General features: G+C 38.3%; 10 protein-coding genes across 18 annotated transcripts in view; 8 read left to right on the top strand and 2 right to left on the bottom strand.

Moving 5' to 3' along the window:
• The window catches only part of p2rx3a (purinergic receptor P2X, ligand-gated ion channel, 3a), a 7,229-nt gene extending 4,264 nt beyond the window's left edge, over positions 1 to 2,965 (top strand). For both annotated transcript variants that reach the window (XM_079893096.1, XM_079893095.1), the window contains 5 exons: positions 1,645 to 1,781; positions 1,865 to 1,958; positions 2,043 to 2,108; positions 2,189 to 2,266; positions 2,358 to 2,965. In XM_079893096.1, coding sequence (XP_079749222.1) covers positions 1,645 to 1,781; positions 1,865 to 1,958; positions 2,043 to 2,108; positions 2,189 to 2,266; positions 2,358 to 2,474 — 492 coding nt within the window. In that variant the 3' untranslated portion in view covers positions 2,475 to 2,965. The remainder of the gene's footprint in view (positions 1 to 1,644; positions 1,782 to 1,864; positions 1,959 to 2,042; positions 2,109 to 2,188; positions 2,267 to 2,357) is intronic.
• A 575-nt stretch (positions 2,966 to 3,540) lies between these two features.
• LOC307171467 (uncharacterized protein) lies at positions 3,541 to 12,422 on the bottom strand. Its single transcript, XM_079893087.1, has 5 exons — positions 11,425 to 12,422; positions 9,351 to 9,496; positions 8,550 to 9,087; positions 8,248 to 8,436; positions 3,541 to 4,153 (listed from the first exon to the last, which is right to left on the bottom strand). The coding sequence occupies exons 1-5, from the start codon at positions 12,172 to 12,174 to the stop codon at positions 3,953 to 3,955; spliced, it is 1,824 nt and encodes a 607-aa protein (XP_079749213.1). The 5' UTR covers positions 12,175 to 12,422; the 3' UTR covers positions 3,541 to 3,952.
• A 920-nt stretch (positions 12,423 to 13,342) lies between these two features.
• Positions 13,343 to 25,321, top strand: rad9a (RAD9 checkpoint clamp component A). 2 transcript variants are annotated; one of them, XM_079893100.1, is made up of 12 exons: positions 13,343 to 13,416; positions 13,544 to 13,697; positions 13,875 to 13,945; positions 14,042 to 14,164; positions 16,906 to 17,020; positions 17,484 to 17,583; positions 17,676 to 17,782; positions 17,861 to 17,967; positions 21,656 to 21,720; positions 22,269 to 22,376; positions 22,466 to 22,667; positions 22,763 to 23,727. In XM_079893100.1, exons 2-12 carry the CDS (start codon positions 13,625 to 13,627, stop codon positions 22,883 to 22,885), a joined length of 1,194 nt encoding a protein of 397 aa, XP_079749226.1. In that variant the 5' UTR covers positions 13,343 to 13,416; positions 13,544 to 13,624; the 3' UTR covers positions 22,886 to 23,727. The 2 variants fall into 2 exon arrangements, with proteins under 2 accessions (XP_079749226.1, XP_079749225.1); XM_079893099.1 differs by having other exon boundaries at positions 13,369 to 13,697; positions 22,763 to 25,321.
• On the bottom strand, positions 23,142 to 36,768 carry tbc1d10c (TBC1 domain family, member 10C; the record flags this gene model as incomplete). Its single annotated transcript, XM_079893082.1, has 10 exons — positions 36,673 to 36,768; positions 36,263 to 36,375; positions 35,644 to 35,740; positions 33,128 to 33,235; positions 32,315 to 32,421; positions 32,094 to 32,208; positions 30,701 to 30,766; positions 30,424 to 30,613; positions 28,052 to 28,212; positions 23,142 to 26,189 (listed from the first exon to the last, which is right to left on the bottom strand). The coding sequence occupies exons 2-10, from the start codon at positions 36,373 to 36,375 to the stop codon at positions 23,142 to 23,144; spliced, it is 4,005 nt and encodes a 1,334-aa protein (XP_079749208.1). The 5' UTR covers positions 36,673 to 36,768.
• A 1,433-nt stretch (positions 36,769 to 38,201) lies between these two features.
• Positions 38,202 to 41,824, top strand: ndufs8b (NADH:ubiquinone oxidoreductase core subunit S8b). Of its 2 annotated transcripts, XM_079893111.1 has the most exons (7): positions 38,202 to 38,272; positions 38,804 to 38,847; positions 38,972 to 39,037; positions 39,118 to 39,207; positions 40,742 to 40,914; positions 40,999 to 41,127; positions 41,379 to 41,824. In XM_079893111.1, exons 2-7 carry the CDS (start codon positions 38,805 to 38,807, stop codon positions 41,508 to 41,510), a joined length of 633 nt encoding a protein of 210 aa, XP_079749237.1. In that variant the 5' UTR covers positions 38,202 to 38,272; position 38,804; the 3' UTR covers positions 41,511 to 41,824. The 2 variants fall into 2 exon arrangements, with proteins under 2 accessions (XP_079749237.1, XP_079749238.1); XM_079893112.1 differs by lacking the exon at positions 39,118 to 39,207 and having other exon boundaries at positions 41,379 to 41,797.
• A 1,957-nt stretch (positions 41,825 to 43,781) lies between these two features.
• Positions 43,782 to 49,294, top strand: ran (RAN, member RAS oncogene family). Of its 2 annotated transcripts, none has more exons than XM_079893109.1 (7): positions 43,782 to 44,000; positions 44,610 to 44,680; positions 47,086 to 47,170; positions 47,303 to 47,428; positions 47,516 to 47,703; positions 48,044 to 48,214; positions 48,298 to 49,294. In XM_079893109.1, exons 2-7 carry the CDS (start codon positions 44,648 to 44,650, stop codon positions 48,340 to 48,342), a joined length of 648 nt encoding a protein of 215 aa, XP_079749235.1. In that variant the 5' UTR covers positions 43,782 to 44,000; positions 44,610 to 44,647; the 3' UTR covers positions 48,343 to 49,294. The 2 variants fall into 2 exon arrangements, with proteins under 2 accessions (XP_079749235.1, XP_079749236.1); XM_079893110.1 differs by having other exon boundaries at positions 43,975 to 44,157.
• Positions 49,295 to 52,608: 3,314 nt separating this feature from the next.
• stx3b (syntaxin 3b) lies at positions 52,609 to 87,579 on the top strand. Of its 3 annotated transcripts, none has more exons than XM_079893107.1 (11): positions 52,649 to 52,997; positions 69,623 to 69,697; positions 69,814 to 69,913; positions 73,741 to 73,815; positions 74,156 to 74,226; positions 74,304 to 74,412; positions 74,597 to 74,670; positions 76,523 to 76,657; positions 80,688 to 80,798; positions 86,328 to 86,407; positions 87,126 to 87,579. In XM_079893107.1, exons 1-10 carry the CDS (start codon positions 52,968 to 52,970, stop codon positions 86,403 to 86,405), a joined length of 858 nt encoding a protein of 285 aa, XP_079749233.1. In that variant the 5' UTR covers positions 52,649 to 52,967; the 3' UTR covers positions 86,406 to 86,407; positions 87,126 to 87,579. The 3 variants fall into 3 exon arrangements, with proteins under 3 accessions (XP_079749232.1, XP_079749233.1, XP_079749234.1); XM_079893108.1 differs by having other exon boundaries at positions 87,189 to 87,568; XM_079893106.1 differs by lacking the exons at positions 80,688 to 80,798; positions 86,328 to 86,407; positions 87,126 to 87,579 and adding exons at positions 80,414 to 80,524; positions 82,466 to 82,551 and having other exon boundaries at positions 52,609 to 52,997.
• A 679-nt stretch (positions 87,580 to 88,258) lies between these two features.
• Positions 88,259 to 101,085, top strand: kdm2ab (lysine (K)-specific demethylase 2Ab). 2 transcript variants are annotated; one of them, XM_079893084.1, is made up of 23 exons: positions 88,259 to 88,438; positions 89,361 to 89,399; positions 90,275 to 90,413; positions 90,644 to 90,722; positions 90,808 to 90,854; positions 90,949 to 91,127; positions 91,303 to 91,409; positions 91,774 to 91,867; positions 92,646 to 92,799; positions 92,897 to 93,012; positions 93,109 to 93,235; positions 93,524 to 93,789; positions 93,879 to 93,956; positions 94,043 to 94,306; positions 94,899 to 95,030; positions 95,112 to 95,192; positions 95,335 to 95,598; positions 96,200 to 96,232; positions 96,395 to 97,278; positions 97,703 to 97,866; positions 97,947 to 98,093; positions 99,951 to 100,163; positions 100,237 to 101,085. In XM_079893084.1, the coding sequence occupies exons 2-23, from the start codon at positions 89,364 to 89,366 to the stop codon at positions 100,416 to 100,418; spliced, it is 3,786 nt and encodes a 1,261-aa protein (XP_079749210.1). In that variant the 5' UTR covers positions 88,259 to 88,438; positions 89,361 to 89,363; the 3' UTR covers positions 100,419 to 101,085. The 2 variants fall into 2 exon arrangements, with proteins under 2 accessions (XP_079749210.1, XP_079749209.1); XM_079893083.1 differs by having other exon boundaries at positions 96,365 to 97,278.
• Positions 101,086 to 101,762: 677 nt separating this feature from the next.
• On the top strand, positions 101,763 to 114,666 carry ankrd13d (ankyrin repeat domain 13 family, member D). The gene is made up of 16 exons (XM_079893086.1): positions 101,763 to 102,777; positions 102,896 to 103,031; positions 104,727 to 104,851; positions 105,161 to 105,206; positions 105,377 to 105,520; positions 106,077 to 106,266; positions 106,350 to 106,416; positions 107,413 to 107,494; positions 107,615 to 107,676; positions 108,509 to 108,639; positions 108,728 to 108,885; positions 109,913 to 110,026; positions 110,108 to 110,280; positions 111,505 to 111,584; positions 111,676 to 111,900; positions 114,163 to 114,666. Exons 1-16 carry the CDS (start codon positions 102,694 to 102,696, stop codon positions 114,224 to 114,226), a joined length of 1,881 nt encoding a protein of 626 aa, XP_079749212.1. The 5' UTR covers positions 101,763 to 102,693; the 3' UTR covers positions 114,227 to 114,666.
• Positions 114,667 to 116,958: 2,292 nt separating this feature from the next.
• On the top strand, positions 116,959 to 139,871 carry ctbp1l (C-terminal binding protein 1-like). Of its 2 annotated transcripts, none has more exons than XM_079893093.1 (11): positions 116,959 to 117,080; positions 118,080 to 118,137; positions 118,370 to 118,533; positions 128,600 to 128,754; positions 128,829 to 128,973; positions 129,067 to 129,273; positions 133,862 to 134,076; positions 135,759 to 135,889; positions 136,065 to 136,192; positions 137,144 to 137,264; positions 137,359 to 139,871. In XM_079893093.1, the coding sequence occupies exons 3-11, from the start codon at positions 118,476 to 118,478 to the stop codon at positions 137,546 to 137,548; spliced, it is 1,350 nt and encodes a 449-aa protein (XP_079749219.1). In that variant the 5' UTR covers positions 116,959 to 117,080; positions 118,080 to 118,137; positions 118,370 to 118,475; the 3' UTR covers positions 137,549 to 139,871. The 2 variants fall into 2 exon arrangements, with proteins under 2 accessions (XP_079749219.1, XP_079749220.1); XM_079893094.1 differs by having other exon boundaries at positions 116,988 to 117,089.
• Positions 139,872 to 142,593: the final 2,722 nt, after the last annotated feature.

Genomic DNA, 142,593 nt, shown 5'->3' with positions numbered 1-142,593 from the left:
GCCAGCGGCTGCCGAACCATCCCCCTCTTCCACACAATTATTATCAGAGAGCTCTCTAATTCAATTCTTACTAGTAACAATTATTTTTAAAGAGCTCTCTAATTTAATTGTTAATAGTAAGAATCGAATTAGAGAGCATTCTTACAAGTAAAAATGAAATTACGCCAAGTAACGCTGGGAACGTTTTAAGCTAAAACGGCTTGCCATAGTGCGGTAAGCCTTTCCCTTCACCAGAAAACTAGTAGCCTAAACTTCCCCACGGCTCAGGTTTGATGGTTGTTCCTTTATCCTTCATTGCTTCATTTATTTTCTTTCATTTAGCTTTCTCTCTGGCTTCTGCCTGCTTTCAGTGTGGCAAAGAACAGCTCAGCCTCGTCATTCTTCCTTTCTCCTTTCTCCAGCAACACCACCGTGAAATCTCTAAGCCCTTTATGGCAAACACTATACTGTGTTGCTTTGGCCCCCTGAAGGAGGAAAAAAAGAAAATAAATGAAACAATGAATTGTAAAGGATAAAGGAACAACCGTCAAACCTGAGCCATGGGGAAGTGTAGGCTATTAGATTTCTGGTGAAGGAAAAGTCTTACAGCTCCTGGTATTCCCAGGCGGTCTCCCATCCAAGTACTAACCAGGCCCGACCCTGCTTAGCTTCTGAGATCGGGCGAGATCAGGGTGGTGTGGCCATAAGCGAACGACACAGCCAAGAGTGAACTAAAGAAGTGTTTGTCTTTTTAAAAAATCGTTAAAAAAAATATTCCCGCTTTAACTATAGTCAGCTCAGTTTGCTGAGCGAGTTTATCCCCCGGTTTCACAGACAAGGCTTAAGCCTGTTGTCCCAGACTAAAATGCATGTTTGAGCTGTTTTATCTGAAAGCAACTTGTACTAGCATATCTTAAAATATCTCAGTGCCATTGTTTTGTCTCAAGATGCACATCAGTAATGGGTTTTTTCTAAGGCAGGTTTATAAAAGCTACTTAAATGTCCTTATTGAACTAAGGCCTTATCCTGGCTTAAAGGGATAGTTCACCCAAAAATGAAAACTCTGTCATCATTTACTCATCCTCATGTTGTTCCAAACCTGTATGAGTATCTTTCTTCTGTTGAACACAAAAGAAGATATTTTGAAGAATGTTGGTAATCAAAAACAGTTGATGAGCCCCATTGACTTCCATAGTATTTTCTTTCCAATGGCTACCGTCAACTGTTTGATTACCAACATTCTTTAAAAGATCTTCTTTTGTGTTCAACAGAAGAACTGAATTCATTCAGGTTTGAAACAACATGAGAGTGAGTAAATGATGAACTGTATCTCTTTAATCTAAGCCCGGTCTGTTAGGCCAGGCCTGTATCTTGCAATTCTGACTTTATTTCTTGCAATTCCGAGTTTTAACTCGTCGTTTCTGACACTTTTTCTCAGAATTGTGAGGTATAAATTCTTAAATTAATTGAATAAATTCCATACGCCTACTTATTTAGCCTTATAGTAGTCGTGTGTAACCTGCAAAAATATAGTCAGTGAAAAGATGGAGCTGGATTCTGTTTAATTCTGGAATAGAATAGAATAATCTGCTTTAATGTGGAAACAGCGCATCACATGTAATGAAATTACTGCCTGTTTTTTTTTTTGTTTTTTTTGTGTGTCAGGGAGGAGAGATTGGAATTAACATCAACTGGAAGTGTAATCTTGACTATGATGTGGAGAAGTGCAACCCCAATTACTTCTTCACACACCTAGATGCTGCTTTCAAGCACAGCAAAGCCACTAAAGGATATAACTTCAGGTATAGCACATGAACACACATGGCTATAATCGTGCACCGTTCCGGCTTTTCTGCCACTGCATCTTGTTTTTTGTCTCTTTCAGGTTTGCTAAATACTATCAGTCCGAAGATGGGACTGAGTATCGAACACTTCACAAAGCTTATGCCATCCGCTTTGAAATAATAGTGTCTGGCAATGTAGGTATTTTGTACAGCCGCCCTATACGCTATATAAAGCAGCGTTTGTGACACATATCGCTAACTTTGCGTATCTATTTGCAGGCGGGAAAGTTTAACGTTGTGCCATTTCTGATTACTTTAGTCGCGGCATTCACTTCAGTGGGATTGGTAAGATTATTGTGACGTGCAAAGGTTAATACTGGCAACAACAAAAAACATACATATTTGACCGTTGTATGTTTTTGCAGGCTACAGTGTTCTGTGACATAATCCTTCTCAACTTCCATAAAGGGGCCGACGAGTACAAAGCAAAGAAATTTGAAGAGGTGCCAGATTGTTTATCTGACTTGAGTTTGCTTATAAGTATACAGAGGTAAAGTAGAGCGATGTCTTATCTTTCTATCCCCTTTGTGACAGGTATCAGGCATTGTGCAGGAGTCAAAGGGACCCCGCCAGGGCAGCCAGATGTCAATCAAAGTTTTGGGGAAGAACTCAAACGACTCTGGGACCTTTTCTATTGGACGACAGGAGTGAGTCACGTGGCCCGAACAAACCCACGAGACTTTTAAATAATTATACTACTTATTTCTTCTTTTTTTTTTACTTGCAGTTTCTTCAAGTAATAGTATAAATACCTTAGTTTGTTTAGTCTGTGAACCTTTAGGGCTGTTAATGCATTGAAATCAAGAAAATGAATTAATGCAAACCATCAGAAAACACACATCTATACACTATAGGTCAAATTTCTGTAAATACCTGCTCATTCTTTATCCTTACAATTTTTTGCATTTTAGAATAATAATCAAGTCTAGACTTTCGAAATTATATGAAATAACACAAATGTAAGTATGAGAGTTACGCACAACTCTAAAATGTTAAACAATCAAAAATGTCTTTTTTCTTATCTTATATTTGAGCTTGAAGGAGTTTGAAGGAGTTTCTATGTGTGCTGGACACTTGTTGGCTGCTTTACAGTTTTTATCAACATATTATTTTCTAAATAAATTCACAATTTATATATGTGTATTTTAAGCATTTAACCCTTGTGCATCCTTTTAGACATTTTTTCTTTTTCATTTTTTTTTTTTTTGGATCATTGATACAAGTTAATGCCAACTGCATACATTTTGGCAAGTGTGTATTTTTATTGGAATTTTACCATTTCACCCCTTATTTCCTTTAATAAATCTATTTTACTCTAGGTACACAAAATAGTAACACTTAGGACCTTAAGAACGAAAATGACCCCATTGAAACCCATTAAAACTACCATTTTTAATCCCAGGGCCATTTAACTATAAAATGATGCAGTCTTTGTTAATAGGCTTTCATTCTCTTGGCAAGGCTTCAAAATTAAAATGTTAACTATTTTTCACCAGATGGTGCCATTTTCTCAGGTTTGGCCTATAAAGAAAATGCTCGCTTTATTCCTGTTTTCTGCTTCTGCTTGTTATAGAGCCAATTGGATAAATTATTCATCAAAATTTTTCATAAAATTAAACCTCTATAACTTTTCATTTCACTTCTTTAACTTTTGTTTTTACTTGACTGGTAGTCTACATTTACAATCAATTCTTAAGCAGCAGCAAATGAAACGACAAACAAGGAACAGTAATTTATTCATTAATTAACAGATAGAAATGATGATATGTGAGTATATACACTATCCTTTCAGAAGCTAAAAGTGCATTCAGGATTCAGGGATATTGTGTGTGTTTAGTGTGAAATATTAGTCTAAATCAGCTGGATTTTCATTCTGTTGACTTGGAGATTGTAAGTAATGTTAATCTTATAAAATGAATCACACAACATCTTTACACAATAATATGTGAAATAATTCTATTGTTATTTTTATTACATTAAAAAATTTATTTAATGGCATATCAATATAGCACTGGCATATCACAATCTCATTAAAATGAGTTTTGTTTTCATAATAAATGTATTATTGTCTGTTATTTGTGCTGTCTCGCCAGTCTTACAGCTTATGCAAGAGTCAGATGCAAAGGGAGTTAAAATTTGTACTTTGCACTTTTGCCTTTTAAAGACACAATCCACTTAGGGATTGAAGGCCGGGGAGAAGGCTCCTCTGGGCAGTCATCATCATCATTTTCATCATCGTCATCATCGTCATTCTCTGGCAAGTAGCTGGGCGGTAAGATGATGACCTCCTCAGAGAATCGAACGCGTCGTTGAGTGTCTTCCATCCTCCTCTGGGAGACGAATAGAAAGAATGACATAATTGTGATTGTGGACAATATGATTACAATTGAAATTATATAATGTGTTTACAATGGATACATAAACTGAATTGCCTTTTGAGAAGACCAGCTGTTGCAGGCCTGTTCATGCTGGACTATGTTCTATAACTCAACTTAAAGGGATTGACTTGTAAATGAAGATTCTGTCATCATCAATATACCCTCATCTCACTATAAACCTGTATGACTTTCTTCTGTGAAACACTAAAGGGGAATTTCTGAAGATATCTTGGCTCTTCAAAATAATGATAATGAACGATGGCTTTCTAGCTCTGAAATGACCATAAATGGATCATAAAAGTGGTCGATATGACTGTTTCAATGAATTGGTTGATCCAAGTCATTCTGAATAATTTGACTTACTGACAGCAGTTAATAGCGGCATATTGTCAGTGAATAACTTACATCTTTGCCGTGTTCCTCATGTAAAGCTATCATATTATATTTCAGAATATAGTGGCCAGTACAGTTATTCACAATTCTTCCCCCTTTCATGTTCCACAGAAGAAAGAAACTCATACAGGTTTGGAACAACATGAGGGCAAGTAGGATATGACAGTATATTCATGTTTATTTAAATGGTGAATCTGGTTAACAAGAAAAACTCTTGCTTGTACACCAGTATATCATGCTGAGTTAAAAAGTAAAGAAAAAAAGCATCAATCATCCTTGCTGAATAAATGTACTCATTTCTTTTTTTAAATATTACTGCCCCCAAACCACTGAATGGTAATGTACATGCTTATTGATTGTAATGAGGATCGTCCTCATAGCAGTGTAGGTTGCTGAAAAAAGTGTGACTTACAGAATCTGTCAAAAAATGTTTGTAGTGACTCACATCGTAGTAGCCTGTGTCACAAGACAAGCTAAAAATTCAGCACCACCCAACAATTAATGGCTCTAAAACTACAACCATCTCGACATAACAAAACATGTGCGTCTGTAGTCTGTAATAACAAACTATGTTCACACCCTAAACTTTAACCAGGGGTTAAACAATTCTTCTGTGTTTAATCAAAATGATGCAATATTTTATTACTTTTTATTAAAAAACTTTTTATTTGCTTTTTTGCCAAAGCAAATCCACTTTGCATGCACTTCCAAAGGATGAGGACTCTGGCTCGAATTGATACAGTAAGACCGATACTGTTTGTATCACTGTGTTTCGAGTGCTACCAAACCTACCAATTCACAAAATTAACGGAATGCATAGATGATATAAAAAATTGGATGACTCGTAATTTCCTACTTCTAAATTCTGAAAAAACAGAGATTCTAATTATTGGACAAAAAACTTCCTCACGTAATAATCTAGAATACTGTCTTACACTTGATAGCTGCTCTGTCAAGTCTTCGTCGTCGGTTAGGAACCTGGGTGTGCTCTTTGATACCAATCTTTCATTTGAAAGTCATGTGTCTAGTATCTGTAAAACTGCATTTTTCCATCTTAAAAATATATCTAAATTACGCCATATGCTCTCAATGACAAATGCGGAACAATTAGTTAATGTGCTCATGACCTCAAGGCTAGATTATTGTAATGCTCTACTGGGTGGTTGCCCTGCACGCTTAATAAACAAACTACAGCTGGTTCAAAACGCAGCAGCTCGAGTTCTTACCAGAACCAGGAAGTATGACCATATTAGCCCGGTTCTGTCAAAACTGCACTGGCTCCCTATTAAACATCGCATCAATTTTAAAATATTGCTGATCACTTACAAAGCACTAAATGGTTTAGCTCCCCAGTACTTGAGCGAGCTCTTAACGCATTATAGTCCTTCGCGTCTATTGCAATCTCAAAATTCCGGCCAGTTAATAATACCTAGAATATCAAAATCGACTGCTGGCGGTAGATCCTTCTCCTATTTAGCACCAAAACTTTGGGACAATCTTCCTAACATTGTCCGGGAAGCAGACACACTCTGTCAGTTCAAAGCTAGATTAAAGACACATCTCTTTGACCTAGCTTTCACATAATACATTATAGACTTCTATAATTCAGTGTTAGGCTGCATAGATTAGGTCAGCTGGAACCGGGAACACTTCCCATAAATCCTGATGTACTCGTTACATCATAAGAAGAATGGCATCTACGCTAATTTTAGTGTCTTTTGTTTATCCCGAGGTTTTCCCGCAGCCTGCCGGATCCAGGCTGTATCCAGATCTGATATAGAGAACCTGCTCCTGGACCCGATGACAATTAACGCAGTGCTGAAGTGCAACTAGTCTCTCCCTATGGAGGATCCCTTTACCACTCTACAGATAAAGCGTCGTCGGGAAAACTCAATTCGCGTATCTACCCCGAATTGATAAAATAAAATAAAATTCTTTATCAAAAATGATAAGGAAACACCAGTACTTTGTTTAGGCTTGGCTTGTAGGGAATTCCAAACCTGCGTATATTCAAATGCATATAACTATAGAACCAATTCTTAATGCGCATGTGAACGCCATCAGCGTTTCTCACAGGTTTGCGTTTAAAGTCTGTGTAGAGAGAATGGTGTCGTCTTAGCGGCCCCTAATTTAATAACAAATGATCGTTGCAACGGAAGCAAATCAATCAAAACTAACTTTAGCTGGAAAATAACTTTATTAAAGAACCGCTGTAAAGCCAAAACAATCTCTGTTACCTTAAATTATACGTTTATCTCTGTAAAGCTGCTTTGAAACAATCTACATTGTTAAAAGCGCTATATAAATGAAGATGACTTGACTTGACTTGACTTGCTGAGGAAGACCCGGAGCTGAAATTCTGACACAGCAACGTTTGGTTTCTAAAGCCGTAAGTGGTAGACCAATCACAACAGACTGGGCCATCTGACCAATCAGAGCAGAGTAGACCAATCACAACAGACTGGGTCATCTGACCAATCAGAGCAGAGTAGACCAATCACAACAGACTGGATCATCTGACCAATCAGAGCAGAGTAGACCAATCACAACAGACTGGGCCATCTGACCAATCAGAGCAGAGTAGACCAATCACAACAGACTGGATCATCTGACCAATCAGAGCAGAGTAGACCAATCACAACAGACTGGGCCATCTGACCAATCAGAGCAGAGTAGACCAATCACAACAGACTGGGCCATCTGACCAATCAGAGCAGAGTAGACCAATCACAACAGACTGGATCATCTGACCAATCAGAGCAGAGTAGACCAATCACAACAGACTGGATCATCTGACCAATCAGAGCAGAGTAGACCAATCACAACAGACTTGGCCATCTGACCAATCAAAGCAGAGTAGACCAATCACAACAGACTGGGCCATCTGACCAATCAGAGCAGAGTAGACCAATCACAACAGACTTGGCCATCTGACCAATCAAAGCAGAGTAGACCAATCACAACAGACTTGGCCATCTGACCAATCAAAGCAGAGTAGACCAATCACAACAGACTGGGCCATCTGACCAATCAGAGCAGAGTAGACCAATCACAACAGACTGGGCCATCTGACCAATCAGAGCAGAGTAGACCAATCACAACAGACTGGATCATCTGACCAATCAGAGCAGAGTAGACCAATCACAACAGACTGGATCATCTGACCAATCAGAGCAGAGTAGACCAATCACAACAGACTGGGCCATCTGACCAATCAGAGCAGAGTAGACCAATCACAACAGACTTGGCCATCTGACCAATCAAAGCAGAGTAGACCAATCACAACAGACTGGGCCATCTGACCAATCAGAGCAGAGTAGACCAATCACAACAGACTTGGCCATCTGACCAATCAAAGCAGAGTAGACCAATCACAACAGACTTGGCCATCTGACCAATCAAAGCAGAGTAGACTCTCGGAAAGGAGGGGTTTAGAGAATCCTTTATCGAATCGTTTCAGACACTGTGAGAAAACAGCTGATGCTGCAATGTATCTTATGAGAAAATTAAGTGTTTTTGAGCTTGGATGCATGTAAACCTATTGAAGGAGACCTTCAAAACAAAATTAGGAACTTTTAAAATAGCATAATAGGGGCACTTTAAAACTGGTTTATATTAATGCATATTTTCTTCTGTCATGTAGTAAATCATACCTTTTTGACTATCAGCGAGTTGAGTGAAGACGTGGGTGAGTCTGAAGTCTCTGTGGCCATGAAAGAGCTGCTGTAGTCCTCGTCCTCCATGTCTTCTGTTGTGTGTTCAAATGGATCTGTCCTTTTTGTCCAATGCTCTCTTTTACGCCTCAGAGATCCATAGGATTTTGTGGACAATCTGTCCATTGGCTGAGAGAAAAGAAGGAAAAGAAATAAGAAAGAATTAACATAATATTCTAACATGTTGCTAATTACTAGCAACCTAATAAATCAATATTGTTTATTAATGCTTATACTTTCACCTTAATGAATGAAAGGTCCAAGAGAGGTATGAAATCCTCCATCCCACCTTGGTTGACTTGACTAGACATCAGTTGTGGATCGCTATGGTCAGTTGCCTTTGATTCGTTCGGATCAAGCTGGGAAAACTGTGATTGTTCGTTTGATTGCTCACTGTGGTGAGATTCATTGAGTTTCCGATTGGCGTTTCGTAACACGTTTGTAAACGGGTCAGAAGTTTGTAATGGATTTGTGGTGAGATCAGTAACATGTGATGAAGGAACACTCATCTGGGACGTCTCGGTTTGGTTGTAAACAGGTTTATCGGAGGCAAAGCTCTCAGAGAGCGAAGGTTTAGTCATTCCTAAATGGGAATCGGTTATGTTATTTTGAGTCCATTTACTGTTCCGTTGTTCTTCACGTGATTGGTTGATATTAATTTGTGGCTCGTTTGATTGGTCCTGCGTGGTGCAGTTAACTGAGAGAAACTGAGCCCACTCCGTCCCGCTGAAGATCTCCTCCATTAAATTAGAAGTAGTGCCAAAAGAGAAAAGACTGTCACTGAGAAGAAGGATGAAAGATAGGAGTTGGGTCATTTGAAAGGCAAATACATCCAGTGAAAATCACCTCAACCAGGATTTAATAGGTGCACCCTTACTCTGAATAGCTCACATATTTTCTTGTGTTTTCATAATTTTAGCCCTTACTGGGTCACACACATTCTTTCTTGATGAGACAGGAGTTTTATAAGAAAAAGAAAGTGATTCATGGATCAGACCCGTGGAATGATAACTATGTCTGCTGCATATTTCTAATGTGTTTACCTCATGTAGCTTAGCGAAGCAGGGTCATCTTCATCCAGTGCCCTGTTGATCGGCTCATGGTGGATATCTGTAGTCTCATTGTGTGCCGTTACTGCCGTAGGTGTGTTGTTCACATAGATGGGCCCCGATAACGACGAGAGATTACTCTGAATATAAGCAGAAAGGACAAGTGTTTTAAATGAATTCTAGATTTTGCATGGTGCTTGTGCTTGCCCACAAAATGTCTCTGCCATGATGCTGAATTGTTTGGGAGACTGATTACTGGAACATTGCAATGTGGTTGCTTAGGCATTTTGAGTGGTTCTTCGCACACTGTTGTGCAGTTGCTAAGACAATGTTAGATGGTAGTTAAGGCATTCCGTGTGGTTTATAGCACATTGTAATTCAGTTGCTGGGTGGTTGCAAAGAAGGGCCTAAAACTGACTTTTTGCCACACTTGCCAATGGCCGGTGACTTACGAAAATTTACCAAAAGAAAGTTTACTGGCCAGGAAAAACAGACAGTTATGATAACAAAGTTTTAGATACCAGTGAAAAATTCACAATTCTCTATTGTAGTTTCGATAAAACAGCTAAAACTACTAGCCTAATATAAATTTGAAACATTATTAAAGACAAGTAACAGTAGTTGTAGAATACAGTAACAGTAGAGTCACTGAATAAAGTAATCAAATGTAAAATAACAGTGGATAGTCTTCATTGCATAAATTAAACAGATTAATCATTATTAAAGAGCAGTGAATGATTTTTTTGTTCTTTGTTGTTTGATTAACATAATAAAACAGACAGCAGCAGAAATATTAGGCTGCTGTCACTTTAAGATATAATACACTGATACAGGTACACATCTACTCTTCCATCTACTATTCATAGATGCTACTATACATTCACTTAAAGCTACACTGTGTAGGATTTTCTCCCATCAAGAGGTGAAATTGTTTATGACTACCAACTGAATATTACTTTCTAGCCCCTCCCATTCCGAGGGCGTTTTAACTCCTACGGTGGCCGTATTATTTCAAATCTGCCGGCAGTCGCGAGTAATCTCCCCCTCGCATTCGTCACGGTGCCACTGAGTGTAAAAACGCGAAAGGCGAAGCTTGAATTTCCAGGCATGTCCCTCTTTGGCACATGTATTTTCAAGATGGAGGCGCAACATGGCTGCCGCCATTCGAGCGGCTCGCTCGTATGTATTATAAATGGCAGATTCTACGCTTACGAGAATACTTGATTAGTTGGTAGAAGTAATTACACATTAATGAGCACATATCATTTTGAAAGAACAAAGTGTTTTTTTGCTAAGAATCAACTTAAAAAATTACACAGTGCAGCTTTAAGCTATAACCGACTATGTTTACTAGGATACACTCCGAGGCCGATATTTTTGAATTTTTGGGGGGAATTTGTGCATTTAAGCACAAGAAGGCGTGAAAGAGAGCTCAATTCAGTATTTCTGCACTCCTCCGAGACGCGGCTTTCTGTGTGCGCTTCAGATGTGTGCACGCACAAAACTTTCAACACAGCGTTCAAGTAACAAATTGAGTTTCCTTTAGCGTCTTCTTACACTTGAATTTATAAATTGCCAAGGCATAAACCTTTTTGACGATGCAACACTGGCCCGTCAACTGTCCTGGGCGTCGTTCACGTTTGTTTACTAAGTTCTCACACAACTTTGCATTGCCAGCCAACTGGCGATTGACACAGTTTCTGTTGCTAAGGCATTCTGAGTGTTTTTAGCACACTGTTGCTAGGTGGTTGCTATACTTGACTCAGTTTCATCATTTTCAGAAAATTTCAGTATCCAAACAGACTGTACCGGTCATACAACCGGTTGGACGCTCACGCTAAGTGTTTCTATATTTTGTTTTTCCAAATTATTCATTATTAATTTTTTTAACTAAAAATGAAAACGCAAGTATCCCATCAACAGTCCTGAATTCTAAATTAGGCTAGTTTAATAACTTTGCAAGTTTGGTTCAGTGTAGTAGCCTAATATTGCAAGCTCCACTAATAGACAAAGAACTAGTGCAAAACTGGCTTTGACAGTATTAAACCAAGCGGACACAAATACTCACTTGTACTTCATGCTGCGCTAGTCTTTCCTCATCATCTCTTTGTCTGGCCATTGTGCTTCTGTGTCTCTCTCTCCATCTCTCTTTCACATTCTGAGCCCACCTTTTAGCTTCCCCCCACTTCTTCCTACTTGTCTTTGTCGTTTTTCCTGATTGCTCGTGAGGTCTGACGCCTTCAATTTTCTCATTCACAGCAACCCAGCTCCACGTGCCACTTTGACCCTTGACCTCTGGTTTTTCCACCACTGAAGATGACGATGTCAGTGTTGGAGCTAAAAGGTCAGGGGGGTTTCGTAAGGATTCTGTCTTGTATAACGGTGGCACATTTGAGCTGGTGTTCCCTTCCAGAGAAAATTGTTGCATCTTCTCTGGCCTGGGCATCTGATCGGTCCTCTCTGACGTAAAACGCTTGTGTTCCCCCCAAACTAATGGTGGCCGTTTTGGTTTAGTAGAGAATCCCGAGTTGTGTTTACAGATCCTTTTGACGGGTTGCTTAGGAGTCAATGGACCCCCAAAATGAGAAAACTGTTGAGTCTTATTCCAAACTGAGGTGCTTCCATCTCGCTCTTTACTTTTGGAAGAAAATCCAAACGGATAAACTGTTGTTTTAGATGAATCCTCCGCTGTTTCATACAGACTACATGTTTGCATATCAGCATGTGAGCTACTGTTGGTCTCAGCGTTTAGCTGTAATTTCTGAAGCATAGATTCCAGTAAGGCTTGAGTGTCTGAAACAGGGTTCAGCTCCTCCATTGGGCTCTATGTTACCACATGCACACACATGAGTAGAGTCAACTCACAGATAGTGTGGCTAGATGTACACAATAAAGCAGACTCAGTCTAGACGCTCAACTTTCACCCATCCTGGACAATTCCACAGATCCTTTATTTATATCCTCATGTTAGTCCATACAAGTATTTATTTCCGTCCGTCATTCAGCTCCCCTTGTTTTTCATCCCTCCTGTTAGCTCTCTAAATCTTTTCTTGATTTCTGAAATCTTACAAAAGGAAGTGTTATGAAGACAGAAAGAGAGGAAAAAGGCGTGTCCAACACCCAGATGGACAGGTAAGACGAGTGTGTCAGGACAAAACATTTTGTATTTTTGTCACTCCCTCTGACCAGCCGCTGAATGACGGAGACACTGTGTCTTAAAACCTTGAGACATTTTTATGTCTTAATATGAAGTCACTGCTACAGCAAGTGGAGCGATTTCATTTAATTGGTCACCTCTTTTCTTTTAAGCAGCCAACATACTGCAGTTCTCTAACGCAAAATCACTGGTTTTATTATAACACTAATTGTAATAATGGTATTTAGCTGGATTGCTGTAGATTTATATTACTATAAAGTAAAATACAATAAATTATATGATGCAAGAACTATGGTAAAGTAAATCAAAACTAGGCTATAAGAAATTAATGATGTAGAATAATGTTGATTTAAATACTTCAATGACAGATTAACAAGCGGGTCAAACTAAATTTTGCTGAGGGCAAAAAAGAAAATATGCCTCAAACTAAAATACGTTATGTTAACTTCCACTAAAACACACACTATAGATCATTCTCAAAATTCAATAGTCAATGTTCACTATGCAGTATGTGCCTTAAAATATAATAGACCTAAGGTCTTCAGTTTTTCTTGTGCACTATGAACTGTGGTTTTTGGAGAAAGAGAGAGTGATCCTCTTTTCATGCTTTACCATGTGATGTTGCTGTTAACAAGATGACAATTATCAAACAGCTGTTTATTTCTATTCTTATTTAAACTAATTATAAAGTATTATGATTAATTTTATTTTATTGTCATTTAACTTTAAGCGGATCTTGCAGAACCTGTTTTTGATGTTTAAGCAAGCAGTTTCCTTACGCAATTTTATGCTCAAGTTGGAGGAGCCTTCTTTTGGGCGCTTTGTTATGACGCAAACAACTGTATCTGATACCTCCCTCTGATTGGCTAGTGCAGAAAATACGCGCCACATGTCGGATTCGAAGTAAACAAATTCTTGAATTATCAGCTTCTAACAAGTTTACCGTTGTCTGAATTATGTACTTTATGTTATGCGATAACAGATAACAGCTCTTAAACTTATCTTTACTTTCAATTTCTTGCGTTTTAAGAGCCACTGGCGTCATGTGGCCGGTTCCGTGATCCGACAAATACACCAGCTTGAGCCGGAGGAAAATTAATGTAAATAATTTATGTTGTTTAAAAATAATATTGTTGACAAGCAAAATATAATGGATTGTGTTGCAACCGGAGGAAACGTAAAAGGTAATAACTGAAGCCGTTCACACAGGACGAGACGTGTTTTTCAAAATTATATTATAATTAACGTTAAACCTAATACATAGACGCTTCCTGTGTGAACTTCCCCTGCTCTAAAATAAAAAATAAAACTATAAAATGGCTTTATGAACAGAAGTTTAGTCATGCACACTTTTTTTGTAGTTTTAGCAAAAGCCATACACTCGCTGTCAAGAATCGGAGAGGAGCTGTATTTGGAGCCTGTGGAGGATGGGGTATGTGTTTCTTTCCAGTGTTTATGATTGTGTGCTTATGTTAGACTAATGTGAGCTGTTGAAATATTGTGACTTGTGTGTGTTCTGTGTTTTTAGTTGGCCCTTCGGTCGGTCAACTCTTCCCGGTCAGCCTTTGCCTGCTTCCTGCTGTCTCCTCTCTTCTTCCAGAAATATCAGGCTCCTTCAGACCAGAGCTTTCGCTGCAAAATAGCCATCAAGGTAACATTTCCTGTTCTGTTCATAACATCTCTGCAGCTCCTCTACATTTTGGGAACTAAATACTTGTCAATGCATCACGTATACACTATAATGTGTCTATCTATTAACCCATTTAATCCCAAATTTTTCCCAGACATTAGTATCCCTTTGAAACAATCAATCATAATTTTTTGCAATTTTCATGGAAAAGTGTGTGAAAAAGTGTGTTATATGATCGGTCACAATTGTGACCGGTGGGATACTGTGTTGTATCAACCATTGTATTGATTTAATATAGGTCTATTTGACCTGTGCAGTGTGTTTGTGTGTGTTTTTGTGTGTGTGTGTGTGTGTATGTTTTTTTTGTGTGTGTGTTTTTGTGTGTCTGTGTGTGTGTGGGTGGGTGTGTGTGTGGAGATCAGACATCAGAGGAGACGTGACCATGTGTGAGTGTGTGTGTTTGTGTATGTGTGTTTGTGTCTGTGTGTGTTTCTGTGTGTGTGTGTGTGTGTGTGTGTGTGTGTGTGTGTGTGTGTGTGTGTGTGTGTGTGTCTGTGTGTGTGTGGAGATCAGACATCAGAGAAGACGTGACCGTGACCGTGTGTGTGTGTGTGTGTGTGTGGAGATCAGACATCAGAGGAGACGTGACCGTGTGTGTGTGTTTGAGTTTCTGTCTGTGTGTGTGTGTGTGTGTGTGGAGATCAGACATCAGAAGAGGCGTGACCGTGTGTGTGTGTGTGTGTGTGTGTAAAATTAGGTAGAAAGTAAGGTAGAACAGTTAGTCTATGTGTATTAGTATGTAGATACAATGGGTTATCCCACCGGTCACTATTGTTGCCGTTGACATGTTTGTGAGTTCTATGACCACATTAAACAAAGTTGAGTAATTGCAAATATCAATACTAGACACCTTAAACATGATATGTACCAAAAATCTATGTCCTATCTTTATGTTAACATACTTTACCACCCTTTTCTTTGGGAGCTTTCTTGCTGCCATCCTCTTCTCTTGGCGCAAACAGGAAGTAAACAGCTCTGGTCATGTGACAATTTACAGTAAATATGCGACACTGCACATATTTCATTGAGACCCTTTATTATTTCAATATCTGCTGGAAATGCATTGATAGATCATTCAGTAACATTTTTATAGCCTTAGAAATGAAACATTTTTTTACTGTCACTATTGTGACCGGTGGGATTTTAAAGTCAACATGAAACAGATTGCTATAGTGTTTTGTTATGTATATCCTAGTGAAACAAGTAAAATGTAGGGCGGAGCTTGATTTTGCCCATGGGGAATTGATTGGATGGTTGTGGTTTGCTATTGGTCGATCTGATGTAGTGCTGCACGATTAATCGTATCGCAATCGCAATCGCGATGTCAAGCCTACGCGATTATATGACGCAAAATGCTGCGATTTTATAATAAATAAACAAATTAGCGCTGTTAACGCACTTATAGCAAATGCTTTTAAACCATTCATGCGCGATAAGACATAAAAGAACGAGCTGCCTGTGAATGTCCTCCTGACACACACACACACACACACACACACACAGATAGACGCGCGCCAGTATCAAATTCTCTTTCGCGGTAGAACGAACAACACACATGTATGCCAAAATGAACGCGCTGCCTGTGAACGTCCTGACAGTGACAGACAGAAAGACTCGCGCTAATATCGTGCGTGCGCACAAAACAGCATGACAGAATACAGTTCTTTTTCGAGCTTGAACGAACAATAACACACACAATTATGCCAAAATGTCTTTTTGTCGAGTGTCTTAATAACATAAGAGTAGTCTTATGATGAACATGAAGAGTTGTGATGACTCGTGAAAGAATGAGGCGCGTGTGAGATCCGCGTCTCTGACAGCGGCTGGTCTTAAAGGGACAGTACACAGTAGCCACTAATTACATCTGTCCTAAAGTTCATCTTTTTTTCTTTTTTTTTTCTTTTTTTTATTATTATTATTTTTCTTTACCCCTGACATGTATGGTTATATGTACTTTTGTATGTAAATTATGTTTTGTTCTTGTTAAAATGCAATAAAAAAAAAATCTGTCACTAAAGGGAACAGAGAAAAACACTCACTGCTCTTAACTAAAGAACTTTTTTCTTTAGGCTGATTATCACTAATCTGTGTGTGCATTTATTTTCCTTGAGAACCAAGCAAGTTGACTCATGAAACCATTTTTTTATTATATCGCAAATCGCAATATTGACCTCAATTATCGCAATATGACATTTTTCCCAAATCGTGCAGCCCTAATCTGATGTGAGTGACAGTTTGTCCCGCCCTCGCAGCAGTAAACATGACATCAGAGATGTTTCTTCAAGAGTTATTTTAAAGGGTCACCCTCATGTCGTTGCAAACCCATAAGACTTTCGTTCATCTTCGAAATACAAATGAAGATCTTTTTAATGAAATCCGAGAGCTTTCTGTCCCTCCATTGACAGTTGCGCAACTACCATTTTTCAGAGACTTCATAAAGAGAATGTAAAACTAATCCATATGAATTGAGCGGTTTATTACAAATTTTCTGCAGAGACTCGATCACTTTATATGATGAACGGATTGAATTTAGTCTTTTATTCACATATAAACATTCATCAACTCACACATCAGTTGTGGTAAACGGAAGCTCAAGCATGTTCGCTTGATGTGCGAGAACCAATGAGGTTCATTCTCGTGTTACGCAGCACGTTTGAGCTTCAGAATGTAAAATCTTCTTGTCTTTTTCTTGTGTTCTTCAGAGTGTTCAGGCTGTGTTCAAGTCCCTGTCGTCTCTGGATCGCTCCGTAGAAAAGTGCCGTATTCAGTTGAACAGTGAAAAGAGTCGGTTGACCATAACTCTGCACTGTAAACACGGTAAAAACGCTCCCCTAAAAACAACATTGTTACATGCTTTTAGTTAGTTGGATTAAATGTAAACTATATCATCACAAAGCTCTCTATATAAAGTTGAATATATAAATGATGTATATCCAACTTATCAACATACATACAGTAGACTCACGTAAAGCAATATATTCTATATAGCAAATCTCAACAGCTTGATGGCTTGTATCATTACAAAATGTAAACTATTATCACCAATCTCTAATCTGCTATTAAAATACTATACACATTAACATCATGATTTTCTGTAAAGCCACATTGAACGAATGTGTATTGTGCAAACCGCTACACAAATACATTTTACTTGACTTGATTAACCTTTATTATGGTGTTGTACACAAATACATTTTATTTCATAATAAACTTGTTACAAATCTTGCATAGAAACGGCATGTTCTACAGTACGATCAACTAAACTGTGTGTTTGTTACAGGGCTCTTGAAAACACATAATTTGTCCTTTCAGGACTGTGAGAGTTTGCAGGCCGTGTTTGATAAAGAAAGCTGTGCAAACGTGCTACAAGCTCAACCCAGGTTTACATTAATCTTAATACCTCGATATTAATATCAACCCATTTGCAGTTCCTTTCAGAGTGTGTTTAATGATGCTCTGTTGTTTACTGTAGGCTGATGGTGGACACGGTTCTGCATTTCCCTCCATCTCAGGAGGAGGTGACTCTGTCAGTGAGCAGCGACCGAGTGTGGCTCAGGAACCACGTCGAGGACGACGCAGGTATCAGTGGTTTCAGACTTCATTCTGCTGCCATGCAGAAAACAAATCAAGTCAAGTCAACGTTTTTTCCTCTCTCAGACCCGTCACGGGCGATGATGACCGAACTGTGTTTGAGCTCGGAGGAGTTTGATCATTTTGCCATCAGCACTCAGACCAGCATCACCTTCTGCCTCAAAGAGCTCAGGGTGAGTGTGAACTCACACACATATTCAAACACAAAGAAAGAAAACACATCTAGCACAGTGTGACATATTTCTGTTAACATAATAATCACTGCAATAATGATCCAATCATTGACTCTTAAATCCAAACAGTGACTTTTTTTTGGGCTGTGCATTGAATATTATAGTATGCTTTCTCTGTTGTTGTTATACTGATGGTTTTAAGAAAGTTTGTACGGTAACCTTGAGTGTCGTAAAAGGCGCTTATATATAAAATGTATTATTATTAGGGCTGTCAAACAATTAATCGCGATTAATCGCATCCAACATAAAAGTTTGTTTTTACATAATATATGTGTGTGTACGGTGTATAATTATTTTCTATATATAAATACACACACATGCATGTATATATTTAAGAAATATTTGCATGTATATACTGTGTATATATATATATTATATATCATTTATATTATATATAAATATTTTATATATAAATAACACATTTTTCTTAACCCTTGTGCATTGTTAGAATTTACATCCTTTCGTTATGTTTGTGGCTGAAAACAGCCACTACTTTAAACTGCTGTAAAAATGTATCAGATAAATATTTTTTTCAATTTTTTTTGCATTAATCTATTAATCAACCTCAGTCCTGCTCAAAAATATTAAATGTTTAAAAAAAATTCAGGATTTTAACTCTTTAATTGCCAAATTCGTAAATGATGTCACTGATTTGGGGGGAAAAAAAACACAAAATTACTCATTTTCAATATAAAATGTGATTGTGGACTGGATTTTTTTTTACCTTTTATCACAGTCTTGGACATGTCAAAGATTAGAAACAACATTGGTTTTGATGCATTGTTAGTTTTTGTGCAGCATCAGATTTTAACTTTTTCTCCCTCATTTACTGTTCGTGGCTGTTTTTGCCCCATTGACTTCCATTATAACCACATTTTTTGATTGCAAAGCCATGACACCATATAATCATGCATTTTTGATTGTTGGTGGTTTTCCCTGTTGGGAAGAGGTAAAATTTGTAATTTTTACTGTTGATAACCGGGTGGCACCATTAACCCTTTAGATAGGCCTGTGCCAAAAAAAGCTTAGTTTCTGGCTTTTACATGGAGTTATATGGAGTATAACAGCATAATAAAGTGTGTGATTGTGTGTGTGTGTGTGTGTGTGTGTGTGTGTGTGTGTGTGTGTGAACTCACCTTGATGCGTCTGAGAAAATCAAAATATGCACCTCAGCTCTCAGAACTGCATGGAGTAAACAAAAACAAAGTAAGTGTGTTTATGCATCTGCTCCCTTTTGATGGTGAGAAATGCAGACTAAACAAAAACAAAGCAAGTGGATTTAAACGCGTGCATGCAAGCCTGCTGGTCATTTGATGGTGAGAAGAGCAGCAAGCAACATGAGAAAGGGCTTGACTTGTAGTGAAGTTTTAGAGATGATTATGCAGCCTGACCCCTCCAGCGAGCTGCAGGATGTATCGTCTTCTCCCTCTGACACCACAGACTCAGGAGAGTCAGATCCTGATTTGGATGTGGCACCCTCATCATCCACTCTAGCTTCCACTGAAGGCGAGGAGGATTCGGAGGATCCTGGATCTGGGTAGATTGGGAGAAACGGCGAAGTGTTGTTTTCCACTAACGCGGAGACAACTCTCTTTCTTCAGCCTGCCAGTGGCGTGACTCCAGGGCCGACGCGCTATGCCATCACAAGGCATAGTCATACATGTTTGTATGACTGTACAAACATGTATGTGTTGACGCAAGTCATGCTGACAATGAGGTCAATCATCTCCTCCGTAAAAAACAGATTGAACACGGAATCCATGTTCTGGACCCTTGCGAAGGCATAGCGCGTCGGCCCTGGAGTCACGCCTCTGGCAGGCTGAAGAAAGGGAGTTGTCTCCGCGTTGGTGGAAAACCACACTTCGCCGTTTCTCCCAATCCACCCAGATCCAGGATCCTCCGAATCCTCCTCGCCTTCAGTGGAAGCTAGAGAGGATGATGAGGGTGCCACATCCAAATCAGGATCTGACTCTCCTGAGTCTGTGGTGTCAGAGGGAGAAGACGAAACATCCTGCAGCTCGCTGGAGGGGTCAGGCTGCATAATCATCTCTAAAACTTCACTACAAGTCAAGCCCTTTCTCATGTTGCTTGCTGCTCTTCTCACCATCAAATGACCAGCAGGCTTGCATGCACGCGTTTAAATCCACTTGCTTTGTTTTTGTTTAGTCTGCATTTCTCACCATCAAAAGGCAGCAGGTGCATAAATACACTTACTTTGTTTTTGTTTACTCCATGCAGTTCTGAGAGCTGAGGTGCATATTTTGATTTTCTCAGACGCATCAAGGTGAGTTCACACACACACACACACACACACACACACACACACACACACACACACACACTTTATTATGCTGTTATACTCCATATAACTCCATGTAAAAGCCAGAAACTAAGCTTTTTTTGGCACAGGCCTATCTAAAGGGTTAATGGTGCCACCCGGTTATCAACAGTAAAAATGACCAATTTTACCTCTTCCCAACAGGGAAAACCACCAACAATCAAAAATGCATGATTATATGGTGTCATGGCTTTGCAATCAAAAAATGTGGTTATAATGGAAGTCAATGGGGCAAAAACAGCCACGAACAGTAAATGAGGGAGAAAAAGTTAAAATCTGATGCTGCACAAAAACTAACAATGCATCAAAACCAATGTTGTTTCTAATCTTTGACATGTCCAAGACTGTGATAAAAGGTAAAAAAAAATCCAGTCCACAATCACATTTTATATTGAAAATGAGTCATTTTGTGTGTGTTTTTTTCCCAAATCAGTGACATCATTTACAAATTTGGCAATTAAAGAGTTAAAATCCTGAATTTTTTTTAAACATTTAGTATTTTTGAGCAGGACTGAGGTTGATTAATAGATTTATGCAAAAAAATTTGAAAAAAATATTTATCTGATAAATTTTTACAGCAGTTTAAAGTAGTGGCTGTTTTCAGCCACAAACATAACGAAAGGGTAGTAAATTTGCCCACAGTGTACTGTTGAGTTTTTGAAAAATTTCAAAGCATTTTCCCAAAATATGTGTCAAAATAAGATTTGTCACCAAAAATCATTCCATTTGCTGAAACACAGAAAAAGTTATGGCCAAATTTAGACTCAAAAATACCCCATAGTGGATGAAAACATCCCCAACAGCACATAAGGGTTAAATATATATACATGTGTGTGTATTTATATATAGAAAATAATTATACTCCATACACACACATATATTATGTAAACACAAACTTTTATTTTGGATGCGATTAATCGCGATTAATCGTTTGACAGCCCTAATTATTATTTCTTATTATAATCATTTATAATTTTTTTGAAGGTTGAAATGTGAGATTCATAATTTTATAAAACTTTTGTTAAATTGTCATCATCATTTTTATGGTTTCGCGTTTTACCTTAAAACTGCCCTTGCCCTACATCCTCCTACATTTGACTTACATTTTTTGAATTAGTTTGCCCTGATTAATCATGCACAAGAAAAGGTACATTTGTAATAGTAAAAACTTCATTGGTGTCAAATTTAACGTTTGATTTTGTCTTTTTTGTTTCTCCTTAATGTATTTAACCTTGATGTTTGCCATTGAATGCTATAGCTTTACTTTTTTCCCCTCTGGTTTTCCATCAGGGTTTGCTTGTATTTGCTGAGTCATCTGGTCTTCCAATCTCTATGTATTTTGATGAGCCAGGCAGGTTAGTTTATATTTGCTCACGAACTAGCCCAAATTCACGTTTTATCCACTTAATTTTCAAAATGATCAAAAATTATATGTACACTACCATTGAAAAGTTTCAAATATTATTACAATGTAAAATAACTGTTTTAGTTTTTTAATATAATATTTTAATATTTGTAATTATATGTAGTGTATTACTGTGATCAAAGCTGAATTTTCAGCATCATTACTCCAGTCTTCAGTGTCACATGATCCTTCAGAAATCATTCTAATATGATGATTTGATGATCAAGAAACATTATTATCAATGTTGTGCTGTCATCAACATTGTTGTGGAATCAGTGATATTTAATGAAAAGAAAGTTCAAAAGAACAGCATTTATTTGAAATAGAAATCTTTTGTAACATTTATAAATGTTTAATTTCATGTGTCCTTGCTGAATAAAATAATTAATTTCTTTTAAAAATATTACTGAGCTCAAACTTTTGAACAGTAGTGTGTATGTTTAAAAATGGTATCACAGTGTATTCTCACCTGTGTGTGTGTATGTGATTGTGTTTAAGTCCAGTAATCCTGAGTGTAACAGACAGTGTTCTGGAGGCTAATTTTGTCCTCGCTACACTGTCAGAGGACTCGCATCCAAAGAACCACGGCAAATCCAACACAAAACAGTACGTCAGATCATGAAATATGGAATATAATCAATCCTATAAACGTTAGATTCATTTCTATTTGGTACTTTTATCGTTTTCCCCCTCAGCCCTGATACCGAGCAACCAACAGACGACTTCATGAATGACGACATGGACTCATTTCTCATCGCCATGGAGACCAGCGAACTTCCTGGACCGTCACATGTACCCACATCCCCCCCGCACCCTGTCCCCACCAATAACAGAATGCACCCAGCCAGCGAAGAGGAGCAGGAGGAAGCACTTGCAGAAGGACCTCCCAACAAAAAGGTACTATAATCTTTTAAATGAAACATTTGTTTAAAAACATAAAACCTAATGCCCATATCTCACTGATTATTTATCCCTGCCTTCTTCTCTTTCAGTTTTGTTCACTTTTCTTCGGTTCAGTTCTGCCCACGCCGTCTCAGCTGACCAATCAGACGATACAGAGCCAGGAAGTGCTCGCAAGTGACAGCGAAGACGAAAATCAGGCAGAAACATCATAACCGCCCCGTCGATTGAACTCAGAAGTGAACGGTGTGGAAAGAGACTCCCACATGCAGCCTCACAAAGACTGCTAAAGACATTTACACACACACTTCTCCTCCTGATTTTATTTTTCTATCAAAATAATAATGGGTTTAAACCAAGAGATGAAGCAGTGAATATAACAAGCCACGTCAAATCATTGCACAGCTCACATTAAAACATCTCACTCCCACTGTGAAATGTGAATATTTGATTGATCAAGTCTCTGATTATTTAGAAATAATTGTCAGAAAAAGGGTCCGAGTTTCTCCTGGAGCGAGATTGAGTCTGAGAGTCGCTGTTCCCTGTGGACACGACGTCGTCAACGCACTTCCTGCTGAGCACCTGGAAACTCTTCCCTCGTGTCTGAGGCTTTTTCCTCTCTTTTCCTTTGTCTTTTTCCATCTCTTTCTCTCGTTTCTTTCTGTCTTTCTCTTCCCTTTCTTTTCGCTCTTTCTCCCTCTTCCGCCGCCTCCTCTCTTTCGCCGTCAGTTTCTCCTCTTTCTCGCTAAAGTCCTGGATGAGGATTTTGGGGATGGGGGTTTTACTGGTCTCCCCACGGAGGCGACGGAACAAACCCAGACGTTTTGGATTGTCTGACTTTGTCGGTGAGCTAGGCTGAGCTTGTGTGTCTTGTGTAAGTGTGTGTGTCATATTTTCTGAAGGCATGTGTTCCTGCTGCTGTGGCTCTCTGAAGGTGTCCTCAGAGAGGATTGTGGGATAGGAAACCCGCGAGCTGGAAGTCCTTCGGACACGGAGCTGAGCTGGCGGGACGTTTGGGTTTGGGGATTTTGAAGATTGAATTAAAGACGGAGACTCTGAACCTTGGCTGTTTCCTGGTATTGCACATTCACTGTCATGAGGATTGCCAGATCCAACAGCACAATCCTCTGTATTACACTCAGGGTTACAAGATCCAGCAGTCACATGATCTCTGTTGGTCTCTGGGTTGTCAGATTCAGTTGCGACATCATGTACATCACTGCATTCTGGGTTGCCAGGTCCAACATCCGAGTCTATTATATTACTCTCTGGGTTGCCAGATGTAGTTTTATCATGTACATCACTGCATTCTGGGTTGCCAGATGTAGTTTTATCATGCACATCACTGCATTCTGGGTTGCCAGACCCAACATCCGAGTCTATTATATTACTCTTTGGGTTGCCAGATGTAGTTTTATCATGCACATCACTGCATTCTGGTTTGCCAGATCCAACAGCCGAATCCACTGTGTTGCTCTCTGGGTTGCCAGATTCAACAGCAATTTCCACCTCACTGCTTTCTGTTTTTTCAGATTCAGTGATAACATCTGTCACGTTGCTTTCAGGATTGCCAATAGCAGAATCCACTATATTGCTCTCAGGGTTGCCAGATTCACTTGCAACAGGCACTTTTCTGCTCTCTGGATTGCCAGATTCAACAGCAATTTCCACAGCATTGCTTTCTTTGCCACGTTCAGTGGTACAATCTATGGTGTTGCTTTCAGGGTTGTCAGATTCTGGAGAAACATGCATTTCATTGCTTCTTTCTGAGAGGATAGTATCATCCTTTGCATTGTGTGTGAGGTTGCTCGATTCTTCAGTTATATTGACTTCACAACATATTGTATTTTCAGATTCTGGTGATTTAATTTCTTCACTATTTTCGAGATTGATTTCACTGATTTCTTTGTGACTAGATGTGGGAACAGCGGCAGCATCCTTGTCACTGTTTTCAGAGTGTCTTGATGCTACTGTTGCATCTGGTTCAAGGGTGTTGGTGCCATCAGCAGGATCTGTTTCAATCTGCTCTGGGTTGCCAGATCTTACCGTATCCTTCACAGTGGAATCCATTGGACAGTGCACTAACTCTTCGGATGTAACGGTAGCATCCATGTCATTGTGCTCCGGCTCGCTTGATTGGGATTGCTGTACGGGATCTGCTGATCTCTCCGGATACTCAGTTTCACTCTCTTCTTCAGTTTGTAAGAAGGATGCTTCAGATGTTTGCAATGGGTGATTGTCTCTCTCTTCTAAGCTTATATCTTGTCTTTCTTCCTCCAATCTCTTGTCATCTTTCTCCTCACACATCTTTGAAGGCTCTGTTATCTCTTTGGTTTCCTTTGTCTCCTCAGGGAGAACATTAAACTCTTCTTGCTGAAAACCTTCCTCCCCATCTACATCACCAGGCTCTTCATCTTCCTCTGTCACTGTGTGCATGTACAAATCCTCTTCTTTCTGCCTTTCTGAATGTTCATGTTCTTCATGTTGATCGCTAGATGTTTCTTCCTGGACAACATGTATCTGTATCTGTACCTCTTTCTCTGGGATACTTTCCTCATTTTGCAAGTTGTCTTCCGGTTTTATGACAATTGGCAACCTATCTTCTGTTTCTTCTTGTCGTTCACTGTGTTCTGTTTGTATTTCTACTTCCTGGATGTTGCTATCTGGCTGTGTTTCCTCTTCCTGTTTACTTAAAACAGTCTGTATATCTTCTTCCTGTGGTGTTTCAACAGGTGAACTTTCTTCTGGCTCTAAAGTCTTCTCTTCCACAGTCAGTTCTTCTTGACATGTCTGATTGTTTGTATTTTGTTCGGTTTGATTTGTTGGTGCTTCTCTGCTCTTTTCATCTTGACCTCTGTCTTTTTCTATATTCTGCTCATCCTGCTGTCCTTGCGTTTCTGTACTCGGTTCATCTTGGTTTGTGTTCTGTTCATGATGGTGTGTCTCCTCAACCTCAGCTTGTGTTGTTGCTGAATTATCTTTCTGTTGGTTTAAAGATGCCTCTGTGTGCTCTTTCTCAAAAACATCAGAGTCGATACTCGAGGACACCACCACTGAGATGTTTGGATGTGTGTTGTGGTCTTTGTGTTTGTGTGTACAGAGCTCATCTGCAAGCCTGTCCCGTTTGTCCCTTTGCTCCCCAACGATACCACACACACTCCTCCTCCTCCTCATCTCCTCTTCGTCGCTCTCCTCCATCAGACTACTTGAGAACTTTCTTCCTCCTCCATCCCACTCCTCTGTGTCAGTCTTACTGCTCCTCTTCCTCCATTTCTTGCGCAGAACCGAAGGAGAAAGAGAAGAATGTGAGCGCATTAGAGGAATAATCAGGCTCCCCTTCTGTCGCTCCTTCTTTTCGTGTTCCTTTTGTTTATCCTGCACTCTTTCCCATGCCATCCGGTATCCGTAACAGCGCCCTCGTGGGTCAAAGGTCGAGTTCGGTCTGTCTTTCTTCCATTTCTCCAGCTCTTTCTCGGTTTGTTTTTGCAGGTCCGACAGGGACAGGGACACTGAACATACCTAAGGGGTGTAACAGTATTTTTGAGTAAAGAAATCTAACAGGACTTAAGGCCTGTTCACATTAACAGAAATGATTGGAATGAAAATTTTTGCATGCGATTTTTTTTCTTTTTTTTTCTTTTCAGTCTAAATGTGCAATCACATTAGCTAAATTTCATGGACAAAAAAAGATCCATTGTTTATTGTAAATAGTGTAACCTTGTATGAAGCTCACACATCACTGTCAAACCAATCAGCTTTCTGTTTTTCAATGCGACAATCTGCTTGGGGAAAACACAAATTTCCCAGACGCGTGGATTCCTATTGAAATGACTGGATTTTGCCCGTGAAAAATTGTTAAATAACGCTAAATGTGGACGCACCTTAATGATTGAAAAACAGCAGATGTCCGGAATGAAAATTCTGTTTCACTCTCTGACAGTAGGTGCCAGTTGTAGAAAAACATAAATACTCCGGTTACCCCGGTTCGCCTCGTTGGTTGTAGAACAAATGAGTGGTGTATAAGCGAAGCTATCAGGCTAATCGGATGTCTATATGCTATCCTAATGTATAAGCTAATTAAAACAAACATTGATGGTCATTATAACATTCACTGCTCGGCCAAAAAGAAAAAAAGTCACTGTTTGGATTTAAATAGGAAAATGCTTAAAGGAGAACTCCGGTCAATTTTAACATTGAGCTCATTTTTTTGTACATTTGGAGTGCTGTCAATACAGAGAACAATGACAAAAAACGGTGTTGCCTACACCGAGTTATTCTATTTTTAAAATTTGCACCCTGTTGACTTCAATAGGGCAAGTAGTAAGCCTGCTTTTTAGCCTCTTAACATCCTTTAAGTGTCATTACAAGTGCACAGAAAATGTGAGTGATTCCTTCCGAGTGAACACGGGTGGATCTGACTGCAGTAGATGTTAGAGATATTAATAAAAACGAAGTTAATTCAGCCAGCGCTCATACCTTTGTTTACATCCTGTTTTCGGTGGAAGGCCATAGTAATCGATTGTCGAGTTCACGCGCGTGATCATTGGTAACTAAACCTATGCGCGTGAACTCGACAATCGATTACTATGGCCCTCGCTGGACTCTTGCATTGTCAATACAAGATCTGGACCAAAAATTGATGCACCTCTTGATGGAAATAACATCACAACATTTATTTCCATCACAAGGTGCATCCATTTTTTTTTGGTCAAGATCTTGTATTGACAAGGCATGAGTCAAGAATAACTTAGGGTTAGAAGAGCTGTTGCCAAACATAGAAAATGTTAGAAACATAATAATCACAGCAATAATGATCCAATATTTACTCTTAAGCATTTGCCAATTTAACTTTTTTTTTTTGGCCGGGCAGTGTAGCCCTAATGACATATAATGTGATTATGTAGGAATTGAAATCAGGCGACTGTATCCATTAAACATTCTCAATGGGATCAGTTGGGGTCTTAATGGAGACCTGGTTTTGAGAAAGGACCAAATTTCTGACGATACAGTTTCTGTATGCTGTTTACTGTAACATACCAAGATAGTCCTTTCATGGGCGCCAACAAGTCATGGTTTTATGTAACGGAGGCGGCTCTGGGCATATGGTCAAAAGCACAAATCTTATTGCTTGTTCAGGTTTCTGAGAGATGAGAACACCTCTCCGTAAAAACATCCGTTGCATTGACAGCATGCGAATGTTCATTTTAGTCTAAATATAACCATCATTCATCAAATGAAAATGTTTATCGCACCGGATTTTCGCACGGAACAGTCATTTTGGTGTGAACAGGCCTTTATGTCTTTGAATATGATTAGTATAATCATGTTATTTTTATGTCTTTGAATAATGATTAGTTGAAATACAATATCAGTGATATTACCTCATGGATAAAGGCATCAGTCTGCTCATTTTGGACACGCTCTTTAACACCTCGCAGTCGCTCCAGGGTTTCCATCTGTCCATCACACTCTTTTCGCTGTCGCCCCTCTCCCAGACATCGCCGCACCAGCACTACAGCAACCTGAAACAAAACACGCACGCCTGCCACACACACACCAGCTGTGGTCACCACATGGACTCATGCCAACAGGTCAACAAAAAAGAGGTGCACTAAGTATTTTACAGCAAAATATAGGGTGACTGAATTAAATTGACAAATTATGAACTCCAGAAGTGTTAGTATAAAACCTTGTAACAGAGCTGAAGGAGAGAAACAGGATGGAGACCTCAAGGCTAAACATAAATACATTCAGCACTGAAACTAAATGAACTCTGAAACTAAAATGCTCTAATCTACAGAAGCTTGTTTCCGCCACTGAATAAAAATACAAGAGGCAATTGCGACCTTTTATCTCATAATCCAGACTTTTTTTCTCAGAATTGCAAGATATAAACTCGCAATTGCAAGGGAAAAAAGTCATTTGTGAGATAAAAAGTCACAATTATCTTTTAAATTGTTTTTTTCTGTGGCAGAAACAAGCTTCCATATTAATCTGCTAATATGAGAGCCAAAAATAAATGCTTCTGACCTCTGTCATGGTCTTAAACTGCTTAAAATGGTGGCGGTAGGAATGCAAGTCCCACACGTCCGTTAGATGAGACAATATGTTTTTTTTAATATCATTGGATATTTAACATATGTTAATCAAGCAGGTCTGAGTTGTACTTGCATAATTAGAAAAGAGTGCAACCATTGGTTTCTGGAAGTAAAAACATTTGTTTTCTCAATAGGGAAATTGTTTTTGAACGATAACTTATAAACCTTTAAAAACAGACCTTCAGTAAGGTCTGAGGTTGTTAATCGATGATAAATGCTCTACATTATTTTAACTTTTTTTTTTTAAATGCTCGTATTTAACAGCAGAATTATTGGTTAAAAACTACATTACCCATGATTCTACAGAAAAACTCAAGATAATTGCAACAAGCAAATTGTGCCAAAAGTCTCTGACAGTCCCACGAAGCACTGCGAATGACGAAATTGATTCAGTGTCAATACGCTACTCCCTAACTACAGTCGTTAACATTTGAAATGGATCAAAAAAGGTCATCAAAGTTGTCCTAAGACAAGAACGGGTATTGTTCAAAATTCATGTATAACTTTGATGAAAGGTTGTGATCCACTTCAAATGTTGACTACTGTTCTTAAATATGTGTTTATATGTGCACATTTTGCAATAAAAAAAAGAAAATTATAGCGTTTCTATATATAATAAATATCCTTAAATTAAGTTTTATATTTCTCCATGGTTTTTAATTCGATTGTGATTTGCAATGCTTCATGGGATTGTGGTTATTTCCCTCACTAAAGCCATTGAGTAAACAGTTTGGAACATTTTTCAGTTTCACCTTTTTCTTCAAATATAAGTTTGTAATGTTGTGATTGACCTCCTTGCTGGTTGGTTTGGCCCATAGATTACAACTCTTTAACAAAGACTTGAATGAAAAAAGAAAAAAAAAACTTTCTGAACCATTGAAAAAGTGGGCGGGCACTGTCTCCCTTCGTAGCTGACCAGGGGCTTTGCCAAGATGGCCGACAAGCCAACTGACTTGCCTTAAAATGATTTTGATACTACGTACATAATCACAGTAAAGCTCCAATTGTATGACACTTTTTGTTGCAGAATAATAAGGGTGGGTGACAAATACTTTTGTAAAAAGGGAATTATTTGTAAGCAAAATTGGCATCTAAGCATCGAGTAATTCATCATCTAAGTGTCAGTATAATTTCTAAAGCCAGGTTCACACTGTACAATTGTGGCCACTATTTGGCCGTCGGAGACCAATTTTGAGAATCTTAAATGGTTTCTATGATCCTGGGCCTAAATCTGAAGTCTCTGATCGCTAGTTTGACATGTTCGCAGACAGCTGATTAATGACCATTGCAATCCAATTTTTACCTCCGACGAAATTCCGGCAGTGTCAGAAGTTTTGAGGCTCAGTCCTGCACTTTGACTTCAACAACAACCATCAAATCAAAAACCAATAGGACCACGCAGAACCTGATGACGTTCTTGTGTGCGTGTCCGTTTTTAACGCATCTTGACTCAAGTACAGTTTGACATTGAAGACAACTGAGATCCTACAGCGTGACATGGCTTACAGCGGGGATCATGTTCGTACAGTCTGACAATCAACAGTCGCGAAGGACTATTATAAATCGCACAGTGTACACCCGACTTAAGACCACAGTCAAACTAACAATTACTTAGTGCACCTTTAAATCTTGCAAATATATAGTTGAAAACAAACCATAACAGAAAAAGAGATCCCAGACTCTGAGCAAAGTGTTGAAAGGCAGGTGACGGCTGTACAGACACATCAGCCAATCAGTGGCAAACATGAGAGGCTCCACCCCCTGATTCTGCAGGTGTTTGTGTGCAGCTGGACACAGCTTTTTTAACACACTTGAGAGAACAGCAGCGTCGAATAAAACACCTTCCTAAAGAGAAAGGATAATGAAAGTGTATCTATCAATTTTCATGCACATTTAACCGTTATTTTCATGGTTACTGTAAAGATGCCGTACCAGCAGAGGGCTGTAGTATCCAGGGAGGTAGAGCTCACTAATCTGCACCAGACACCAGAACGCCTCCTTAAACAGAAAGACAATCAGTTACGCAATGTCATGCTAGCATTCAATGCTAACTATTTCTGCAGTAGCATATGCATATAATTTCTGGAATAATAGCTGGATGATGGATCCCAATCACAAAATGAGGTCATGTGGTAATAAATGGTAGTACACTACTGTTTGAAATGTGTATCAATGCATATTTGTATATAAATGCAATAAAAAATGACAGGTAGTGTAGTATTCATTTGCAAAATTATCCATAATCAACTCTTAATTTGATCTATATATTATGGAAGCTTGTTTCCGCCACAGAATAAAACATTTTAAAAGATAATTGCGACTTTTTCTCGCAACTGCGACTTTATTTCACGCAATTCTGACTTTATAATACGCAATTGGGAGATATAAAGTCAGAATTGCATGATATAAAGTCAGAATTGCGTGTTATAATGTCAGAATTGTAAGATATAAACTATTCTGAGGTAAAAAAAAAAAAAGTCGGTCTTTTTTTCCCTTTGTGATATAAATTGTGATATAAAACTCGCAATTATGTGTTATAAAGTCAGAATTGCGTGATATAAACTCGCAATTATGTGTTATAAAGTCAGAATTGCGTGATATAGTCGCAATTGCGTGTTATAAAGTCAGAATTGCGAAATATAAATTCAGAATTGCGAAATATAAATTCAGAATTGCGTGATATAGTCGCAATTGCGAGAAAAAAAGTCAGAATTCTGACTTTATGACGCAATTGCGACTATTTCATGCAATTCTGACTTTATATCTCGCAATTCTGAGAAATAAAGTCAGAATTAAATTTGGAGATGTAAACTCGCAATTGTGAGATAAAAAGTTGCAATTATCTTTTAAAATGTTTTATTCTGTGGCGGAAACAAGCTTCCATAATATATGCTACCATTTAAATTATTATAAAAAATATGAATCAGCAGAACTGTTTTCAACATTGATAATACTAATAAATGTTTCTTGAGCATCAAATAATCATATTAGAATGATTTCTGAAGGATCATGTGACACTGAAGACTGGAGTAATGATGCTGAAAATCCAGCTTTGATCACAGGAATAAATTACATACATTCAAACAGTTCTTTTAGATTGCAATAATAATTTACAATATCACTGTTTTTTACTGTATTTTTTGATCAAATAAATGCAGCCTTGCTGAGCATAAGATGCTTCTTTCAAAGACATTAAAATCTTACTGACCCCAAACTTTTTTACGGTAGTGTACATAATGAATGTGCCGCCTTTTGCGTATTATTTGGTTGTTTATTCTGTAGTAGCTCTGTGTCATGTACTGTATAGTCATGACAGGAGTGGTACCTCAGCAGGCATGTTCATCAGAAGGACCGCGGCCACCGGACCCTGTGCCTGACAGTAGCCCTCCTCGGGACGGTACTGAGTGTACGCTTTCAGGACCTCCAGCAAGTCCTTCTGACTACTCATACAGAGACCAGACGGAAGCAGACACAGAATGAGAAACGTAGTGATTTATAATGCTACAGAGCACACTGCATTCAGCACGGGAAGGGAAAGGACAGTACCCATGGCCGTCTTTGGACTGGAACATCTCGTGGAAGGGAAATTGTCTGTCTGTGTCTCTTTTGATGATATCGGTCCATCCATGATGATCTGGAGCTTCGACTAGATTCTAACACAGAACAAACAGGGCTTATACACTGACTGGCCAAAAAAAAAAATTTAATTTAAATTGGCAAATGCTTAAGAGTAAATAGTGGATCAATATTGCAGTGATTATTATGTTTATAACATTTTCTATGTTTGGCTCTTCTAACCCTAAGTTATTCTTGACTCTTGGACCAAAAATGGATGCACCTCTTGATGGAAATAAATGTTGTGATGTTATGCCGCGTTCCAGGCAACCTGTAACCCGTGTTTTTCCAACCTTATACCCGTGAAAGTGCACTGGAACGGCAGTCAAACCCGTGACTTCCCACCCGTGAACTCGTACTAGATCGATGTACTCCCAGTTACGAGTTGGAAAAACACGGGTTACAGGTTGCCTGGAACGCGGCATTATTTCCAGCATCAATTTTTGGTCCAGATCTTGTATTGACAATGCAAGAGTCCAGCGCTCTGTAAAGTCTCCTCCAGCACATCCCAAAGACTTTCGCTGAATTTAAGGACTCAGAGGAGACAATTCATGTGTGCAAATGATTCTTCATGATCCTCCAAACCATGTTAGAAACATAATAATCACAGCAATAATGATCCAATCACAGACTCTTAAGCATTTGCCTATTTAAAATCAAACAGCATTTTTTTTTTTTTTTTTTTGTTGGCCAGGCAGTGTATACGAATATAAAAACATGATACAAATACAACCAATCACTTACTTTGTAGAGTTCATGGTTTTTGTCTTTTCTATCCTTAGCACCACAGAGTAGAGGCCAGCCCTTTGCCCTGACAGATGCTGGGATGCCCTTCTGACATTGACCTTTGACCTGAGACAAAGGAAGAGAGCTGAGCGATGTGGCTGGCCATTGTAAAACTTATGCTAACAATTAAATGCTGTTTTGACTGCAAATGAATCCAAAATTTTAACATATTCAGAAAAAAGGGGGAAAAAAATCTGATAAAGCATTTCTTTAATAGTTAACTTACCCAAATGCGTTAAAGGGATAGTTCACTCAAAAATGAAAATTGTGTCATTACCTGTTCACCCTCAAGTTTTTCCAAACCTGTATGAGTTTCTTTTTATGTTGAACACGAAAGATGATATTTTAAAGAATGTTGGTAACCAGAGAGTTGATGGCACCCACTGACTTCCATAGTAGGGGAAAAAAGTCAATGGGTGCCGTAAACTGTTTGATTACCAACATTCTTTAAAATATCCTCTTTTGTGTTCATCAGAAGAAAGAAACTCATACTGGTTAAGAACAACATGAGGGTGAGTAATGACAATTTTGGGTGATCCATTTAAATAAGATGATCCCAAATCTTACATATAGAGGAATTTGGCACTCATTTGCAGCCTGCAGTATTTGACATTCAACATCCTGTATCATATGTGGGCCCACTGACAATGACATATGAGGTTTCACACATTAATCAACTGAAAAAATCAATGCTCAAAGAATCATTACGATCAGAAATAGCTGAATAAATTTATTTTCAAAACTAGTTCGATGCATTGTTTTTTCACCATGTCTAATTCAAACAGTAAACTCTTTTTCCAATGGACCAGTGAAGGCTTGTGAAACAGCTGGGCTATTTACACAGTAACTCATTACTGATTTATCAATTTATAAGTTCCACAAATAGCCTTCTACAATCTACAGCTGTTAAACTTACAAATGTTACACTGCCCCTTGTGAAAAAGAAGTGCTCTGAATTGTATTGAATGTGCACTTGTAGTGTTTCAAATCTTAAATATATATGTTTAAAAACTGTCCTTGAAGGCAATCTAATAGTAATGAAATAAAATGCACTTAAGTGTATTTAAAGAGTACATGACTGTTTCTTAACACACTTAAGTACACTGTAATAATGTCAGATTTGAAAGTATTACTTTAAAGTACATTTTAAATCATTGTTTTATTAATATTTTGGCATGCTTTAAAAGTACACTTATTTTGATGTGTTGACTAACATACTAAAGCACATGTAAAGTACTTGATTATAATCATAACTGTAGTGTCTTATTCAATATTACACTTACAGTTAAAATATTGTACATTTATTCAAATGCAACGTCATTATTACAAATGTGTAATGACAAATTGTCATACAAATTCATGACATGCAGAGAAACAGAAAGATTAAAGTATATATTAGTTTACCATAAATTATATATAAATATGTACTAAATACATAAGTGAGTCAAAAACACATTCAGCGATGCATTTATACATTTCCACAATAATACATTTTAATTTAATATTCAAATATATATATATTGTACTAAACATAAGTATAATACATATACTACATACTACACATAATAGTACACTGTAAAAAAAAAAGTTGGTTTCAACTTAAAAAAGTGTGTTCATGCTGCCATAAAATTTTAAGTTTAGTCAACTCAAATATTCAAGTTGTCACTTAGTACAACTTTTTTAAGTTGAAACAACTTTTTTTTTTTTTACAAAGTATATTATTGATAATTATTACATGGCTTGGTTGAATTCCAATGTAGAATGCGGTGTGTTATTTCTTGATAACAGACCACTGCGAAGTATAACAGACCGTTGCCATGAAAAACAGAGCGTTGCTAGGACGCGGAACGGACTATTTTCTTTAGCGGAAGCAATACAATCGTTTTTAAATCAATAAACTCCTTTTTAAATCAATATTTTTTGTGTCAAATTATTTATTTATTTTGTAGGTAGCCATGTAATAAGCGGGATAATGTATAGCGAGGCGGTTGTTATAGCGAATAACAACCCCTTCAGGCTGATTAAAGACCCCGACGCGAAGCCTGTCGTGGTTGTTATTCGCTATAACAACCGCCTCGCTATACATTATCCCTTACGTATTAAAAATATGCTAAAGTGTACTTCTTTTTCACAAGGGATTGCCACATGACTACTCATTATATCATTGCACGATTATAAAGTTGATTGATTTAAAAAAAATTGAAGAAAAGTGGTGTGCCACCACCACAACGTTTGATTTCGCTTGACAATTTTCCATGCTTTTCCATGTGAATTGTAAAAGTCTAATATATGCTAAATACGAATTCCTCACATTTCTATGAGGTTTTCTATAGTGTAGATATAGAAAGAATATTCAATAAATATCAGAATGATGGGTGGGCGCCTAACGTAATATTTTAAATGTGCCAGATGTATATATGATCATTCTTGTTAAAATATGCAAACACAAGTCAACAACAGCCAGATAGACACACCTTGTTGCTCTTTTTCTCCATGACTTGCTCCCATTGAGTCATGAGGCTGAGCCATTTGGACTCTCGATGTCTCACTAACTCTGGACATGGACCGTCACTGTCAACGACACACACACACACACAGTCAGCAATACTACACCACTATACTGCAGCATATTCAGTCTTAACTACAGTGCAATGAGACTGGGACTGTGCAGTCAGTGTGAATAACATTTTCCAATGAAGCAAAGAATCACACACCTCTACCCTGCTTCCTAACTCACTCTCACTAAAGACGTCTCCATACCAGTGCAAAGCATAAGTGTCATAAGAGGCAAACACACAGAAAACAGGAAACCACACTCTGACAGGCCAGATATCTCTATAGCAACATGACAGGATGTTGAGAAGGAGAAAACTAGAGTAAGAGGTGCAAAAGGTAACGGCTGCTTATAAGATTGTGAGTTATGACTGAATTATCAATACAACACAGGATAAAAAATGCCTTGACCACAGATCAGACATTGTATAACACACACCGTGCTCAACTAGGGCTTTTTGGGAGTGATAAACACTTAAATCAACCTCGACCCAAGCTCTAAGCTGTGATAGACGTGAGTGAACGGACATCAACACGGACCTGTCAGTTTCTCCATTTCCTAGAATGAAGCCAAAGCGGTTAGTCTCCAAGACCGTGACCTCCGGCCCATGAGTCCCCTCCTCATCCTCGCTGTGGTCCGTTTTAACAGACATCTATGTGTGTGTGTGTGTGAGAGAGAGAGAGAGAGATACATCCAGAAACATGATGTCACATTTGATAACGAATGGATTTCTATGTCAATTTCATTTCAGGTTAGCAAACAAGCGCCATTTCAGCTGCACGACACAACATACATGGCAAAGTTCTGGTAGAAGAAAGAACTTGTAGTATGAATTGATCTGAAATTAAAACCTGTTTGCTATTGCACAATAGGCAGGGAGTTTTCACAAATACAATAGAACAATAGAAAAACACAGTTGTGCAAAAAAGGTCAATAAAGCAAACGTTACCTTCACGCTTCTGCCACACTGAAAGGTGCAGTTGTCCTCTGATGGGAGGGAAGACAACTGAGACTAAGACTTCCGCTGTAAAGTCAGCTAGTGTGCGGTTGTGCATGCGTGCATGTGTGTGTGTGTGTGTGTGTGGTTTTGTGCGTGTGTGTGTTTGAATCACTTATGGCTGGAGGAAACGGATTGTACGTTGCAGGTTGGGTCTTTCTTTATTATGAAAATCCAATAGGCCAGTGATTTCTTGAACCATCATGAGGAAGTGAGAGTGCAGTTTCACTAGTGCACTGCGACGTGATGATGCCATACTTCATGTACAACTATTCTAACCTCATATTTATTGAGAGTCTACATTGAATACTTTTACTCTACAGCACTAGAAGGCAGATAAAGGGGGATACTTTCTGATAATCTGTCACTGTTTTAAAAAAGAGATATATTCCAAATGACTCATGCCACTTTAAAAATAAATAGATCAAAAAAAGAAGAAATGTTTCATACAAAACTTAAAATTCTTCCTCAAACCCCTTATAGATAACAATTTCACAACTCAGCAGGTGTTATGGCGAACTGGGCCAAGGTGCAGTCACAACACATTAGTGATATTTTGGAGAATTTTCATGGGCGAAAGGTTCATTGTTTATTGTCAATAGTGTAGGGATGTATGAAGCGCAGCTCACGCAGAAGTCACTTTCAAATCATGTGACCAACTTGTTGCGAAATCTGCACCCTCATGCAAAATTCCAAATTGTGGGATTCCTATTGAAATCAATGGATTTCACCAGTGAAAATTTGTTGCAAAAACAGTAAAGGTGACCGTACCTTTACTGTCAAAGTTAGGCAGCTAGTTATGTAAAAAAAATAACTTTAAATTGTAAATGAAATGTACAAAAAATAATGATCTGCACAGTATATGGTGAACAGGTATTTTGTGATTTAGCACAGTTAGAAAGCTATTGGTCGATCTGATATGAGTGACAGGTTGTCCCACCCTCACGCCAGTAAACATATCATCAGAGAGGAAAAGAGATGTCACTGCAAGAGGGAGGGATTAAGAGGGCACACATAGGCCTAAATAAAAAAAAAATTATGTGTAGGGATAAATAATTTATAATAAACTGTAATATTCCATAAAAAACAAGTAGCCTATCGTCCATTTTGATTTCATGGTGACTTTAAGTTTAATTTAATTGTTATAATTTGTTTTTATATATGTCTGTAGGTTATTTCTTGTTAATATTTTTCTTTTCAATGTATGCTGCTTGGATTAATTGCAGCTGCGTTTAACAATGATAATGCCTGTTTGTTATTTGATGAGGTTTAAAAAAAAAAAAAAAAGAAGAAGCTGTATTGACCAATCAGAAGCCTAATGACTGTAAAGCAATAACATTAACAAAAAAGGTCAAATAAATACAACAACATTTAAATATAGTTCGATATTTCACCTGTTCCATTCATATGCGGTGTATGAGCCTCTCAAAAGTAAATCTCTCTTGTCTGTCACGCTGCCCGGTAAAGGAACACCACGTGACCAACCGGCTCTTCTTGACTGAAAGCTCAAGATCCTCTGATCACCGACCGACCGACTGAAGGAAGCATCTCGGTGAGTTAAACACGCAACAACTATAAATATAGGCCTATATTTCCGAATAATTTAGGTAATCAATGGAGTTACATTGTTTCATGCAGTTTAACGCTAGACGACCACGGACAGTCTGCGGGACACTATTAAATGTGTAAACTAAAGGAATGGTAAAGAATAAATACATAAATAAAAACAATAGCTAAAAAAAACTTATAACGAATATAAAACTGCTTGCTTTTTTATATAGACTGCTTGCTGTCTAAATATCATCATGATAATTTAAATGGAATAAACCAAACAGATGACATGATTAGCCTACCTAAACACAAGTGGATGTGTTTACGAAAGGCATTTGTTAAACAATAATTTACTTGTATGAAAGAAGTTATTTTCTAAGGTCTGGCAGATTGGGAAAGGAGATTACCAGCTGGCTTATAACGCAAATCTGTTCATTTGGCATACAGCCCATATGTTTCAATCTCAATATAAGGGGTAGAAGCCTATATTTGCACCACTGTCATAACTGTTTATGTCTCTTTGGCTGATTAGGATGAAGATGACATTGCGCATAATATATTCCTCATGCCGCACAAGTGAGTTTATTTGATATGATGTAGCAGTCAGAAAATGATCATTTGACCTTGAACTGAGAGATTTTGCCACAGTAGAATAGTTTGATTCTCATACTGAAGCAAAATTATGTTTAATTTCATTAAGGCACTTTCGCAGTCAGGCTTGGACCTGTCCGTCCCTTCAGCCTTACCGTCTACAGGGGAGGCTATAGTAAGATCATACACACTCACGTATACATTTTCACACCCTAAACACACAATCCTACAATGCATCTCTCTGTCTCTCTGTAGAATATGTGAATGCTGAAGAGTTACCTACCGACATGAAGTCCATCACAGACCGTGCAGCACAAACACTGCTGTGGACCGAACTTTTCAGGGGTCTGTGTGTATAATGCTTAAAAAGTGTTTAAAAAGTGCCCCTATTATGCTTCCCCCCCACAGATGTTACCTTTCATGTAGTGTGTAATATAGCTGTTTGTGAATGCAAAAATATCTGCCAAATTTCAAAGATAAAAGTGCACGATAAATGGAGTTATTGTCTCTTAAAAGAATGAACTTGAACTGCTGAAACGAGCCATCAGTAATTCCAGTCTCGCTAACTTGAGTGTTGTCGACATTTTGAGAAGACGCTGTTTTCTGTGCTGCGAAAGCAAATCAACTTTGCATGGACTTCGAAAATGATGAGGACTTCATCATTGATGCATCATTGATGAGAATGATGCTCGAACTGATACAGTAAAACCGACACCATTGTTACTGTTTGTATCACTGTGTATCAAGTGCTGAGGAAGACCCAGAGCTGAAATTCAGATATGGTAATAGGCATTTTGTTTCCGACATGCGCTGTAAGCAATAGACCAATCACAACAGACTAAACCATCTGACCAAACAAAGCAGAGTAGACCAATAACAATAGACTGGGCCATCTGACCAATCAGAGCAGAGTAGACCAATCACAACAGACTAAACCATCTGACCAATCAGAGCAGAGTAGACCAATAACAATAGACTGGGCCATCTGACCAATCAGAGCAGAGTAGACCAATAACAATAGACTGGGCCATCTGACCAATCAGAGTAGAGTAGACCGATCACAACAGACTGGGCACTCTGACCAATCAGAGCAGAGTAGACCAATAACAATAGACTGGGCACTCTGACCAAACAGAGCAGAGGCAGAGTAGTAGAGTCGACCAATCACAACAGACTGGACCATCTGACCAATCAGAGCAGAGTAGACCAATCACAACAGACTGGGCCATCTGACCAATCAGAGCAGAGTAGACCAATCACAACAGACTGGGCCATCTGACCAATCAGAGCAGAGTAGACCAATCACAGCAGACTGGGCCATCTGACCAATCAGAGCAGAGTAGACCAATCACAACAGACTGGGCCATCTGACCAATCAGAGCAGAGTAGACCAATCACAACAGACTGGGCCATCTGACCAATCAGAGCAGAGTAGACCAATCACAGCAGACTGGGCCATCTGACCAATCAGAGCAGAGTAGACCAATCACAACAGACTGGACCATCTGACCAATCAGAGCAGAGTAGACCAATCACAACAGACTTGGCCATCTGACCAATCAGAGCAGAGTAGACCAATAACAATAGACTGGGCCATCTGACCAATCAGAGCAGAGTAGACCAATAACAACAGACTGAGCCATCTGAACTGATGCTACAATATTATGAGAAAATGAAAGTGTTTATTGTAAACCTATTGTAGGAGACCTCCAAAACTAAATTAGGAACCTTTAAAATTGCATAATGGGGGCACTTTTTTCTTCTTCTTATAAATGCTACTTTTTTGCATGTGGACTTGCATGCTGAGATTTTGCAGTATATAAAGTTGTTTTGTTCAAATACATAATAATGATTATTATATTCTGTGTCTGTATGGCAGGATTGGGCATGACCATGAGTTATTTGTTTAGAGAACCAGCTACTATCAATTACCCATTTGAGAAAGGCCCTCTCTCTCCCCGCTTCCGTGGCGAGCATGCGCTGCGCAGGTATCCAAACGGAGAGGAGCGCTGCATTGCGTGCAAACTGTGTGAGGCTGTCTGTCCTGCCCAGGTATACACACACACACACATGCATGTTCCTCATCTGTGATTACCTGTACCGGCTGTGTGTTAGCAGTGCTTTTGTCTCCTGTAGGCCATCACAATAGAGGCAGAGACCCGTGCAGATGGCAGCCGAAGAACAACTCGCTATGACATTGACATGACCAAATGCATCTACTGTGGATTCTGCCAGGAAGCCTGTCCTGTGGACGCAATCGTAGAGGTACACACATATATTACATCAGGGACAAACTGACTTGCAACGGTTTGTCTCGTCCGGTGTAGACACAACGTTACCCAGACAGCAACATAGTGTCGGCCCACATCTGGTACATGATGTGGGCCGGATCTGTGCCGAAACTATGTTGCTGTCTGGGTACACTGATATACTTAACTGATCACTGAGGGTTATTTAGTCCAAAACAGTTAATATTATACACTGATAAAAACATTTTGCCTTTCTTTTTGTGCCAGGGCCCTAATTTTGAGTATGCGACTGAGACTCATGAAGAACTGCTGTATAATAAAGAGAAACTGCTGAATAACGGAGACCGATGGGAGGCTGAGATTGCTGCTAACATTCAGGAAGATTACCTGTACAGATGAACAAATAACATCCTGCTAACAGAAACACAAACAGCAGACGACATCAGTTAATTAGCATCATCTACTGAAACTAAAAATTACACTTTGTATAGAACCACAAAAAGTATTAATATATTTGCTGTCTAAACGCACAAAACATAATGCACAATGAATGTTCATCTATCCGTTCATTTTAAAGCAGTGCATCAAACATAATAGGTTGTTCTCAGGGGCAGATATTACGCATGTGAATGTTTACAGGAGATTCACATATTTGTTTATTCTCTGAAAAAGTGATTTAATGATATAAATAAAATAAAAAACAAAATATGGTGTATTTCTTTTAATAATGTAACCGTTTACCACATTTGCATTATATATATAATTACTGTTAGATATTTATATTTTATATATAAAGTGTATTATTTTTTATTATTATGTATTATTGTTACTTATATATTATTATACTATATTACCTATAGTATAATATAAAAGCCCAAATCGATCAGTGCATTCAAACTTACTAGGTAAGACTTGCCAGGCAGTCTGGTTGAGGAACGAGCACTCCCAGAGAAGACAAAGGACGTTTCAGGATTTGAACATTTGAACTCTCTCTTGTGAAATTAGCATCACCATTCGAGTGGTGCATCTCTTTCCCTTGACCCTCCATTCCCCCGTTCCTTCTCTCTCTCATGCTGAGATCACCTGAATTCACCCAAAAATCTATATGGTTTAATGTGAACGATTATCAGACAGTATTATACATGTTTGGTATAATTTGAAATGTCTCAGTACGACTGGTACAAAGGTCTCATTCCCACAGAAGTAAACCAAAAAGGTAATAAGGTGTGAAGAGTTTAGAGATATCTTGTTAACTGCTGTGGGTGTGCCCCCATGTAAATCAACCTCTGTCCACAGTAAGTCTGGGACGGTGATTAATGCAAATTCCCACTGTGAACTCATGTTTACATTTGAAAGAGGTTTCTGCCTTGGTCTGAGTATTTAGGGAGATGCTGAAGAGGGTTCAGGGCACGATTCGTAGCTCAAATCAGCCTGTGATTTTTTAATTACACAAATAAAAACATGATGCTGAGTGCCTTGAGCACTGCGTCAGATTAGTAACAGATCAAATCGATCAGTGTATTCAAACTTACTAGGTTATTATCAGGTTCAACTTCACATATTAATCTTGTTGGTATCTAAATGTTTGTAGGACATTCACATATTTGTTTATTCTCTGATAAATTGATTGAAATTATATAAATTAAATAAAATATGGTGTATTTCTTAAAATAATGCTACTAATTTAACTATTTACCACATTCCGATTACAAGTATTACTATTGTCAGCTATTTTTACTTTAATAGTAACAGTAACAGTATAATATTCAACTTACATTGTTGTATACACTGTGTATATATATCCCATAATATTTTAACATATATATTATTAACATACTGTTTATATATTTCACACACAGTATATTTATTCTGGTCTTTCACCTTATTGTTCTTGTCACACATTGAATATTGTTTGTTTACTCAGTAGCTGAAGTATTTTATTAAATCAGCCACCATATGTGTATCATATTATCTGTTTTAAAGTCTTATGAAATGTATGGAATATTGCAGTATTTATTATAAATGGTTTATCATGCACATTTTTTTTTTTATGTGTCCTCGTAATCTTTAATCATAATAATCTCCCCACCTCCTTGCAGCATATCTTGGCTGCACCCGAAATCGCATACTTCCCTACTATATAGTAGGCGAAAAACAGTATGTAATAAAAGAAGTATGTCCGAATTCACAGTAGCCGACTCATAAAAGAGTAGCCTAAAAGTACCCGGATGACCTACTTCTTCCAGCGAGATTCTGAAGTGTGCATATGATGGACACTGACTTTACTATCCCATGAGGACACGGGAGAGGATTTGTCAATGGCAGTGAAGCGATGTAAACTGATGCTGGTAAGGTAACATGATAATGACAACATGCCGAATGTAGTATGTCCCTATTATATTCATAGGCATACACGCATTCATACTATATAGAACATAGTGGTTGTGAAGTAATTACTTATTAATAATAAGTAGTACCTACTCGAGATTATACGAGCATCTTCTCTTCTCTTCTCTTCTCTTCTCTTCTCTTCTCTTCTCTTCTCTTCTCTTCTCTTCTCTGATGACGTGTTTACTGGCGCGAGGGCGGGACAATCTGTCACTCACACGAGATCGACCAATAGCAGCCCACAAACGTCCAATCAATTCCCCAGGGACAAAATCAAGTCCCGCCCTACGGTTTTTCTCATTCCAAAAGCCGTAACGTTATCATTCGGGTAAACGCCTCATCAGGGGAGAAAAGACTATCTCAACTGCCGTTTCACTAGGTGGCGCAGTTGTCCCGCGGCAGCAGAGAGTCACGTGGTAGGGGCGGAAGCGTTTATGTGAGCCACGCTGAATCCCGCGCGGGCGCAGCCATTTGCTCTCTTCCTCGATCACTTCAACACCGGTGAGTGCGGAACGACGCTGCTCGTCTCATCACAAACTCATTTCAACGAGACGTTTTTGTTTTCGCCGAAAACAAAACCCACCCGAAAGTCTTTATACGTCTGCTAAGGTGATCTAAAGTCGCTCAGATCGCGTTTATTCGCCGCGGATGTGGAGTTGTGAGTGTTTCATCATGGCTCATCTGTGTCGTAGCGCCATCGTGAGTTGTTGGCAGCGCGCGATGCTGGCGGGCTCCTGTAGTCGCGTGAACAACACTTGCTTCGGTCCAATCTCTTGTAAATTTAACCGATTGTCGTTAATTTTCACAATCTTTAATGCGCTATATATTGATTTCCAAATTGATGGGCCTGTTTGAGGCCTTCAGGCTGCGACTGAAGTTCAGGCTCCAGTAGCAGCGGCCTCGTGTGTTCGCGCGCATCCTTTTATTCAGACGCGGTAGTTGTTCGTTTATTAACGCAGTTGTTTGTTTTTTTGAGTTTTATGCGCTCTTTCGGGTTTAATATGCGTGATAAGTGTTGTTTCCAGTAGTTTTGTGTAACTATGTTGTTTATTTGTGATTGTTGCGGCCTTTTGTGTGATGTGACTAACCGTCCCGCCATCTCTCCCGCAGAGTGACTGCAGCACAAAGACCAACACACACAAACAGCCATGGCAGAGAACGAGCCACAAGTTCAGTTTAAGGTAATGCTAACTCTAAAACTAAAGTAAGTTACAATAATCAAGGGTTTTAATTGTTCGCTTGTTAGCACAATGAGTTGCTTAACCGTTTGGATGTAAATTAGCAGACTTGTTCCTGATAACGAGTGCAGAGATAAGCGTGAGAACCGCCTCGAGACCCCGAGTGATGGTGCATTCATCAGGAAAACGGTTAATTATAGTAAATATTTAAAAACAAATAGGTTAAAATTCACAGGAAAACACAAGGAGAATATTTGTATATCTTGGTTTACCAATTTTAATTCCAGTTTCTTCATCTTGTTAACGTTAACTTACATGTTATAGTACAATGTAACAAACTTTTTTGGGTAACACTTTATTTTGCAGTGTCATGGTTACATGCATTTACTGTAGTAATAATTATAAAGTATGCATAGTTACACACAACTAACTACATGAATAATATAGTACTTAATGTCAATACTTATTCATATTAGTACTTAAATATACAATTAGTGTAACAAAGACGCCTTAAAAGTCTATTTTTTTTTTTTTAGACCCATCAGACTCATGGTTTAATTAAAATGTTTTACTACCAGGCAACTGTTGTGCAAATTAGGCTTACAAACCAATAATAAATAACACATAAAATATGCATTCAATACTTTTAAATCTTATCTATCTAATGCAAATTAAGCAGTTACTTTATTCAATATTGGGCTGTGGTTTTTCACCAATGTAACACTGATATCTTATATTTTGAAAATTATATATGCAACAGTTTATGGACAATTATATCACTGCATCAAGCCACTCCCATAAAATAGCTGTCGCTGTTCAAATTAATGCATGGCTCAGACTAACTACTTTGTGTTTGTAAGACTTAAATACATTATAATTAAAATTATAATGTAGTAATTCTCTTAAGAATAAATCCGTGTGTGTAAAACTGGCTGTCTCTATAGTATGATAGACTACACAACATTATCATTATTTTAAATTATTGTCCCTGGTTCAATCAGGTAAGAACGCCTCCACTTAAAAAGATGCAGTCAAATCCCGTTTGAGTTCACGGAACTGTTGCTATGACGGCAACTCCAGGATAATCTTCGAAGAACCCAACAATCCTGGATCATGTCAAATCAACCATAAAATCCAGATAACGGAGTAATCCACATTTAAAGAACAGACCCCTGTTAATCTTTGGTCATGTGACTGTTTTCACCAGCCTTTTAAAATGTTAACATGTAAGACAGTGGATATTCATTTGTAGTTGACATCTTTAAATAAAATGCTTCAAGGCCTCAGGGCCCTTCAAATTCTCCACCAAATTGTGGCCACAGATGACTGAAGGGGTAAATCACTGTGTGGCCTTTTCCAGTAACCTAAATAAATGTCATGCTGTAGGATTAAGTACCAGTATTCTGTGTTTTTCAATTAAGGACGCAAAAGCACTTAATTAAAACCTTGAATTGTCTGAAATGGTTTCATATAGTATGTCTCCCTGCTGCCACTGTTTAGTTGGGCTGGGGCGATACACCTATATCCCGATTCGATATTGCGATGTATTGCAGTAGACCATGGTGAAAAGTTAAGTCACACACTTATACCGACTGTACATGTACGAGTCACTAAAACAATTCATCTTTCAGAGTTTTATTTCAGAAGAGTCATACTGTACTACATACTGTTGAATAAATTATTCAAGAACTAATAAACTTAAGTCACTTGTTTCCACCTAGTGGCGAAACAATGTAATCGACAAATGCGTTATTTTAAGCGCCAAGTTTCTATCAAAAGCTGATTTACTTTATTTTGATCGATACTATAGACATCACTGTTTACATTTTAACGTAACTTTTATCCCAGTACTTATATGATAATTAACTATTGTATCACAGAAATGATACTGTGAGGTTAAAGTTTGTGAAGCGGCGACGCAGATTTGAATGTTGCAATATGATTTTCTCAATGGTTTAATAGACAGACGAATATAGAAGATCGCTTGATTTGAATTGAGATTAGTCTGTTAAAGATTTGTGCAGCTCTGTCTTATCTTTCTCTCAGCATATGAGTAGCGCGAGGGCTTTTCAGTGCATTCATTCTCACGTCGCTCACACGCGTCCACTTGAAAGTGATATTAAGTTGCTTTACACTCATAGATAACATTTCATTCTCTGTTGGAACAAGTAGCTAACTTCTGCCAACCTTTTCTATAAGCAAGGACAAAAATAAATTAATTTCAACTATTAATATCGATTCTGGAATATAAAAAAGCTATTTTATAATCATAAACAAAACAAAAATCGCATTAGTTAGGTGTATAATGTTTTTTTTAACCCAGCCCTACTGTTTTGTCATGTCAACTACAGTAATTCCGGTTGTTTGTAAAGTGTTGGTCACTCATGCAAACTCTTTCCCATCCACAGCTGGTTCTGGTAGGAGATGGAGGCACGGGGAAAACCACCTTTGTGAAGAGACATTTGACTGGGGAGTTTGAAAAGAAATATGTTGGTAAGTCTTTTGGAGTCTTGGCTCATTTCATTATTGTGGCATCTCAACGCAACTATTCTGGAGGAATGTGTGGCTTTGGTGCGACAGTCACAGCGATGGGCAGCTCTTAAATGTTTCTTTGTGTCGTCTCAGCCACACTTGGAGTTGAGGTACATCCCCTGGTCTTCCACACCAACAGAGGAGCCATCAAATATAACGTATGGGACACAGCCGGACAAGAGAAGTTCGGAGGCCTGAGAGATGGATACTACATCCAGGGTGTGTTGCTGTTTACCATATATACACTTTTCAGCCACTTTTACTGTACAGCACTGGTTTAACATCTGCATCTGTCTCTCTCTATAGCTCAGTGTGCGATCATCATGTTTGATGTAACTTCTCGAGTGACCTATAAAAACGTGCCCAACTGGCATCGTGACTTGGTGCGTGTGTGCGAGAACATTCCCATAGTGCTGTGTGGTAACAAAGTGGACATCAAGGACAGGAAGGTCAAAGCAAAGAGTATCGTTTTCCATCGTAAGAAGAATCTACAGGTACAGTGAAGCTTTTGAACTCAGTCGGCATGAAATAATTCACCCCATCTGTGCTCTAAATGCATGTTTTTGTAAACGATTCATCCACGCCCATTTCATTAATACAATTCAGAGTTTGTAATGTTTAATTACAATGTCTGCAGGACTTCTCAATCATTTAGTCGCTTAAACCCTCCCCTTTCCCCAAAACCCAAATCTCTAGCCTAATGAGTTCAACTCAGATGTGTCACAATGTGGAAGAAAAGATCAGTTTTAAAATGGTCACCCTCACGTTTCCTCTGTAGTAAAGACTGCATGTCAGGCTGTTCTAGACCATTAATGAGATTCTTCCTCTTCTCAGTACTATGACATCTCTGCCAAGAGTAATTATAACTTTGAGAAGCCCTTCCTGTGGCTTGCACGGAAACTGATTGGAGATCCTAATCTGGAGTTTGTTGAGATGCCAGCCCTTGCACCACCTGAAATTGCTATGGACCCATCACTTGCTGCACAGTATGAGCATGACTTGAAAGTAAGTGTACACTCAGGTGACCCGTCAGTTACTTCTGCTCCCCAAAAAAAGTGTTTAATCTGTAATGTTTGTGTCTCTTCCAGGTGGCATCAGAAACAGCTCTCCCAGATGAAGATGACGACCTTTAACCTGTTAACCCCTCTGACCTCCTTATGGCAATGTCCCTGGGATTTTCCAGTGACGGTTCCTCTCCCTGCCCCTTTTACTGTAAACCCCAGCGCAGAATATTTTTATTTTTCAATTTTTGGTTTGTTTTGTGTTTTGAATTTGAGTAAATTGTGTGGTTCATTTCATTGTAGACATGCTAACTGTTACCACCAGACAGACACACACACATGCAGACATGCCTACACTGACACACTCGCTCACTCAACGGTGTGAGCAGGTCGAGTGTCCCAGTGCTTACTTCTCTATGTAAAGCTCTAAGCACTTAGAGGAATTCTTGGAATAAAAACATTCTCGATATAATAATCCTTGCTTGGTCTTTTCTTGCGAACAAAATAACTGTTAAAGCAAATGATTTAACTGTAGTGGGCTACTTGTGAACAATTTTGTTGACTTGAGGAAATGGTCAATCCTTTGTTTTACATGTAAAGCATGTTTCAGGAGACATGGCTCTGGATGTTTCTCTGGGTTTGCGCAGACAATGTTGCATCATAATGCTGGAAAGGTCTAAAATGGCATGTTTCTGGTCACTGGTTGTGATGTTTAAATACTGTGAGTTATGCGGTGGATTGTGAATTGCTGCCGAGTCCCAAGATCGATCCATTGACAAAACCGCATGCATCTAGTTTAAGGTCTGATGTTTTACACCAAGCCATGTCACTTTCATATCTGTTCTTAATGTAAAGTAATTATGGGCTTTCCTTGTAAGAAGTTTGTCATTTCTGTGCTATTGGAAGAGTTACTTGTATTTAAATGAATGCTATGCCACTAAACATGAAATGGACTTGTCTAGCAGAAAAGTTACTATGTGGGACTTTTCAAAAACAGCAGAAAGGATATAACGGAAGTTTTTTCACCAAATGTTAAAAGAAAAGTGTTTAACCTTCTAAAAATGCAATAAATGTTAAATGAAAATTCCAAATTAAGCAGACATTATTTGATATTAAATCTAAGATTTGAATTGCCTTTTAATGTTAAAATTATGATAGTTAAAATGGTTGCATACAGTCAGGAAGGTCAAGCCAAAATCAATTTAGGCATATATAAACTAAAATGCTTTTAATTATTCGAACCCTTGATGTTGATTGGTTCATGACATTTGTGTTTATTCCATGATGAATATTCATCGCACTGAAGAGTCTAGAGCCTTTTCGGTTATAAAACCAAGCGTTGCTGTTATATAAGCAACTTTGTTTATGTAATACATTTATTATAATGATTTTTATTTAAAGTGCATCTAGTAGTATAATAAATTGTTGCCAGGCGGAAGGTAATTCTTGACCGAACAGGCAAAATGTGAACATGGACTGGTAACCAGTTTTTATCACAATAGCCGTCAGTTATAAAGTTAAGTAACTATAAAGTATTACGAGCTTCTCCTTCAAACAGTATAAGAAGTTTGTAGTTTTGTTGTTGATGACCAAAGGACAATTAGTGTAGTGAAATAATCAGTAACTGAGGTACGTTTCCGTTAGAGTGATGACGTAACGCAATTCCTTCTTACTACGTAATACTACTATTTAGCCACCAGAGAGCAGAAAATACTAATTAATGCTACTCATGTCACAGTTTGTGGAGTCTAGGGTTCACAAACTATCAGAAGGAAGGGTTTAGTGAAACATTCATACACACATTCCGTCGCGTTGGGGTGTATAAACTACAGACGTCCGTCACATTGATCCTATTCACCGATGACGAGAATAATAACGCGACGTCACGCGAAGGACCGTGATCGCTGAGACACCCGTTTCGATGTAAAACACAACCTTTGTTTTTGTTTTTTTGGGGGGAAAAAATCTAATATATATCAAGACTATTTTTCTTTCACATTATAAAAAAGCAATTAAAACTATTTATGAGTCCTTTAATATGGGCCTATTTACATAGCCTTAATATAGCCTACCCCCTGATTGTATGTTTTGCTATGTATAGACTATATGTATTATTGCAGTTCTGACTGTACGTTGATTTTGTTTGTTTGAAGTTTAATAATAAAAAAGACACCAGTGCTGATGTAGCCTATGATTGCACTTCCTCGTCCTCTCAGTGTTGTTGACAGAGGACAGAGGGTTAATGAATGTCAGCTCTCGTGCTTCATGTGTGGTGAAGTGGGCTATTCTCATTGATCTCTGACTCCAGATATGTATCCCGTGATACATTGCACAGTAAAGACAAAAAGTCTTGAGTGAAAAAGTTGCCTTACAGTAAGTATTAGAATCTAATAAATAGGCCTATGTTATTTCATGTCAGAAGCACATAGTTAATATCTGAAACACATTTTTAGATTAGTTAATAAAAATAAGCCTTTTTTTTTAGATTTACGCATTTCAGTAATAGTAAAATTTCATCAAATTGAATTGAACAATCCTTACATATTATTCATATTATGAATTAAGAATTTTAGATGAGTAAAAAAAAAAACTAGAGCTTATACAACATTTTGTATCTCAATGGGACAGGGGAATGGACGTTCATTTATGTGATTCGTATTCATAAATTAAAAAAGAAAAGAAAAATGAAAATATGTTATAAATAATATATTTGTTATATAAATCATTTTTAAGATTTATTCAAAATGTTTTATTAAGATCTAGTTTTTTTTTATTTATTTTTTTTTACTAATTTAAAATTCTTAATTCATAATATGTAGGGATTATTCGATTCAATTTGATGGAATTTTACTGAAATGAATAAATCTTGAAAAAAGGCTTCTTTTTTTTTTTACTAGCATAATGAATACTTACCAGTAGATTAAATACATTTAGATTTAAATATATTAGTCACTATTACAATACTGAAGCTACTAAATGGGGTATGAAAATAATTTTTGTTTAACACTTGAAAAGTGTTCAAAGGAAAAAGTGGTGCCTAATCTGGAAAATGCAATAAATATTTAGGCTAGTTAAACTTAAAAAATTAATCAGACAAACATTTATTTAAAAAACAAAATCTGCAACAGTGCAGAAAATGTGGAAAAAAATAATATTATGTAGGCCTAATTCAAATTAGTTAATGAATACACATATTTAGCTACTAAAATAATTGTATCAAAATTATGAAATTGTAATGGATAGATACCAAAAAGGTCAAGTCTTCTGACATGAGGGGAAAACAGACATAGGATATATTTGTAATCACCTCCTTTAAAGGTCTGTGATTTTTTTAAAAATTTTTATAGATATTATCTAACATATCTATCAGTTATCACAAAACGTGGAATCTGTGCCCTTTAATACTCAAAAAAGCAATGTGATATAATGGATTCAGTAGAACTGAAACAGATATTGGGATAGCTGGTGTCTATATTTGGGTCACTGACAAATAAAGCTTCAAAACTGATGTAAAGCATTTTTTTCCATTGTGTTTAAACCAGTTTCAGTTGTTAAATAACATTTCAACGTGTTTAAATTCATTTTTTGACTGTTTTTATGTCAGGCAGTACAACCAAATAGTTGTATGTATAAATTGCAGTTGTACCACCTGACATGGAAAGTGTACCAACCGTCCCATACTTGAAATTAGCAGGTTTTACCAGTATATGAGAGAGATCTACAAACATTTTTACTGCCACAAGGATCAGTTGGGCTCCTCTGGATGACGCATTATCATGTATACTGTTATTACCTTGTCAATAATAAAAGAGCCATGTTTGCCATTGTGCCACTCTGACATATGAGAACATACAAATTCCCGGACAAAAGTTTTTCAATTATCTCAACAGCTTTAAAACTACTGATATCTATAAAATGTGTTTACATGAAAGGTTTTAAACCTAAAATGATGCCATAGATGCCAAATTTTTATTATTAAGACACCTTAGTTTTCTTAGTCTGTTCATTTGTTCGGACAGTTGCACCACATGACATGGGGGTTTAAGAAAACCAAACAATATGTAGCCTACTAAAATGAATTCAAACTAAATAGGTTTTATAGGATAAATTAATATGTCATGGATTTACCAAATTATTTACTAAGGAAATAAAGTACTTGGACACAAAAATATGCATGCCATAGTAAAACAAGATCGATTACAACATCGATTTTCTTGCACTACAAGAAAACCGAAACACATACTCGATCTTAGTTTTTAGCATTAAATGAATAGTTATCAACATATTAGAACTTGAAGATATTACTTGTTTTTGAGCACACGCACACGCACACACACACACACACAGGTGGACGCAGGAGCGCGCATGCAGGGCGTGACTGTGGCCAGTGATGTAGGTGAGACACACAGAGAGCATGCGTGAGTCGACAACTCTCTCAGAACGATTATAACGAGAAAAGAGAGGGAGAGGGAGGAAGACAGATTAAGCAGACTGAACACAACTGTTGTTTTAATCCTCTCAGCGGATAGATTTAGAGGGGAAAAAAACTACTGGTTTGGAGAAGAGCAGCCATATTGCATGGACCTTTGGTGGAATAACAAGAGAGGAGCAGGAATACGCGGAGTTCAGGAGGAAACATTCAGACTTCACGATCCGCTAAGCACTGTTACAGCTCACTCTTCTGTCTAATTTGACTTTGACCTATTTATTATTTATTTATTTTATTGTTTAGATAGTGTTAAACAACATATTGAAAGATGAAGGACCGACTGGATCAACTAAAAGCGGTAAGCGTGTGCTTATATTTCTTCATGAGATTGTGAAGTTAACTCTTGAGCTGCTCTATAAGTGTATAGGAATGGCATTACGTAATGGAGTTTGTCTTAAACCACCATGTCAGATTCAGTACTGTTAGAAGATGAACACAGTATCAATAAGGAACATTAGTAACTTTTGTACTTACTGTTACACCAAAGAGGAATAATACATAAGTTAAAGGCGTCTATAATAATAGAGTGTGTAAATGAATTTTCCAACAAGTGCTCACCAAAGGCAGCAAAAGTCATATTAGATATAGTGAAGACAGTGTTGGACAGCTGATGTGGTCACCTGACTCATGGAGGAGGTCACGGGCCTCTGGGAAGATGGGGGATGGGTTGAGAGAGATGATGCTGATCTTCAAATACTTATTGAAAAATAAAAAAATAGACCGATTTGCCTTCCATTCTGTAGCCACACTAACCAAAAAGTGTTTTTTTGGACGTGTACCCTGATAATATGGTTTTTGTAAACGTATAATTGTAAGCCCACTACCATTTTATTACATGTACCATGTTTTTCAGACATATTACCCAATACTACGTTTTATGTATGTACCAGCAATGTGATAAACAGTGTTGCGCCAATCACCAAAATATACAAAAATGTAAATAAACTAGTTTATAAATCTAGGTGTGTCGATCCAAATGCATTGACAGGGCTCAATGACAAGGATTTTTTTGAGGATTTCACAATTCTTGATTGATTCCAATTTCCATATCACAGTAAATACTAGCCTAACTAATTTAAAGTTCAAAGTTACATTATTGAGGACAAGCGAGACTTAAGCGAGACAACAGCTTAATTAAACACAACAGAACAAAGATACAAATGAAATAAACAGTGTTTTATTTCTGAAGTGTTTCCAGGTAAGTCTAATAGTATTCAGGCACAGAAATTGAATAATCAAATGTAAACACTGCATCTTCACTGTATGAATATGGATTAATCCTAGTTATAGCTACAAAAGTAATTTATTCAAGAGCATTGAGTGATTTGTCTTTTGTCGTTTGTTTAAAGTCTCCCTGTAGTCAATAATTGTATTCCTTAAAACTCATCTTTGATCACCAAAATGGCATATTTATATGTTTGTTCCTGTGATTTTTTTTTAAATTCATGCCTTAAAATAGCTTGAATGTTACCCTTGCTTTATTAAATATACATGGAACCATAAATATGCTAATTAGCCCCGCCTCCACTCACTCACACCAGCTCAGAGATCCACTCAGTCAACTTTACTCAAGTTAGTAAACGCTGCACAATGGTTTCACTCTTTACAACGTTGGCTAAATGTACCTAATTTTTCATATCAACAGAAACATATAGGCCTAACCTGGCTTCTCTTGAGACTCCCCTGCTTTGCATCAGTTAATGATATGCTAAAGCCCGGCAGCACATGATGTGATTGGTTACAAGGTAGTTTGTGACGTAAGAAACACCATCGATTTCAAACCGTATTTTTGAGACTGTCTTTGGTTCACTGCAGTTTTTAGGAGAAAATACTCAGCAATGGTGTTGACTTATGAATGTGCACATGGTTTGTCTTGAAGCATATTAAAAACACCACATAAACATACAGTATAAACAACATTAAAAACTTGATTTTCGGCTGCAGGAATATTTGGCTGCTGTCACTTTAAGACCAAATGCACAGATCCAATATACTGTTACACATACCAAAGCCGTTGAAAAACAATGGCTCTGACTCATGCGTTTTCCTTCTCATCCGTTTACATTCACTTAAGACATAACCGACAGTTATTTATGTTAATACTTGCCAAGATGGGCATTTTAACATACTTTTGTTGTGTGTATTTTTTAATACAATGCAAGAAGACGCGAAAGAGAACTCTATTCAGTACTCAGAAGACTGGGTTCTCTGCGTGTGTGCACACAAAACAGCTTGCAAGGTTTTCTTCGGGATGATAGGGCACGTGACAATTTCATCAACTGTCCCGAGAGTCTTTCACGCTGGTCCCAGGCCATCAGGCAGTTCTTATTGTCGAGCCCTGAAAGAAAGAAGAGAAAAATGATCCGCACACAAATTTTATTCCATCGAAGCCACCAAAAAAGTAAAAGAATGCAACGAAGAGCTTAGTGCAAAACGTTTTCGTGTTCAACCCTTCATCAGTGCCATACAATTCCAAGCATCCATTAAATCCCAGAATCCTACTAATATAAACATAGATATACAATAAATGTTATATTAATTTAAAGGAGGTAATTCGTATAAATTTGTTATATGTTCAAGTGCATATTTACAATCCATTACCTTACATTCTCATAATAAATAAGGCATTTTGCAATATCATCATTGTTTGTGATTTTCATGAACCAGTTTATATCAAGCCACAAAAATATTTTTCAAAACAAAATTCTGTATGATTAATCGTAAAAAGGTTGTGATCCCGATTCAAACACCACCAACCCAATCTCATTCCTAAATGTCAATGATTCGTCTATGTCTACTAAATCTTTGACAAGTACGATCACAGCGAAGATTCAGATCTGTGTTTGCGCTGCCGCTGACCCAGAGAGAGCAGTTATCATGGGTGTGAAACGCACGAAAAGTCTTTTCAACTACACAGTATCATTATTTCTGTCCTAGAATATTTCATATTATCACAGAAATACTGGGATAAAAGTTTATAGTTTGGATATAAACACTGATGTCTACAGAAGTGATTAAAATAAAGTAAATCACCTTTTGAAAGTAACTTGACTCAAATAAAGATTGTATCAATTACATCGTTACACCAGTAGATGGCAACAAGTGACTGATAAAAATGTGTTCGCCATTGAATCGTTCATTCAAGAGATTCATCTAGTAATGAAGCAAGTGAAGTATTTATGAGTGAGTCATTAAATCATTCATTAAAATACATTTTTGAATTAATTTAAATTTAAATTAAATAGACTGTTTTGATTAGTTGTCTGTTCAGAATTGTGGGCGAATCGTGATCTCACGATTCTTTTAAACAAAAAAATGGTGATTCTCAATTTATCCAGAATCATGCAGCTCTAAGACGTGCTATATTTTAAGACATGTCCCATGGCACTACCATGTTTTAATGGAAATGTATAATTTTTTTGATCATGTTCCATGACCCAGTATTATCATGCCGGTATCATGGGTTTGTTTTAGGCTAATTGAAGAATGCACTAAATTCTGTGATCCATGAATATGGTATATCAGAGTACTGTTGGCGGGGGTAATTGAGGACCGAGTTTGTTGGGATGTCAAATCCTATGGGCAGGTTCAGAGGTGAGGACTTGTTTCTGAGGCAACTCTGCCTCAGTCAAATATTTGTTTTGTTGACTCTGGTACCTGAAGCAGCCTGGCTGGCAAGAGGAACTTGTGTGCGTGTGTGCTTATGGCCGAACCTTATTTACATTAGTCATAGTTTTGTTTCCGTGCTGGTTTGCATACAGGCAATCTCACTCGCTCAGTTTTTTTGTACTCGGCTGTTACTGGTTTATTTTCTTTAAGGTAAAATTATATAATAATAACTACGATTTTTTTTACACTTTCTGATTTCTCGTGCAAAACTCTGACAAAATGCTGAGATGGTTGGTTGCCAGTGTGTTGCTATACGGTTGCTAGAGTGTTCTAAGTGCTTTAAGCATGTTGCTATGCTGTATCTAAGGTGTTTTGGATGGTTGCTATGGGGTTGCTGGGGGGTTATGGCAGGTTTACTTACTAGTCCAAGTCAAAAGTGCCCATGCTTTAGTCGATATTCTGATCAGTGTTATAATTACTAAAGAAAATGAAATAACTTTTTCGTTAAGTGAAATTAAAACTAAAACTAGAAAAATGAAACAAAAATTCCAAAATTAGCTAATACAAAAAATAAAAAAAATGTAAAAAAAATGTAAAAAAAATGTGTAATACAAATAAAAGGCTTTGTATATTATAAAACATACAATATGCCTGCAATAAATATGCACATACTACTAAATAGCAATAATATTAAACTGAGATATTAATATTAGAAGGGATAGTTCACCCAAAAACTAAAATTCTGTCATTAATTTCTCACCCTCATGTTGTTTGCGTAAGACTTTCGTTTATCTTCGGAACACAAATGAAGATCTTTTTAACGAAATCTGGGAGCTTTCCGTCCCTCCATTGACAGCTACGCGACTACCACTTTGACGCTTCAAAAAGTTCTTAAAGAGATCGTAAAAATAATCCATATGAAGTGAGCGGTTTAGACCAAATTTTCTAAAGAGACACGATCGCTTTATATGATGAACAGATTGAATTTAGGCTTTTATTCACATATTAACATTCATGAGCTCAAGCATGTTCACTTGACGTGCGAGAACCAATAAAGGTTCATTCTCGTGTTACGCAGCACGTTTGAGCTTCCTCAAGAACCAGTGAGGTTCATTCTTCAATCAGGTTCGAGCTTGAGCTTGTTTAAATGTGAATAAAAGCCTTAAATTAAATCTGTTCATCAAATAAAATGATCGGGTTTTTTCAGAAAATGTGGACTAAACCGCTCAATTCATATAGTTTTACAATCTCTTTATGAACTTTTTGAAGCGTCAAAGTGGTAGTTGCGCAACTGTCAATGGAGGGACAGAAAGCTCTCAGATTTCATCTAAAAGATTGTTCCGACGATGGAAGAATGTCTTATGGGTCTTGGGTACGACATGAGGGAGAGTAAATGCAGAATTTTCATATTTGGGTGAGCTATCCCTTTAACTTTAATTCTTAGGGTTAGGGGTCTGTTTAAATCTTTAACCCTAGGTCTGAGCTGTAGTATTAATGAAGCTTATCTTAGCAAACAGTTTCTTGGGACTTGTCTACGTGTGACCCTCTGTGCTAAAGGAAATCCTGTTGAGAAAAAAATATTTATCATTCTAACCTCTAAACCAATTGTTTTTTTCTATCTGTGTTTCTCTGTAATGTTTAACTTGGTGTGGCTGAACTATTTTCTTCTTTGTATGCATGTAAGAGTATTAAAGGCTAAGTGTACACACACACGCACGCACACACACTGGTGTTCTTGGAGCACAAAAGGAACTGTGGGACATTAAACAGCTGAGCGGGAACATTGTGTTAGTGTGACCATTTTTTTTTTTTTTTTTTAGCAACTCCAATCGTCCTTCTTCTGTAAGTGTTAGCAGGATGATGAGTGAAAAACACTAATATTACAGACTTTACTCTCAGGGTACACCGTTAACTCACTATTCTTTAAAGCAACACTAAGTAACATTTTTTACCTTAAAATAATGTTTCCAAAAAGGTTTCAGTGGTTCATCAAGTCGTAACAGGGTGAAAGGCACTTCTGGAGTCGCTTTACGGCCCTATATCTAATATAACCACGCTATGCAAGTTTGCCAAACCGGGTCGCGTTTCTGTAGTTCGAATGAGACATAAGAAACTACAAATTTGACTAGCTTTACGGCAAGCGTTACAATAGTCATTATTTTGTTTTTCTTCGTTTCTGATGTCGAAATACATCATAGTTTCATAAAATCATGCAACATACTCTACCTTGTCTGTGGACATCGTTCATTCAAAGCCGGTGCTGGATAAACAGCGATCGTGCGTGCGACAGTAGCTGCGGGTGGCGAAATTATTTACGACAGCGGTTACGGACAATCCTGCTTCCAACCTGTAGGGCGACCGAAGAGGAAATGTTCCTTAGTGTTGCTCTCTCTCTCCCTCTCTCTCTCTCTCTCTCTCTCTCTCTCTCTCTCTCTCTCTCTCTCTCTCTCTCTCTCTCTCTCTCTCATGTTCCCTCTGCAGGAAGTGTCTTGTAGGCTTATCTCTCTGCCTCAGTTCAAAGCTTTTCCAGCACACTGCATTCGTGTGTGTGTGAGTGTATCTTTGACCTTCACAAAAACCCGTTGGGTTGGCAACACATTGTTTATACTACAAGTAAGCTTGAAAAAAGAGCAGATGTCTTTGTCAGCAGGATAGGTAATATTACATTTTGTAACAGGAATAGTTTGTCTCTGAAATTCTCTAGTACAACCGCAGTAAGTGCTTGTTTTCATAATACTGCCTTTTTGTTAGCCCTTCACTCTAAAAACTTTTGCTATGATTTACTCAGTTTTTTGGTGAAGCGTTTTTACACTTAAAAATATTGATAAAATTTTACAGAGTAAATGTAGGTAAAAAAATTTAAGTAGATCTGAGGAACTGCATTTGGTACATTAACAAATAAAATTGAGTTGAAATAATTGAGGAAAACATAAAAGAAAAACAATATTTATGAGTAATATTAACTGTTTTTATTTATGAGTAATAGTAACTTTTATAGTATGAGTAATAGTAACTTTTAATTTCCTGTAAACCTTTGTAAAATACTCCACACAACCACAGGTAACGTTACACACAAGGGGGTAATCCATCAGCCGGAAACTGAAGCTTCCCCGGGCGCCACCATTGATTAGCGGACCATCACCTGCTGTTAGCATTCCATTGACTCCCATTCATTTTTACGTCACTTTGACAGTGAATAACTTTACATCTGAGGCGTTTAAAGACTCCATTTGTCCATTATTTATTACTAAAGAAACACAAAAATGTACAAAAGGCTCCATTACCTTGTATCTTACGTTATGGCCCGTAGAAGCAGTTTTTGTAAAAATAGGCTAACGGTTGCGTCATAACCACGCGACTCTCTGTCGCACAGTAGAGAGATTACCGTATGGACAGGAGGAGAAGCTCGCGGGCAATCGGGGGGACGTGGAGGCAAAATGACAAAATAATTAATCAGAATACTTAGCAAAAGTTGCTCCTGCTCCTAGCTCATGGACAGCTCCTACTCGCGATCTCCGTCTCTGCAAGTTTCGGAAGGGAATGATTCAGATTTCTCTTGGCACAGCTACTAGAAGACAGACAGGTTGCTCACGTCACATCTACGTCGTCAAGCTCAGTTTGAGTCTGCGCAGTACGCTCAGCCATCAGGAAGTGAGTGCTTCTAATTGACTTCACTTTTCTCCGTTGAATCCAATGGGGTCGCTGTGTCTATTTCTTTTACTGTCTATGGTTATACATGATTTTGGCCTTTATTGTCAATGAGTAGCCTACAGCAATACAGCATGTTTTATACTGTTTTAACATATATACAACATTTCCTACATTTAAACTCATATAACAAACAGATTAGAAGTAAAAACAATTTTTTTTAAAAGTAATTCAAGTGTAATCAACCGGGTCTGTTATCCCATTTCCACCGTATCAGCGCTGGTTCTCGTGCCGGAGGTGGACTTGTGCTCTGCGGGTGAACTCTAGTCCGCTATCCCGCGTTTCACTCATAGCCGAAAGATGCTGCGCTATTGGATAACCTGCCAATAAACAAACAGTGCACAGTTCTGAGAACATTTTATCATCAAAAATAAATCTATTTATTATCTTTAGGAATAAAGTCGTGTGTTTTATGCAAGGCATCAGACATTTCAGTCACACGAAAAGACACTCGTTTAGGTGACTCACATTGCGTCCCATTATGTTGTTTTGAATTAAATAAAATGAATTAAAGCACAGTAATGATTTTATAGATAAAATAAAACATTCACACACCTGAATTTCACAGAGGAAATGCACCAATTCCGCGCTGATGAGAAGAGAAGAGAGAACTGTTCTGGAGACTGGAGAATTCAAACAGCGCGCGCTCACTCAACCGTTGAGTTGTCGTCTCGTCAGAGGGTGGGGGAGGGGTGCAGAAAACTTTCTCAATTTCTTAAAGGACAAGTTCGGTATTTTACACTTAAAGCCCTGTTTACAGATCGTTTCTGATGAAATAGAACGGTTAAGATTAAATTTTGGACAAATGCTGCTGTCCCGAGAATTTTAGGTTTCTTTCGCTTTCCCCCCCACCAGTAGACTGGGTGTATAGGTGCACTGGAACAGTCCTTCCTAAAACACATGAAACTTTCGTTTACAAAGACGTGAAACTCACCGAGTGGTCAAGGGTGTTCACTGATATGCTCACACAAAAATCGCTGCAAAAGATGCTTTCCAACAGGTGTTTTACCATTCATTGTAAAACTGTGGACTTATTTTTCCAAACGCCTCACACCCGTACATTCTTCCGTTGAGAGCTTGAATAATAGACACTCCAGCCCAGTTGGTGGCGATAATGCACCTTTGCAAGCAAACCACTGGCATTTCATTGTTTGCGATCCGCCGTAAAAAAAAAAAAAACACGAAGAAGAAGAAAACAACCCCATTTCAGTTTCCGGCGCGGAGTAATACCGTACCTCACATCACATCCAATGCAAGTCAATGGAGGAGACAAAAATTACGATAAAACCTGTTGGAAAGCATCTTTTGCAGCGATTTTTGTGTGAGCATATCAGTGGACACCCCTGACCACTCGGTGAGTTTCACGTCTTTGTAAACGAAAGTTTAATGCGTTTTAGGAAGGAGTGTTCCAGTGCACCTATACACCCAGTCTACTGGTGGGGGGGAAAGCGAAAGAAACCTAAAATTCTCGGGACAGCAGCATTTGTCCAAAATTTAATCTTAACCGTTCTATTTCATCAGAAACGATCTGTAAACAGGGCTTTAAGTGTAAAATACCGAACTTGTCCTTTAAGAGTGTGTTAAACATATAAATAATATTGATTTGAATTAAGTAATATTTGTGGTTCTTGAAACAGATCAGTTTAATTCTCCATTATCAAATATTTTGATAGAAATGTCACAAATATATTAAGTGTATTATAAATAAATAATTGGTTAGTCAAATACTAAATTCTTTTAGTAAAAAAAAAAACTTAAATATAACTGTAAATTTTAGACAAAAGTAAAAAAAAAAAGTGTCATATTTTGGTATGTTCAACTCAAACAATCAAGTAAATGATATTCAGAGATTTTATTAAGTTAATAAAGTGAATTATTTACTAATCCACAGAATTATTTTTTAGAGTGTTAGCTGATGGTCTCTTATAAAAATTTACTATTGTAAACATATTTTCCACCATACCATCATTAATACAGTTATCAGTGATGTTTGAAGAAAGAAAGAAATGTTGATCTAATGATTAAGGATCAGTCTAACAATCATCTAACCCTAAGTATTAAACTTCGTTAGTCATTCTGCAATGTTCGTGTCATCAGCATGAATGATTCAATTAAAAATGCTTGTTTTGAGGAAAATTGGGTCATAGCTCGTTATAGGAGTCATTTGTGTTTTAACAACGTTTAGCTGTCTGAAACACTGCCAGTGGGACATTAAATAGGAAGTTTTTCAAGAGAACACAAATATCTTTGCGCAAACATTTTCGAGAAAGAAAACGCATGTGTAACAGTATAATGGATCAGTGCGTCAGGTCTTAAAGTGACAGCAGCCTAATATCCCTGCTGCCAAATTATAAGATAATGTAAAAAATATCTATATGGCAGTTTTCCCCATGGCATTAATGTCAAAATTGTTGCTAGTGAAAATGCTGAGTGGCTAACTTTGGAAAACCACTTGCCACAGTGGCTGGTGAGCAAAAAAGTTAATGTCAAGCCCTGGTTACTTTTAAAGGGAGTAACGCAATATTGTAATGCATTACTTTTAAAAGTAACTTTCTCCAACACTGTTATGGCCAATATTAAAATTAAGATTCTAACTCTAAAGACTAAACTCAGTAATTTGTGATATTTTATAGATGTGAATTTACTCATTACAACATTATAATATTCAGTATAACATTATAGCATTATAAACACAACATTATTGTAATGTGTATGTTCAGTTTTGGTTTTGGTTTCACTGTGTAGGCTACTGTTCTGTTTTGTTTTCCTGACTATAGCCGTTTCTCAATACCAAGTACGCAAAGTTCGGACTTGAGTCCTTGGTAGTTCGGACTGACAAGTTCGACTCAGGAGAACGAACTCCCGAGGACGGGAGGACGCGAGTCCGATAATTCTGCAAATGGAACAGCGGCGTACTTGATAGCGTCACTCAGCTTGCTCTGGCTACTCCGGTTATCTCTTTATAGGCTACAAATAAAACAAAATATGTTATAAACCACCACTTTGCCTCTTTTCATTTTCATTTAAAAAAGATCTTTAACATAATGGCCACACAAATGAGGTTCAGGCAACGCAATTGATTATCTTCACTGCATATTTACAACAACACGATAAAGCACAACCCTGACTCTTTTTGTTTTCATTTTAAAAATATGATGAATAAAAAACATTATAATATTGATCATTAAAACGAACATTTAGCAAAAAGAGACAGAGCTGTGTCATATATGTATATACAGTGAAGAGAATGTAGGCAACATGTAGGCTATTATAATAAAATATTTTATGTTTTAAATATATAAAATAAAATGACATAACCTTTTTTTGCTAAATGTCAGTTTTAATGATCAATAATAGCCATTCTAAAAGTATAAGTAGCCTAAAAGGTATAAGAAGCTATACAATAATAAAGCCAACGATTCAGTCAAACATAAGTCAGCTCTCTAGGCTACATAGTTAAATAGACTAACGTTAAATAAAGCTATAACTTCACTTTGCCCTCAGCTAAAACGTTTTGCCAGGGAACAAATAATACATTAATGAGACAAATAAAATAAATAAATCGCCTGTTGGATATACACAAGACGATTTAAATCTCATGTTATACCCATAGACTGTAAAAGGTTATACCACTAAACTAGAGACATCCGAGCCAACGGCAAGTCAGCAGCAGAAGCCGAGGAAAGGTTGTTCTCGGCGGGGTACGAGCGCCGAGCGTCCGATTTCCTGGTTCTCACAACTCCGAAAACGTCAGATCAAATTTTCAAATAGGCGCTATCTTTATAAATAAACCAAAGATTTGAGCTTTAAACAACTACATTCTCGCCTGAAATACTCTTAAAACTACATTTCGTGACACATTTATAGCAGTATTTTTAAATTACGCGGGGTTTCTCCTCTGCTATTGACGCTTGCTGGTTGGTGGTGTGATGCATTCTGGGATACCTGGCTTGTCAAGTCCGCACAAGTCACCTCTTGATGCATCCTCGGTAAAAGGGGCGGATCAAGAACAAATCCGGGGATTCGAACTGGACTTGGCTAGATGTGAACTTTGAATTGGAACAGTACTAGGGCAGCGACTGATGACGTTTCACAAGAACACAAGTACAGACAAGAACGCATATTGAGAAACGGCTTATGTTCCAGTTAGTTTCCTTGGTTGTTAATTAGTTCCACACACCTGTTTCTGTTCAGTTGATTACTCTCGCTGTGTATTTAAGCCCCGAGTTTAATCTTCTGCTGATTCTTGTGTTTTTGAGTTATTTTAGTGTGTTAAATAAATACCTCACCTATAGCCTGACAATTATAATGTACAATTATAATTTTCATTACAAGAAAATGACATCTATGAAAAGTTTCAGTCTGGTTTCAGACCGCACCATAGCACTGAAACTGCGCTCGTTAAAATCACAAATGATTTACTTTTAGCTTCTGACCAAGGCTGTATCTCAATACTAGTTTTACTTGATCTTAGTGCTGCGTTCGATACTATAGATCATACAATACTCTTAGATCGACTACAAAATTATACTGGTGTTCAAGGACAAGCATTAAGCTGGTTCAGATCATACCTATCTGACCGATACCATTTTGTCTATTTAAATGGAGAAAAATCGATCATAACTCCAGAAAACTATGGAGTGCCGCAGGGATCTGTGTTAGGCCCTCTGTTATTCTCAATATATATGCTGCCACTTGGAAATATTATAAGGAAACATGGAATTAGTTTCCATTGTTATGCTGATGACACTCAAATCTATATTTCATCACGGCCAGATGAAAATGCAAAATTATCCAAATTGACAGAGTGTGTTAAAGATATAAAAGATTGGATGACACGTAATTTTCTTTTATTAAATCCAGACAAGACAGAGGTAATACTTATCGGTTCAAAAAACCGCCCACAAAACCTCTCACACTACAACTTTAACATAGTAGGATGCCCTGTTACTTTATCCTCTACAGTAAAAGACCTGGGTGTTATACTAGACTGCAACCTCTCTTTTGAAAATCATATTTCATGTTACAAAAACAGCCTTTTTCCACCTTAGAAACATTGCTAAGCTACGTAATATGCTATCTGTTTCTGATGCAGAAAAGTTAGTTCATGCATTCATGACCTCGAGACTAAATTACTGTAATGCTTTATTAGCCGGTTGTCCTGCATCCTCAATAAACAAGCTACAGTTAGTCCAAAATGCAGCCGCTATAGAGTTCTTACTAGATCAAGAAAATATGATCATATAACACCAATTTTATCATCACTACATTGGTTACCTATAAAGTCACGTATTAATTACAAGGTATTGCTACTGACTTATAAAGCCCTAAACGGCTTAGCTCCAGTCTATTTAACAGATCTTCTATCGCCCTATAATCCATCGCGCTCTTTAAGATCACTAAATTCGAGGCTTTTGGTCATACCTAGGATATCCAGATCAACCAAAGGAGGGAGAGCATTTTCACATTTAGCTCCTAAACTCTGGAATAGCCTTCCTGATACTATTCGTTGCTCAGACTCGCTCTCCCAGTTTAAAACTAGATTAAAGACGCATCTCTTCAGCCAGGCATTCATATAATATTTTTAATCTTACAGTTAAATCCGGTCTCTAGTTCATAAACGCCAGAGGAGAACTGGCCCCCGACTGAGCCTGGGTTCTCCCAAGGTTTTTTTTTTCTCCATTAGGTCACCTGATGGAGTTTTTCGGTTCCTTGCCACTGTTGCCTTTGGCTTGCTCAGTTGGGGATACTTAATTTAATTAATCAATCAACAATACTATTGATCAGCATTACCAAACGTGGACGTTTTACACTAGAAACAAACACTGATGTACTATTTTATTTAATACTGTGAAGCTGCTTTGATACAATCTGTATTGTGAAAAGCGCTATATAAATAAAGTTGACTTGACTTGACTTGACAAAAATATTATTCATTGGGATTTTTTCTAAATGATATCAGTGTTATTAAATTATTAGCATTTTTAAAGATTACCTTTTAAGTGAGCGTTAAATGATGTTATAAGGAAAATGAGCAAGAACAATTAACTATCCATTATCGAATGATACAAATAAATGAAAAAAATATCTAGCATTTAGCATATCCATATGTGTATTCTTCAGAAAATCTAGTTTTTACTGCAACAATACTGTGGTAACTTGATATTATCCACCTACACCAGCACTGCATTTATTTGATCAAATATATTGTAAATAACACTAACAGTAATACTGTGAAATATTATTACACATTAAAATAACTGTTTTCTATTTTAATATATTTTAAAATGTAATTTATTCCCTTGATCAAAGCTGAATTTTCAGCATCATTACTCCAGTCTTCAGTGTCACATGATCCTTCAGAATCTTATAATTATCAATGTTGAAAACAGTTGTGCTGCTTAATATTTATGTGAAAACCGTGTTGTATGTCTTCGGGATTCTGTGATGAACAGAAAGATCAAAATAACAGCATTTATTTGAAATAGAAAACACTTTTTACCCAAATGTTTGACCAGTGGTGTATGTATGTTTTTATAAAATTATATCAAATGACAAAGTATGCAGCAAAACTTTGTATATTAATGACAATTTTACTGAAGCAAATATAACTACTTATATTTTAGTAGTTACCGAAACTAACTAACTACCAGGTTAATGTGGTACGATTTTTGTAAAAAGTTAAATGTGTCATTTGATTCCTTAGAAATGCTGAATGAGTTAAAGTGTTTGAGCTTCTTATAGGGTTTCACAGAGATACAAAGATGTGTGTGTGTGTGTGTGTGTGTGTTGGGCTTCTCTGTGGTGAAGTGACGGAGCCACAAGCTTGATGACTGTTGAGAAATCCTTGAGTAGTGTCATAAAGAAGGTGTGATTTCACTCAGACTTTAACCCTAGTGTCTTTTGACATTTGAGTTATAATGTTATCATGCACGAAGCGCTGTTCTATGACGGTGTTAATTTGTTTAATTGCGTCATTTGACAGTAAAGCCATTATTAAAGTAGAAAACATTACTAGTCTCCACATGCTCCTCATAAAACATCACAAGACACACCTTTCTGTCCCTATAAAGTGCTGTGCTAGTCAGCTGTAACATTGCTGCTAACATTGCACAAAATCACAATTTACCCTACTTACTTTCGTATGGATTTTATAGAGTTTAAGTGTTGTCCATTTAGGAAGACTTTACATGCAATAAAAGTCTAGATTTGCCAGTTTGCTAAAGCAACTGTTTCAGGGCAGTTTACATTGTGCCTTGTCAGCAGAGGCCTGTAACACCCGGATGTTCATGTGACATGATCAATTTAAAGCGTAACTCTCGCCAAAATTGAACCTAGGCTCTTTTTGTTAATCTACCTGAGTCAACTTTCGTGTAAAAGCATAATTAGAATGGAAAGCCACTTTTAAGATTCAAGATTTTCGTTTTAGGTCAAAATGCCTTTTGAATGGGAGTGCATGGGGCACTTCTATGATAGCATCAGAATCGCTATTTTTAAAACACTAAGGTGGCTCGACACAACATAAAACTGTGCTCTCAGTATCACCAGAGGCTCTACACATGAACTTAAGCATTGACTATGTTGTTTGTGTACACAAAGATTACTCAAAAGAAAGGTTTTGTACGACTCACCTTATCAGTGTTTCCGGTGGTTGGAATTTTATCAGTCAAAAGTAGTCGATCTCCATATGAAGCTGTTTTAAAAGTTCATTATTTCGATTATTGAGGGTGAACCAACTCCAGGGTAAGGCTAAGGAATGAGAAGATGCACTTCCCTTTAAAAACACATTTAAATAGATTACCATGAAATAGTTTCAAGTTACTTGTCGCCTGCACGACCTACACATCCCAGCAGAATGGCTTCAGAGAAAGGATTTGCTGTTAAAGCATCTACGTTCAGAAACCACTGTTAATTTGAACAGAAAAAAAGAGTGCTACCTTAATAATCACTAAAAAGCTGTCACTCGTCTTAGTTCATCGTAATCTCACAAAGTTATGTTATAATCAATGAAGCCGACTGCACAATGAATCTCTTATTTATATAATGTCTAAAATTTGTTGGTTATAATGAGAGGATTTGCCCAACGTGCACAACTCTGCACTGAACAGAAATGTTGGCGTTTCGAGTGGAGAGTGTGTTCTGACTGAAACACTTTTGATTGGACATTGTCAACAAGTATGTGCAAAAACACGTTGTAAATAGAAAACTTTGACGCTTTCCAAAGTGTGTCAGAAATGTAACGGCCCTTAACATAATCGCGAGCTTCAGCTTGCAAGGCTTCTACAGCAATTGTAAACACAGTTAATAATATTATTGGTTTTACCGTATCATTTCGAGCCGAAGTCAGATTGTGAAAATGTGGATGATCAAGCGTGACTTCGTAGTAAGTATTGTAGTCTTCTTTGTATATAGCCGGTGTTGTACCTTTCCAGATTCGTGAGAATAAGCTCAATTTTATTGTTGTACTGTTTAGGAACAGCGTTTCTTTGCACATTCATTTGGTCAGGCATTATGCTAATATTTCACATTTGTGACATGGACGTTTTGAGGAAGTAATATCTGGACTTCGATCGAGGCGTTTTCGGCAAGTCTGGATCAGGTTTCTCTGTTAAAGCCTGGGACACACCAAGCCCAGACCAAACTGCCGACGTGAACCTGACCGTCGGCTTGGTGTGTCTCGGCCTTTAGATAGAATAAATCGCTTTGTGGAAGACTGTGAGCTTTGTAACTTGTCTACATGCAGAAACACATACACACTAAAGAAAAGGAAAACATCAAAAAGCAACTATAAAAACACTATCGCAACTTCCATTTCATTCTGACTTTAAGACTTGACCACACTGCCTTAAAGGAGAAGTTCACTTTTAAAATGAAAATTCTGTCATCATATACTCACCCTCATGTTGTTTCAAAGCTGTATGAATTTCTTTCTTCTGCTGAACAGAAAGGAAGATATTTAGAAGAATATCAGTAACCAGACAGTTTTTGGGTCCCATTGACTTCCATAGTAGGAAAAAAATATACTATGGAAGTCATTGGGACCCAAAAACTGTCTGGTTACTGATATTCTTCTAAATATCTTCCTTTCTGTTCAGCAGAAGAAAGAAATTCATACAGCTTTGAAACAACATGAGGGTGAGTATATGATGACAGAATTTTCATTTTAAAAGTGAACTTCTCCTTTAAGGCATAATAAAGTCTAGATCATACGTTTTTGAACTTTTAGTGTTACGCTCTATCTTGTGTCAGGGTAGTGGTTTTGATTGAATATACATTTGCTTATCTGCTACCTGCACCATTTGAAAGGTTTAAAATGCAAACATATATATTTTGGTTATCAGCCACAACAAGCTCTTGATTATCAGTTGTTATTGGCTCAGTAATTCCCAAGCCAGGAAATTACCGGTCATTTTCAGGAGTTACTCCTCTAGATATGCAATCAATAGAGTTTAAATATCTTTCCAAATTTGTACTAAATTGTAATTAGACATTGAATTAGTGACAGTGAGTTACTTGCCAGCCATAACAATATAAGGGTGTGTAAAGACAGCATGAGATCATTAAAAACACAACTGACATTTCCTTACGTCTTTACCTTTGTTTCAGACATGCGATCATGATGACGAGGATGTTGAGATCGCCGTGGACAATGCTGCTTTTATGGATGAGTTCTTCGTCCAGGCACGTTCTTCTGTATATTTTACAGTCCTGTTTGTGTAAATACTTCTGATGTGCTTTGCATGAATGTGTGTCATTGTGGTTTGTGGATTTTAGGTGACCTTGTTTCTTTGTTTCAGATTGAAGACATCAGGAACAGCATTGACAAGATTGATGAGAATGTGACCGAAGTGAAGAAACTTTTCTCAGTTATTCTTTCTGCACCAACATCAGACCAGAGTAAGACACATTCACATGTTCACTCATTATGACCCAGTTCAACACTGTTTTCCACTGACTGGTATCCGCCGAGTAACAGGTGACATATGCTGCGTCCCAATTGGCATTCTTTCCGTCCTAAATAGCATTCGAAATTAGAATTAGTGTGTCCCAAATCATAGTGTTGAAATGAGTTTTGGTCTACTTTTTCCGGCTAGAATCTGAAGTGCAGATCTGTGGATCTAACGGCTAATGTTACCCACAACCCATTGCGCTTTGGATGAGGATTCGATTAGAACTACAAACACAAATAAAAAAACGTTAAAAAACTACAAACATGGCGGATGTGCGAGTCCGACGGTTAAGTAGAGAGGTGTAGATAAAGAGGTTTGAGTGATTAATAATCAGTATCTTACCTGACGAAAAGATGTTTATTCAATGTTATCCACATGTTATCCACATGTTATCCGAAGACAGCATTGTGAACTTTTGTAAAGATACGTTTGGTCATTAACTTATAAATGTGTCATTATGCAAATTGCAAACACAAGGAGAGTCTCCGTATGAAAGACCCCACGACTGGCAGATCAACATGTTACTGTGTTTCTCTCGGAAATGCAGGGAAATTAAATTCAATTGAATGTGGAGGATTTCATCTGTGATAAGATGATTGACAGGTCAGTTTAAACGGTGACAGGATGCACATAACTAAGCGACAGAGAGTCCGTTAAAGGCACAATCTTGGCAAAGTAGTACGTCCCAAAGCTTGCCTACTATTATGCTACACACTCAAAAATATGTACTTTTTCTTCACAAAAACAGTACACAATAGGGCATAGTATAAGTAGGCAAATTAGGACACAGCAATATACTCTGCAATAGCAATAGGGTGCACACATACATACATATCCTATCAGTTACAAGAAATAAAATACAGATACATAAATCCCAGACGAATTAAGAGCTTGAACAATCCTACAATAAGTGCTGTTCAAAAAACGCTTGGATCTAGTTTTTATTGTCTGTCTGAAGGTCGAGGGGTTAAGAGGTGTCCGGCCCGATGAGTCGGATCTCTGAGAATTCTCTGCAAACGTATGAAGGTCATCAATAGTGGGAACATCTTAACCTATATTTTTTTTGAGGCAGACCGCACTATATTACGGATCTGACTTCTCTGCTGAACAGTGGAACTGCCAAACCACTCCGCAATTGAGGAAGTCAGTACACTTTCAGTCACAGCTCTGTAAAAATGTAACACACCAACTTTAGATACTCCAAACTTTTTAAGCTGTCTTAAGAACGATGGAATTTCTTAATAAGGTTTATTTAAAACATTAACATTATTTAATGCAATAGTTAACATGAACTTATAATGAACAACATTTTACACCATTTGTAAATATTGCTTAATGTTCATTTTTTTTATGTACTAATACATTTCAAGTTGTATATTAAATTATCTTAGATAATTAGTTGTATTAAGAATTAAAATGAATTAACAATGAACAATACAATATTTATAAATTAATATTGAGGAATAAATTAGTCTAATTTAACGGGGTTTTGAAGAAACATTTGAGAGAAAATTGATACACTGCCATTCAAATGTTTACAGTCAGTGAGGTTCTTTTTGATGAATATTATTTATTTATTTATTAGTTTATTTAACAGGGACAATGCAGTATAACATTGCTACAATTTCATGCAGCAGATGCTCTACATATAGGCTTCTAGCCGGAGGCTAATTTGCAGCCCCAGTCCCTGGTTGGGCTAAAAAAAAAAAAAAAAAAAAGGAAATAAAATAAAATAAAACACTAAGACTATGTACAACCATCAATGTTCACATATCTGCTTTTGTTTGAACCACTTTTTCAGTTTTCTTTGAAAAATATTCAACTGTGTTTGCATTTTCAATTCAGCTGACAAGCTGTTCCATAACAACGTACCTTGAACTGAAAATGTAGATTGTGCAAATTTAGTTTTTCTCTGTGGTGCTATACAGTTCTGTGTAGTTGCACCTCTTGTAGCGATCCCCTTACTACTCTGTTTTGATATTAATTTGCATATAACTTTTGGCGCAAGATTATTTAAACATTTAAAAAACATTTTAATAAGAGATGAATTTATAAAATTTTTCAAAACTAAGCAAACTATATTTTTGTAAAATGCTACAGTGATGCCATCTGGTTGGTTTCTTATCCAAAACTTTTAGTGTTTGTTTATATAGGGATCTAACAGGTTTAATAGTCAGTTGAGAAACCTGACTCCAGACAGTCACACAGTAAGATAAGTGTGAAAAAATCATTGCATGCATGTATAACTTGGCTGCTTTCAAGGATATATATGGTCTAATCATGTAAAAACAATTCAGATTTGTTTTGATTGTTCTACATAGCTTCTTAACATGCATATCAAATTTCAAATGAGAGTCTAAAATAACACCTAAATATGTAAAATTATTAACTGTTTCAATTTCCTTTTGATTGATCTTAATTCTAAAACCACTCATTTCCTTTTTTCTAATTGAAAAACACATTGAGACAGTTTTTGTACAATTCAGGGTCAAACAACTGTTCTGTAACCACCGTGAAACACCAATCATTTCATTTGTTAATATTTCTGCAGCTAAACTTGGAGTCTTTGCAGATACATAAATGACTGTGTCATCTGCATATAACTGACATTTTGTTTGCTTACAACATAAAGGTCCCATATTGTCAAAACTGAAATTTCCTGGCTTTTTTCATGATAACAGAGGTTTAGGGGCTACGAAACTACCATACAGTATAAGTTTCAAAACAGTCGATCCACAGACAAATGCACACAGCCTGCATAAAGTAGCTGTGCCTTTTCACGAGACTTCCTTATAAAAGTGATGTCAGAACTACTCAGTCACCGCCTTCAGTCACAACCCCCACCAATGGTGGGTCACTCAGAAAACAACAGGCCAATCAGAAGAGAGGCTCATGAATATTAAGTAGACAGGCCAAAATCGACCTGTTCTTGGCAGAGCTCCTGAGAAAGCTGTACAAATATATTGAGATGGTTTTTGGTACTTATACCGCAAATTTCTTTAGGACATCAAAACCTAAAATAAAACTTAAGAAAGGTGTACAATATGGGACCTTTAAGGTCCAGATTTACTAAACAGGGCAAATTATCGTGAGAGCACAATCCCATAAAAGCACAGATGGGAGTGGAAAGTTCTGCTCGAGGTCTACTGAACTGATCAAAAGTGACAGTAAGACATTTATAATGTTACAAAAGATTTCTATTTAAAAGAAATGCTGTTCTTTTGAACTTTCTATTCATCAAATAATCCTGAAAAAATGTATCATCGTTTCCCCAAAATATGAAGCAGCTCAACTGTTTTCAACATTGATGATAATAATAAATGTTTCTTGAGCATCAAATCAGCATATGAGAATGATTTCTGAAGGATCATGTGACACTGAAGACTGGAGTAATGATGATGAAATTTCAGCTTCGCATCACATGAATAAATTACATTTTAAAATATATTTAAATATAAAACAGTTATTTTAAATTGTATTTACACATTTACAATATTACAGTTTTACTGTATTGTTGATCAAATAAATGCAGTCTTGATGAGCATAAGAGACTTCTATAAAAAACATGAAATTATTTCAATTCTCTTTCTGAGCCGGAAATGAAACATAACTCCATTAAGTCTCCAAAGCTGTGAAAGAGGAACCTCTGAGCTATAAAATATTCCTATGGGAGTGTTTAACAATGACAGAACATACATAAACCAGTGCTGTTTTAATCTCCTTTCATCTCTCCATTCTTATACCTTAACTTCAGTTTTTTTTCTCTGTGAACAGAGACACAGGATGATTTGGAGGCGCTTACTAACGACATCAAGAAAATGGCCAACAATGCTCGAAACAAACTCAAGAGTAAGTGTCCTTACATGTGTGCTGGCCTGCTTTGTGCTTTTCCCATTAGGGCAAAGAATTAGGACACACATAAAAAGGTTTGGCTTTTCAAACACACCTGACCCAAAATGATATGAGCCATTTATCCACCTTTAATGCAGAGTTTACCCTTATTTCAGTATCATTGAGACACTAATATAGTTTTATTTAATATCTGGATTCGCTTGTATTTTAGAATTTTCCGTTTCATGTTATTTACTTGACGTCTGTTTAATTTAAAGTACTGAACATGTTTTTTTATGGTTTTAGTTGTAGTTAACTATAGTAAGTAACCCTGTGCTGTGTGAATGTGTCCGTACAGCCATTGAAAGGAATCTCGAGGCAGAAGAAGTAGAAAGAGTATCAGCCGACATGAGAATACGCAAATCACAGGTGAGTCAACATCCCGCTCGTGTAACACACACAAATACACACGCTCTATTAACTCTGCTCTCATGTTGCCCCGCCAGCACGCTGTTCTTTCCAGGAAGTTTGTTGATGTGATGACCAAATACAATGAAGCTCAGGTGGACTTCAGAGAGAAAAGCAAAGGTCGCATTCAGAGACAATTAGAGATCAGTAAGTGTCGCCCGCACTCTCACTCCTGACTAAACACCAGTGCATGAGACCTTATTGAACATCACCTCACCCTCACAGTGGGTGACGTTTCTCTCTCAGGCTTGCGGTTGAAGCGTGTCAAACTGACACTGTGCTATTCCTCTTTTCTGTCTTTGACTTGCTTTTGTTCTGCTTCTGGCTCTAGCTGGTAAAACCACTACTGATGAGGAGCTGGAGGAGATGCTGGAGGGAGGAAACGCAGCCGTTTTCACTGCAGGGGTAATGCGTGTCTTCATGTGTGCGTGCGTGTGTGTGGGGGGCCGAGCTGGAGTCAAGACCAACAATTCAAACCGTTTTCATTCACCATCCATATTCTAAAGCAGTGGTTCTCAGTTATGGGACTGGGGAAAATACCCACTAGGGGAAGTCCCCCCTGCTGTCAATCATTTCATCCCTTAAAACTCATCTTTGATATTCAAAATGGCATATTTATGTTTTTTTTTCCTGTGAAAATAATTTCTTCCATGTCTTAAAATAGTCTTATTGTAACTTTACACCTTTGCTTAATTTAGTATACGCAGGACCATGAATATGTAAATGATCCCCGCCGCCACTCACTCACGCCAGCTCGGACTACCTGATCCACTCGCTCAACTTTACTGTAGGAAACTGTACACGATGACAAGTGGAAATATTGGTGTAATTCAGCAATGTATGTTTGAACCAGAAACTGATTCAGAAGAAGAAGAGGAAGAGCGAATTATACAGTCAGGCCCGGTTCTACAAGGGTGCTTTCTTTTCTTAAACGAGAAGTCCTCTCATTAAATAAAGTGTAGACACTATTACATAAGAGATTCATTGTGCAGTGTAGACAACTTCATTGATTATAACGCAACTTTGTGAGAACTGAGATGAGTGACAGCTGAGTGATGAGTGTTTTAGTGATTATAAAGGGAGCTGTCTTTGCGTGCTTTCTAGGCTATATATAACCCATTAATAATTTGAATAAAAGTTGAAGAGAAACCAGGATTCCCACAAAGCCTTGGAAAACATGGATATATGAGGCAGCTTGGATTTAAAAGTGTGATTTCTATACAATTTGATAGATTTTAAAATGTGATATAATACAATTATATATAATATATATATATAATACAATTTAAAGATATAGTGGAGGATCTTTCCGAATTTTAGATAAGACCCGCCCTCTCCACTTTTTGAATAAGTTTGATTGATTCACCAGAATGATTGACAATTAGGAGGACCAATAGTATAGGTGATCCACCCGGAATCATTATTATTATTATTATTATTATTATTATTATTATTATTTATTTTTTATTTTTTTAAATTGTCAAGCTCTAAAATATTTTATTGGGTAGAAACTCTGAGCAACTCTTATTTATCCAATAAATCACAAACAACTGGAAAAGTCCATGTAAAAATTAATTGGTTAAAAAGAATGGGATGCCCGAAGAACATTAAGCTCCTAAAATTTCTGGAATCCTGAAATTTGATTATTTTAATAATATTTAAAATTTAAAATAAAAAAATATGATTAAACTTTAGACATAATTTAATTATAATTATTTTCAAAATCTTGACATTATCGAATTGGTGGCAAAAAAATATATATTTTGTTCATATTGACCACCTCTAATACGACAACAAAATAACTTTATTAAAATACGTTGACTCTGGCCGGCCTAATCAGCACATCTAGCAATATTTTGTCACAAATGTAACATTTGAGTGATTCATTATTTCCTGTGATTGTGGTTGCTGTGTAAATACACCCTTATCATAACATCAATGCAGAAGTAGCCCACCCACGTACTTTATAATGCAAATGTAATGCAAACGCAATACTTTTCATATAAAGTAACAATGGTTACTTTTTATTAGAAAGAACAGTGTAACATGTTTCTTTTAAAGCAGTGTTCTCTTAACACTGTTACAACTGAGGTACATGTTGTAACTGTTTAACCGGTCACTGATGGCGAACACCACTAGTCTAGTGATAATTTGAGACCCTTGTCTTAGACCATAACCTGACCATAATATTTCAAGACCAAGTAATCCCAAAATCTTTTCATACTACATCCTGATAAAACTGCTGTTTGTGTTGTAGATCGTGGATTCAGGGATCTCTAAACAAGCGCTGAGTGAGATTGAAGCGCGTCACAAAGACATTGTGCGTCTGGAGAGCAGCATAAAGGAACTGCATGACATGTTTGTGGACATCGCCATGCTGGTGGAGAGCCAGGTACACACACACTTTCATCGCACGCATCTGTCCAATATTTTCTCCATCCTTTCACACTGTCATTGTTTTCTAACTTTCCCCTCATTGTCATGTATTTCCTTCTCTTTCTCTGCTTCTCTATGTCTGGTCTGTAGCATCCTTTCCTCTCTTCCTCTTTGTTCAAACTCGTTCTGTTGGTTTGGTCTCTTGGCTGCTAAGCCATATGCAACAGGTCGGAGTGACTTCCCATCAGCCCCTTCTTTCACATGTGAGTGTTCTTAACTCCTCTTTGTTCATACCTTTTTTATTTCCCTTACTGCCTGTTTTCCTCTCATTCATTTTTGCTTTATTTGATTTGGTCACAAACTTTATTCACCCATTACACCTTCGAGATTTGTTTAGAAGAAATTAATGTCAATAGATGTTTTCCAAAACCCTGTGAGCTGCTTATCTAGACAACATTTTAAGCATCATAAGCTCTGTTTACACCTGGTAATAATACAGTGGTGGTCAAAATTGATGGCACCCCTGATAAATATGATAAAAAAATGGCTGTAAAAATAAATCTGCATTGTTAATCCTTTTGATCTTTCATTCAAAAAATTCACAAAAATCGAACCTTTCATTGAAGTAAAAGAACTGAAAGTGGGGGGTAAATCACATTATAAAATAAATGTTTTTCTCCAAAATACGCTGGCCATAATTGTTGGCACCCTGTTATTAAATACTTTTTGCAACCTCCTTTTGCCAAGATAACAGATCTGAGTTTTCTTCTATAATGCCTGATGAGTTTGGAGAACACCTGACAAGAGATCAGAGACCATTCCTCCATACAGGATCTCTCCAGATCCTTCAGATTCACAAGTTCATGTTGGCGCTTCTTCTCTTCAGTTCACCGCACTCATTTTCTATCGTGTTCAGTTTAGGGGACTGGGACGGTCATGGCAGAAGCTTCATTTTGTGCTCAGTGACACATTTTTGTGTTGATTTTGATGTGTGTCTTGGATCGTTGTCCTGAATGAAGATCCAACCACGGCCCATTATAAGATTTCTAGCAGAGGCCGTCAGGTTTTGATTTTTTTATCTGTTGGTATTTGCTAGAATCCATAATACCATGTATCTGAACAAGATGTCCAGGACCTCCAGCAAATAAATAGGCCCACAGCATTGAAGATCCAGCAGTATATTTAACCGTAGGCATGGGGTACTCTTCATCCCTGTTTGCATCAAACACATCTGCTGGGTTTGCTGCCAAAAAGCCCTTTTTTTGTTTCATCTGACCATAGAATCCGGTCCCTTTTGAAGATCCAGTCGTGTCTGACAACTGAATATGCTGGAGTTTGTTTTTGGAGGAGCGAGGAGGATTTTTCTTGAAACCCTCCCAAACAACATGTGGTGATGTAGGGGTTGTTTGATAATTTTTTTTAGGCTTTCTGACCCCCAAGACTCAACTAATCTCTGCAATTCTCCATCTGTGATTATTGAAGAGTCTTTGGCCACTCAAACTTTCCTCCTCGCCGTCCATTAAGACAATATAGACACACGTCCTCTTCCTGGAGGATTTGTAATATCTTTAGTTGATTATAACTTCTTAATTATTGCCCTGATGGTCAAAATGGGGATTTTCAATTCTTTAGATATTTTCTTACAGCCACTCTCTATTTTGTGATGTTCAACAATCTTTTGCTGCGCATCAGAACTATATTCTGTGGTTTTCCTCAGTGTGATGGATGATTCAGGGAATTTGGCCTTTGTGTTTCCTCATATTTAAACTCCTGTGAAACGAGAAGTCATAGCTGGACAATTTCATGTTCCTAGTCATGCTGGTGTGCTAAAAAAGGTAAATATTAATGGGAAAATACTTCAGAGATATTTTTCTCATAAAAAATTCTAGGGGTGCCAACAATTATGGCCAGCGTGTTTTGGAGAAAAACATTTATTTCATAATGTGATTTACCCCCCAATTTCAATTCTTTTACTTAAATGAAAGGTTAGATTTTTGCGAATTTTTTGAAGGAAAGATCAAAAGGATAAACAATGCAGATTTATTTTCTACAGCCATTTTTTATCATATTTACCAGGGGTGCCATCAATTTTGACCATGACTGTATGTGTTTTGGCCAATCGGACCACAAGTATGCAAAGGGAGACATATTCACATTTACACCTGGTGTTTTAATCCGTCTCTTTTGTCCACTTTTAGCCACTTCTGGACAATGGGCGGGTAAATGTATGGGCTTTTTCAGATCTTTCGATCTTATGGACAAAATAAACTTGCGCAATTTACATATGAACACGACCAGAAAAACACACAGAGAACATCAGCTTTCGTTTCTGCCCTGACAGTCGCAAGACCAGCCGAACACTGTGAGTGTGTGTTAGAAATCAGGAATGGTGAGAGAACATTGTGCTTGGTATGTTTTTCATCTTCAAACCAAACTTGGGTCTTCAGGTGACAAAGTTTAAATCCAGTCTGGCTAGCGTGATTTCCAATAATGTTTGCGCATTAGGTCAGTAGGCGGCGAGTAGGCGTCTTGTGGCTGTTTGAATGCATTCGACCAGATGAGCGTTTACGCTATGAAAGCAATCCGGTCTAATGTGTTTTCGACTACCTCTGGAAGTGTTTGAAAGTGGACGAGCTCAAAATGTTTTAGACCCCGTTTACACCTGTATTTAGCGCCGTCCACTTGTGATCCGATCGACCAGAATGCATCTTAATACCAGGTGTATACAGGGCCATAGAAACACTAAAGGTGAACAGTTGCCAGCAAATCTATACTTAATAATTATATAAGACACCTCAATTCAGTCAGCATGTAATACAGCATTGCATTTGTCATTTAAGAAAGAAATGGAGGGCAGAATCAAGTAAAATGCTAAATATACAATTATTTATAGCATATTTAAGTATATTACTTGTAAATCTCTGTATTTTCGGAGACCTCCGACTTGTACCACCTGACTGCTGCAGATTCATTTTGGCTTTGATAGCATTGCCATATAAACGTATAATTCCAAGGAGTCCAAGGACGCGAACAGACTTGAAACATTTCTTATTATTATCATTGTTGAAAACTGTTATTGCTGCAGTGACACACTTTTTTTCCGGATTTTTTGACGAAATAGAAAGTCATTTATTTGAAATGGAAATCTTTTGCTACATTATAAATATCTTTACTGTCATTTTGGATCAATTTTATGCATCCTTACTCAATAAAAGTATTAACTTCTTTAAAAAAAAAACTTCGATTGGTAGAATATAATTCGCGCATGAGTGATAATTTGCTGAGGCGTGTTTCAAATCAATTACTTATTAGTTCCTTAGAAGGCAGCTGTCTATGTAGACCTTTGCAGTTCACAAGGTTTTGGAGCCTATACTATATATATTTATAATATACTATTTTGACCAATCCACCATTATTTTGCTTAACTGCTTGCTATGGAGGATAACTGAAAGGTAAGATTGTGGTATTTCTCTAATTAATCCATTTTATTCAAGTCACTGTTCTATAGGGGAGACCGGGGCTAGTTGTCACACTTTTTACTCCAGTGAATCAGGGTGGGCTTGTTTTTGAAAACCAATTTCTATATAGCCAAAAAATATATATTGAACATTTCTACATTATTGTACAGGAAATAAGTTACAGTTCATTAAACACATTGACTGTTTAAGTCTAGGATCGGAAATAACTTCCCTGTGTGTCAACTAGACTTCACATCTATGTGTGATAGACACCCTGTATGTGTTTTCATTGTTTTTTCCCCCTTATGTTTCAGGGCAACATGGTTGATAACATTGAAGTGAATGTGGGTAAAGCAGTCGATCACGTTGAAGCTGCAAAGGCTGAAACTAAGAAAGCAGTCAAGTATCAGAGTAAATCCAGGAAGGTACGGACCTCACCTGCCGCTCAAGCTGACCTTACAATAACAGTCGCTGGTTTCTGCTGTCTCTTTTCTCTTCCTTTTTTGCCCCCCACCTCTCTCTCTCTCTCTCTCTCCCCCCTCTCTATTTCCTCTTTCCTTCTCTCTTCTTCACCCGAATCCATTGTAGGGTGGTATGATTGACAGGATTGAGAACAACATGGACCAATCAGTTGGCTTTGTGGAGCGGGCAGTTGCTGACACTAAAAAAGCTGCTAAATATCAGCAGGAGGCTCGGCGTGTGAGTTCATGATGATTATCAGCCCGTCCCGTCCCTCTGTTCCACCCTTCCCTAAAGACTCTCCGTACTGTGTCCAAGCCCTGTGACGTCACACAAACACAAACAAACTCAGTGATTAATACTAATCCTGATACGCCCTGAAACTTCCTATTACAGGATTTCAGCGTATTTCAGGTAATGAAATGAACATTAAGCCACGTCGTCAGTTTACATTTCATATTAATGGCTAGTTGGCAACGAAATATTTGACATATTACAAACACATTCATATAGTTGAGAAGAACTGTTGAAACGTGAGTACAAACGGCATCTTGTGGCGTGAGCGAGAGCTTATCGTTGCTCCATGTGTTAGCATGGCAATTTTGGCCTTTTTTGCCCCTTTTATTGATACAGATGGTATAGAAAATACAGGAAATTATGTGGGGAAGGGAGAACAGGATCAGGAAATTCATTAAGTTCAACTGAGACCATTTGCTTAATCCACAGTCCTTACTGTGAATGATTCATCTGTGCATGTATATAAAAAATTAAAAACTTGCTGAAAATACTTCTCTCAATTGTCAGCTGTACAAGTTTATTTTTGTGCTCTTCAAGATTTTTACATTTATTTTAAAGGGACACTCCACCCAAAAATGAATATTCCGTCATAGTTTTCTCACCCTCGTGTCGTTTCAAACCTGTATGACTTTCTTTCTTCTGTTAAACAAAAAGGAAGATGTTTTTGTAAGAAGGTTGGGAACCAAACAACATTGGACCCCATTGACTTCCATTGTATAGACAAAAAAAAAAAAAAAACTAAGGAATTTCTCAAAAAATCTTCCTTTATGTTCCACATAAGAAAGTAAGTCATACAGGGTTATTGGTCACAGAATTAAAAAATTTGGGTAAACTGTCCCTTTTAAATGTATAGTAATAGAGAAAACAAACAGCATAGACAAAATCAAAGACAAAAGTACAACAAACAACACAAAAGTGTTTTTTCAAGTAACAAATTTTCTTTCTTTCTTTCTTTCTTTCTTTCTTTCTTTCTTTCTTTCTTTCTTTCTTTCTTTCTTTCTTTCTTTCTTTCTTTCTTTCTTTCTTTCTTTCTTTCTTTCTTTCTTTCTTTCTTTCTTCAATGCCAGTTTTCTAGACTTTGTCTATTCAATGAATGCAGTCCTGAAATGAATGTCAGTGGATCTGTGTCGGTTTATGTCTGAATGAGTCGTTTAATTGTTACGCAAATGTTAAAGTAGATGCTAACAGTTGTGTGCATCTGTTGTTTTTTTCTTCACAGAAAACAATCATTATAGTGTCTGTGGTTGTGACGATTTTGGCAATTATTGCCTTGATTGTGGGTTTATCTGTAGGTCTGAGATAAAGTCTCTGGTGAGTAAATTTCAGAGGAACGTGTGTAAGGTTTTGGAGCTGGGAATGGTGTTGGTGTTTGTTTATTATGCAGATGTGAAGCTCTTGTGAACGGGATTTTAGCTGATCTTCTCTAGTCTTCCTCTGGGATGTCAAGCATGCTTTGTTTGGTTGTTTGGGCATCTGTTGGTTTGGTTGTAGTGTTTATTTCTATGTTCTGTGTGTGTTACGGTTCTGTAGGGCTTTGTTGTTTGTTCTGATAGTTATTCGATGTTTGCTGCTGTTGGATTAATGGATTGTGTTTGTTTCGTCTTTTGTAGAAGATGATCATACTGGGTGTGGTTGGTGCTGTTGTGCTCATCATCATCATCATCATCATCCTCACACAGGTTCTGTGATAACCTCTCCATCAGCACATCTCCTCTGTGGCTGCTCACGAACTCCCCTTTATTATAGCTGAACACTTCCTCCTCTCCTTTTCATCCTCTCTTCGAGTTATGAAGCAGATGCTCCGCCCCCTCCACCTGTGGCCCCTCCCTTCATCAGCACAAACCAATGGGAAACTACTCTGCTGGAATTTGAGTGATGGTCAAGGAAACAGATTTTTTTTATTATTCTTGTAAGGACGTGACGGGAAATGTTTAAGGAACTTTTACTACATGCCAGGAATGGCTTTTGAAGGAAGCATATTTTAAATACATGGACAAATCAAATGAGCACCGAATAAGGGATTTTTATGAGACTCACAAGGGAAAGGTAACCATTTCATGCCTTAATGTTTTTATTGTTTTAGCCTGTGTTCTTAAGACTTACTCAGACTTCAATGGCTACATCTACTGGACGAGCTACTAAAATGTTTTTGATCAAAAGGGCCCAGAGACTCAGAGGTGATTTCGGCTTCTGTTCAAAGACCCTGTGAAATGAACACAATAAGCTAAGCATTGATGGGTCGTCCAGAATGGAAGCGCACATCTGTATGTTTTTTTAATGTGATGACAAACTTCTGTATGGGAAAACCAGATGAAACCAAATGAATAAATTACATTATATATTTTCTAAGTATGTTGTAAATACATGGAGTGATTCATGGGGATCATGGTCTGAAAACTGCCTTTGTGCTGAAACATTCAAGATTTTATCTTTTTTTGGTCACTTCACTTGCTTACTGAAGAATTTTTGCTGGTACAATAATGCATCCTCCAATATTTAGCAGTCAACAAATATGGTTTTGAATAGTTTTAATGGGTTTAAATACAAGTATAGGTTGTCAATAGTTAAATTCTTAAACTATTATCACCTATCATAAATATGTGGTTCCAGACTGTGCTACATTACATAATATCAGCCTCATCACAGTAGGTTTAGAATTTACGTACTTAAATTTATTCAAATTACACTCAAAAAATGAATTCATTACCCTTAATTTAATTGATGAACGTTTTTACACACAATTGAATTTAGTTCTGTCATGACACTGTCCGCGTGACGTCATTTTCGTCATCACGAGGGTCAAGGATGTCCACGCAAGAACAACATGATTAATGTAGTAAACTTCAGTGTTAAGTATATTAGGTGGATTTAAAACAATGAAATTGTGACAAAATGCTAATTTTAAATAAATAACCTGAACAAGAGGCAAAAATATTTTTTGGAGTGTACAAGTATCACTCAGGTTCAGTGTGCCTTGTAATAAATGAAATGATTAGAACTGAAAACAAAGACATGTATCTTTCAAAACATATATGTTAATGTTAAATATGTTTTGGGATTGAATGTTATGGAATTGAAGATAAAATATAACAAGTATAATTGCACCACACCACATTCAGAGCACTCTTGTTTCATGTGCCAAGAACAATATTTTTATGTCAAAAAAAGGGTTTTTACCCATTTCGAAGTTAAATTATCATGTAGATTTATCCACAAATGTACCTCAATTTGAACCATGTAGTCACTTCTTTTGAATATATTTAAAGGATTTTAGGAGGGAGGGAGGGAGGGAACAAAATAAATGTTTTTCTCCAAAACATGTTGGCCTAAATTATTGGCACCCCTGAAAACATTTAATGAGTAAAATATCTTTGAAGTATATTCCCATTAATATTTACATTTTTTAGCACACCAGGGTGACTAGGGATATGCAATTGTATAGTTATGACTTCTTGTTTCACAGTATTTCAGAGTATAAATATAAGGAAACACAAAGGCCAAATTCCCTGAATCATCCATCACAATGAGTAAAACCACAGAATATAGTTCTGATGTGCAGCAAAAGATACTTGAGCTTCACAAAATAGAAAGTGGCTGTAAGAAAATGGCTAAATCATTGAAAATCCCCATTTCCACCATCAGGGCAATCATTTCCAATCAACTGAAGATGTTACGAATCTGCCTGGAATAGAACGTGTGTCTCTATTGTCTTAATACTTGGCGAGGAGGAAAGAAAAGACTGACTTTGGGTCAGAAAGCAATCAAACATCCCCTACATCACTACATACTGTTTGGGAAGCTTTCAATGAAAATCCTCCTCACTCATCAAAAAACAAAGTCCAGCATATTCAGTTGTCAGACACAATTTGAACTTCAAAAGGAACCGGATTCTAAGTTCAGATGAAACTTTAAAAAGAGCTTTTGGTGCAAACAGGGGTAAGAAATTCCCCATGCCCACGGTTAAATAAACAGCTGGATTTTTAATGTTGTGGGCCTATTTTTTTTTGCTGGAGGTCCTGGACATCTTGTTCAGACACTTGGCATCATTGATTCTAGCAAATACCAACAGATAAAAAATCAAAACCTGACGGCCTCTGCTAGAAATCTTATAATGGGCCGTGGTTGGATCTTCCATCAGGACAACGATCCAAGACACACATCAAAATCAACACAAAAATGGGTAACTGAGCAAAAAATGAAGCTTCTGCCATGACCGTCCCAGTCCCCTGACCTGAACACTATAGAAAATGAGTGCGGTGAACTGAAGAGAAGAAGCGCCAACATGGATCTGGGAATCTGAAGGATCTGGAGAGATTCTGTATGGAGGAATGGTCTCTGATCTCTTGTCAGGTGTTCTCCAAACTCATCAGGCTTTATAGGAGAAAACTCAGATCAGTTCTCTTGGCAAAAGGAGGTTGCAAAAAGTATTTAATAAAAGGGTGCCAATAATTATGGCCAACGTGTTCTGGAGAATAACATCAATTTCATAATGTGATTGACCCCCCACTTTCACTTCTTTTACTTCAATGAAAGGTTCGATTTTTGAGAATTTTCTGAATGAAAGATCAAATGGATGAACAATGCATATTTATTTTTACAGCCATCTTTGATCATGTTTACCAGTGGTGCCAATAATTCTGGCCACAACTGTATTTTCAGGGAAGTACCAGGACTATTAATGGGTATTGCTAACATCTTCAGCTAGTCAGCTTGAGATCCTTGCCGTCTAATCTGGTTATATCTCTTAAGCAGTAGGATAATATTCATCCGCACATTCACGCAGAGCTGAAGCACATCCAAAACAATGTTCTTCCACAAAATTCATGCATTTAGAGGGACAAAAGTTACATAGTGTAGGTTAGTATAGTGATGAATGAGGACATATTGCTGTACTGGATGACATTATCAGTACAGTGTCATTTTATGAGAAGGCTCGTGTTGACAATAAGCATTCAAGTTTGGCCTCAAACACGGGGAAGTCAAAAGCCTCAGTAGCATTGCCTGTTCAGGCTGAACTGAGTCGCAGTGAGGTGATTTTAGCAGGTTTGTGAACTGTATGTATATTCTTTACGCAAAAAGCAGAATTGTGTTATTAGGAAGCACTAACAGAATAACTTCTTCTTTGGTTTGTATTATGAGCCAATGACACACGATGTGTATTAAATCTAAACTCTTGACCACGTGCACTACAGCTGATGGTAAGTGAGAGATCTCTCTTTCTTAAACACACATGCACACACAGGCCCTAAACCTAGAAGCTTTTCCTTTGTTTTATTCCTCTTTCTCCCTTTTGTCAATTTAAAAGTATTGTGCATGATTTTCCATAAGCAACGTTTTAATGTGAACTGCTGTGAGAACTGTTAGATTTGGTGCCAAAAAATGTATTTCTCTTTCCCATGTGCTGTTTCTAACTTTCTCCTGTTCTCTTATTTGTTTCTGCTGTCTCGTAAATATCCATCTTTCTCTTTGTAGAAGAAAATGATGATCATGCTTTGCTGTGCGATTCTGGGGATTGTTGTGTTTTCTTACCTTTACAGCTTCTTTTCTTAATGGTAAGCATTCAAATTAAATATATAGTATTCACATTAGGGAAACTGTAAGGTGTGGACTCAACAGCCTAATTACACAAATGTGTGTTTATTTTTTATTTTTAAAGGTATAGTGGAGGATCTTTCCGAATTTTAGATAAGACCCGCCCTCTCCACTTTTTGAACAAGTTTGATTGATTCACCAGAATGATTGACAATTAGGAGGACCAATAGTATAGGTGATCCACCCGGAAGTAAAAAATCCTCCACTATACCTTTAATAATGTCTTCCAAACTAAAATTCCATGGAATGATACTGCAGTATCATATTATTATCTAGAATGAACAAATGAACACAACAGTACCACTGACATGTATTCACAATGGTCAAATATACTGTGTAAGGTAAGTTTGAAAAAAGAGGCTATAGTTGATTCAGGATAATTGGGCCATTTTTCCCAGTCACCTCAATTGCAAAATTCGCCAGTTTACCTGACTTAAAGGTGCAGTAAGCGATTTCTGAGAAACACGGTTGAAAGTGGATCGGACCAAGCTTCACAACACACTTGTAGCCACTCTTTACGGGGAAAATGAACCTTTAGGGGTTAATTTGTTTGTTCTGTTGATTTCAAATATAAACAGCATTTCTCAGAAACCTTTAACCCTATACATATTGTTATTAAATGGTAAAATTGCTCCAGCTGTGTGATCATCTCAAATTGTCATTCTTGCTATCTTTCAGGCTGAAATGATCCCGAGACTATCGTCAGCCAACTCCCCTTATATCTCCTGCTTTTCTTCTCAGTTTGATCCATGATTCCAAGAGATGCATCATTTGCTGTGTAGTGCACTTCAACCAGACAAACAAATCCTCACACTGACAGACCAACATGAGTGGCTGAAGACCAGCGCCCCCTGCCGCACAATAACACAATAGCCTACTCCTGTGCTGTTTGCTTCTCAAACAAGGACATTAATTACAGAAAGGAGCCGAGATATCTATATTTTTTTCTATTTCTTTGTGTGTGTTTTTTTTCTGGTTAGTTTTCGCATAGTCTTATAGTCTAATAGGAATGAAAACTATTATTGTTTGGTTGTATGTTTTTGTGTTGCTGTAGTAAAATACACGTCTTTTGAATACTTGTCTTTCATGTGTTATGTAATTATCTATTAAAACGAGACCTTAAGAAATCGTTTTTGTTGTCATTTGCTATATCCATAAGGCAAGTTGTCTTAGAAATATTGTGTTATCCTGCCTTCACGTGCTATCGGATTTATCGTAAATACTAGTTTCCTAGTTGGACATGAACACTCTCTCAAGTCAAAATGTGTATGCGACGAGTTTGTAATCACGAGTGGGAACTAGGAGATTTCCGAGTGAAGGCATGCAGCATTAATCCCCATCAGCGACCAATCAGGGTACAGACACCCTTCGGGTGTTTTTGAATGATGGCAGGTGGCTTTTGACTTAGCTGTTTTACAAGACAATAACTATTATAATGCCTTCGTTTTAATCCTCTTCTTATGAATTGTGGTGGTAAAAAAAAAAAAAAAATCAACCAATGAGTTTTCGGAGATTATATGCGTCCGTTGACGTTTCAGCAAAAATATTCTTGCCACTATAGGCTGATTTAATGACCCGATTTTCACTCCGCAGCCAATAAACTGCCCGATATAAGCAACAATCCGAACATTTATTGGCTCCCGTAATATAATGCACGGGCGAGAGGCGTTGACGATAAAACTCACTCTTGTGAATGGCGTCGCTCTCACCCAATCATCTTTCATCTAGTTTGCATTAGCGCTATCTCATTGGCTGTTGATTTTGAGGGGCGTGTCGTATGAGTAGATAGTAGTGGTGTGTGTGTGTATCATGACAATCTGAAAATGGCGGATGAAAGCGGATTGATTTAACTTTATCGTACAAAAATAAGAATATCAAGTCAAAAACCGACACTTTTGCACAGAATGAATTTACAGTCCAACGGGAATTTTTAAGCCTGTTCCCACAAAGCTACTCGTCGCTATCGGCAGAAAGCGAAAGTTAAAGGCCAGGTATTGTTTAAAGGTCTTTTTTTGTTTTGTTTCTAGCAGGCTAACGGGCTAGCGCGGGTTGTCAATGGAAATGCTAGTGGATTAGTCGGTTAGCCTCCACTGTCAGGGGCTTGACTCTGGTATTTTAAATTCACCGTATGCTTTTCTGCAACAGAGCCGTCACAACCGAGTCTTGTGATGAAAATACGCCAATTTTAAAGTTGAATTATAGTAGCATTATTGGTTCTCGGTCAAAAGTAGTGCAGCGTTCGCTCAGGCTAGCAGCTTCAGACTAGAGGAGCTTCAGCTGTAATAAATGTCAGATATCTGTCACTGTTCGTGTACTTTATGAGTAACGTTAGCGGATGAAAGATATTCGATTGTTTGGCATTTAAGATATGTAAGTTAGTTTCGTTGTGATTTATTGTTTCAGGAATGTGAAGTTTTTGGGAAGACAACGGAGCATTTAAACGGGCTCTGTTGTCTGATCACATCGCACTGCTGATTATAAAGATGCGTCTCAAAAGCCTAGTGAGCTGCCTACCTAGACAGCATTCACCTCCCTCCTAATGCCCAGAATTATTTTAGATAGGCTGCTCATTAGGTTTTGAGACACATGAACAACCGGTCATGCATCTGATTTCAGTCTACAGCAGTTAATATCCTCCCCCCCCCACTTCTTCTGAAATGTAGTCATTGAGTGTGTCTCGAAGACTACATATCCTATGGAGTATAGGTTTTTTTTATGTAACTGTTGTTATTTAAGTAGGTGCTTTAAAATGAAGTCGTGTTTCTTAAGCGTTGGTGATTGTTTAGGAGTATATAAGCTTGTTTCATCTGCATTGATTGATTCATTAATGCAGTTATACTCGCTGCACCTGATGCTATTTATTATGAGCGTCTGCAAGAAACGCTCCTCTAATTTATCCATTCATTTTTTCAGAGCATGGAAGAGGAGAGTTCACGTTATAGCAAACGGCTGGTAAGTTTCTCATTTACTCAACAGCTATTATGCAAATCAAATAGCTGTCTAGGGAACATTTGTTTGTAGTTTTTAACCGAGCTGTAATGCGGTTATACTGCCGACAGCTGGCGCTCTAGGTCCGACGTCGCACCCGAGGGGTTTGTTGATATTACAGTGAACACGCCCAAGGGAAGAGACTGTCAAAACCTCATTCTCATATGTGTCTGATATCACAAAGCCTGTGCCACAACAGCAGTAAAATAATACTTTTTTAATATTTGCTTTAAATGGGGATCCACCCTTTCTAATGTTCATATGGCATAGAAGGCTTTATATGGTGCATTTGAAAGATAGGAACGCATGTTCACATCAGTGTGTGAAGTAAAAGATAATATTTTATCAACATCCGGCTGCCCAGCTGTATGAATGTGAATCAAGATAAATTTAGCAGAAACGGCCTTTGCATTTCTATATTAAAGGCACAATATGTAAGATTTTTGGATTAACATATCAATAAACCACTAGAGCAATGTTATAGATTTGTGTACTTTCATTATCCAGAATGTTTAAATGCAGAGAAATAAGCCATTTTAACAAGGACACAGACCGTGTGTTTTATTAGACAGATGAGCAACTGTTTGGATGCATTCATGGACAGAAAAATAATCATTGTTATACAGCTCAACACAGTTAGTCTTTTTGTTTAAATCTTGTTTTCTTGATTTACCGCGATTTAACATGCCGGCTGTAGAGGTGAAGACAACAAATCAAGGCGTCATCAATCTACGCCTTTGTTTTCAATAAACGACCTCTAGTGGTGAAAATTACATATTGTGCCTTTAATCTTGAGTTTTGTTTTCTCAACCTCTTATAAACGTGTAATTCGTTTTCAGCGGACTGGCACGCGGCGGCGTTACCAGGATGATGGGATTTCAGATGATGAGATTGAAGGGAAGAGGTCCTTTGACCTTGAAGAGAAACTCCAATGTAACCGATTCAACTCGGATCTGGTCAAAATTATGGATGGGAAAGGTGCATGTTAAACATGTTTAGTTCCAGCACTGACTTACATGCTGAGTTTTGGTTCCTCTTATCCAGGCTAACTATATTGTGAGATTTTTCTTTGCCACAGCCATCTTTGAGTTTGGTTATGAGGCAGCATTTTCTGTAAAGCTGCTTTGAAAAATTGCTATTTAAAGAAAAGTCACTGATATTCTGCATTTTTGGAGATCCAAGTTAACCGTGTATGGTGTTCTCTGCAGACTTCACCTTGGAGTACATCCAACGGGAGGGACTCCGGGACCCCATTATCTTCAAGAAAGCAGATGGCCTTGGCCTAAAGTATGGCTCATTTCATCATGCCAGTTTGCACAGCTGTTTACATCTCTTTATCTTTTAAAAATGTTTATATTATCTGTTTTTGTAGGATGCCTGACCCTGACTTTAGTGTCAGTGATGTGAAATTGTTTGTGGGTAAGAAGAAAAGTTTTTGATCCTCTCACACTTTGAACATTTTTATCATCAGTGACTGCTTCAAATATTCGCTCTCCTACCTTTACTCCGATAGGCAGTCGCAGGATGGTCGACGTGATGGATGTGACCACTCAAAAAGGCATTGAGATGTCAATGGGTCAGTGGAGGAGATACTACGAGACACCGCCATCTGAGCGAGAAAAGCTGTATAATGTCATCAGCCTTGAGTTCAGTCACACAAAACTAGAGAATCTAGTTAAGAGACCCGCCTCGGTACGTGCATGCTCTAATAGTGGTCAACCAATATATCGTTTTTGCTGATTAATCTGTGCCAATAACAGCTTTTGGAAGTGGTGGATATTGGCAAAAGTGAATGTGATATCAGCTAATAATGGGTTTTAATGGCTAATAAACAGTTTCTTTATGTGTTGGCTTGTGTTTTCATTAGGTTGATATGATTGACTGGGTGGACAACATGTGGCCACGTCATCTTAAAGAAAGACAAAGAGACTCCACCAATGCCATTATAGACATGCAGTACCCTAAAGTACAGAAGTAAGTTGTTTACTCGTATAAGTAGGGGTTAATCCACGGCTAGCTGTGCATCAAACTTTTTAATGCATGACTTAGAGGCAAAGAACCACCCAAAGCAAGTGGAGTGCATTCAAGTCGTTTATTGCACTGCTAGCCGTGTGTGCACGTGCCTGTCAATGAAAGCAGCGCATTAATATAGAACAGTGATTAAACTGACTGGAGCTACCTGTGCATTTAACTATATTCATGCACACCTTCCAGCCAATCAGAATCGGGTATTCAGATAGACCATGGAATAATTCCATTGAAACTGTTTTTGTTTTAATGCTTGGGCAACATGAACTAGATTTGTGAAGATTGTTCATATGTTGTGTGTGTTTTTCAGGTATTGTCTGATGAGTGTCGAGGGATGCTTCACAGATTTCCACATAGACTTTGGTGGCACATCAGTCTGGTATCACATCCTCAGGGGAGGGAAGGTGAGTGCTGTCTTAAAGGTACAACAATAGTGTGTGCTGACTGAGTTCAGATCAGAATGAAATACTGCGGTTGAAAAGTTTGGGGTTGGTATGATTTTCTTTTGCTCACAAAGGCAGCGTTTATTTGATCAAAAATACAGTAAAAACAGTAATGATTACAATACAACAAAACAATTGTCATTTGATAATATATAACAATATATCAATGTAATTAATCCCTGTGATATCAAAGCTGAATTTTCGATCCATTCTTCAGTGTCACGTGATCCATATGAAATAATGCTAATTTGCTGCTCAAGAAACATTTCTATAATTATTAATGTTAAACTGTTGTGCTGCATTTTTGTGGAAACCATTATGCATTTTTTCAGGATTCTTCGAAGAATGTAAAGTTCTAAAGAACAGCGTTTATTTGAAATGGAAATCTTTTGTAATATCACGTCTTTACTTTAATTTTTTATCAATTTAATGTGTGACTGCTGAATACATTTTTTTTTTTTTTTTTTTTTTTTTAAACGTACTGACCCCAAACCTTTGAATGCTAGTGTAGCTGGAGATTCTTGCTTTTCTTAGCGCTTAAAACCTTTAAATGTGAGAATCTTTTTCTTTCTCAGCTCTAATTGCTGTGGAGTACTGTGTGATTGTTTTGTATCAGCGTCTCCCTGTCAAATCCTCTTGTTTCCTGTAATCGCAGAATTTATAAACCTGTGTCAGTCTATCCCTCTGGTATTTCGTAATTACCTGTCCCTATTGACCTTGTTATACTGAATGATCTCAGGTTTTCTGGCTGATCCCGCCCACACCTCAGAACCTGGAGCTCTATGAGAACTGGGTGTTGTCAGGGAAGCAAGGAGACATCTTTCTCGGCGATAAAGCCACCGCCTGCCAACGGATCGAACTGAAGCAAGGCTACACATTCATGATCCCCTCAGGTACACTCATGTGGAATCTAATGATGCTTTAATTGCTTTAGCTTGGAAGCTGCTCTCTGGGTTTTCTGGGAGCAAACCACTGTGTCTTTGTGTGTAGGGTGGATCCATGCGGTGTACACTCCAATGGATACTCTGGTGTTTGGGGGTAATTTTCTGCACAGCTTTAACATTCCCATGCAACTCAACATTTACAACATTGAGGACCGCACACGGGTGAGCATTCGTAAACAATCGCACACTTGATTTATTCATACCACCGATACCCATTTGTGAACTGTTTTCGACTGTCTATGTGGTTTATCTGTACAGGTCCCTACTAAGTTCCGCTACCCTTTCTACTTTGAGATGTGCTGGTATGTGTTGGAGCGTTACTTGTACTGTCTAACAAACACGTCTCACCTCACACCTGAGTTCCAGAAGCACTCACTGGGCATTGGTCAGTACACATCCTTTTATATACGGCTGTGAATGAGTACAAAATTACATCATTTATGGGTGTAACTGTATAAGAAAAATCGCCAGTTTGGTACATTCCTTAGTTTTGACGATTGTTCACCCAGTTCCTCATGGGCAGTGGTTAAAACAATGCTGCATTAGTTTGATACACATGCTTGCCAAACCAATAGAGCTGTACTGAATATTTTCGAGACTAATATGTGTACTGTTACATCCCACCATCAAAGCAACCTTAATTAAACTGGCACATCTGATTTGTGCTTCACAGGGCTGAAGAAGGAAGATGTAATCAAAGAAGGAGAATTAGATGATCATGCAGGAAGTGACGAGAAGGAGGATGTGGAGGTGAAGGAGGAGCCTGAGGATGAGGCAGCACTCACTCCTCCCTCTCGCCCAGGGGTGAAAGTTCACCTGACACCCTTAGAGCTGGAGGGACTTTGGGAATTACTACACAAGTTGGAGGATTTGCCAGCTCACAAGAAATGTGTTCCATCAGGCATCAGAAATGCTCCAGCACTGCTCAGTGACATACGGGTACAAACATAAACACCATGTGGCCATAGTAATAATTTTTTTTTAAGGCACAAGCACATTGATTTTTTTTTTCCCTCTTGCCCCAACAGAAGCTGCTAGAGGAACATGGAAATGATAATCCCAAATTGTCTTACACTGGAAAACCAATTGTCAAATGGCCCAAAAGAGTAAGTTATATACTTGTTCCATGAGCACTGTACTTACAGCACATACCAGGAAGTGGAAGTATAAATGTGTCCTCTTCTGTCTGCAGCCCTCGTGGTATCAGCCGCCGCCACCTCTGTCTCTGCTGTACCGCCCGCGTGCTCCTGGTTCAGCTCCCGTGTTGCCGCCGGTTCCTCGGCCCGTGAAGCCGTCTTCCTCCATCTCAGCTATGAGACGCAGACGCGTGCGCTGCAAACGCTGCGAGGCCTGTCTGCGCACTGAGTGTGGCGACTGCAACTACTGTAGGGACATGAGGAAGTTTGGAGGACCCGGCAGACTCAAGAAGAGCTGTGTTCTCCGACAGTGTCTTGCAGTGAGTATCTGTGTTCAGAAGGGGCAGACTGGGACAAAATGTCAGGTTGGGAAATCTCACACTCATCCAGGGCATCCCATACACCCACAACAAATGGACAATCTTGTTTTTTGTATGGCCATCACATAAAAAAAGGTATAGGCTAGGGCTGTGCAAATATTTAAAGGTTCTCTCTAGAGCTGCACCTTTTTCCCTGATATCTGTCTCTCCTTGTGTGTGTACTTTTTTTTGGTGCTATTTTTCTTGTACCTGTCACTTCTTCACTATACATTAATAATATAAAATAATAATAAGCTAAGCAGCAGGCCAAATCAGTCGCCAGGCCATCGGGAATCCTCCCGGTGCTCCCGATGGCCAGCTTGGGCCTCCTGTTCAGTGTTAATGTCATTTACTGATAGTACTGAAAATTGTAGAAAAACTGGTTAAAGTTTTGAACTTTTGACCATTGCATTTACACTAATGTTCAAAAATGTGGGGTAAGATATACTGTTCTGTAATATATAATTTTTGTAATTTTTTTTTAAAGAAATGTTTGCTTTTATTTAGCATTAACACATTAAATTGATCAAAAAATGTTCTGTTCTGTTTCTAGCCGGCGCTACCTCTTACTGCAGTATGTGCCATATGTAAGGAAGGCTATCAAGAGTCTGAAGACCCTGAGTCCGTCCAGACGCTCATGGAATGCTCTGAATGTGCTCAGATCACTCATCCAGAATGTATAAAGGTACATGTGTATCCCACATCTCACTTTTTATGGAATTAGCTGTTATATGTATATTATCTTAATGCCACATGTATATTGCAGGTACCCAGTCAGGGTGTTATCAATAAGGACCTTCCCAGTTGTTGGGAGTGTCCAAAATGTGTCCAGGGCAAGAAAACAGAGGTATTCTTTCTGCTTTTGGCAGCTGTCCTTTTTGAAACACAAAAAGTCATCTGGTTTTAACAGGCTTTTACTTAAGTGACTTCACAGATGATAATTCGATTTGAAGACTAATTTAATGATAATTGTGTTTTATTGGTATTAGTCTTCCAGTAGTAGTGAGGAGGAGACGGACAGCAGTGTGTCCAACGGCGGTCGCTTGTCTGGTCCTCCGGCTAAGCGGGCATACAGAGAGGGGATTGGGGTGGGGGGCTTGCGTATAGGACGCAGAGGTCGCCCGCCCCTCTCCCCCTCCTCCCTGCCTCTGACCCGCTCCAGACGGCAGCCGCCCCCGTCCCAGAGACTCCTGCTGCAGCACCAGCAGAACAGGAGGAGAGCAGGGGCGCTGGAGTTACAGCTCAGGAAAAGAGTAAGTGTACACATGGTTTACAGATATAATGTAAAGTTGCTTTCAGTTCGTTGTATTTCCATTCATCGGACAACATGTTTGACAACAGTTATTGTCAGAAGTTGGAGATGCACTAACATTCAAAAGTTTGGGTCAGTAAGATCTTTGTTTTTGAAAAGTCATCAAGATTGCATTTGTTATCAAAAAACAGTAATATTGTGAGATATTATTACAATTTAAAATAACAATTTTAAAATGAAATTTATTCCTGTGATGGAAAAGCTGAATTTTCAGCATCATTACTCCAGTCTTCAGTGTCACATGATCCTTTAGAAATCATTCTAATATGATGATTTATTTGATACTCAAGAAACGTTTCTTCTTCTTCTTCTTCTTCTTCTTCTTATTATTATCAAGGTTGAGAACAGTTGAGATGCTTATATTTTTGTAAAAAAAACAGCCCCTAAATGGTTGGTCTGATGCTCACTTCCTGTCTAAGTGGGTGGTTTTTGGCCAAAGTAAGCTGCAGTGTGGATCATGCTTTATGATGATGATTGTCAAACGTCTCACTACATCAGTCCAATGCAATGCTGTGTGTCTGATTTCTTGCTTTCTGTTGCAGATCAAATTGGAAAGGAACAAAATCCTCCAGTCGGTGAGTGTTTTGAGTCTGTAACATCTGCTTCCTTCATCCCAGCGCATCTCTAATCCCGCTTTTACCATTCTCACATGCTCTCTCTGTCACTCGGCTGTGCTTTCGTTCTCTCTACTTCTGTCTGTCTCTCAGACCCGTTCGTCTGTCTGTCTTTCTCCAAAGCTCCTGCGTCAGCGGAGTCTGGAGAGAGGGGGTGTAGTCCGAGCAGGACCCGGCCGGGGCGTCTCCCGTGGCCGAGGGACATCCTCCTGTCGCGGGAGAGGGGTACGACTACGCGGCGGTGGCAGAGGTGGAGGTCTGAGGGAGAGAATGGAGACGGAGGGAGAAAGAGATGATTCTGTGGAAGAAGAACAGGAGGAGAGGAAAGAGAATGGACAGTATAACGGGAAAGAGAACCGTCCTCAGAGACGAGGCGTTAAAGCAGGCGAAGACGAGAACGGCGACAGTCATCGAAACGGAGAGAGCGAGGGGAGCAGTGAGGGAGGAGAGCCGACTCCATCTGACACTTCTGTGGTGCTAAATGATGACGTCAGAGGCCAGGGGTCCTGCGTCACCGTCACGTTACAGCCATCGAGAGGTCGGCGCGACCCTAGCGCAATTGTTCCCAAATTGGAAGCCAACTTGTCTTCTAGAAGCCTTCCGCAAAACCACAAAGCCCTGCTCCGTCCCCCCTTGCGAAACGGCGCCACTCGCTCTGACAGTCCTCATTCGCCTGCGGACAGATTGCACCTTAAATCACCTCTTTCATCATCACACACTCTGACGAGAAGCGCATCCAAACACTCACACGCGGTGCGGATTCTCAGATCAAACGCCAAAGGCTCCCATCACCGGCTAACCCGAGAGAGAATTGGGACAAAAACTCGATCGGAAAGGGCAAAGTCCTCCGTCTCCTGTCCCAGCTCCACCTTACGGCCCTCGCCGGAGCAGAACGGAGGGGGGAACGAGCCAGGCTGGGAGAGAGAGGTTTGGGTTTCCGTGTTCCGCTACTTGACGCGTGCAGAGCTGTGCGTTTGTATGGCGGTTTGCAAGAGTTGGTACAAATGGTGAGTGCACAATTACCAACACGCATGTTATAAAATCTAGTGAGCTACCTCGTTGTTTACCGTCTACATAGGCAGCTTCCTTCTGAAACTGCATACAAACTGAAATGAAAATGATTTCGGGTTTCCTAATTCCAGAAATGTAATTGGAGTTCCCTTTTTTTCCTTGTTAAAAGCTCCAGGTTTGCTTGTTTGTAGGGCTGTAAAGTTTGGCCAAAAACGTTATTTTTATATATATATAAGAGAGGGCTTGGATTTTTGTGGCAGTGCATTCTGGGATTACCTTCATCATGAAGTATATACTCTGCTACAGTATGTTCAGCTCAAATTATGCCTTTTAAATGTTTCCTATGGAGGCAGCTCAGTATACTTCAGAACAAAGCAAAGGTGTGTGTCTGTTTATCTGAATACTGTGGTGTTGTCACAGGGGCTGTGACAAGCGTTTATGGACACGGATCAGTCTGAGCCGATGCCGCTCTATAAGTCCACAGGCCCTCACGGGCATCATCAAGCGACAGCCTGTCACACTGGACCTGTCTTGGGCCAACATCTCCAAGAAGCAGCTCAGCTGGCTCATCAACCGCCTGCCAGGTGTGTGTTCTCTCATTACCACTGCGTCTGTTTTAACACACACTACTGTATGACATGACTCACAGCCCGCTCTCTCACAGGCCTTAAAGATCTGGTGCTATCAGGGTGTAATTGGACATCAGTCTCAGCATTGAGCTCTCCAAGCTGTCCTCTACTGCGCTCTTTAGACCTGCGCTGGGCAGACGGCGTCAAGGACGCTCAAATCAGGGATCTGCTCAACCCACCAGGTAATCACTCATTTATTCTTTACGTTTTCCTGTATTACTTTAAATTAGGGGTGTGTGATATTGTCAAAAAATATCTTTTTATCTAGTATTTGTTTATTTATTTAGATGACGATAATTAGTGGAGTGCGTTTTTGTGCTGGTACATTAACTGGTTTAGGCCTGTCATGGACAGCTGCCTCTCAGAGCTTTTCATGTTGTGTGCGGTGGTCAGTTCACAACAGTCCCAGACGTTTAATTTTCCACTGAGTTAATATTTGTCCCCTTAAACTGATTTCAAGGGAATTTTTACATTTATAATTCAACCTTAGACATATGCATCATCTTTTGTCTTTGATACATTTCATGAATAAATTGTTACCAATCAAATGAAATCAGTATCGTAACCCATCTTTGCACTGCAGAAGTGGCTCAGAAGCCGCATCTGAAGAGACATTTGGATGTATTTATGGTTTAATGCAAATCAGAGGTGTCTTGTTTCTTTTTTTAATTGAATATTTAATTATGAATTGGTTTTAAAAAGAATGAAAACATACTTTAAAGGGTTAGTTCATCCAAAAATGAAAATTCTGTCAGTAATTACTCGCCCTCATGTTGTTCCAACCGCGTAAGACTTTCATTCATCTTCGGAACACAAATTAAGATACTTTTGATGAAATCTGAGAGCTGTCTCACTCCTTCATAGGCTGCTTGGTAATCGATATCTGCCATCCCAGAAAAGTTAGTAAAGTCATCGTTAAAATAGTCTGATAAAAATCGTTGATAGTTTATCAAGCGACGAGAATACTTTTTGTGTGCAAAAAACCCCACAAATAACGAATTGTGTATAATGACAACTTAGTGTTTATTGAACTTACATTTTTATAAAACATTAACATTATTATAACATTTATAATAACATTATTATAAAATGACAAATGTGACATTTGCAGTCATACTGATAAGTAATACGGCATTCTTGCTTGTCATGTAATATTGCTTAAAGGGGTGGTATAATACCCATTTCACAAGATGTAAAAGAAGTCTTTGATGTCCCCAGAGTGTGTATGAGAAGTTTTAGCTCAAAATACCCCACAGATATTTTTAAATAGCATGTTAAAATTGTCACTTTTTGAGGGTGAGCAAAAAACGCACCGTTTTGTGACTGTTCCTTTAAATGTAAATGAGCTGTTGCTCCCGGCACAGAGGGCGGAGCTACAACAGCTTGTGTCCTTTTACCTCATACAGACACGCACTGAAAATTTCAAAACCTTTTAGCCTTTTATGTTCAAACCGGTGTCAGACAATGATGGAGAGACTCAAGAAGTGACGTAGAATGCAACAGCACATTTCTGAATGGTTAGTTGATGAATTTATGTAGCTTATGTGTAGTTATCTTCTAGTCATTAACATATTCTGTCATGATAATCTATAAATCGCATTCCCAGGGGCAGGGTTTATGTACATTTTAGGGTTTGTGATGTCACTAACCCTGGAGGAATCCTTAAAAAGCAATTTCTTTAAAAGAAAATATCTCCCTTTGCTTTGAACTTTGAGCGTTGTAACTTTGCAGATGTTGTTTATGCTCAAACAGCAACATTACACACTAAAGTTAAAAGAGTGAAATCATAATCAACCGTTAATATATATTAAGTATATAATTTGATATGAATAAAAGACAACTCGTAGGGAAAAATAGCCCCTTATATCTTGAATTGTGTGGTCATTTATCAGCATCATACAGAGAAAGCATGCACTCTCAGAGACGCTCAATGTCAGCTTGCACATTTAAAACAAGAATTACGATATTATCTTAGAGACAGGTTTCAAGTTGGGGATTGCAATATACTGTATATATATTGTGTGTGTGTGTGTCTGTAGGCAGTGATAACCGTTCCCAGATGAAGAACATGCAGTGTTTGTGGCTGTGCGGTCTGGAGGTGACTGAAGCCACGCTGAGGCTGATCATCAGACACATGCCTCTGCTCACACGCCTGGAGCTCTCGCATTGTCCCATCACAGATGGTGCTCTCAACCTCCTCAGCGCAGTGGGCTCCTCCACACGCAACACACTCACACACCTCAACTTAGCAGGTGAGCAAGCGCACACCAAACCTGCTTCCAACTTAGTGACGTTAAGCAAAACTAAATTTGACGTCGCCCTCAGGTTGCAGCCGCCTGACGGACCGATGCCTGGTGTTCCTGCGCCGCCTGTCCTGTCTCTCCGTACTGGACCTTCGCAACTGCAAAGGGGTCTCGCGGCAGGCGTGCGAAAGCTTTATCTCCGAGCTGTCCGTCAATGCCCTCTACTGCCTATCAGACGACAAGCTCATCCAGAGGATATCGTAAAAGCCGCCCTTCTCAGGGAGAGAGAGAGACTTTGTGAATATTTGTGTGACTGAGAAGGAACGCAGGGTATGTGTGTGTGATGGGTTCTGTAGGTCCGTAGGAGGTTCTCTGTTTGACAGATGTGTGACGGCTCAGGAGGGAGGAGCTCAAAGCATCCAGGGTGGGGCTTATGTATAAATGTGACTGGGCGAGGAGTATCCTTTTTGTAGTTAACTATTTCCCTCTGTTCTGTGTACACACACAAACACACTGCAATTGGCAATCAGATCGGTTCTCAGGCCTGTCATGCCATGGGCTCTTCTATTAAAGAGATCAACAGGTGCTATTCCTCTACAGTTTGTTTTCTATTTCTGAGCAGCTTCCTGTCTGCTACTTCTCTGATCCATTGTCACCTAGACGGATTCATTTATCCTTAGTAGTGTGGAGGTTAGCATTGCGTTTCGTTTCCTTTTCACTCATCCCCTTACTTTAAATGGCATTTTACTTGAGGAATACCTTTCTGTTCTTAATTCCTCTCCCTCCTTAATACCTGAGAGTATAGAGATATATAAATATATAAGCACCCTTGTGTAAATGTATTCCTCTCCTGTAGTAAGACAGAAAAAAAAAATCTGTAGCATTATAATTATTTTGAGAAACTTTTTCACTTTTTTTTTTTTTCTTTTTCAAGAAAATAAAAAAATTAAAAACAATGCGAGCTTGAGTTGATTTAAATAGGTGAAGATGCTGACTTCTGAGGTTTTGTTGAAAATGTTTACATTTTGTTCTTAGTTAACATTAAAAAAATAGTGTTATTGGATTTTAGTTGACTTAAAATACTGGATATATGTTCATTTTTGCAATGGCTAGCTTTAGCCCTGTGTTGCAACTCCGATTAATTTGATCCTGTCAATCTCAGACTGCTCACCCCAGTCTCATGCTGATAGGTTAAAGGTTTAGTACAAATATCTTTTATTATTATTTTTTTGTTCTCAAAAGGGTTTATGAATTCAGTACATCCTTATCTGATGCAGTCTGATCTGGTGGAGTTCATAAAAACAGTAGCATGACATTCTGAATCTGTCTGGTCCTAAATGACTTCACACATTCAGAACACGATAGCGTCTGATCTCAGATGTATAGATTCAGAACATGCTTGACTGATGTTATTTCATCATGTTTCTGATGCTGTCTGATCTCAGACAAGTTTATACATTCAGATCAAGATGCTTTCTGATCTCAGTTGAGTATAAATTCAGTTTAAGGTGCTGTCTGATGAATTTGCCAAATCCATCTGATGTTATTTGTCTTTCAAATACATTAATCTTTGAGATCAGACAACACCTCGAGCTGAATTTGTGGTGTGGTTAAAAAAAAGTGTGTACATGATCCCCCTCTGGCTCATCTCAGATGAGTTTATAGATTGTGGTCATGATGCAGTCTGACTTCAGATCAGTTTAATATTCATCATGTGATGTCATCTGATCTCAGGTGAGTTTATATATTCTGCACATGCTGCTGTCTGATCTCAGATGAGTCTCCATGCTGAAGCAAGGCGCATGAGGAGGGTCTCAGCACAGCCAAGCCCGCATCCGATGCATTTTTCACATGGACATGGGTGGAAATTAGGCCTCCGCTTGCTGTCTGCGCTGGGTTATCTGCATTTCCCCGCCAGGTCATTACAGCCCGACAGGAATATAATGGAAACAAGTCATTTTCTCTATCGGTGGACAGTGAGAACATCATGTGTCAGCGAGCTCTACCAGCACTAGCCTGATGATGATGAGGAGGATGATGGGAAGCTATCTGCTAACTCAAGGATGCTTTACTCCAAATAAACCCCCAACTCATCCATGCTCTCGATTTTACCTCATTTAACGGAACGCCGCTTGTTTTTACCGATCAATTTTTAATCATTTTAGCCTTGACAGGGGATATTTTATAAAGACTCGCAGATATTTTGACTTAGCTTCGCTAGCTAAGCAGCTGTTTGCTTAACTGTCAGAGGATATTTTCAGCAAACGGTGGGATTTACAGCAAAATAACACACGAATCAGTCCGGTAAAGAGTGTAAATGAGACATCTGGAGGACTGAGGGAATTAATTCACTGAGCAGATTAAACGACACGTCTCATTAAATGAAATAAACGGTTGTGTTGTTTAACTGTTAACGTTAGATGCAAAGGTGGCCGCTGACCAACAAACATTTTCTAAAAGCCTATTCGGCGACCAAACAAATAAATAAAATTTGACAACGTAAAATAAAATATAGAAACTTAAGTCCAACATCGCTGAAATGGCTGAAGAGGCGTTTCCTTTACATTATCTGGTGTGGAACAATCAATACCAAGAACTGGACCGAGAGCTTCAGGAAAAGCAGGTGCATGGAGTAGTTTAAACTATTTATTATTTAAAAGCATGGGCTTTCCGCTCTGTTAATATGTTTGTATTATTCTTTAATGTGTGTGTGTGTGTGTGTGTGTGTGTGTGTGTTGCAGCATGAAATGCAGCTGCTGGATGCGCGCGGGCGCACGCCGCTCGAGCTGTCAGTGTGTCTCGGGCACCTGGAGTCCACGCGGGTCCTGCTGAGACACAACGCTGATCCCACACACAGCAGCACACAGGGCTGGACAGGTACAGGAACCATTTCACCAACTACTTTAACCACTTACAGGGGCCATTGTAGGATTTCAATATCAGTTTTAATTTTTATTTTTTTACATTTTGTTTGTATACCAGGGTAGGCATGAATAGGCCTACAGTAGGTTCTACACCACCTATCAAGTTAATCCCTGCATATTTAATTAATTTCTAACTAAACTAATATTCAGTAATATTCATACTAACTTTACTTTATATTACTGCAATTGTCTAGATTGGCTATATTTTTTTTCAACATGTAATGTTTTAAACGGTTTTCTTTTTAACTACATTTTTGCAGTAAAATTAACTTTAAAGAAGATCTACATTTATCATTTTCATTCATGGAGACATGGAAAGTGTGCCATGGTTTAGTGAAGGATTCCTGTCACCTGGTGGAAAACAATAGCCTAGAAATCTAGACGCACCCTAGCGGCAGCAAATTTTATTTTGCAGCCAGTGTCGTCTAGCAACTCTCCGATTGGCTTGCGAGCTGGAAAAACCAGTCTAGTCAGGCCAATCCCATCATGTATAGAGTCGGTGGGCGGGCTTAACAAAATGACGGCAGAGTTGTAACGGTTCCGCGTGAATTCCCTGCTACTTGAATACAAAGAAGATGGCTGCTGCTGGCGAACAGCGGTCTTTCGAATCGGCTTTGGCCGCGACTCTGGAAGACTTGGAGTTAAGCTTTTCTTTGAGAAAAGAACTGTGTTGTGCCGAATTTCGACCCCCACCAAATGATTACCCCCCTAGCACTGGTAGGTTTAGGATTAGTTGTGGGGGAGGGGTTAGGATTAGGGGCGGGGTTAGGATTAGGCAATCAGGTACTGACCTCAACTGGGGGGGTAATAATTTGGCAGGGGGTCGGAATTCGGCACAAGAACGGCACTGAAGTCATTCTTAAAAAAGGAAGATGTGTTCCGAGTTTTTGTCGACCGGATACGGCAAAAGTTTAATCGATCAACTTGCTCCGCTGGTGGGAAAACGCTCTGGTTGGTTGTGGCGCTATCCTATTGCGTGCAGAGGGAATTTGAAAGACAACCGTTTATCCGGCCCCTCGGATTGAGCCCTGCCAATGGTGTGTTCCCAGACCCAACTTCTTGATGTGGGTCTGGCTTGTCAGGCTAGGAAAACAAACACTTAACATGAAAATGACATGAAATTACCATTATAACCAGTAGATGGCAGCAGAGGAGCACTCATTAGCTAATTTGCTTTTTTACCATACTGTCTATGTTTTTTACGGATTTTGCTTTTGGTTTATTATAAAATGAATATTATATCAAACCAATAACTGGTTGTTGTTGTCAAGCACATCATTGTTTGTTATGCCAAGGCTGAGTTACCTACTCTGGTTATGCAGAGAAGTTTAAATTTTGGTAATGTTTAATTCAAATCCAGCAGTGGTTTTATATAATAACTCCTTATTTGTCTCTCAGTTTATCCACTTCAAATGTACACTCTAATCTTTGCTCAAATAACCTGTTAAATCTCAGTGTTCAATGGGTGTGAACAGAGCTTGGAAAAAAAGTTTTTAAGTATAATCCTTCTGTTCCTTGAAATAATCTGCAAAATATTTTAAAGTCGTCCATGTTTCAATCATATATTCATTTAAGGTTGTAGGTAAAAAAAAGTCCCACCATGTGCATCTTTAGTATATCTCACGGGTGTGTTGAATTGTGTGTGCAGTTTTGCAGGAAGCAGTGAGCACTGGAGACCCTGAGCTGGTGCAGCTGGTCCTTCAGTACAGAGACTTCAGAAGAGCCACAGAGAGACTGGCTGGTATTCCTGAGCTTCTGAGCAAACTCAGACAGGTGATGCACATGCACACACACAGCCTGATTGAACAAATAACAAAGTAATAACTCAACTACTATAAGTAAATCCATCCTTTATTGCAAATTGCGGCTGCAGGATTGTTTATATTGTTGCAAAATGTATCTGTATTATCACCCAGTTCTAATCTGCTAAATGCGATAAGGCATTACAATAATATAATCATTAACATGATTTTCTGTAAAGCTGCTTTGAAACAGTGTGTATTGTGACTGATCAGGTACAATGTTGTTTTGAATCAACATCCTCTCTCAGAAAGCATTCCAGCTTGTTGTCTTTTCCTGCAGGCACGTGATTTCTATGTGGAGATGAAATGGGAATTTACTAGCTGGGGTAAGTTGAAGAGCTAAAATGTTGGGAAAGACCCACAAACTCGTTCGCTTTCCCTGTAGATCTCTACTGTCCTTGATAGCAACTTTAACCGTTTCAGCACCACATGCGTGGACAGCTCCTGTGATCAATTGCTCCTGACAGTCAGTTGTCATTCTCTTTCAATTGCTCAGTTCCTCTAGTGTCGAAAGTTTGTCCAAGCGATGTGTATCGTGTATGGAAAAGCGGTTCATGTTTGCGGGTCGACACCACTTTGTTGGGCTTTGAGCACATGACCTGGCTTAAGGGCCGACGCAGCTACATCTTTAAAGGTGGAGGTGAGTCTTTAAAGCGGCAATATTATCATATGTAAGTTTTGATTTTGTTTTTAGGGTTTACTAGAATAGGTTGAATGTTGAAAAAAACACATTATTTTCACATATTTTACGTTGTTGCAGCACCTCTCTTCCCAGTCTGTCAGTAACACTCTGTTTAGTTTCTGTCTCTATGAAGCCCCTCCTTCTGAAAAGCGAAATGTGCTCTGATTGGTCGGCTGGATCAGTGTGTTGTGATTGGGCGTGTGTTTCAGAAATGTCACTCCTCTTACCATAACCACGGGTTTCAACACTACTAACTCAACTCAACCAGGCCTCACCCCCTATATTTTGCATGTGCCTTGGGCTGGAATTATTTAAATGAGGAATATAGTGACGTGTTCGTTCCTGGAAGAAAACTCAAGACCACAATCGAGGCGTTTCAGGGAGTTCAGAAACAGTGCTGACTGATATAGAGAATAACTCCCTTTGGATTGACTTTGTAACAAAAAAAGTTGAAAATGTAACAAAGCTTAATAGGTCCTCTTCAGGGGTCTGAAGTGGCTTGTGTATTTTGCAGAGAGTGGGGCAATGGTGATGGAGGTGGACCACGAGAAGCAGGTGGTGTACACAGAACCGCTGTCTCTGTCTCCACGCGACACTCCCTCACTGCTCGCCGCCATGATGCCCTCACAGGAGAACACGGCCCAGAGACTCACCTCTCCTATAGTGTCCACTCATCTCAACACACGCAACGTTGCCTTTGAGAGGTAAAGGAAGAGTATTCCCACAGATATTAATTACTGTCTGTGAGGAATTCTTACCTAATTCTCTGTTCTGTGCTGTACTGTAGAAATAAGTCTGGGATTTGGGGATGGCGCTCAGAGAAGACAGAGGTTGTAAGTGGATATGAATCAAAGGTGGGTCTAATTTTTACTTTAAGCACTTTAAGAGGCATTTAAATGTGCAGTAAGCGATTTCTGAGAAACATATTTGAAATTGACACCCAAACAAACAAAGCCCTCCCTTTATTGCTCCGCCCCTCAAATAAGAAACAACACGCTATGCAACATTCAGCTTGAGCAAGTATGGATGAATCAGCGGTGATTCAACAACAACGACAGCATATCCAAGTAACCAATGTTACTCACGTATAAAGCAGAAGCAATGCAACCTCTGCGTCTATTTTCAAGCCTTCCTGCTTCGGTCTCTCCAGCGCTGGAAATCTTTTCTAATATTAACAGGGGTCCTAAAACTGTTGCCTGATCGTAACCCTTCATCTATCAATTATATTCCGCTGACTTTTTTTTGTAATGTCTCTCAGTCACCTCTCTTTCTACAGTCTTTTTTCAAATCTCCCTCTTGCTCAAGCTCTCCTCCCCCTTCATGAGTGGACACGCCCCCTACTGCTGATTGGCTATAAGTGTGCTGTTGTGCTCTGTGGATTGGTCCGTTTTTTTTTTATCATGTTTATACAGCCAGGACTATGTACAAACACAATATTTTTGTTCAGCACACACACAACAGACATCTAGCAAATATAAAAAAATCTAGCAAAAATTGTTTGTTTAGGTGTTGATTTAAATTTTCAACAGCGTTTCTCAGAAATCGCGGTAACACTTTATTTTACAGTGTCCTTGTTACATATGTTACATGTACTTACCATAGTAATAAGAGTAAATTATGCATAATTACATGCAACTAACCTAAATCCTAATCCTACTCTAACCCTATAGTAAGTACATGTAGTTAATTAATATTTCTCAGTACTTAAATATATAATTACACTGTAACAATGACACCTTAAAATAAAGTGTAACCGAAATCGCTTACTGCACCTTTAGTCCTGCTGAAAAGACCTGTGCACCGGGACTAAATGGGCTCCCTAATTGCTTTTTATAATGACATAATTGTAGGTTTACAGTGCCTGTAATGTGGAGTTAGTGACACGTTCTCGGACTGAACACCTTTCTGATCAGGACAAGTGTAGGAGTAAAGGTACATAAACCCATACAGTTAGAAAAATGCTGCTGACAGTAAATTTAACTAATAAATATACAGTGTGAGACTTTTGCACGGTCACCCTCTACACACTCCTGGCCTCCTCTGTGCTTTCAGGATCTAGAACTCCCCTACAGTCGTTCCTCGGCATTGCTGAGCAACACGTCTCTAGTACTGGGGTGAGTGCGATCAGTGGTCACTTGCATATCATTTCATTTTTTATTTACATTTTCAATATATTTATGTTTTTTTTAAAACTATTACTAGAATTTTTGTTTTAAAAATATAAATTAATACTATATTTAGGAATTAAAATAACTAAATATTAAAAAGAAAAAATAATTTATGTTTCGCTTGTATGTTTGACTTTGATGTTCTTCCTCCTTTTTTTTCTTTTCTATTTATTTGTTTTGAATAATCCCTGTAATGCCAAAAATTATTAAAAAATAACCACAAACATAAAAAAACTCATAAACATATAAACTACCATTAAAAATGTTTAGTTCGATTTAAAAAAGAAGAAAAAGAAATGAATACTTTTATTCAGCAAGGATGCATAAACTGATTAAACATAAAAACATTTATAATGTTACAAAATATTTCTGTTTTAAACAGATGCTGTTCTTTAAAAACTTCCTATTCATCAAAGAATCTTGAAAAAATGTATCACAAAACTGTGCCGCAACTGTTTTCAGCTTTGATAATAATCAGAAATGTTTCTTGATCATCAAATCATCATATCAGAATGATTTCTGAAGGATCATGTGACACTGACGACTGGAGTAATGATGCTGAAAATTCAGATTTACCATCACAGGAATAAATTACATTTTAAAATATATTACAATAGAAAACGATTAATATAAATTGTAATAATATTTCATACTGTTTTTACTGTATTTTTCTTCAAATAAATGCAGGTGAGCATAAGAGACTTTTAAAAAACATAAAAAAAATGTGTACCAGCCCCAAACTTGTGAACACTGATTCAATTGTGTATTGTGTTTGTAGAGTCAGGTTTCTCAGTGTGCCAGTCCCCATAACCCAACAGCCATCACAGCAGAGGAGTACTTCGATGCAGAGTTTAATCTGAACGGCAGAGATATTGGGCGGCCCATTGAGCTTACCAGCAAAGTGCAGAGGTAACTCCAAAGTGCCATGAGTGAACAGTGTTTGTTCGTGAATTATGAATATGTGATTTGTCTCTATACCTCTGTCTTTCTCTCTCAGGTTTAAAGCCACTCTGTGGTTGAGTGAAGCTCATCCTCTCTCGCTGGCTGAGCAGGTGACGCCCATCATTGACCTCATGGCCATATCTAACGCCCACTTTGCCAAGCTGCGTGATTTCATCACCCTACGCCTACCACCTGGCTTTCCTGTAAAGATAGGTGAGAAGAAGAGACACATCCAGTTGATTTACCGTTTACATTCAACATTATTTCTTAATACACGGTTTTTGTCCTATTGTTATTAACTTTATCTGCGCACATTAAATTTGTTTTTGATATCTTATTTAAAATATTGTTTTACTCAGAAATACACCAAAGATTGTTGCCAATGCAAATTTAAAGTGCCCCTATTATGCTTTTTCAGATATTACCTTTCATGTAGTGTGTAATATGGCTGTTTGTGAATGTAAAAGGTCTGAAAGTTTCAAAGATCAAAGTGCAGATAAATTAAGTTATTGTCTCTTAAAGGAACACGCTGACTTTTTGGGACTTTAGCTTATTCACCGTATCCCCCAGAGTTAGATACGCACCCACTGCTAGCCTAGCTTAGCACAAAGACTGGAGGTAAACGGGAGGTCTCATGTGACCTTTATTTGTACACGCTGAGACTATACAAGTCATAACATGTAAATAGGAAAATGTTGGCGTTATTTTGTCACTTATTGGGAGCAGTATGCTAGCTGGAGCCATTTACCTCCAGTCTTTGTGCTAAGCTAGGCTAGCGGTGGGTGCGTCAGACAGAGTTACGGCACGCACAGAGATGAGAAGGGTATGTATGGACTTATCTAACTCTGGGGGATACGGTGAAAGTCCCAAAAAGTCGGCGTGTTCCTTTAAAAGAAAGAAGTGAATTTGAACTGCCTGCAACAAGGTTTCAGTAATTCCAGTCTTACTTTTCTAATTATTTATTTGTATAATACCAGCTGAGCCAACGGTCTTCATTGGCTGCCCGCAAACAACGTTTGCTTTGACCCTCAAACACTGTAGTTGTGTAGACCAATCATAGCAGACTTGGCCATCTGACCAATCAGAGCAGAGTGAAAAAAGGGGGTTAGAGAGACTAAAGAGAAAATGAAAGTGTTTTTTGACCTTGGATGCATGTAAACCTATTGTAGGAGACCTCCCAAACAAAATTAAGAACCTTTAAAATAGCATAAGTTGACTTTAATCATGTCCTTACTCTTAGAAATTCCTCTCTTCCACGTGTTGAATGCTCGAGTGACATTCAGCAATCTTTGTGGCTGTGATGAGCCGGTCAGTTCTGTGACTGTACAATCTCCACAAGGAGCGACAGAGGCTGGTACGCATCTCTTCTGTTCAGGTCACAAGTTCCTCTGGCTGTAACTGTGCTGGTTGTTCACTCTCACATCACTGCTTTCAGGTCAGACTCCTCCTCCTCTGCAGTGTGAAGTAGACCCGTCTGTGTTTGAGCCTCCCCCAGAATACACCACACTTGGACCAGGCCGCAGTGAACCGATGAGAGATGAGGATGATAATTTACTGCAGTTCGCCATACAGCAGAGCCTGCTGGACGCGGGAACAGAGAGTGACCAGGTATTGGCATCTATCAGATGGTATGTCCATGGACCAGCATTCAGACTGTCTGATGTATATTGCACTTTCTCGATCTGGCAAGCTCTATTCTGATTGGCTGGCTACACTCAACTTCTCAGAGTCGTGCACTTTTTTACCACTCTGCCTGGAAACAAGATTGTTGATTTCCGATTTTGAGAGAGAACAAATCTCTGGATTAGATAAAAACAAATTCTTGCATCAAATCTTTCAATTACTGTAGATATCCAAAATACCTACAAATAGAACTGTATTTTCCACTTTATGTCTGTGAAATAATCAATACATGTTATTTTTGGGGCGAAAATAAAGTCGGATTTAGGTTAAATTCTGTAAAGCTGCTCATAAACCTATACTGCTCTGCAATTATTACATTATTGTAAAATACACAGCAAATTACAGAATCCAGACATAAGCTCTGTTCCCAAACATTGTGATCTTCTAGGCTCCTGAAACAAAGCCTTTGCCAAACAGCTATCTGTAATTTTATGATGCAAATTTATGCTAATATATTTTATGACCCAAATATAATTATATATATTTTTTAAATGTTTTGCTTTGTTTTTTTGTTGCACTATACAGTATAAATCATGGGAAGTTAATTTAACATCCAAGTGAAAATGTAGTACTTTATTTCATTCTATTTTCACAGGTGTGATATATATATATATATATATATTTTTTTTAAATGTCCCTGTAACCTTGGAATTATCTAGCTATTATTTCTGTTACTTTCATGCAAAAACAAAACATTCAATGATTAGTAACTATAGATATCTCGACAGTGTATATATATTTTTTTTTACTAAAATAAGTTGTTACCATAAACCAGCCATCATAACAAATGATATAATTATCTCCTGATTCATTTATTTAACCACCATCTGATTTTTTTTGTGCTGTAACCAAGAATGCACCCACAGATGGAACCTGACTTGTCGTTATTAATTTAATTGAACCATTCATGTGCAAAACGAGCATGTTTGCAATGCTCAAGGCTGCAAAAAATCATGTTAATGCAACATGAACAGATCTAAGTAGATGCTGAAATCAACACTTTTCATGATTAAGTAGTTCTAGAAGCCAGAATATTAATCATGATTAGTCAATGCTAAACAATTAGCAGACATCAGGTTTTCATTATTCCCTCCACTGCTTTCCACCCACTCCCTCATTTCTCTTTCTTTTCCTGTGTGTTTTCTGTAGGTGACCATATGGGAGGCTCTCACTAACACTCGACCATCTTCTCAGCCTCCGCTTTATGAGGAGGACTCTCAGCTTGAGAGGTGTGTGGATCATCAACAGTGTGTAGAGTGAGTGTGAGGATGTGCATTTCGGTTGTTCATCTGCTTTGAAATGTGACTGTGTCTCTGATAGGGCGATTCAGGAATCTCTGTCTTTGTCACTGGTTGGAGGGGAGAGTGGAGAGTCAGATCCTGGCCTGCCGTTATCCCCATCTGATCCCTCCCTCAACTCACCCCCGTGTTACAGCTCACTGGCCGAGCCTAGAGCGCCGGGAGCGTTTGCCGTGGCCACCAGTTTTGATGAACAGCTACGCATCGCAATGGAGCTTTCATGCAGAGAACAAGAGGAGTTAGACAGGTACGAATGATGAAAGAGCAGAAATGACAGAATCCATAGACATAAGCTCTGTTCCCAAACCTATTGAGGGTCGACCGATTGATCGTTTTGCAGATTAATCTGCACCGATAACCGATTGTTCCAGCATTGTTCCATCCATACCGATAGTTTTTCCGTGTTGCGTCCGTTACTGGAGCGGCTGAGAAGGGTGCGCTGTCATTATACAGTACCAGAACGCCATCTAGAGGCGAAATAAAGAACTACCACTGACACCTTGTGGAGTTTGTTTTGACACGTGAGCGGGACACTTCAGATGCGAATTTAAAACAGACAATGAAACTGTATGTTATACAATACACTACCGTACGTGTTTTCATATCATTATAACGTAATACATTTGTTGACTAGATGCTGCATTAGTGGAGAACAGCAGTATGATGCCGTTCAGCCTGAGAGGACTAACATTAGTACAGATTGGTATAGATTGTTTCAAAGCAGCTTTACAGTGATAATAGGGAATTGCAGTAACAGAGATTGTTTCGGCTTTACAGCAGCTCTAGAATAAAGTTATTGTCCGGCTTAAGTTAGTTTTGATTGATTGATTCACTTCCGTTGCAAAGATCATTAGTTATTAACTTAGGGGGCGCTAAGTGAACCGGAATTATCCCGACAACGTTTTATCTGTACAGAGGGAAGGAACAACACACGCAAGTCCAACCCAAATGTTTACTGTCACGATTGTTACCATCTATTTGCATCAGTTTATATCCAGCTGGTCGCTTTAATGCATTCGTTATGCAGCGAAGTTGCATATTTAAAGCTAGTGACATGAGAACGCAAACTGATGTTCATGCAGCCGACAGAAACATACAAAAGGCATTTGATTTTTTTTTTTTTTTAATCATTACTGTAATACATATTTTGTTATTTTTATTAGGTAATCAAGTATTCTAAAATAAAAGCAAATAAAGTGTGAGTATATACATACAGTATAGGCTACATATGCGTTTAATTTCAATGGCCTTTGTGTGTAGATATTTAAAGATGGCCGTCTTTAAGCATGACTATTTGGATTTATATGATATAGTAACACTTTATGAGTCTGTTTGCAACATAAACAATGAACAATACTTTTATTAACCTTAGTTAATTTCAACATTTACTAATACATTTTTACATTTTAAAGTTGTCTCTTAACATTAGTTAATGCACTATGAACTAACATGAATGATCAAGGTATAATTAATATATTAATATTTTTTATATTGGTTCAGTACTGTTGTAAAATTTTTGTAATGAAGTTCAGCACAATTGTATGTGTTATGTTTGTTTTCCTTCAGTATCCATTTAAAAAACGTATCGGTTGATTGTTTATCGGCCAGCGTGGGTAAACCTACTTATCGTTATCGGTAAAACCGGGTAAAACACACTATCGGTTGACCTCTAGTTTCAAGGCATCCTGACACAAAGCCTCATTTTTAAATAATGTTTTGTTTTGTTTTGTTGCACTATATTCAACATGACAAGAACATTTACTTCACATTTTTGTCCCTATAACATTTTATGTTTTTTTTTTTTACTTTTTCTTTTTTCACTTGCAGCATTATTTATATGCAATATGTCAGTTTCTAAGAATCTATATTAGTCAAAAACACAAATATAGTTTTTCGAATACGAAAATACGAATTCTATTTCGTATTTTCATTGTGGCAACAATGTTCTAAAAACCTTAACGTTTTGCCTTGCCGGTTTTTCGAAGGCAAAGTTTTGTGTACAGACGACAACGTTGTCAAAATGATCCCGTTCACATGGATACACGAAAATGATTAAAAAGGCTGTATTATTCATGCCAGGCCAGTAGTTGGCGATGTCACTTTGCAAAGAAACTATGCACTTATAGACTGAACACATAATACACATACGCATGGCGACACCTATTTCACAAATTCTAGTTTTTGTAGTTTACACTGAGATGAGAACGGTAATGTTTTCAAAAACTAGCACTTAGAAACCCGGTTTTTTTTTTTTATTTTTTTTTTAAGTTTGCGTTTTCAAGCCCCCAAAACGCTTGTGTAAATGAAAGGCCAAAACGCTTATACGGTTTTCTGTTTTTAGTGGAAAACCGTGTCGTGTAAACGGCCCACTTAATGTGAGCGATTTTCCACTTACCACATCATCTCATGAGTTCAATAGAGAATATTCAAATTAATATAAAACGTGGAACAGTTTATGTTTCTCCTCATTTGTATCAGCCAATAACATTCCTCCTTTTGTTCCCTAAAGGAAGTGGAGGGAAGAGGAGGATGAGCTGGAGAGGATACTACAGCTGTCTCTCACAGAGAAGTAACTGTAGCAATGCTAGATGTGGGTTTAAAGGAGTAATTTATTGGTTGTGTTTTTTTCTGCAATGTTAAATTATTATTCTTATAGATTCATCACTCTTTATTTCTTTTCCAAAATAATAAAGATGGGATAGCAAGAGGAATTGGAGAGAATGTGTGAGTGTGTGTCACTCAAGACTGAAACAATTCATAAGAGATGATACATGGCATGAAAATGTGATTGATTTCCTCTCAGTTCCACTGTCTTTTGAGTGATACCAGGTCAACTTCATTGTATAATGATACAGATGAAAATGTGAATATAAATTATGAATATTGATGACTATGATAATGCATAAAGGTAAAGTACTGAAAATACTATTGCGTACAATAATGAGTTTACGTATGGTGGATGATAATAACATGAAAGTATAAGTATTAAATGTTGCTCAAACACTTTCACAACAATGACTTCTGTTATGATGTTTTTGTGTGCATGGGGAAGCGACCATCTTAAGTCTAAGATGTATAGATTAGGCACTTAACATATATTAGCAGATCAAGGATGTAAAGGGTGTTGTAGGCTTCAGAAAAGCTGCCGTCCACACAGATCTGCATCTGCACAGCAAGTGTGATTTAGATGCGCCAGAGTTCCAGTGTTTCTATTATTAATCTTAAACTGCTGTCATTTTGTTATGTAAGAAAACTGAATCATCCATTATATCTGCAGGTAGATCTGCTCTTGGACAGTGGTTCTCAATCAGGTTCAGCAAACCTTCAAGGGGGTTATTTTAACTTCATTATAATGCTAAAAAAAATCAGTTTCTATCCATCTTGCAAAAACAAAATATGGAGACTGTCTGTATTTAAATAGGCAAATGTTTAAGAGTCTATGATTGGATCATTATTGCAGTGATTATTATCTAATCTAGTTCTTCTAACTCAAACGGATGGAGGGTGTAGCTTTTCATTTCTTAAACAACCATGTAGGAAGACACTGGCAATGTCAAGATTCATCAGGCTCAAATTGTGTAATAATGGTGTAATTAACGTCTCCTCTCAGTTTAAATTCAGTGAAAGTCTTTGGGATGTGCTGGAGGAGACTTTACAGAGCGCTGGACTCTTGCATTGTCAATTCAAGATCTGGACCAACAATCTTGATGAAAATAAATGTTGTGATGTTATTTCCATCAAGAGGTGCATCAATCTTGGCCATGATGTGTCTTCCTACATGATTGTTTAAGAAATGAAATCCCTATTTAAATATCCAATCTTGAATCCTCTGGAATCAGCGTTGTCAAAACTAAAGCAGAAAATGGGGGCCTTTGAGTCAAAAAGGCAGAGAACCTTTCAATGCTCTAGGTAGTCAACTTAGGAGCAGAAATATTCAGGGTTTGAGTGGTATGCTAGTTCATTTACAAGTTAAAATTAATTTGGGCAATTCTGTTCTGTAAAGGTTCAGTTTATTCTAAGATAAAACTAGACATTTACACAGCATCTTACTGCGTGGCAAGAGTTCTCTGAGAAATTCCTTCTGTCTGCATGACATAAGCCTCTAGATGTTGTGTTAGAATCAAATCATATAACTCAGCATGGGAAATACGACTGTTGATTGTCCTTATGTAATTTTTCAACATTTTGTTATAGAATTTCTCTAGCTTAGTCACTGATACATCTTACCTTAAACATCTGATAAAACATTTTACCCCACAGCTACCATTGTGGGGAAATGCTTCGTTTAATAATTAATGTACATGGTTTTACACAATTTACAAGCATAAATGGTGTATGAACTGCTTAAAGTATTTTACAGCCAGCTGTATATGAGTGCCCTTTCTATAATAATAAATGATCATGTGACAAATAATGCAAATTTAGGGGGCGAGATATCTTGCCTACTGACACATCTTACCCTTCTGTCCCCCATTTAGCAAGCTCCATATTTTGGAAGCTTGTTTCTGCCACGGAATAAAAATCGAATTGTGAGGGGGAAAAAAATCTGAATTTTAAAAAAGTCACAAATACCTTTCTTATTTTTTATTCTATTTAATTTTGAGATATAAACTCAAGAGACAAAAGGTCACAATTAGAACTGAGTTTTAGAATTCTGAGTTTACATCTTGAGTTTTGACTTCTTTCTCGGAATTCTGAGTTTATATCTCACAATTCTGACTTTACGAATTCTGAGTTTACATCTCACAGTTTTGACTTTCTCACAATTCTGACTTCTAAAAAAAAAAGGATTCTAAGTTTATATCTCGCAGTTTTGACGACTTTCTTGGAATTCTGAATTTTAAATCTCGCAGTTTTGACTTTTTCCTCGTAATTCTGACTTTTTCCTCAGAATTTCAAGTAGCACAATCACAATTGTGAGTTTACATCTCGCAATTCTGAGGAAAAAGTCAGAATTGCGAGGAAAGAGTCAAAACTGCGAGATTTAAAATTCAGAATTCCAAGAAAGTTTACATCTTGCAGTTGTGACATCTTTCTCAGAATTCTGAGTTTATATCTTGCAATTCTGACTTTTTTTTGTTACATTTCAAGAAAAAAAAAAGTCCGAATTTTGAGATATAAACTTTTTGTATTCCGTAGCAGAAACAAGCTTCTGTAGGGCCTAGTTCTACCTTATAAATCTGATGTATGAAGAACAGAAAGTGAGTGCATGATCCCGCAATATGACAGACTGACCTGTAGAAGGCGCTCTACTGTACATCGCTCATGTCTCTGCTCTGAATACTCGCTCTTTCCACAGCACGTTGTCTGTGCGGCCTCGACTTCCTTTTCTGTGCAGATTTCATGGCGAGTGATAGCGGGGAATAGTTGATTCACCTACCGTGACCACACTGACCCGTACATCAATCTCCAGAGACGCTTTTTCGGGTGAGTGGGGTGCGTTACCCTGCTTCTGGACTATCTTTGACACATTACGCACTTCAGACTCTCGATTGTGTGTGCCGCGAGACTCCAGTGTGTTATTATGACTGTATCTATCACACTCTGTGTGTGTGTGTGTTTAACGTTAATGTTTGGTAGCTCAGTTAGCAACCAGTCTAAGCGCCTTTCTCAGTGTGTACATTCACAGTCAGGGAAACAACGCTATCAGAGATTAATATAGCTATAAGAGCGATTAAAACCTACAAATAAGCTCTTAAGTTTTCCTTTGCGTGTTTTGTCTAACGTTACTGGATTTGGAGGTTAATTGTGTAGTCATTTGCATTGTGTCTTGCTGCATGTGCTAATTAGCTAGCTCAGCGCTAACTTGAGAACTTGAAGCGAGCGAGGGACGCGACAAAACTTCAACGCACCCGGTAAAATCAACGAAACCGCAAGTTTTGCCCGTTAAACGCGATTGTTCGAGACCGCAGCCGTTGGTCTGGCGCCCACCGACTGTCCGCGCGCAGTTCTGCAGGCTCGCGCTCGAGACGCGGCGACACGACGCTTGTCACGATTTGGGGATATTGAACTCAAAATATGTGCTCTTCTGTAGTTTTTCCTGTCCTGAACTACTCTACACAGTCACAGGTTTGTTCATTGAGCCTCATGAGAGAGAAATAACTAAGCGAAATGAGACTGAAGTTCATAATCGCGAAGTTATCAACTGAGCGCTCAAAACAACGTGACATGCTAAATATTTGTGTTTCTGAAAACGCGCACATTCGTTCGTTTCACGGTTATTTAGTTTAAGTATCAAATGGTTCACTAAAAAGGTAGCCTCTTTGAGGCACTACAACATTAATGCTGGTGGAGATATGGGCCTTTACCCTCTTTCAAACGCCTCAGATGATATAAGTGTAACTTAAATTATGAGGGAATATGATATGAGTTTTCTCGGTCGGTCCTGGTTCATAACTAACGCTTGTTTGATGTTCTCCCCTTCAGCTGCCATTATCAAGACCGTGACGTCAGCAGAGTAGTTGATTGGCTTTGGCATCATCAGGTGGGTAGTTTCATTTGACATTTTCCCAGCACTATTTATAAGGTTCGAGTCATTTATGTGGTTGAAGATGCCTCACTGTGAAACATTTCCAGAATAAATAGTCAAGGTGTACTACACCAGATAAAATGCATGACATGTTTATCTTTGCATTTTTTTACCCCCTCATGGTGCGCTTAGGTAGTCAAAGTGCTTTCGGTCTGTATCTTAACCTGTGTAACCTTGATCTTCACAGCTATTTTTAGGATTTGGGTGGTTTCTGGACCGAACGCTGTGCTGTGCCCTCTCTCTCCCTCATCGTGTTGTGGCCGTAGCTGGTCTTACCGAAGAACTGCCAGTCGATGGCTCTGATGGACAAGCACAAAGTGAAGCGGCAGAGACTGGACCGCATCTGTGAAGGTGAGAAGATGAAACCATATTAGATGGACAATATATACTCTATTGACTTTCAACAACCCAAATCTATTAAATTCAACATAAAATGACGTTTGCACCCACTTTACGTCCATAATGTGGGATATTCAAGGATAACGTTTAGGGTGGGACTGGATTTGATTGGGTTATGAGACGCGGTTCACAGACACCTGTTGGTTAAATTAAGTCAAGTTGTTAGGTTTTGATGAAAGAATGTTTGGTATAATGTGCACTGATGAATTCTTCACAATAAGACCATAAAAATTGGTACATTTTGATTTCATGTTGACTTTAAGTGAATCCTTGCATCCACCACCAGACACACAGGCCTGAAAAGCTTTGCATTTTATGTCTTGAGCTGAACGTCAAAACGTGATTTTCTGTTTTACCTTGTATTTAAATCTAGACGCTGTGGTTGGTCAGATTTGCATTTGCTTTAATAATTGGACTGTTATGTATTGACCTAAATGTATTATCCAAATGTTTATCGAAAAGTGATTTATGTAATATTTGAATGTGTCTGTGTAAACCTTGAGTGAATCATCTGGCACTGGCAGAGTGTCAGTGTACTATGTGAACTAACAAACATTGAGAAATGGATGGGCGATATGGTTGTTTCACGAGTGTTTGTGAGGCCGGTGATGTAGTTGTTAGACAGTTTGAGCTCTGTTCTCTTATCTTTTCTCCTTCCTGTTTGTGTAGGGCGGCACGGGCAGCACAGACACTCAAACCACTGTTATTAAAAACAGTGCCTGTGTGTTCTTTATTATATAGTACATTACTACTAAATGAATGAAACTCCTGTCCATTTTCTGCCATTGTTATAAAATCTAGGGAAAGCTAGTTCTCTTTAGATTTGGTGAACGTAGTCTCATCTCTTAACCTCTTAAGTGTCACCGGCCCACCGGTGGGCCCAAAATCATTACATATTTAAAACAGTAATATCCTATAATAAACATAAATTAATCTTGACAAACTATATATTATTTGAAAGCTTACAAACTCTAGTTTTCATATTTGGTGAATGATTTCCAAAATAAATTAGAGAGGAGCTGTAATTTATCAATTTGCAACAATAATATTTTCATATTCCTAAGGCGTGTTCAGACCTTTATTTTGAAATAGCAATGAACATGAAAAATCATGAAAGAATGGATGAAACCTCAGTTTGTTTTCATGCCAAGAGTTCAAAAGATATCATCCATTCAATTATTTTAGAAAAAAATATATTAATATGTTTTTAATAACACATATGGAAATGAAGGCGCCCTTATATGGGCAGTAATGGAGTCTGGTTGTCACCTAGTGAAAATGTTTGGTACTGCGCCCAAACAAAATCTCACTGAAAGCTCATTTTTTGAGATATCAACCTAAAATTTGAAACACAACTTAGTCAGATTTTTGGCTTTGATTTTCTAGCAGTTTTAGAGTCGGCCAGGTTTTAAAAATATATATTTTATATAAAATATGAATAATTAAATTTTTTACATTGTACATTTTCATAAACACAAACTTATATAACTTTTTTTTTGTTTCACTTTCTTAATTTATTTCACTTCAACAAAAATCTGCCAAATGTCTTCTTTAAAACAAGACCAATTTTATGTCTATACTCCAAAGCATTCTTTAATTACAACCATTTAAAGTCGAAATGTGCATTTTCATGTATATTTAAAAAAAGGGGGGTGACACTTAAAGGGTTAAAGTCCCCATGAAATCAATAACATTTTTTTTTTGTCTTTTAGTATGAATTTGTTAGCCTTACTGTTATCTATAAGCTATAGTGTGCTCCAAAACAATGACAACATTCGCATTTAGAAGATACAAGCATTTAAAACTTTAATCACTCTGCACTTCAGCTTCTGAGAAAGATGTCACAACTGCAAGATGTAAACTTTCTTGGAATTCTTTCTTGGAATTCTTGGAATTCTGAATCAAATGCTCTCTAGAATCTGAAGCCCCGCCCCCTACATTATAAATGGATGCTGAAGCTGCGGCTAAAATCGGTCGTTTGTTCACACATTTACCTTTTTTTTTTTTTTTTTTTTAATTTTAAATATGGTGAATGGCACATAATGCACTATAGAGAGGATACAGAACTATTCAGACAGTGTAAAAATGCTTTCCCAGGTGAAAAAGACGCAGTATTAAAAATGTACAATACAAATATACTATAATGCATTTAATACATTTAACAGTACGTCTTTTTCATCTTGGGGTGAGTTTAGTCTGGCTTTGCGTTAGACACACACACAGACACACACACACACACACACACACACACACACACACACACACACACACACACACACACACACACACACACACACACACACACACACACACACACACACACAGACTGCCTGCTCCGGTCCAGAGACACGAGAGCACAGAGCGGACCATAAAACATATCGGACCCATTTGATTTTTACACAGAATGCTGCATTTTAAAGTGGATTTATGTCCAGCCCTGTATGGCTGCAACTAACGATTTTCATAATCGATTAGGTGGCCAATTGTTTCTCAGATTAATTGGATAAAAAGCCCAATTTAGTTTTTTTTTATTTTTGACAAAAAACACTATTCCACATCCTGCCCAATGCTGTTCTTCAAACAAACGTGCCAGCTGAATGATATGAAAACATATATAGTGAATATATCTATGCTTTATGCAAAAGAGCTATAAAGCAAAAAGGACAGTTTAAATCCCTACATTAAAAATTAAGATAATAATAAAGATAAACAAAGTCTGTGTTAACAGATGTGATGAATGACACACACATTCACTCTAGACACTCATTCATTTCTTGTCATTCTTTATCTTGTAAATGTAAGAAACGTCTTACTTATACATTCAACTACACGCTATTTTCCCTTCACAGTTACCACTCTCATAAAGGTCTTGAATTTCATTTTGACTTTTGAATCTAAATTTAACGAAATTAATATTTTTGCACTGAATATTAATTGTCTCCCTCTCGAATGCGTCCCGTTTGTCCCATTTACTCGTTAAGTTTGAAGTTTAACGTAGACTGTCAGGACGAGCCTTTCATGCAAAATTGAAATACTTGCGTGAATGTGTAACACTTACTTACAGATATGGATATAAATAACCGTAAAATTAAAGTTTTGTGCTAAGGAAACATATCCCACATTAAATAGCACACGCATCTATCAAAGGCAAGCCATGACTGGGCAAGCCATGTTAAACATTACGTTAATGCATTAGCTTGATGCTTAAAATAAAGATTTCTCATGGTTTGGGCAGCTTGGGTCACGTACCTTTCTAGGAGCAGCTCAACTCCGTTTCCTCCACTATTTTTACATGCATTTTGTCCATAGAAATACGTTATTCAGTGCTGTAATTTGACTCTACTTGCAGAAGTTTTCTGTGCACGGTGGGCAGACGCAAATAATCGATAATGAAATTCGTTTTAATCATTGATTAGTTCCGCCCTGTCTTCCTGTTTCTTTTGAAATTACATCCTTCCCTCGGGTCATTTTGATCCGGAAAATACTTTTGAGAAATTAAAAATTTAGTGTTCATCAGAAGGGGTCCAAGACCCCAGGACTTTTGTTGCACTTGAACCACAAATACACACAAAGTTTTGTGGTTGAATTTTAAAAAAGTAACACATCCTTCCCTCGCGGGTCAATTTGACATGTTATTTGAATCTTGAACCTTTATATAAATGTCATGAAGGTTACCTGTTAAATAGTTGAAATATGGGAAAATCTTTTTGCAGGCCGTATGATTTTTTTTTTTTTTTTTTTTGTCGGCATGAAAGGAAATTTCACTCTATTTATTTTCTAATACATGTTAAGGTTCATAAACAATTCATCCATGCATATGTTTTTAATCACAATGTCATAAATGGATATTCTGGTGTAAACGACAGACTGTTCTCTGGTGGCGTGTGAGAAACTGCTCCAATCATTTAGTCACTTAAACTCACAAGCTCACGTTCATCTGCCTCTACTTTTGAGTGCAACAAACACATCTCAAAATCCAGAGTGAATAACCGACGCATTGAACAAAGTACACGGCCTACTTGTTTTTGGTTTTTTTTGATAAACTTTTACTCGGATGTACGACACAATAAGGATGAAAATATGTTTTGCTGCTTCCATTACATTGCAAATGTTGGTAGATGGATGACACTTTATGCATTTCCTTGGTAAGATTTTTAAATGGTCTCTAATGTTTTTATTGTGGTAACAATTTCTTAAAGCAATAAGGCCTTAAGCTGCGCTGTTTAAATATAAGAAACGTCAAACATTTATTGATATTGGTTTCTTAAAGGGATAGTTCACCAAAAATGAAAATTCTGTCATTTACTCGCCCTCATGTTGTTCCAAACCTGTATGAGATTTTCTTCTTTTGTGTTCATCAGAAGAAAAACTTATACAGGTTTAGAACAGCATGACTAATGATGACAGAATTTTCCTTTTTGGGTGAACTATCCCTCTTAACATTTTTTGTTAACAATGCTTTAGTAATTTCAAAGATTTCCACATTGATCGAAGGTCGTTCCCGAACAAAAATAAAAAATGAAACTAGTTCTGAATAAACAAAAAATGCTTCTCAATTTCCAATCTTGGCTCACATTGTGCCCTTTGCAATGACTATATTAAGCCTATATCACAGCCTCTTGTATTTTATTGCTTAATTGTGACATTTTAAATGCGGATTCAAATACGGAGCGTGTCTTGTGCCATTATTCAGTTAACATGGAGATTGTAGCTGGCAGCTTCACTCTCATCGGCAGTTGCCTCGGGTCAAACCATATTATTTATCAAAGCAAGTTGTTTTGTTTGCAGATAACATCCTATGAGAAAACTGCTGTCATCAGCTCAGGCAGTGCGATTTTATTTGAAAACCTATCTCTGCTGATCATTTTCCTGATATTTAAGCCCAGTTTTATGGCCACAGCTGCAGATGGCAGTGATATTTATCCAAGTGACGGCAGAAAAGAGAGCCAGGGGGGCGGGAGGAGAGGATGCCGGAGGCGTTTCTCTGGAAGAGCGAGGTCATGTAGATGCGAGCAGAACAAGACTCTGTCTCTTTAAAAAACAACAACTGCCTAACTGCCTCTAGTGCTGCTTGTCAATGCAGTGGAGGTTTGTGCTGGTTGGCCGGCACTCGAAGCCCAGGCCTCTGATTGGACGGTCATCGTGGGGGAGGGGCAAGTGTGGATGACATGGGAGATGGGTGTCTGCCAGGCAAAAACAGCCTGACACTGATTGTAAAGGGTGGAGAGAGAGAGCGATAGAAGGAGAGGAGGGGAGAGAAGACAGGCGCGTGGATTTCATGATGCAAGGTTTGGACCTATGTGTACCTGTTTGATGTTGTGTGTGTGTGTGTGAGTCGCCTTGAAGATGCAGTGCGAGTAATTCACATGGGTGTGGTGTCAGCAGCAGGCGTAATTTTCCTTTTTGCCGCTTATAGTGCATGTCCTTGCAGCTTGAGCAAGAGTGTGTGTGTGTGTGTGTGTGTTGGCCAAGCAGGAGGCAGGGTGTGGTGCAGCTGTATTATCATCCACCCACCCTTCCCCCCCTCTCCTTGAGACCGTATGTGTGTGTGTGTGTGTGTGTGTGTGAGGACCATGTGGGGGGTGAAATGGCTAGGGAGGGAGAGCGAGAGAAGGTTTGGGAGGGGGGAGAAGTAGAGAAATGAGCGCTGAATGAATGGCATTGTTTGCATGGCCATGCTTGTGTTGCGGCCCTCTCTCTTTCTCATGCAGCCTGGCTCGGACTCAACACACGGCATCTGTGCTCTCGCCGGCGCTCGAGCCGTGACCCTACAGAAATAAGTGTTTGCATTGTTCCTCGCGAGAGCACCGCGGACTGTGAATTTTGCCGCTCAGCCATTTTGCGTCTTGTTTTATATGTTATGTTTCTTCCACTCCCAGAATGCTCTGTGCTGCCATCACGCAGTGTGTGTGCGTTTCCACAAAGCATTGATTTGGAGGGAAAGAGTGCAAATATTTGTCTTTAAGGTCTCGTTGTGGAGCTCTCCTTAATCATTAGCTGTGCACAGGAGTGTGATAGCATGAGTGTGTGTCACGGAGGCGTCTTACCCCACCCCCATCTCAGCCGCCAGTGCAGCAACACCTGTCAGTGATGGAAGGGGGGCGTTGGGTCTTAAAATCACAGAATGTAACATGGCTGTTCGGATTTACACGAGCATCGTTCGGTAGAAATGGGTTTTGGGGGTTGTGAGTTCTTGGATGAACGGTTTAACACCCCCTTTCCCCCCACAGCTGTTCTTAGACGAGTGTGATAATGAGATTGTAATTATATGACGGGCGAAATCCCACACCTTGTTAATCGATACTTCTGGCATTACGCTGCATTCCCTGAACATTTCTCTTAATTTCTCTTAAAATTGGGCAGATTTGGTGATGCCACAATGAATTTTGCCATTTGTAACACTGTTCGTTATGTAATGCAGTTTAATGATCGTGGTACACAGAACATCCTGATGCATGATGGGAATCTGATGATACAGATTAATTAAGTTCTCCTCTTGCATCCTTTCCTGTCTCGTCCCAAGAACCGTACATTTCAGGAATTCGTCCCAGGCTGGATTTGTTTTTGCCTTTGCTCAAAAATGTCCTTCCTGTAGTTGTTCTGCATTTGGCTGTAACAGGCAGAAGTTCCTCATTGTCTGATATGTCAGCTTTTTACCCTGCTAATTTAAAAAAAAAAAAAAAGTGCAGTGCTGCTGTCTTCAAATATGAACAAAAATGACATCTCTGCCCCTTTTTTTACAGTCAGTTGTGACACTGTACTAAAATATTTGCCTTTAGGTCTGTACCTGTCATGTGCCGTAAATGCAGCGCTGATGGCTGTCTATGACTTTAGTCTGTATGACCATGACCAATCATCTTTAATTTGGCATTTTGCCTGGTAACGATGCTGTATTGCATTGTCACAGCATCTTTATACTGTCTCCCTCCTCTTTGTGTTCACCATTACGTTGTCAATCTAAAATAAAGTGTGTGCCGAGGTGCATTCGTAAGTGACAGGTTCTTACTAGGCATGTTCAAATCTATATTTATTCAAAATGGACCACTAGACACTTGATGAAATATGGAAGGGTAGCTCGGACCTTAAATAGGGTAACTAATAGATAGGTAGCAAAATTAATGTGCTAAATATCTATGAAGTTATTGCACAACTTTCATGGCCTTTACAGAAAACCGAGATACTAAAACTCACTGCAAGAATTTGTCTTTAAAACAAATTTAATTTTTTTTTACAATTGAGATTGTAACCGTTACTTTGAATCCAATCACTTTAAGAAATCACTTTTATCTCTAAATAGGGATGTGCGAATCTACTAGATGGAGTGCAGTGGACAAGAATGCAGGGCTCTCAAAAGTGAAACTATTTTGAACGTTTATGAAAAATTCTCACACTAAATAATTACTGCAAACATGTTTGACTGACATTCTTCTATGGATCACAAAAGAAGACATTTAGAAAAATGTCTGTTGTTTTTGTCCATACAATGAAAGTCAATGGTGACCAAATCTGTTTGGTTACCAGCATTCTTCAAATGATCTTCTTTTATGCACCACAGAAGAAAGAAACCTAAGAACGACATGAGGGTGTGTAAATAATGACACTTCTCAGTTTTGAGTGAACTATCACTATTCAAATCTAAACATCTAAAAATGTTGATATGCATATGTAGGCTATTGCTCCATGCAGGATTGACTGTGCACTTTGGGATGGGGGTGGGGGGGGGCTTGTTTTCCTGTTCCCCTCCCCTCTGTTACATTTAGACATTTCTATTTTTGATGTATTAAACCTGCAGTAGTTAGTGATGGTTTAGCAGTATGGAGACAAAGATAATTTAGCTTCCAGTCTGCTGAATGTAGGTCATTATGAGTCATGTGAAGACTCCCTGCCCCCTTTCCTCATCTCCTTCCCTCCCTCTGTCCCCTGCTCACACTTTCGTTTGTCAGGTTGGGGGGGTTGGGTTGGACCCGGGAGTCTTGTTGTCTTGCCCCATAATACTAACAATCATAAAATATTTCCTGGAATTTATCAGACCACTAACATTCAAAACATGATAAATCTCTTCTGGCTTTGTAATAGGTTGGTGTCATTTGATATGGACGTTTTGTTGACGTAAATAATCCGTCGTCTGTTCGGTAAAAAAGAAATGCTGATAGTCTTGAAAGGCTTGAGAATATTTGGTTTTGCTTCTCTTAATGCATTTAAGGATGTGTTTACAGGATTCATTTAATAATGCTGGTTAATCTACTAATCTGATGTAATGAACGTTGAAGGTAATGTCATCTTGGTTGCAAACGATGGCAGATGCTGCTGTTGGTTATTAACACGACTAGTATCTAGGGATGCTCCGATCAGGATTTTTGCAGCCGAGACAGATTACAGAATTTTTATTTTTTTTATTTTTTTTGTCATGTTTGGCTGATATACGGATCCTGATCATTCTAGCTTTATACAAGTAATAATTAAGCACTCTCTTGAATGTCAGTTTTTTTTTTTTTTTTTTTTTTTATATAATGTTGAAAAAAAAAAAAAAAAACCCCAGATGTTTACAGTAATATAGATTGTTGTTTTAATTGAGAATCAAATAAATAAGCACAACAAATATTACTTTTGCAATTAACAATTTGATAGGCCTTTAAAACAGGGCTTATGCAATACATTATCCATATTAGGATACTCTGGCTTATTAAAGATCTTACAAGACTTAATGTCAAACTGAACATAATTACAACCCATAAGGTGTAATTAAACATTGTCCAATATGTGACTGAGGACAAAAACAAAAAGAAACGCTGCAACTACAAAATGAGTATTCTGATCAGGAATATTATTCAGCAAGTGCCGAGTATTTCTTCCTTCCTCCGTCCTACAATCCAGACAGGATTCTCTTTATAAAATCGAGCTTTTCTGCATTTTGGGAATAGTCTATCTATCCCTCTTTTCATCTAAAACGCATGCGGCTGTACTGAATCGAAATACAACATAAATTGCATAAAGTTATCAAATGCACTGTACAAAAACAGTGCATAATCTTCACAAAAGTGATTTAGTTGAGAGCAATGAGAGAATGTTTGATTAACATGAATGGCAAGGACGGCTGCATCTTTATTAGCCTGCTTTCACTTCAACACCGAATACACTGTTTATGTTCACTTAAGACATAAACAATAGGGGTGTGGAAATTAATTTCTAAGATGCGTTGCAATGTGGATGATTCTGCATTGATGCGATTCTGACGTCATTCGTCGCATACACGCGTCTCACTAGGCGAAACACAAAAGCAAGTAATAAAAAAAGCACCCTCTATTTTAACATTTACAGCGTGTGTGTGTGTGTGTACATGTGTCGTGTGTGAGCGTTATTGTAACTTAAGTACATGAGACAGTTTCATGTGTTTTTAGTATTTACAAGTGTTTATTAGTTGTAAATGCTCTGGTTGTCTGCCGTGTTCAGACTTAAGTTTTGTTTGACTACATTCAGGAACTGTACGTACTTGGAGCAGATAAAATAAAAAGCAAGTTCACATATCTGACTGCTGTATTCATTGACGAACATGCAGTAATATTGCGATGCTTCATGATATCGAATCGTTGACATGATGGTCATAATCGGATCGAATCGTGTATTTGACCGTTCAAGCCCTGTAGGCTGTAAGATAAGTTCATTGTTTCTTGAGAACGCGTAATAACTCCATGACAGGACTGCGACGCTAAAGTCTGACGTTATCAATTTGCGATCGGTTGGTGAGATCGGCCTATTGTAGTAACTCCCGATCGAGTCATAGAATGCTATTTTCCGCTGATACCGATCGAACGGAGCATCCCTACTAGTATCCATAAGCTTTGGTGTTTGTTCTCATTGGCTGTTTGAGTTTAGGTGCTGCTTTACTGTACTTATGTAAAAATGTTTGCTTGTAGGTTCATGTCAAAGGACATGTAGTGTTTGTGATGAGAATTTTGGTAATTTAATGAACAATTTGTGTTTCCATTATGTGTAAGAAATGATCTTTGGTGACCTGCAGGTATTCGACCACCCATCCTCAATGGGCCCATGCACCCTCGTCCTCTGGTGGCACTGCTGGATGGGCGGGACTGTACTGTGGAGATGCCCATCCTGAAGGACGTGGCCACCGTGGCCTTCTGTGATGCCCAGTCCACACAGGAGATCCACGAGAAGGTAATGTCACATGTTGTGCCCATATCCAAGGCTTTTATGCAGTCCGTATATAATGGGTTTTTGTTCTGCTGCAGGTCCTAAATGAGGCTGTTGGCGCTCTGCTCTATCACACCATTACACTCTCGCGAGACGACCTGGACAAGTTTAAAGGTCTTCGGGTCATTGTGAGGATTGGCAGTGGATTTGACAATGTTGATATAAAAGCTGCAGCAGAGCTGGGTGAGTTTTGTTCCTGTGCTGTGAAATGATCACGTTTGATTGAATGAGTTTCAGTCAGACTGAGCGTTTAAACTGGTTCTCCGTCTTAAACAGGTATAGCAGTGTGTAATGTGCCAGCCTCGTCTGTGGAGGAGACGGCAGACACTTCCATGTGTCTAATTCTGAATCTGTATCGCCGCGTCACCTGGATGCATCAGGCTCTGCGTGAGGGCACCCGTGCCTCCAGCGTGGAGCAGATCCGGGAGGTGGCCGGAGGCGCTGCGCGTATTCGAGGGGAAACGCTGGGCATCATCGGACTGGGTGAGTCCTGATATGATTAAATCAGGGCTGGCAGGAAAACCAAGGCTGTATGAATGAATCAGTTCTATTAAGGTGACCGCTGACAGCATGGTTATACTCAATATATATAACTACAATAGAAGTTGTATAACGAAGTATAAAACATGACGAACAGCAGCATTTAAATATTAATGGAGAATTTATTTAAATATTAATTCACTAAAGATTTAAGCAAGACACTACAGTCAAAAAATGTTTTATGCACTTTCAGATTTTGGGCTATTTAGCTATTCATAACAAATTGTTTCAGACTAGTGGAAAGAAAACGTCCAAAATACCCATACGTTTTTTTTGTGTGTGTGTGTGTCTAGAGATTTTAAAGGTTGTATCAGTGATTTCAGGCCCAAATTTTTTTTTATCACATTCATCTAATCTTTCCTAACGATCCGCTAGCTGCCCGCCCCATAAGCATGCCGTCAAAAAACGCGTCTCTGTAGGCAGCCTAGGCTCTGAGATCTGCAACCAAAAACAATTGGTTTAACCAACCACTCAAAACCAAAACAAATAGTGTTCCAACCAATCACCGACAGGGGGAGGGTGTTGTGAGGTTTTGAGCCAGCTTCTTCTTCAGCTCCGACTTCGCGTGCAGCCGTGCACGAGCACAAAACCTCACAACACCCTCCCCCTGTCGGTGATTGGTTGGAACACTATTTGTTTTGGTTTTGAGTGGTTGGTGAAAGCAATTGTTTTTGTGTGCAGATCTCAGAGCCTAGGCTGCCTACAGAGACGCGTTTTTTTTGACTGCATGCTTATGGGGCGGGCAGCTAGCGGATCGTTAGGAAAGATTAGATGAATGTGATGATTTTATTTTGGGCCTGAAATCACTGATACAACCTTTAATGGTGCTTTTCTCAAAATGAGATTTTTCTCATGCACTAAGGCAGAAATCTCCACCTTCGTCAGCACGTACTCCAAACTATACAGTTTTTTCTTTATCTCTATTACAGAGAGGTTTGTTCATGTATCATTCAATCAATCAATCAATCATTTATTTATAGAGCACATTTAAAACACAACCGAAGTTGACCAAAGTGCTTTACAAGGAATAAAAGAGACACAAAAATAAAACCAATATACATACATAAATACCATTCGCTTAGTTTTATACAATGTTTTATTTGTACATGCTCTTTTCTTTTTCTGGTGGTATCTTCTAATTTATGAGCGATAAGAGATATCCGAAATCCCTTTAGTAAAAACATTTACCTATAGTATGTCAATAAAATGAAACAAGAATTTTGAACAAGGCTTTATCCAATGTTAGGATTTCTGTTCTGGAATTGTATGCAAATTAGTGCATATTACTTTAGATCATGCTTAACTTGCATTAGGGCTGCACGACATTGAAGAAAAATGCGCTGACTCGTTAAATAATGCAATATGCGATATGATAATGCTTTGAGTCTGTCAATAGATAAAAAAAAAATGAAACACGATTGAACTTTTCAGGATTCAGTGTACAGTGCAACAACAGAGCTCGTTTGCATTTTAAACATGTCATAACAAACAGGACCACGTGGAGATACCACATTTTTTTTAAAACTAAACCAACTGCCTTGACCTGACTGCATGCATATACTGTACCTACATGGATCCGTTCACAATTACTAAACACAGCAACGTACACATGACAGATAAAAACATTTGTTTGCTTTCTCATCAATATAACAGACTTGGGCACTTACTGTACGACTCCTGTACGTCACCGCAATCTTCTTTACCTTGATTACAAGCCGCATCCATCAAAACTTTACTAGCGATACGCTGGTTTGCTTTATTCAGCCGAGAAATGTAGCTTGCATTCCAGCAGTGGGATGTTTAGAAGTTCTGTTTAGTCTGTATTTCAAACAGCACGATGCGGGAGGGCTCTCGCTCTTCAGAAACAATCACAGAATATGACAGAGCTTGTGTTTTAAAGCTAAACAGACACTGGAATGAATAATTAACTGAAAACTGGCCGCAAGTCACTGTTCTCCGCCATCTCTGATGTATTAGCCTGATTTTCTTTTTACATAATTGCTTTTTTTGGACTGATTGTTTGAATGAATTTGCTTACTGTATAACTGGACTGAACTTTCCCGGAGTTTAAGTGGCTTAAAATGATTTAATCGCAAATAGTGTTGCACAATAAACCAGTACTAGTAAGGTATCACAATACCCTGTTATTAAAAATGGTACGATACCACATTTTATTAGTGCCGGTTCTTAAAGAATGACTCTTCTAATAAGATCCGCTGCCCTTCATTTGCGTTGATGTGTGACAGCAGGAGGGTTCAGGGTGTGTGTGCAGAGCTCTGCTTCCACTCCCGGGAGTAAAACATATCCGCGCAATGCATGATGGATTGACGTCTTAAAGCAGGGGTGTCAAACTCAGTTCCTGGAGGGCCACAGTCCTGCAGAGTTTAGCTTCAACCCTAATTAAACACACCTGATCAGCTAATCAGGTCCTTCAGGCTTATTTGAAAACTGCAGGTGTGTGTGTGTTGAAGCAGGGTTTGAACAAAACTGTGTAGGGCTGTGGCCCTCCAGGAACTGAGTTTGACACCTGTGTCTTAAAGCAACAAAGAAACATGCGTGCATTAGAAAATAAAGCACTTGACGTGTGGTTTAAAGGTTTTCAGAATTCAATGCACTACTAGCGCTGCTGTGGTCAGATCTGAAGCGTGTGCACAGAAAGCCGCCTTTCAGACAGCATGCAATCACAAATTCAGTTCTCTTTCGCAGATTATTGTGCTTGAATGGTCAAAAATAAAAAATGCACGTCCTGGTCGTGAATGTTTTTAGTGAACAAAAACAGTTGAGGAAGAATTGGGATGTGTTCCAGTGTATTGGGTTTGTGCACTGCAGGTCTTAAAGTGACAGCAGCCTAGTATACCTGATGCGGTCTGTTAATCAAACAATAAAAGAAAATAGAAGGCCGGCCACTGCTTGACTGAATACCCTAACTATATTTATTAAGAGTTAAGAGTCAGAATGCAGTTAGTTAATAGAATGAAGACTATGCTGTGTTATATTTACATTTGATTTCATTTCTGACTGCTGTTAAAGGGATAGTTCACCCAAAAATGAAAATGTTTTTCCCTCATGTTCACCCTCATGTTGTTCCAAACCTGTATGATTTCCTTTCTTCTGCTGAACACAAAAGAAGATATTTTAAAGAAGGTTGGTAATTAAACAGTTGCTGGTCCCCGTTGACTTCCATAGTAATTTTTTTTCCTACTATGGAAGTCAGTGGGGTCCATCAGTCGTTTGGTTACCGACTTTCTTAACATCATCTTTTGTGTTCAGCAGAAGAAAGAAAGTCATACAGGTTTGGAACAACATGAGGGTGAGTAAATGAGGACAGCATTTTCATTTTTGGGTGAACTATCCCTTTAAGTAGACCTACCGTAGCCTACCTGAAAAATAAAAAGTTTATTTCATTTATCTTTCTTATATGGTATTTGTCATATTGTTGTAATTTGCTTCTTTTGCTTTTTTTACTTTTTTTATAAAGATAAAATAAAAGTGAAAACTATATTGTGAAATAAAAAAATATTCAAATATATCATAATAAAAGATTTTGGTCATATCACCCACCCCTAACCTGTTCAGCAAATTTTAAATAGCAAATGTTAACTTGATTGATAGTGATTGTTGCAAACATCTCTGTAAGGACATTCACACTGTGGAATGTAATTATTTTTTTAATAAAGGAAGAGGGAATGGTCAAAGATGCAGGGCAGGAACGCACTGGTTAAGTCAGTTTTTATTTTTATAAATCAATGAATTTCTTTCATATTATTCAATTACTTTTTCTGTTTTAGTTGTTTGCCGTGGTATTGATTCAGTATTAGTATTGAAGGTATTTCAGTTGGGTATCAAAGTATATATTTTTTGTATCATGACAACACTAATCACAAGCAGAGAAGCGAAATCGGATTGAAAGGTTAGGATAGAAATTTACGCCTACCAGTGTTACAGGTGCTTGTGCCATTGTAGAAGCTCAGTGTGATAAACTCACGACTTCTGAGATCATGTTAATGTGTGACATAAATTGTTAATGATGCAATTTCACATGCTTAAGTAATTTATTTGCGTTAAATTATTTTAACGCATCAAGGATTGAATTAATTGCATGTGTTAACATTGACAGCCCTATTTAAATATATCTAAAAAACCTGAAAATGGTATAACCAACATACATGTTTCACATCCTTTTTGTGAGAAGAAAGCATCCCTACAACTTCTGAAAGCAAACCGCAGTGTTACTGTAGCATTACATAAAGTATGCTTCATTTTAACATCAGTGTAAACCTAACTACATTAGGTTGCATATTTAAAGATAACTTTTCAGAAAACTTGCATAAAACTATATTTTTTTAATGTAAACAGTCAATTGGGGAAGTTTGGTGATATATTAGTTTTTCTTCACCTGGGGTGTGTTGCCTTAAAATGAAAATCATTTTATGAACCTCAATCTAATCTCTGGTTTTAACTGATTTGAGATTAGTAATGTGGTCAAAACTGAGCTAAGAATAAACCGGTTTGTTATGATGGCTGTTTTTAGGACGTGTGGGCCAGGCAGTTGCTCTGAGGGCAAAGGCGTTCGGGTTTGGGGTGATTTTCTATGACCCGTACCTGCCGGATGGGGTGGAGCGATCACTAGGGCTCCAGCGCATGGCGACACTACAGGACCTGCTCATCCACTCGGACTGCGTCTCGCTACACTGCAGCTTAAATGAACACAACCACCACCTCATCAATGACTTCACCATCAAACAGGTACAAATGCAGCTCTCCAGTAACACTCATTTAACAGCACTGTTGAAGCCATATGGTTCTCTGACTGCTTTCGCTATGAACCTGGGTCTGTTTGACATCAGAGTTTGATTCATTTGCTTTCTGTGAAAGCTGTTTTCTGAAACTTGGGTTTATGCGATGGGACCGCACCCCATTCTGGAAAATGAAGGACTGGATTATTCATCTTGTTCATGTGAACTCCAGTACGGCTCACAGTTGGTATGAAGGCAATCTGGCCTAATTTTCAGAAGTAAACTGCCGATGCCGTGTGTATTACACAATTATTCCCAAGATAAATGGGAGAAGGATTTACTCTTCCAACACATCTGTGGCAGACACAAACATTGTTATCTCTGTCTGATGGAACCTAAAAGGAGCAAAATACTGAAAGTGATTCAATCACAAGTCATTACTAAGCTGCAGTCGCTGCTATTAAGTGAACACTCTTTTTGAGTGCAAAATGTCATACTCTTGGGGAATATTGCAGACAGCAGGGTTAACTTACTGTCACATAAACCCTGAAGTCTTGGTTGATTAACCCAAACCTTTCTTACTCGAAGTTATCGGTTCCAAAGACCCATCATGATATACACAGAGACATTCTCAACAGTGACTCCAAATACAGGAGTTCACATGGAAATGGACACTAAGTTGAAGTGCAACATACTACTACTCTGTTTTTTTTATATTCTTTGTGCATATCACCACCTGCTGGGTGGATGTGCAATCCTTTTTATGTTATGTTTTTAATCCGTTTATTTCAACAAGAATTGTATTTTTTTTTTTATGCTAAATACATAAATTGCAGAAAGATTGATTGAACTAAAAACAGTCTCTATTTGCAGAGATATTGCTGTTTTGTTCATTTTTACTAGTCATTTTGCTTAATTTGTTGTAAGGTGGGATCTATCATGTATTTTTATTATCGAAATGCATAATATAGAAAGCGCTATGTTGCAAAAAGAATTTTGAATGATTATCCGTGGAAATAGAGTAAATTAAGATAAACATTGCGTGGTTATAATACTGCTTTATAATAAAAATAAAATCAATGAAACTATATAATATTGTGCAAAAACTGTCATGCAAACTGATGCTAGGTTCATAGTTACTATGTCTACTTGCATACCCTGAAAGTTACCTCTGTTTGGGAAGTTGGGAGGGCTGTCAGTCACTAACGATTATTTTGGTAATCGTATAAAAAAAAAAAAGTGTGGTAATAAAAAGACCTAAGCATACAATAGCCTTTAAAATGACTTAAAATACACGTAACAATGAGGCAATAATATTTGATTCAGATAAAGTATCTAAAGCAAGTAATCATATGGGTTTTATAGAACAACACTTAATGTATATAATATACATAATATAAATCAAACAAACCTACACTCGTGTAAATAAAACGAATATATATTTAATCCGCAGGGCATATGTTTATTTAATTGAATTTCAGCCATTGTGAATTCACAATAGCACTATGCTATAGTCTGGTTTTTAAATGGGTTTTAATATATCATGCAGCAGTAGAAAACGGCCTAATAATGCTGTTCATGGCTCCTCGTCCATGGAATGCACCACTTCCGGTATTTTGCCGGTTAACCGACACGGGTAAATTGGCTTCCTTATATTGATTGTGATTATATATCATTGTTTTTTTTTTGTAGATGCGCCAGGGCGCCTTCTTAGTGAACAGTGCGCGTGGTGGTCTAGTGGATGAGAAAGCGTTGGCCCAGGCTCTGAAAGAGGGCAGAATACGGGGAGCAGCGCTGGACGTCCATGAGACAGAGCCCTTCAGGTGAGAGAAACCAGTTTTCTTTTTGCTTTCATTATTTTATAATCCAATAACTTTATAATCCATATTCAACGATTGGCCTGTGATACCCACCCGCACCCCACACAACTCATTCACACAAGTTTTTTTTTCTGTTTTTTTTTTCTTAACCTGACACTTACCCCATTTTCTTGATCAGTTTCTCTCAGGGCCCACTGAAGGACGCCCCAAATCTTATCTGTACCCCACACACATCCTGGTACAGTGAACAGGCCTCCATTGAGGCCAGAGAGGAGGCGGCGCGGGAGGTGCGCAGAGCCATCACAGGTCAGAAAACACCAGGTGTTCATTATCAGCCTGTGCCTGCTGGGGAGATCTGCTCAATTAAATGCTTTGCAGGAGGATTCACTTATTTTATTCTATGCGTGTTTGACATGCTTTGCAACACTTATCATAGAATAAACGAGTAATACAAAACATTTAAGTATCCTTACATGTGTAGTTATAATTAAGATGCAGTAGGTTTGTGTGAGGATGTTCAGATTAAGACTGTCACTTAAGCACACGACACAGTGCTTAATCGTTTTGCACAGCGACAAGGCCAGCGTTAATTAAGCAACTGAAATTTGCAAAGTTTGGTAACTCAAGAAAAATGTTAACAGATCATCAAACAAATTCACCATCAAACAAACAACTGTTGGCAATGTAGTTGCATAAATATTTATTTTTATCATTATTATTTCAGTATGGAGTTTCAGCGTCTGCAATTTTTTCCTCTGTAGAAATGATCGAGTAAAATCGGCAGTTTAAACTGTTAACAGTTAAAGCTATTTTACAGATGGGTGTGGTGTTGGTTAGGGGAGCTTAAAAAGCACTTTGTAGGCTTTTCGTAGTCTGGGGTCTGTGGTGTTGTTTCCATTTTGCTCTCTAACAAGTTAGTTAAAATGGCCTTGCTCTTTCTGAAGAGATTTTCATAACCGTTTTTATTATGCTGGTGTTTTTGGTGTCACCACCTTTTCACAATATCATACGTCTGTGGAGTAATTTAAGAAATCATTGTGGAAATGGAGGTTAAAATAACTTATTAAAATACTCCCAATTCAATTGAGAGAAATTTCCTTAGCTGGTTCTATCAGCATAAAACCACATATAAAGCCCTGAGAGTTTATCAGCCTTTCTTGTGTTGACGCTGTATAAATGACTGATAATGAATGACACAGCCTGTGTCTTTGATGCGAGGCTTTCATTCATGGTCCTTGCTCTCTTGTGTCCGTGCAGGTCGTATCCCGGACAGTCTGAAGAACTGTGTGAATAAGGAGTATTTGATGGCAGCCTCTCAGTGGCCGTCTATGGAGGCCACCACCGTGCACTCTGAACTCAACGGAGCTGCAGCCTATAGGTGACGACACCTCTGTCCCGACTGCTATTAGATGCCCTACAGTATGTCAGCATGTTGTTTGAGAGAGTAAAAACTGACCGTCTCTCTGTCGCAGGTTCCCTGCAGGGCTGATTGGTGTAGCAGCGGGCGGGCTGCCTGGAGCCGGGGCAGGAGTGGAGGGAATTGTGGCTGGATCTCTGCCCCTGGCCCACGCCATTGCCCCGGTCTCACACCCGCCTCATACCCCATCGCCTGGACAACCCTCCAAGGCAGAGGCGGACAGAGACATCCCTTCCGACCAATAGCATCCCAGCACATTCCATCTTTGCCCTGATTGATGCCCTTTCACCTCACCCAGGGGGACCGACACCCCTTGCTTTCAATGTGACCTTGGGTCACCCCAGTCCAACAGAACACATATACAAACCCAGGAGTGAAACCCTCTACCCCAAAACGTACCCCTCATTTCCACTCGCTGTATCCTCTGTTGATCACTCTGGCAGAAAGCAATAACTTCTCTCAAGGATTCAATAATTGGGTTGATACACACTATTTGTAAGCTACGAAATCCCAATTCCTTTGCATTGTATCTACTCTGGACTAGTTGGAGTTTGTTTCCGAGTAGTGTTTCTTACATTTTGTTCTTTTCTAATGTTTTAACAGCGTGGAAATAAACGCATGGACCTTGTTTTCTTTCCTTCGTCCCCTGCCCATTCTCCTCCTAGCATAAATTTGTAAAACCTTCTCAACCTGTCCCGTCTTGATCATCAACACAAAGTAACAGCTGGCTAACATATTTGATTAAATTCAGCAGCCATCAGTGTTTATTTCACAGCTGGTGTTCAATAACAGAGATCAAGGCTAATGGTGATTGCCCGTGGCTAAGAGTAACTCGGTCCATGGGAAGAGCTCAGATGTTTCGCGTTCCTCTAACTCTCTCTTCATGTGGAAGGCATCTTCTAGAATTGTCCATCGTCTCTCCCTCTCTCTCTCTCTGTCTTTCAGAAAACGAGAGATTTACCCCCAGAGCTGTTGGGGGTTTGATCATGTGCTCCACTTTAAGTCACAAGATTTTCAGCATCCGTAATGCCTGAGGTCTGCATAACAGTGTCATTGAAATTGCATATGTGAGATTCCATCGTCTTGTGATGGCTGACTTAATTTTATTTTGTGTCGCCCCTTGTGCTGCTTTGTGAACAGCTAGATGATGGGATATTGCTCGTAAGGCTGCCATCTTCATAAACGAAAGTTTCAAACAAAGCCATATTCATTTGACAAACTGTAAAATAGCTGGTTTTAACAAAACATATCCGACACAAACAAAAAACAGATGCCCTTTTTACAATGTGCGTTCAACATTGACCTCCCCTTGACTCATACTGAGATCCACCATTGCTAAGCTGATAATATTGGCACCTTTTTTATTCTTAGCCATTTGAAGAATATTTGCCTTGTTTTCCATATCTTCTCTCTGTCCTGGATTATCTCTTGCTGTACTTCCTCCTTGTGCCTCCTTTTCCGATTAGGCCTTCTCTTTTTGACGTGGCGAGGCACACCGTTCCACCCTTCATATCTCCGCTCTCGTCCTCTCGCCCCCTCCATCGATTCCCATGAAATCACTGTGTAGCGCATTCGCCTGCCCTTCCTCCTTTCCACAAGGCACTTAAACTCTTAATACACTTTGTAATACGTTTTCATACAGGCCTGATAAAACAAACCGAACTTCATCCACCTTTTAGGGAGGAAGTCCTGGTTTAGGCGAGCTGGGGCTTCTGTGCTCTGGAGGCTGCAGTAACGTTGATGGCCAGCAGGTGGCGACGACTTGCTTTCCCCCTCAGGTTTGGGCTCAGCCGATGGTTGCACAGCGAGCCTTCTCGTGAAGGTTCAGACCTGTTGTGGGCTGCTCAATCTGTCACTCATCTACACACTTCCAGATACCAGGATATGGGTGATGTGGCAGCTCTGTGCCACACTGTTAAAGCAGGTCATACCCTGAGCTTGACATTTGCATGGGCGTCTTCTACGAAATCAGCCTTTGTTTTCTCTGCGTTTTCACCATTTAGAGCACAGAAGATAAGGTGGAAAGAATGTAAAAGCTAGGTCACTGAAACGCTGGTTGCTTTCCAAAGAAGGTAGGAGAGTGTCTCGGGATAGCGTTCCGTCTGAAGAGAAAGGCCTTTCTAGTACCTCAGTAACAGATATTGAATGTATGCTCAAATCTTTCTCGCTTTGTACAGCTTTTTTAGATCATAGGTTCCTATTTGTGAGGGGGTGTGAATGAGTCTGCATGTGTGTGACCGTGTGCGACTGCTTATCCAGTACATCAGTTAATTTGCAAATGACAAAATAAAGGGTTTTTTTTTTTTTTTTTTTTTTTTTTTTATTCCTTCAAGCATAGGATGTCTATTATATTGTTTCATTAGATGTAGTTTGAATCTCAGGCTTTAGCTTTAGAAAGTTCTTGATCTGTGATTTTTGTCATTTTCTGTATAAAGGAGCACAGTTTCACGTCTTTGTCGACATGTATGTTAATAAACTGAGAAGAGGGGTCCTAAACTTATTTGGAAATGGCAGTAGTGTGATAGGGGATGTTTTTCTGCCTACAAACAGTTTGTTCTAGATAGGTGATGTTGTGGTAAGTTTCCCCAGATGGCCGTCGTCCTCAATTGCCAATCCTCATGGATTAATGCATGATAATGAGATGGTCGTACCTATCAGGCCCCTCCCCCTCGCCTCCCCATTGGCCACGTTTTGATGTTGAATTTTGATTGACGTGCAGCTTGTCATAGAATGAAGTGATGCCCTTTCTCGTCAACACTTTATAGCTGCTCTGTAAAATTTCTCTGTACTACAAGGTTTTTGAAGTTTTCGAGTTTCTTCTAGCATTATCGTGGTGTTTCTTTGCCGTCGGCATCATCTCCGATACGAGATGCGTGCCATGTGTTAAAACCAAGAAATGAGACATTTTGATCTAGTTTGTGTCATTCAGTGTTCAACATGTTGTATTGAAACATTTCAAGATGAGTCTCGTTCGATACTTTCACTCTCCGCATCCAGGAATCCCGTTTCTCGTCTGAAGGCCCCCCCGTCATCACGTGGTCCCCGCGCTGCCTTAATGTTGTAGATTGTGGTGGGCTTTTTCCTCTACAAACACCCGACCTCTCCTCTTCCCCCTGCAAACACGCATGCAAGAGAGAGGAAGCTGATTTATTTAGCCATATGTTGCTCTGTGTGCTTGGTGCATATTTCTAGAGAACACGAATGGCTTTCACTTGAGGTGTGAAATGCTCGGGCACTATGAAAGACCCTTTCAGGAGCCGCCGGTGTGGTTACATCTAGTCCATGAAGGGAGGTTGGAGAGGACAGATATGGACTTGGAGAAGTCAGTTTCTCTCTCAGGGTTATAATACACACATATCCTACAGCCGCCAGTTACACTCTTCCTCGATCCGAACGAAGATCTCCAGAGCTCTCTTACACAGTCCATCTTTCAACAGTGAGTGTCTTTCTCTGATACTTTTCCTTTCTATCGCTCTTTTCTCCTCCTTTCTTTTTGCGTATTTGTCGCACTGACACCTAACAACAGAAGAATGAATGTTTTAATAGAACTGCGTGTAACGTTGAAGTTGGGAAATGTATTTTTACAACATGTGAACTTTTTATTCCTTTCTCTTACCTTCTTTTTGTTGTGAATTGACCCCCCCCCCCCTCCTCCCCCCATCACCAGACTGCAAAAAAGTAAAAACAACACAAAAAAAAAAAAAATCCTGTAACTAGGCTCTTAAGCTTTACTTTTGTTTTTGTTTACTTTTTTTTTTATTAGAAAACAATCATGTTTGTGATGGTAACCTCTGATGGTAAATTCCACAAGGTATTTTAATAAAATCCTAAAGATTAAACCCTTGGTTGCTCGCTCTTTTCTGACATGAATTGAAAAGCTGAACTTCAAAGTGTAACATCATTCGCAGCCGGTTTTCATGCACTACAGAAATCTTTATTTTTATTTAGCAAGAGGTGAGAGTAAAGGCATTTATAATGTTACAAAACATTTGTTTCTCAAATAAATGCTTTTGAACTTTCAAAGAATCTTAATATCTGTTTCCACAAAAATATGAAAACTATTTTCAACATTGATGTTGCATATTAGAATTTTTTCTGAAGGATCATGTGACACTGAAGACTGGAGTAATGATGCTGAAAATTCAGCTTTACCATCACTGGAATAAACTTTTATATATAAATTTTTTTTTTAATTTGCAATATTTCACAATATTATTGTTTTACTGTATTTGTAACCAAATAAATGCAGCCTTGGTGAGCAATGTCTTTCAAAATCATGAAGAAATCAAATCAACCACAATCTTTGGAACGGGGGTGTTTTAAGTAAAACACTTCAAGCAAGAAACTGTTTAAATGCAAAATACTGACATAAATGTATCCATCAGGACTTGATTGGATGGTAAAAAAAAAGTGGATCTTGCATACCAGAATAAGCACAGATTTTAATGAGTTTGCTGAAACTGTCTAAACCTGTACGTAAGTGTCAGTGTATCAGTGTAATAGGAAAGTTCTTTTAGTTAAAGTTATTAGTTATTATTTCAATGCTATTTTTCATTACAGGCTACAAATGTTTTTTGTCAGTTGAGTAATATGCATTAGTAAATTAATCATGCACAAGAAGACCAGGAACATGAATTAAGGAAAGGGGCTCAGTTTTGATTTCAATTCAACTCTAACAATGTAATTTCTGTTGCCAAGTTTGGTTTAAATGTTCGTGTGAGTTTAGCCAAGCGCTCATAACACAAGTTTTCCAGACTTGCTGTTCAGGTGTTAGTGGTTTTGTACTCATGCAACATCTTTGGCTGTAGGGAAAAGAAAAGCATGGTTTTGAGGTGATTAAAGGGAGGAAAGTATTTTGCAGTGTATTTTTAGCAGGGTGCTCCCTCTGAATGTGTCCTGAAGGTTGTTTATCAGCTGAAGTCCCCAGGTGCTGACGTGTTGCCAATCAGGTTAATGAGGTCTTCAGGGCATGTACCCCCTACCTCTGCTAGCTTAAATTGTTGCCAAATGTCTCAGAGAAACTCCCTCTGCCACATATTAAAGGGATAGTTCACCCAAAAATGAAAATTCTGTTATTTACTCACCTTCATGTCGTTACAAACCTGCAAGACTTTTTCAAGATCTTTTTGATGAAATCTGAGAGCTCTCTGTCCCTCCATTGACAGCTAAGCAACTACCACTTTTACATTTCAAAAAGTTTATAAAGAGAATGTAATCGTAATCCATATGAATTTAGTGGTTTAGTCCAAATTTTCTGAAGAGACTCGATCATTTTATGGCTTTTATTAAC

The sequence above is a fragment of the Squalius cephalus genome (assembly GCF_949319135.1).
Source record: "Squalius cephalus genome assembly, chromosome: 14".
Lineage (NCBI taxonomy): Eukaryota > Metazoa > Chordata > Actinopteri > Cypriniformes > Leuciscidae > Squalius > Squalius cephalus.
The sequence above is the reverse complement of the archived record's forward strand: the minus strand, read 5'-3'. Positions and strand labels throughout refer to the sequence as shown.

Bases quoted from the DNA above. Each gene is read 5' to 3' on its own strand.
- ctbp1l (XM_079893093.1), top strand. From the start codon at position 118,476: ATGGCTCTGATGGACAAGCACAAAGTGAAGCGGCAGAGACTGGACCGC. The intron at 134,077-135,758 runs GTACAAATGCAG...TTTTTTTTGTAG, and splicing joins ATGACTTCACCATCAAACAG to ATGCGCCAGGGCGCCTTCTT. The intron at 136,193-137,143 runs GTCAGAAAACAC...GTGTCCGTGCAG, and splicing joins GGTGCGCAGAGCCATCACAG to GTCGTATCCCGGACAGTCTG.
- ran (XM_079893109.1), top strand. From the start codon at position 44,648: ATGGCAGAGAACGAGCCACAAGTTCAGTTTAAG. The intron at 47,429-47,515 runs GTGTGTTGCTGT...CTCTCTCTATAG, and splicing joins AGATGGATACTACATCCAGG to CTCAGTGTGCGATCATCATG. The intron at 47,704-48,043 runs GTACAGTGAAGC...TCCTCTTCTCAG, and splicing joins ATCGTAAGAAGAATCTACAG to TACTATGACATCTCTGCCAA.
- rad9a (XM_079893099.1), top strand. From the start codon at position 13,625: ATGTTGTTTAAAAATAATATTGTTGACAAGCAAAATATAATGGATTGT. The intron at 17,783-17,860 runs GTATCAGTGGTT...TTCCTCTCTCAG, and splicing joins CCACGTCGAGGACGACGCAG to ACCCGTCACGGGCGATGATG. The intron at 22,377-22,465 runs GTACGTCAGATC...TTTCCCCCTCAG, and splicing joins GGCAAATCCAACACAAAACA to CCCTGATACCGAGCAACCAA.
- LOC307171467 (XM_079893087.1), bottom strand. From the start codon at position 12,174: ATGGAGGAGCTGAACCCTGTTTCAGACACTCAAGCCTTACTGGAATCT. The intron at 9,497-11,424 runs GTGAGTATTTGT...GCTTATATTCAG, and splicing joins TAGCGCAGCATGAAGTACAA to AGTAATCTCTCGTCGTTATC. The intron at 8,437-8,549 runs GTGAAAGTATAA...CTTTTCTCTCAG, and splicing joins TGGACCTTTCATTCATTAAG to CCAATGGACAGATTGTCCAC.
- kdm2ab (XM_079893083.1), top strand. From the start codon at position 89,364: ATGGAAGAGGAGAGTTCACGTTATAGCAAACGGCTG. The intron at 91,410-91,773 runs GTAAGTTGTTTA...TGTGTTTTTCAG, and splicing joins CAGTACCCTAAAGTACAGAA to GTATTGTCTGATGAGTGTCG. The intron at 100,164-100,236 runs GTGAGCAAGCGC...CGTCGCCCTCAG, and splicing joins CACACACCTCAACTTAGCAG to GTTGCAGCCGCCTGACGGAC.
- stx3b (XM_079893107.1), top strand. From the start codon at position 52,968: ATGAAGGACCGACTGGATCAACTAAAAGCG. The intron at 52,998-69,622 runs GTAAGCGTGTGC...CCTTTGTTTCAG, and splicing joins GACTGGATCAACTAAAAGCG to ACATGCGATCATGATGACGA. The intron at 69,698-69,813 runs GCACGTTCTTCT...TCTTTGTTTCAG, and splicing joins TGGATGAGTTCTTCGTCCAG to ATTGAAGACATCAGGAACAG.
- ndufs8b (XM_079893111.1), top strand. From the start codon at position 38,805: ATGAAGATGACATTGCGCATAATATATTCCTCATGCCGCACAA. The intron at 39,038-39,117 runs GTAAGATCATAC...GTCTCTCTGTAG, and splicing joins CGTCTACAGGGGAGGCTATA to AATATGTGAATGCTGAAGAG. The intron at 39,208-40,741 runs GTCTGTGTGTAT...TCTGTATGGCAG, and splicing joins GTGGACCGAACTTTTCAGGG to GATTGGGCATGACCATGAGT.
- ankrd13d (XM_079893086.1), top strand. From the start codon at position 102,694: ATGGCTGAAGAGGCGTTTCCTTTACATTATCTGGTGTGGAACAATCAA. The intron at 110,281-111,504 runs GTATTGGCATCT...TGTTTTCTGTAG, and splicing joins CGGGAACAGAGAGTGACCAG to GTGACCATATGGGAGGCTCT. The intron at 111,901-114,162 runs GTACGAATGATG...TGTTCCCTAAAG, and splicing joins GAACAAGAGGAGTTAGACAG to GAAGTGGAGGGAAGAGGAGG.